This window comes from Anser brachyrhynchus, assembly GCF_964034855.1.
Source record: "Anser brachyrhynchus genome assembly, chromosome: 10".
Classification (NCBI taxonomy): Eukaryota; Metazoa; Chordata; class Aves; order Anseriformes; family Anatidae; genus Anser; species Anser brachyrhynchus.
Genome location: NC_137705.1, coordinates 6,191,843 through 6,323,709, shown reverse-complemented (window position 1 = coordinate 6,323,709; position 131,867 = coordinate 6,191,843). Strand labels below are relative to the sequence as shown.

General features: G+C 46.5%; 2 protein-coding genes and 3 long non-coding RNA genes across 10 annotated transcripts; 4 read left to right on the top strand and 1 right to left on the bottom strand.

Moving 5' to 3' along the window:
* Positions 1 to 5,912: 5,912 nt before the first annotated feature.
* Positions 5,913 to 10,967, top strand: LOC308200379. Its single transcript, XR_013955579.1, has 3 exons — positions 5,913 to 6,835; positions 9,848 to 9,999; positions 10,887 to 10,967. It is a non-coding gene; the product is annotated as an uncharacterized lncRNA (long non-coding RNA).
* Positions 10,968 to 39,925: 28,958 nt separating this feature from the next.
* LOC308200378 lies at positions 39,926 to 52,705 on the top strand. The gene is made up of 3 exons (XR_013955578.1): positions 39,926 to 45,125; positions 48,309 to 48,348; positions 48,658 to 52,705. It is a non-coding gene; the product is annotated as an uncharacterized lncRNA (long non-coding RNA).
* A 7,778-nt stretch (positions 52,706 to 60,483) lies between these two features.
* On the top strand, positions 60,484 to 71,013 carry KBTBD8 (kelch repeat and BTB domain containing 8). The gene is made up of 4 exons (XM_080605922.1): positions 60,484 to 60,691; positions 62,662 to 62,872; positions 63,491 to 64,605; positions 67,363 to 71,013. Exons 1-4 carry the CDS (start codon positions 60,676 to 60,678, stop codon positions 67,824 to 67,826), a joined length of 1,806 nt encoding a protein of 601 aa, XP_080462048.1. The 5' UTR covers positions 60,484 to 60,675; the 3' UTR covers positions 67,827 to 71,013.
* Positions 71,014 to 71,157: 144 nt separating this feature from the next.
* LOC308200336 (monocarboxylate transporter 2-like) lies at positions 71,158 to 112,393 on the top strand. Of its 6 annotated transcripts, none has more exons than XM_080605927.1 (7): positions 71,158 to 73,522; positions 78,584 to 78,734; positions 79,062 to 87,108; positions 88,525 to 88,784; positions 101,905 to 102,048; positions 106,865 to 107,725; positions 109,916 to 112,393. In XM_080605927.1, exons 4-7 carry the CDS (start codon positions 88,568 to 88,570, stop codon positions 110,200 to 110,202), a joined length of 1,509 nt encoding a protein of 502 aa, XP_080462053.1. In that variant the 5' UTR covers positions 71,158 to 73,522; positions 78,584 to 78,734; positions 79,062 to 87,108; positions 88,525 to 88,567; the 3' UTR covers positions 110,203 to 112,393. The 6 variants fall into 6 exon arrangements, with proteins under 6 accessions (XP_080462053.1, XP_080462051.1, XP_080462049.1 ...); XM_080605925.1 differs by having other exon boundaries at positions 79,062 to 87,906; XM_080605923.1 differs by having other exon boundaries at positions 79,062 to 88,212.
* A 12,159-nt stretch (positions 112,394 to 124,552) lies between these two features.
* On the bottom strand, positions 124,553 to 131,175 carry LOC308200341. The gene is made up of 3 exons (XR_013955508.1): positions 130,098 to 131,175; positions 127,602 to 130,004; positions 124,553 to 126,349 (listed from the first exon to the last, which is right to left on the bottom strand). It is a non-coding gene; the product is annotated as an uncharacterized lncRNA (long non-coding RNA).
* Between the last annotated feature and the right edge of the window lie 692 nt (positions 131,176 to 131,867).

The following is a 131,867-nucleotide window of genomic DNA, read 5'->3' as shown; positions in this document are numbered from 1 at the left end:
ACATGGTGCCGGGCCGCGGGCTGCCCGCCGGCTGGGTGCAGCAGGCAGGAGGCTTGGCCGAGGGCTGCCTTGTTTGTTCTCCTCTCCCTGCCTCGACTCAGAGCCTTGGCAGTCCCTGTGAAAATGCCTGGGGGTTAGAAAAGTCTGAAAATGTGTTTGTTTCAAATACTTGGCTGGGCTTTTTCTAGGCAGGGTTCCCAGCACAGGTGTGAACTTTTTTTGGGTGCTGTTTGTAATGCAAACACAGCGAAGGAAGCGCTCCCATATTCTGCCTGGATTTCATAACGCTCCGGCATTGCTATTTTTTTTTTCTTTACCTTATAGCCCTTGGCAATGTTAGTTTTACTCCTTATTTATTCATTTATTACTTATAAACCATCCTCCCTCCTGTCCCCAAGCCACCTCTGAATGCCGATGGAGCACTACATCCCCATGCAGGGACGCAGCTCTCACCCCGGAGCTATTTGCCATCCTTGTGCAAACGAAAGGAAACAACAGGTTTCATCAGCCTGGGAACCTGTGCACGCAGGAGTGTTTTTCCTGCTTTCAAGCTCAAACCACCTTCACACCTGAAATCCCAGCGGAGCCTGCCTGAGGCCAGCATCCCATACGAAGCCAGGAGGGACAGTTCTGTCAGCTCTGCTCGGAAGGTGCTAATTCACCCACGTCCCCAAGGTGGCCTTTTGCCAAGAGTGGTGCCGGGCACATGGGGCGTGTTTTTCTTTTGAAGACGGGGCAAAAGTGCACGTTGTTTGCTTTACTTATTTATTTATTTATTTATTCCCCCTGTTTGATTGAGCAATTGATGGTCTTGTGGAAAAAAGGTCTTTAAAAGTCAGACAAGCATTTTCTTGAAATGCGAGGGGTCTGCGGCGTTCCTGTCAAAGCACAGCTCAAGCAAAGGGACGTGGTGCTTGGAGTTAACTTCGTGTTTCTTTAGAAAATAATAGTGTAAAAAAAAAAAATCCTGTACGAGTTTTGGCACCAGAACAAATGAACGCAAACAGGCAGAAAATGAGAAGATTTGTAATCCTGAAAGGAACAACTCCGCCGGGGATGAGAAGAGGGTGGGGGGGCTGCAGGGGAGCCTGTGACGGGTTTGAGAATGTGTCTGTGTGGCACGAGGATGGGGATAGAAGGACATCTAAGGTAGCAGTTCATTTATTGATGATAATATTTCATAATCAAACAAATAGCCTGTTGAGAGCAGCAGCAAGTCCAGGTTTTCCCAACCTTCATTAGTTCTGCAGCCTCATTTGTTCTTTTTTCCCTGTGATTTGTGGTGGCAAAAGCACTTGAGCACACTGTGGGCAAAACTCTCCCTTTAAAAGTGTTGTATGAAGAAGGTCTTTTTTTTTTTTTTTTTCCCCACTCATTATTGATCCTAATTTTGTCCTGATTCCTTTAGCCCAATTTAAATACCTGAAAAAAAAACCCAAGCTCTCAGTGTTTGCAAACCATCCACGCTGAGCCCCACATCTCTGACATCTCTGCTTCACCTCCGTTTCAGAAGAGGCCTGGTTTTCCAAGGTGGTTGCCCCAAGACATTGGTAGATATTTTAATCTGAGAAGAAAAAAAATGACAAATTTTAATCAAATAAGTGATAGTGGGAGTACTGGGATGCCACAGCCCTCATTGTATCGAGGGAGATGAAATTAGCACCAGCCCTTGTCCTGCAGCCTCCCACTCCAAAACTCCTCCTCGCTGGGGTAGGGTGGGACAGGGACCTGCTAATCAGCTGGAAAGGAGCTTTCCCAGAAAATCTCTAATGCAATCAAGGCGCCAATACAATGCAAGGCAGGGGTGGCCGGGAACAACACCGCCCTTCCCGAAGATAATTGGGGTGGGGGCAGCTGTGCTGTCCTGCCTCGGCCCCACCAGGCCCAGCTGGTCTGAAAGGAGAAGGTGTGGGGCCAGGGCTAGGTTCAGGGTGCTGCAGGACTGCTTTAGTCCTCAAAAGATAATATTTTACTTTCTGCTGAGTCCTTGCTTTGATCAGCGCTGCTGGGAGTGCTAGCCCATTTCATAGGTTTTAGGAACTGAGGCAGCACCAGAAAAAAAATGTCTTGTTGGGGAAGGACAGACCTCAGTGTCCACATTCTGAGCTCTGTGCCTTCTGTTACTCTTTGGGGGTAAGCTCTAGGGTTATTTCCTTCTAAAAATATTTTGGGCTCTTATTAAAGAATCCTTTGAAAGAGAACCAATTATAGCTCTGAGCATCATTTCCTTGCTCAAGCGTGACCTAGAAGTTGTAAATACTCACATTTGTTATCTGTACTTCGTTTCAACTCGAATAGTAATTCCTGCTTTTAATTTGATGCTGATTGATCGTGAAACTGCATGTAAGCCATATGGCACCCTGTTTGCTGTTTTACACCATCCCCATTTTCCAGCAGTTGTATCAAACCATTTACATAGCTCCAGACGTGCTTAGGGGACAACCAAAGGGTGGCATTTGTTTTGATTATCTCATTAATGCTTTATTCAATCAAGAGAAATCACAGCAAACGCGTAGCAGGCCAATGTGTACAAACAAGACCTCCCAAACTCACACGAGGTCCACCAGGCGCGCTGGAAGCAGACACATTTGCTAAGGTTTTACACACCTGCCTTCTAAAAAAATAAATGTTATTTTTGTAATGGAGGCCTGAGAAACCCTTACCGCAGGCTAAAGCCAGCTTGCTGTGACTTGCCCTGTTCTGCTTTTTTATTGAAAGCAGCGGGCACAGCAGGTGAGAAGGAAGGGTTGTGCGAGCTGTGCCCCACCGGGGTGCAGTGGGAGCCCCCCATTTTCTGCACTGCTGCCCATTGCCCGAGCTGTACTTGCAACCTGTGATTTTGCAATGCTTTATCCAAGCCAGGCTGTAATCTGGAAATGGGAAGGATGTGCTTTGGCTGTGCTCAAAATCAGGAATTCCAAATTTCCTCAAAATCTGACAAAGGAGCGAGTCATTTCCCACTGAGCAGATGGAAACAAATGCTCCCATAGCCGTGGGATGTGTGCACGTGTGCAACAGGGCACTTCTGAACTAACGTGTGCTCTTTTTTCTCCTGGTGTGCCCGTGTGTGTGAGCCACAGGTGCTTATTATGCATGGCCCAGATTATTCAAGTTTAAAGCATAAAATAAAATGGCAAGAGGCAGACAAATCATGACAAATATCAATATTAATTGTAATCTCATTCCTGGCAGTGTCTGGAGCCTTTTACGATAGCCAGGCATCTAAGAAAACCAATTCCTATATAAAAGATTAATTTCTTGAAGCTAGACTGCACATTCAAAATGAAAACCAGGTTAAAGGGAGAAATCTGTGCTGGATGCTTCGCTCAGGCTGGGGTCAAGGCATCTGAATATGGTTTTAGTCTGAGGTTTTTCAAAGATGTTTTAGGGATGTGGTACGCAGTTCCATTCATTTTAGGGGCTGTTGACCACTCACATACCACACGTGGCATTTTCCTTTGGGAATAAATGCTGCCTGAGGTTGCCAACTGTGCAAAGGTCATTTTCTTTCATAAAGAGCTGCAGATAGATAAAGAGGAGAATTTATTGCATCCTAATAACTGGAATGTCAGTAGTTTACTTCACTTAATATTCATTTTAAAAAGCTAAACTTTAAAGAAAAAAAACTATCAGTTTCATACTTTTCCCATACTGCTTTGCCAAGGATAATGATGAACTCAACAGTGAATTTGCTTTTGCTCACAAAAAGCAAGGGCAAACAAATACATAAGATTATCACAAGTGAAAGTGCACCAATCTGCTGCAAATACTGGGTTAAGCTGTCTTGTGCCACACTGGGAAATGAATACTTATCGATCGTTTCATGCAGAAGAATGATTTCCTTTCGAACATGGAAATCTGATAGCAAACATAAAATGGAATACACATAAATTAAACATTTTGCATTATTTGCGTGCACTGTATACTTCTAAAGCCTACAATTAAAAGATAGAAAGTGAAAACACAAGGTTTCCAGAAGCGCCTCTGCAGTTGCTCTTTGCCCACTTTCCAGTTGTGCAGCAGCAAAAGCCTTTACCCGCAGGGTGCAATGTTTTAGAGTCATTCTCGGAGGTTTTAAACTCCAGAGCAGTCCCAAGGCAGTAACGCCTTAGATGGACGGCGATGCCCAGAGGAGCCGCAGGGAGACCTGCAGGTGCTGCTCAGCACGCAGACCCCTGCCAACAGCTCTGCGTTATCTGCCACAAGCAACACACTTGTAGCCAAGCGCCCGTACGTGCTGCCTGCCTGTGGCCACTCTGAAGCTCGTCATCTCTCACCACGAGCAGTTACAGATTTTGCTGAAGGCTGATCCTTGCTCCGTGCACGGGTAGATATTTGCACGGCCAGGAGAACGTCCTCCGGGGCGCAGCAGCATGGACAGGCTCACTCCCTCCCTCCCCCCTGCTATTTTCCTCTAGGATGAAGCAAAAGGGAATTCAGAGAATGTTTTTCCTTCCAGCTAAGGAAATCTCAGGGGCTTCTTCTGTAGCGCTTCGCACCGCCAGATGTACCGTGCCGTGCCGTGCTGGCAGCAGCTGGGGAGCAGCTGGGTGCCGTGCGGGGTCAGCGCCCGCCGCCCTCTGCCCCGGGCTGAGCTGCAGAGCCAAGGGAAAAGGGCTTTGGGCAGCAACCTGGCCATGCCATCAGCCTCGCACCAAGGCAAGGCGTCAGTGAGTTTGGTTTTCATGTCTGGTTAGCGGTTTGCTGGCTGCCACCACACCTGGATTTCTCTCCGGGTGGCCCCGCAGGACAGCGGGTCCCATCCTGGTGCTGCAGGTGCAGCATGAATGGCACTGGGGAAAGGCAGGGGATACCAGCTAAGCCAGCCCAGGGTGGTTCAGAATGTCTGACAGTGCTCTTTTAAGTTCTTTATGGAAAAAAAAATAAAAATCCTCCTCTTTCTGGAACAAAATTCAGTATTTCTGTATGAAATATGGATTGACTTTAGGAGTATCAAAGTTTGAAGTTCCCATATACAAAGGCAACACATTCTTTGTGCAATGTAAATCTTCAGTAATTAGTTTGAACAACCCACATGAAAATCAGCAAAATTTAGCTCCTGTACCTTTTCCTGTACCTTTTTTTTTTTTTTTGTCATACCAGAGAAGTACGGTAATATATTTTAATTATTTTTAAAGGAGAAATGGTTAAAATCAGAATTGATTGAACTATTTGCTTTCTGGTAGGAGCGAGGAGCCTTTTGAGGTCTCTTAGGCGAGCTTCAAAAACACCTAAAAGTTGCATGATCGAAGCTTTGTTTTCAATTATTCATTTGTTTTCAATATCTGAAGGTCATACAACAGGCTGGGATGGGGAATGCAGCTGTCATTAAAAATTTACTTACTTTTTGTACTCCAATTAAACTTACAGATAATAGCAGATAAAAACAACCATGCAATTGCTTTCCTGATGAAGGCACTGATTTATCGATACTGAACTTGGCTTCAGTGTAGTTACACCAGGGATGAATTTGCAAAGGTTTGCTTCCATTTTAGGAAGAAAAAAATTGACAGCTGTACAAACAGCAGGATGTGATACCGTCCTTGATGAGGATTTTTCTTGGCAGCACGGTGTACACATCTTGCAAGACCATGGCATGCCACACTCCCTCCGAAGACACGGTCAGCTAGGGCTAGCATGTTAAATTAGGGATTTCATCCCCTCCACTCCCTTTGCAGTCAGTGAAAAAGGGAGGAGGGCTGGATCAGCAGAGGGGATGGCAGGAGCTGCCTTCAGAGTCCAAGCACAGGCCTTCTCCTGCATTCTCCAGGATCTGAGTTTTGGGACAATAAAAACAAGGTCTTTCTTCAGAAATCACCCCTCTCCAGTCTGCTAGACCTGCAGGTTGGTGTTCCAAGAGATCAGCAGCATATCAGTAGGAGCAAAGTTACCCACATGGTGAAGTGGTTTTGGAAACCCAGCCGTGTAACTTCGGCATTTAAGCAATATTTCCTTCTGCAAAAGGAAGGAGGTGCTGCAGTGAATCGATACATCCTGTGGATACCTTGGGCACATTGACTTATGGCCCAATAGTGCCTCCAACAACAGCAGAAGTAATCGGAATACAGAGCAATAATGCAACCTTTCGTTATATGTGAGCTAAGAAAGAAATGGCGTCCGGCCTAATACACCAGCTTCTCCTGCTTCATACTTTAACTTTTATTCTTAAGGCTTTCTTCTTCTCCATCTCTTGTTGTGGTATTTTTTGCTTTGTACTTCTCAAAATTACATTTAAGCTTATCAGTGATATTAGGGATTCATCTTGAACATTGGATCAAAGAGATAATTTTACCGTAAGATTTAATACTGGTGTACTTATGCATTGCCATAGTAGTTACTCCCCCACCCCACAGCCCCTGCTCTGAAAGAGAACTCATCACCTGAGAAGGAGGCAAAATTCAGAAACACCTGATAATTTGGTAAGTGATTCACTACAAACCCTGTGTCTATTTTGGTTAAGAATGTAAGGATTCATGCAAAATCTGCTTAGATATTGTCACAGCTTAGATATTGTCAAAACATATACCTATGTTTTTCCTTTTTTTTTTTTTTCCTTTTCTTTTTTTCTTTTTTCTCTCTGAACAGAACTGTCTTGAATATCCCGCAGGCTTTGGTGAGAATTTTAGAAATTCTGTCAACATTCGTATTTCTACATACATGTACGTAGCATTTCTACATGAGGCAAAGACAGAGTATGCCATTACATATTTGCTTTTTAACAGCAGGTTCGCTGTCACTCTACAGGCAAAATACTCTATGCAGCGTCTTACTACTGGAGGCCTGGAGACGAGGAGATTACGGCAGGTGCTAAGCAGATAATAAGGTCACAAGTTTGGTGAGTTGTGTCACTCTTACCGACCTAAACTTTCATCCCCTTTTTTAGTGCTACTCAAATGTGCTCTTTAAAAGTTTTGAATTTCATCAGACATCACAGAAGTTATCCTCATGGTGCTTTCAGAAAGACTGGTGGTAGAGGCTTGCTGTCATCACATCGTCGTCTCGTCCAAGTGGCTGAATTGCTATATGTTAAAGCTCTGGTTAGACCGAGGAAATGCTCATATGTATGCTTCTAAGGACAACTTGCTATAAGCCTGTAAAATGAATAAGATGGATGAAGAGGGCTTAGGTTTGAACCAGTCTTTGGGTCCTCCTCACGCCTTGAAGTCTGTCTGGCCGATATGGCTACGTGCAACGGGTAAGAACGTTGGGTCTAAGTTATGAAAACAGCTGCAGCACAGGATGGGTCTTAAATCTCCCCTGGATGTCCATATGCGTGTATGCATGTATCAGCCAGCCGTGTCTTCCTGCTTGACATCCAGCTGTTCGCCCTGCTAGGCAAAGCTTAGTAAACTATTTCCAGCAAATTTGAGTGGAATTTGATAAATAGTTTCAGGTGATGTATTGTTTGAGGTGAATTTTCTAAGGATTTAAACCTTCTGCTAATAAGTCTTTAATCATGAATTTTTGCTTTGATATTAGTTATTTTCCAGCACTGTCTGAAGCAGTGAGTGGAGTAATGGGCCATTTTGACTCTACATTTTAATATACTTCATATTTGGCGATGCCCAAGAAAAATTTCTTCATCCTAAATTGCCATTTAAAAAATACCAGGGTGAGTGTTATTGTGGCCACAGTGAAAACCGTAAACCAGCAAAAATAAGGGTTAAGAAACAGGAATGCTAATCAAAGAGGGGATCCATTTAATTTTTCCTTAAATTTTTCCTTAAACTTAGTGCAAGTATTTTCCCAGGATGGAGAAGTGCTCAACTGGGTTATTAATTTATACATGAGCAAAAGACGTTTAAGCATTCTCCTTGTGCAGTTAGAGTTTTTCTATGAGTTTTCTGAAATTGTAATAGCTTCTAGACTGCATTATTTCTTTTCTTTCTACTGATAAGCATTATAATACAGGGAATATTTAGGTATCCATAGAACATTTAACTTTCCATAGAGATAGGATGCTAAGAACAACATTCTTTGTGGATACTCACAGAAGCAGCTTGAGATCTAGGCTTTTTTTTTTTTTTTTTTAGATAAAGAGAAAAACAACTTTGATTTTCTTCCACTGGATTTTAACAAGGTAAAAAGTTAAAAAAAATGCCTTTAAGGAGAGGACAATTATAAAGTAGGGCAGCCTAGAAGTACAAGTGTTAGAAGTTAATTGAATGGATACAGTTACATTTACAAAACCTCCTTATCTTATTGCAATATTAACATTAGTGTAATTTTTCTCCCTTTCTGGGAGGCAATGTCACACTAAAGCTGATATCAGTGTGATTAGATAAATGCTACTTTTACATGTATGCCGCCTTAGTGGGTTGCATGTGTACATTTTTAACGATTTTCTCTGTCCCCTTTAGAAAACATCCTTTTGCATTTTAGCTATCATGCAGTAAAAAAATATCCCATTCTGGGGAAACAGAGTTAGAAGTATTTGTAAAGTTGGAGTTTATCATAATAAGCAAATCAAACTGGTGAGTGTGGCTGGTGAGAGGGAAAAACTCTTGTAGAAAAATGGAAAAAGGTTTCAATTGGAAAAAAAATCAGATGCACATCTTGATTTCAATGAGTGGTCTGTAAATTCCCTACAATTCATGAGCAGTATCAGATTAAAATTTTTTAATTAAATCTTATTAAAATCAGATTTAAATTTTTTGGCCATATTCCTTCCAACATGAACGGCTTTGCTCACAGAATAAGGCTCCCTGAGCTCAGCGGCAGCAGATCTCCGGCGCAGGAGACCCTCTCCCCAAGGCTGTGCCTGGGAGGATTGTCCAGACCCAAAGGACTCGAGGCCACTCATACTGACACGCGGGGCAACGCTAAAAAGTGGTCGTTAATAAATCAAGTGGCAAAATTTCATCTCACAGTCCTGCCTCATGTGTTCCCTGCCCATGCCAACTCTGTTCTCACATGAAAGGGAGCAGGAATCTGGGAAGCTGATACCAAGTTTTTGTTCTGCTGTTGTGGTTGTCTGGCTAACTGTTTCAACAGGAAGGTGTTTAATCAATGCGAGGCAAAAGGCAGAGAAACAAACTGGTGATTTCCAGAAGGAGAAAATGTCAGCCCTGATTAGAGGGTTTCTTTCTCAAGACAGAGTAGACAATACAAAGCGTGTGATAACACGCTCAAGATATGCCTAAGATCCCCAGCAGCAGCCCCTTGAATGAATGGCACATTTCCTATCGCGGCTCCCGCAGTCCGAGGCTGATAAGAAATGTCCAGTGCAGCAAGAGCGCGTTGCTGTGAGATCCTTGAACCTTCATCTTCTCTCATGGAAGAGTGAAAAAAAGAAAGAAAAAAAAAAAACAAAAAAAAAAAAACAAGAAAAGCAGTAGAGGAAGCAGTTCCCATTTATTTTCAGATTGTAAATTTGCTGTTAGATTTTTCATATTAGGTAATTGTACTCTCCAGCTCATGTGAAGGTAGGAGGACAGGAAGAAAGAGGATATTTCCTTTAAGTTTTGATCCAGAGAAGTGAAATGTTTTCTCTCCCAGTGGGTACAATGTCTTTTTGTGCTTTACAATTTGATTGACGCTGGCAAAAGGGGCATATTATGCACATACCACATGTAGCCCTTCATATCCTGCTCGATGTGTGAGCTGAAGTCGTTAATCTCACCCATTTCCTATGCTCAGCACTCTGTGCCAAGATGTTCAGAAATAACGAGGGATTTGGGATGCCTTAGCTATTGGGTGTCCAGCTGAAGAAACTTCTAAAGGTCTTGGTTTTCAGGAAGGTTTGAATAGCCATACTTTGAAAACTGGGCTTGTAAAATGGCTGTTGACAAGTGATAGGACTCAGTCCTTGGAGGTCTCCATGAAGTGGGCATTTTCTCACTTGCAGGTTGGACTCAGTGGAGCATCACTGACATCTTCGGATGGACTTTGATCAAGCCATGCTGCCACGTGGGCAGCAGGATTGGGCTGCAGCTGCTACCTGCTGTGTTGGGCTGCTGTAGTCTTCCTAGGACTTGGACTTGGCTGGCACAAGCAAAGGTCAGTTCTTCCCCTTGGGGTAAAATATGTCGTCGTTAAATGTCAAGTAAGGCAAAAAAAGTACTGTGTGGAAGTGTCCCAACACCATGCTCAGTAGTATTGAAAACTGAGGTATGCCAAAGCCATGACTGTTCTCCACATTGAAAGTTTTTGTGAGAGGAGCGATCCCTCTGCTGTGTACTAAATTTGAAAACATCAATTCAAGTCTAAAAGAAAAGTCAAATTTGTTTTGCCCTAACTGTTATTCAGAACCTCCCGTTTTGAATATCCCATCCCATCTCTTCCCATCCTGTCTACGCTATCCCATCTCATCCCTTCCTATCCCATCTTATCCCATCCTATCCCATCCTATCCCACCCTACCTTACCCTGTCTCTCTACTTCATCCCTACAGCACCACAGCAGCTTCTAGAAGTGCTGGCTGAATACATTTCCCAGATGAACTCTAAGGTCAAAATAGCAGAGAATAAACAATACGCAGAGCAGAACCAGCGTGTACCAGCTTGTCTTAGTGGTACAAAGCTGAATAATACCTGGGTAAACACTGCAGAAGCAGCTATTGACAAATTGGCCACTCAAGAACCCAGTGACCTCTGAAGTGCTGGAGCTCTGCCAAAGTCCAGCAGCAGCAAGGAATATGATGAGCTGCTGTGTTTGGGAGCGAAGACATGGGGAGAGATATAAATTACATCCCGGATGTTGCAATGTCCTGTAGCTAACACTTCTATTATCTACATTGTGCATATATAGCATATAGTTACACCGACTTAATCTGAGAAATAAATATGTCAGGGGGAATCTAGTTTTCATCCTTTTGCTTCCAAAGCTCCTTTCGTTCTTTTAAAACCAGTATAATACTAAATTACAATAATAAAATCTGCTTTTCAGGATGTTTGCAGCCAGTTTGGCAGGTTCAGAAGATAATCCTTCACACCTTTTGGCTTTAAATAAATCACTTTTTGTACAGAGACAAAAAAAAGCAGCCTAGACTGTTTTTATTCCTTTGAGGAACCCTGTGCAACACCTCCCAGCTATGTAAATGCTGTGGTCATCATGCAAACACATTTCTCAGTTGGGTAGGTGTCTAGCATATTTTCTTCAGTCTCGGGAACCGCAGGAATAGGGTTTGCCCATGCTGCATGATTTGAAGTAGCCAGCCTAGTAATCCTTTGCAAACCCTTTGTAAAGGCAGAGAAAGGTTGCTTGTTCATGCAAATAAGCACCGCTGGTTTGGCTTGCAGAGCTATGCAGCTTGCCTTAATGATCTCATGTAACATGGAGGCCTTGAACTTTCCCTTTCCATATTCTGTTTCCAGACTTTCCACTGCCCTGCTCCCCTGGAAGCTGTCTCGCAGGTAGGGTTACCCGTGAAAGTCGGAGGTGCCCGTTACCTCCCGTCCTCGCAGGGTTCACAGGATGGTGCTGAGCTGTCGGCAGCAGTCGCTCCTGTGCACATCGACTGCCTGCAATGCAGGCCAGGCCCTGGGCCCCCTAGGAAGCCCAGAGCCCTCTTCTGGTAGTGCTGGAGGTGGGGAACACTCTGAAAAGTTAGGGGACACGGGGGTCTTACTTGCATTTCTCAGGGAATAATGCCTGGTGGTTCTTTTTGTTCACGTTTGGTTTTAAATCTTTATTCCTGCCTTTGGTGGGAAAAAGTAAGGTGCTTCTATATCCAGGACAGCAAATTGTTGGTCCTGGGAAGAGACACAGTGTGCCGATGGCAGTATTGGTTATGGACGAGGTCCTTGGTAGGGAGAAGTGTGCAAATGGGAGGAGGCTGTGCCTTGGTCCAGCTGAGGTTTCTGAAAAATGATTTCATGACCTCCCCTGTGCCAAGACCAGCCTAAAGAACAAGTCATGCTTATGCTTTATGCAGACCATATGCCACCGATTTTTTCTGCTGAAACACGGCCAAAATCTTTCACTGGTTGGATGGAGGCGTGTGGATAATGCACATTAGCAATACCAATACCTCATGTTTAGAGTAAAAAATAGATATCTTTTAAAGCGACTGCTCTAAAGATTTATTAAACACCTGCTGTTACTTCCCGCTTGATCTTCGGCTAGGGCCTGCTCTGAAGAGCAATCAATTCTGCTTTTAAACGCAATATCTGGTATTTTAAAATACCTTAGCCCACCACCAAATGAAAAAATCTCTTCCCTTTAAAAGCTGGGATATTTTTTCTCCTGCTCCTGTCCGAGCACGTGGCTCTTTCTTTCCGTTCTCTCGATTCTGGCCAGCTGCAGCTCACTTTTGCTGCTCAGTTGGCATGAGTAGTGCCGGGGTGCAGTGCCACATCTCCTCCTCAGCCTGACCCCGCACACGGCTCTGCTCTGCAGGTTCACCCCGATGCCACAAGCTCGTCTCCCTCCTGCCACCCTCCATGTCCTGTGGAGCCCTGTGGCCTCTTCTGCGGCTTAGCTGTGGCCGTGTGGCTGCTAATCCCATTTCCTCGCCCCTCTGGGGGGCTAAACCGTCTGACCTGCGACCCTCAGCTGGTCTGAGACCTCCATCAATCCTTCTGAAAAGTTTTACTGGAATCAGGGCTTCCAAATGACCCTTTGCATAGTTTCTAAAAAAAAAAAAAGAAAAAAAAAGAAAAAGAAAAAACACCCAAGAAAAATCCAGCCCTGTGCTGTTTTCTGTTGTTTTAGCAGAAACCAAACATAACTCATAAAAAACACAGGCAAGAAAAATAGAGCGCGCCGGCTGCCAGAAAAACAAATCGTAGCAGAACACGGAGGGGCCTCTCGCGGGGAGGAGGCAGGGAAGAAACACCTGCGATTTCCATCGAGGCTCCCCTGACACCCACGTTCCCCCTGCCCTGCTCCAGCCTGCTCTGGCTCCGGCCCCGGCGCCGGGTCTCGGTGCGAGGGGTCCCTCCTCGTGGGCTGCTTGGACGCGGCCCGAGCGCCGGCCCCGTGAATCACAGCAGCTGATGAGCACAGAGCGTGCCTGCCAATTGTCCTCATGTCATTGCTATGGTTATCTTAAAAGTGCTCTGCAGATGTTTGCCTGCTTGGAGAAAAAAAAAAAAAAAAAAGGGAAGATGAAAACAAAGCTTTAAATTTTTTCTCCGCAACTGTTATACCGCAAGTATTAAAAAGCTTGGATGGAGGCGGGGCTGTTGTTGCTGGTTGGGTTTGGGGCCGTGGTGGTCCCTAGAGGCTCTGGTGGGGATAAGATGCCAGGTGGCCCCGTTGTGCCACAGGACATGCTGGGTGCACCCTGCGATGGGCGAGCAGGCAGTGGGGATGGCTGCAGGCACCCAGGACGAGTGTATGGTGCTTGGATGGGCTCGCTGTTGCTCCAAGCCTTCCCTGAGCAGAGGGATATCCACGGGGGCTGTGCTCAGCCCTGAGGCATCCCCTTCGTGCTAGCAGAGACGTGTTTCTGCGTGTGATTTCCCAAAGCTCCTTTTTCACTGTGAGGACTTCTCCCAGTGCTGCTAGAGCACAACACGCAGGGACAGTGGGGCTTGGAGAGGGGACCTGAGACTCCAGGTGGAGCCGAGCGTCGAGCTTAAACATTTGTCTCGATTGTTTTATGACTTTGTCAGGCTTGGTGTTTATAGGAGGCAGGAAGATAAATGATGCGAGAGGTGAGTGCTGAGGATGTAATTCAGCGGCCGTATCAAGCAGGCCCTCAAGGAACCGCTTCTCCTTTCAGCCGCTGCACCACTTCTCACGGCAGGATAAATGCACTCGCAGGGCTCATCCAAACGCCCTGCAGGGATGTTACGGGAGTGTCCAGCACGAGCCTGCTGGAATCAACAGCAGATTTTTTTCCATCCATTTATGCAAACCCTGACCGCGTTAGAAATGAGCGTGCACGTCCTCAGCGGCAGCACAAGCCCGCCGGGCTCGGGGATCCCACAACAGGAGGCGATCCACTGGGCTGTGGTGGAGAAGCCATCCCTACACCACACAGAGGGAGAAACAGCCCGGGGAGAAAGCTCCCTCTGCTATTTCATGGGTGGGAGGTTCAAGTGCACAGCATGCTCAGGAACATTTTGTGAGGCTGGGGTGGCTAAATGGAGTTTCGAAACGCACATTTTTCTTTGCAAAATGGGGTGGAAAATCCTCTTTAGGGAAGCAGAGCCCAACTCGGTTGAATAGAAAATAGTCCAGCTATAAAAAGCATCACTGCCTTTCTCTGGAACACATAAAGGGCGCAATTCAGCAGCACACGCGATGCTTCACTGACCTGGGGTCCCCACATTATTTGCATTGTTGCGGGACAGGGGCACGGCTCAAAACCACTTGACAAGCTCTGTCGTGGAGCTGCCTGATTTACCTTCCGCAGGGCAAAAGAGGGAGCTCATGCTACAACAAGAGGACAAAGGATTCAACAGATAAGGCTCTTCCGAGGAGCGAGGAGGATCCCAATATCTCCGGCACCTGAAGCTTCCCTGGTAGGGTCAGGGCTCCCTGAGCATCTCCACAGCTGAGGGGGCTTCCTCTGAAACAAATTTCTTTCAACAGGCGAAGGCTGTTTGCTAAATTGCTGATTATATTAAAAGTTTTTGATTTGGGGTTAATGTTTGAAGCTTATCAACTCACTGAAGGTGATCACTAATAGATTCATTTCTCCCAGTCCATGAAAGATGTCAACATCAGCCCAGCTGACAGAAAAGTATGGGCTTCAGGCAAGAGAAGAAATCAGGAAAAGGTTTGGAAAGTATTTCAGTAAACACTGGCTAAAACACCAGTGGATTTCTTTGCATCTTGAAGTAGAAAATGCTCTCATACACTCCAGTGAGCGATTTCCCATTTTGTGCATGTATCTTATATTTCCCTCATTTTAGTGGAACTTTGCTTTGCAAACGGGTTCCAGATACGTGTTGAGGAGCTCTTTTGCCCTGCCGTTTGAAGGCCCCATGCGTGGTGCCCAGCCACACTCCCTCCCAAGCATCCCTCAGCCCCTGCTGGGGCACCCCGAGTGCTGGGAGACCTCTCCTGCATGGCACCACAGCCAGGGCACGTCCCCTATCCACTCTTCCTATCTCAACCTGAGGTTTTGCTCCGTGCTGCAGTGTGTGGCTTCTTCAGGCTTGTCTCAGACACATGCAGAGCTTTAAGTAGCCCTCTCTTCTTTTACCTGGGGCTTGGTTGGAGCCGAACCTACAGGCAGATAAAAGCAGCGTGAATGCTTCTCACCCTCCTCCAAAGCTGGCTGAGGGATGAGCAGATTAAAAATGACCCCATACAGATTTTTAAAAAAAGGGAAAAATTCTTGAATCAACAGCAAAACATTCACATCCCTGTAATATTCTGGGTAAATGCCGTTTCTGAAAGGGAAGGGAGGGCTGTGTGGCCAGTGCAGTCCTGCTGCTGCCGGCACGGCCTCTCTCTGGAGCCTGCAGAGATTTGGCGCAGCCAGAGCGCCCCAGCTCGTGCTCCTGCATCTGAGCTAATGTTACCACCGGCTAGTTGTTTCGGGGCGGTTCTCCATCTGAGGAGATCACTGTCCAGAGACGGATAAAGGGTTCCTTTCTTCTGGGTAACATCTGAAATCGCAGCCTGGGCTTTGGTAACTGGATACTGGTGGCTTCAGTTCTTCCGATAAGGGGGAATGCTTCTTTCCCTTGTTGTTGCTAATCCTGGGAGCAGAGATCAGTTGCAGTGCAGGTGTCTGATTTTCATTAAAATTGCAAATTGGGCTGGATGCTCGATCAGATAACAAAGACATCATTGAAACCATGTGTCTTCCTTCAGCAGCAGAACCGGGGACAAGACAAAGAATTTCCCAGTGTGTGTCCACTTGTGCATATTTACTGCAGAGAGCCAGTCTTAATACTTCGGTCATGGGTGAATAAATAGCTTCTAAGAAATGCCAACCCTATCAAACTTGCTGCAGCTTTGGAACAGCTTTTGAGTTGAATAGAAGAACTACAGTGTTAGCCCTTTGGGGAAAGTACAGGATGTTCTCAAAGGAAATCGATTAACTGTAGCATCTCTTTGGTCCCAATTTGGTGGATCTTCCCTTTTTAGACAAGCACTTAAGTGTTTTCTCAGCTCTAAGCATGAGCTTAAGTGCTTTGACGGAAAGGATGGACTTTCACACATGCTGCTGTCTGCTCCAGAATCGAGACAATATGCTTTTCACTATGGGAAAGAGAACGAGTTGGACAGAGAGGTCCAACCCGTCCTTCTGTTCGGAAATTATATGCAAAAAGATCGCCTGGAGCAGGAAAGAGCGGGGGCTGATGGCACATGGCGTTTGGAAAGGAAGTTCCTCGTCCGAGGTCCTCTTGACAGCCAAACAAAGCGATTCTGAAGGAAACACACAGATGTTGTCTTTCCCAAGACAGCATCTTCTGGCAGATGCCAGGGTTTACACAGCTTAATGTCTTCTTTCAGCCGTGGTCCTCTGCTCCTCTTCTTCGTGGCAAAGCTCCTGTGAGCTTCCCTTAGTGGACGAAGGGAGCAGCTAAGCAAAATCCCATCCGACCCAAAATATTAGGTGGGAAGTACGTAGGATAGGCTCATCTTAATCCTTTAAACACTCCAGAAGCCATGATCAGTGGGAAAGGTGCTGAGCCATGCCCACACATCCGTGTGCCCTTCTGTTTGGCCTCTGGCAGATGGAGCTCTCAGCTGTGACCTGTTTGCCAGTCTGCAAAGCTTTTGAAGAGGATGTATTTGCAACGGAGGGTGTCAGACGGGTACCTGGTGTTAGAGCAAGCTGGAATGATCTTGGCCATAGGTAGGGTCGGATGCAGCCAGGGCATAATGCTCACCAATTTAGGGGTGAAAGAAACGCTGTTCCTGCGAGGCAGCTGGGTTTGCTCTGGAGGAAGGACATGGTACAGACGCTGCTTGCCCCGTGGCTCTGGCCACGTGAGCACATTTGGGCAGGGGCAGGGTAGCCGCGATGCAGGAGCCAGCCCCGCGCCGGCACGCTGCCCGCTGGTAAGGCAGGGCCAAGCTCAGCTCTGCTCCGCCGCTCTGAGAAAGAGCTGAACTTCTTACCCCCGAAACGCTGTGAAAAGCCTAGGAAAGACTGTGAAACATTTTATTTTCCGAGGAATGGACATTATTTGAATATTACAGAAATATGCAAGGAATTTCTCTGGGACTCCGACAGGCAGTATAGCCATCCAGGCTGATTGCTCTGACAGCTTCCCATGCAACGAGTGCCCGCACTTACTGTTCACTTTCATCCCTTGGTAAATGGGAGGTAATCTGAAGATATTTTCATTCCTCTCCGAGCATCACTTGGGATATCCGTAGAATCACTCAGCGTCACAGTTCCAAGAAATCTGCCAGGGTTGTGCTGTGAAGTTTGCTTTGGATAAGAAAGGACTCGAAAGGTCATAGATTATCCCGGGACATATCAAAACATGCATTAAAAATTTCCATGTTCTTGAACTCGTGGTGAAAGTCAGCCACATTCACTCATTTTTGTGCAAGTCTTAAACTCAAGGGACATTCTCTCTGCTTGCCAGCGTGTCAGTGTGTCGAGAGGGGAGGTGGAAACCGCGTGCTGCTCCCTGTGTGTGTCCTGCGGAGGGGAAACGTGCGTCAGGATGGGCAGGGGATGCTGCGGGCTGCGGCATGTGGGAAACCTCATGCCCCAGATAGGACCAAGTAGAGTTACAGCATTAATTAGCACGGAGGAGCAGGGTGTGCGGCTGTTCGGGCGTCATGTGTAACCTTCTCTTATGGCAGTGGAAATCTGGCAGGAAGCTGCTTGGGGAGAGGAGAAGTCGGCCGGGCCAGGAGCCCCGTTCCAAAGGAGCAGGTGGTGTTCAAGGGCAGCAGCGGTCCGGGAGCTGAGCTTTGGGAAGCGATCGCTGTCATCAGGGTGGGGAAAATGCTCTGTGCTCCGGCTCCGCTCCGTGTATCGCCTGGAGGGATGAACGCTGCAGTGGAGCCAACATCCCCATCCTCACCCTTTGCTTTAACTTAATGGGATTTCTGGCCTCTTCAACGTGCAGCAGCAGGACAATGCTGGTTTCCTCGCTGCCATTCCTCTTACTACCTCTTACACTAACCTTTTTTTCGTGAGTACGGTGAAGGTGGTGCACGGTGGCACGCCGTGGCATGAAGATGCTCCTGCTGTACCTACAGAGTCGGTGTCAGAGGATGCTGGTGAGGAAATAAATGTTGCAGCACATACTGTGTGCCAACCACTCATTTAATTGCCTTTGTAAACCTTGCCCGCCCCCCCAGTTCAGACATGTTGTCAGAAGATCACTTCTAACCGCAGAAGAATGGCAGAGAGAGGCAGATGAAATCATCACTGGGCAGGAGGTTGCAAGCAACAGCCACCAGATCAGTCGAAGCCCCCTGGCCAAAACTATCTAATAAAGAGAAGTGGGCCGGAACACCAACACCAGCGACCCTGAGATTGTTGTGTGTTTTGTTTTGTTTTTTTAATCAGTTTAAATAATCTTATCTGGCTACTTCGCTCTAAACAAAAGCAGGGATTTCATGGCCATCCTCAATGCTTTTGCCTGCGCTACAGTGGCAAACCGTGTTTCAGAGGGTCAGTAACAGAAAGCAGATGTCTAAATGTGTACAGCTAGAGCAAAAAAAGCAAATACTGCAAGCACATCTGACATGAAAAGGGGGGTATCTTTGAATTATAGTAATAAAAAACGCACATTCATGAAACACAGGACCAGATAAACTGCTGTTCTTTAATTGTTGTGCACAGCTGCTTCCATGGCTATAAAATCACAGTCCTTGTAATAGGTCTGAATCAGAACCTTATTTAGCATTTCCCTGCTCCTGGTTCATGCAGGGATAAACTACTGCACCAGTAGTGCTGCAGGAGAGTGCTCTGCTGCCAGAAAGACAATACAAGATTAATTATTTGCCCAGCACACTGCTGCCAGGCTATGAAAAATGTTTCTATGTATTCTTTTGATTAAGAAGAGATACTTCCACTGAGTAACAGAGACCTACTTTGAAATCCGAGCGATTCCAATATTTCAAAATTAGTTTTCATTCCAAATTGGATTTCTAAAATGTGCCTATTCAGAAAATTTTTGGTAGTGTCAAAACATCATGCAAGCCAAAACACGTACCTGCTGCGAGATTTAAACAATAGGTGAACATTTAGTAATGATTATCATGAAAAAGAATCCAAGAGAATAATATTGCTTTTCTTGTAAGCATCCATACGCCCTCCTGAATTGCACTATTTTGGGCATGCTTAATTTTTGTACAGAAAACTGTTTCTCTCTATCTTTCCCTCTCTCTCTTTTAAAAATGTAATACCAACAGTCGCAATATCCTCATGAGTTTCAGTTTTCTTCTCATCAAGGAATGTGATGTGAAAAATGAAAGTAAGCGATCTCCTAAAGTTGTTTGTATGGCATGCATATAAACATACAGCTAGAGTGAGACAGTTAACAGCAATATTGGGATTCTTCTATTTGAAATGATAAAGATCATCTTGTTCTTTTTCAGCCTGTTTCCCTGCTATTCTTGGATGAGGAATAAACAGTCTCCGAGTAAATGTTGCATTGAAATCCATTGAGAAAAAATTAAACTTTTATATTATTTACTGGGAAAAATGATGATTCTATGAGCTGACGTTAAGGGACAGATTTTCAACATTATTCACCCATTGAAAATAGCTCCTATTGTTCCTAAGTTCAAAAGCCTCTCTGGTTATTGCAACTTTGCCCTAAATATGTAGCTGAACAGTTGGGCTCGGATTCTCAAAACGCGGTTGCAAAACCATGCGACTTGCCCATGCGGTTACCGCCTTGCACATGCAGGGATGGTGCTTGCCACCGGGTTAGGAGGGAGCTGCTGTGGGCCTGCAGCCTTTATGCTGTATGTTAGAAGGGACACAAACATAGGCAGCAAACCAGCAAGGGTCTGGGGGGCCGGGAAAGCCCCACGGCTTCAGCCCCTGACCTGCGGTGAAGGATGCGCAGAGGACCCGCGCGATCGCTGGACCCCTGTTAAACCACACACGTGATTTCTCCCTGAAACCGAAACAAGACAAACAGGATTTGGTATGAAGTTAAACATAACACTGGCCATATTATTTGGGAACAAAACAGTTGCATAACCCCGTGAAAAGCAGCACAGCTGCTTGCGGTGAGCAGGCGTGCCAAGAGCCGCCTTCTCTTCCCGCTCCCGCACAGTGGCACTCGCTGCCGACCTGGGGGTCCCGGGCAAATTAATCAGCCCTCTCCTCTTCGGCCACAGAATTAATCTCCAAGTCAGTGCTTAAAGGATACAGGATGTGTCCCCTCTGCTGCACAGCCCCTGCTTGCTGATCCGAGCCGGCACAGCCCAGGTCTGCGCTGCCTCTCGCCGCCATCCTCGCTCTCGGCCCGCGATAAATGCGCACAGCGTGAAAATCCGATTTGCTGTGAGATTAGGGGAGCATAATCTCATTAGTGATGACAAGCTGCACCAGCCCATTCTGCCACACACTTCATATCCAAACCGTCCTGGGGATGTGCAACAAGCCGGGGCTTTCATTAACGATTTATTGCAAAGATAATGAACCTGCCAGCTCTGCTGGCGTTGCGTGGAGATGCGCCCTGGCCACAGCCCTAAGAGCTGGGCATCAGCACATACCCATGGGGAGCAGTGGGAGTGGGTCCTGCCAGACCCAAGCCTATAATTTGGGAGCTTGTTGTGATCTCCCTGCGTGGTGAGGGGATAAGGAGGGTCGCCCACAACTTTTGTGCAACCTGTAATGCCATGCTGCTCTCCCTGTTAGTTGTGAGCCATGCCTTCACACTGTGGCATCAAAAATAACATGATTTAGGGCTGTCCTGAAGCACACTGACTGTGTTAGGGCTACCGAGCTGGTAATTCAGCACAGCAGGAGAGGCTCAGTAGGCTGGACCATCGGTGCTGAGGCTGCCATGTTTACCTGTGTGCAGAGTCACGGTTGGTTTAGGACTAGATTTGGTCCCAAGGTCCCCATATGTGGTGGAGGTCTCTGAAGCACAAGCCACTGGTTAACTCCCACGTTATGGTCAGCTTTCCTCTGAATAGACCCATCTCCATTCCCCAAAGCTGCCCTGCAATGTGACAGCCCGTGTGGGGTGGGTGACTGGGGACTGTCCCCATCCTCACCTGACATGACCGAACCTCTCCAGCTCACTTACCTCAAAGGGCTCTTCCTACCATGAACGCTGGTATGCCTGCAGCTCTGTGCAGAACAGTTTCCAAAATACCCCATAGCGTTTTCCTATTTTCCTTTCCTGTTAGAAGGCAAACAGCTCTGATTTGCATGTGCAAAATGAAGATTAACGTGCTAATGATTATGTACTAATGGTGCAGGTGCTGATTCTTACAGGAAATGCTTGGGAAGGAAAGACAGGACCCAAATCATGCAACAGGTGTTACAGGCAAACCGTTCTGCTGGTGACAACAGAAGGGAAGCTAATTCTGTAGGTTTTCTGGGATTTCAGTTTTATTCACATTCCTTCCTTGGGCATGAAAGGGAAATCCTTCTTTAATTAAAAGCTGTTCCCTGGCCCCCAGTGCAGCAGGTTCTGAGCTGAGCCATGCTGGGCTGTGTGCTTGTGCTGAGCTGGGCATCATGTTGTGTGCTGGTGCTGGGCTGGGCATCATGCTATGTGCTGGTGCTGGGCTCTGCATTGTGCACGTTACTTGTGCTGCACTGTGCACCGTGCTCGTGATGCATTGTGCTCTGTGCTGTGCACTGTGCAATGCAGCGTGCATCCTCCTATTTCCATGAGCAGCCATTTCAGGCCAGGTTGTGGATCCTCCTACAAAGATAAGAAAGAAAAGGAAACAGGCCAGTTTCCAGTGGGAACGCACCCTGAGCTGCCAAGGGTGCCTGCATGCAGCTGCGGCGCCGCGTCTGCGCCCCAGCGCTCTGCGTTATTTCTTCTCGGCAAAGTGGCTCAAATACTTCCCTGAAATGCAAAATATTTTGGAAGCTAAAGATAGTTCAGGCTGAAAGGCAGACATCTAACTGGCGCTGAGCAAATAAATACAAGTTATGAAGAATTCTTAGTGAAAATAAAACCCTGGAGGAATGGAGCTCGTTACCGAAAGCAGGCTGGGAGGCTGGGATGGTTGCAGGCTGCAGTGATAAACATCAGCTCCATCCACAGGAACCCTTTTGGGGCTGGGGAGTGCCCACGGTTCCTGCTAATGCTGACAAAACATGCTGCAGGGGAAGGAAATCACAGCACCACCACACATTGCAGTGTACCTGCTGCTGATGTAACTTGTGAGCGATGCTGGTCACATCCTGAGCAGTGTGCAGGGTCCCCAGGCTGGGGCTGTGCCCTGAGATAGGCCAGCGGGGGTTTTGTCTCCCAATTTCCTCCCAGCCAAGCATTTCTGGGTGCAGAAGGAGCTCCTCTTGTAAAAATACAAGCTTTTGTGTGTGTGCGCCCTTACCTTCTTTACCTGCTTCTAGTGAAGACTGTGCTGGATTGGGCCGCTGTCCCCTGTTGACGGTGGTAGGAGATTGATGCTGGGCAGAAGCTACTGCTAGAAATATTTTTATTGGGTTTTATGTATCTATGAAAACTGTTGTTACATGGATGGATTTGGATTTTCAAGGCATACAAAGCAGAAGTTGCAGAAGAGGCTCTGAAGTGTTAGCTAAACTGCCCTAGGAGTCTTCACTTTCCAGGAAAACACCAGTTCTTGCTGGTATTTGACACGAAAAGTGTAGCTGGATGTATAAATACAATGTCAAATAAATAGACCCGCAGAGGACTGAGAAAAGATGCTGGAGGCCCAGGAATGCTTTTTGTCAGAGTGTGAATCCTTTTGTCTGAGCTTTCAGTGGCAAGGCGGTTGGATCTCTGGGTTTAAGGCTCCCACGAGACCCCTTCTTGTTTCCCCATTGTGATGAATTCCCTTGGCTTGAGGGGTCAAGAGCACTGGCAGGGGCTTGCAGGGATATACCCATGTCAAGGCCATCCCAGGCACACACAGCCTTGGTCCTTGGGAATGGGGAAGGGCTGCCTTTTACAGAGAACTGACAAAATGATGGAAAATATTGGCACAACCAGATGAGGAAAATTCTCTCCTATTTAACAGCTCTGATAGCTGCCGATGGTTTTATTTCCTGGGGCTGAACTAAGGCTATTTCGCACAGAGTGGGAGTAAATCCCATTTTGAAATACCACAATGAATATTAGCTATTAGAAATGCCTTGATAGAAACACTAGATACAGCCACAGCAATCAAGAGGAATACGCCAGAGATGATTTCACTGCCCCAGAAGCTCATGAGCCTGCTAGGGGAAGGCACTATTATTAGCTCCTGCAGATCCTCGCAGCTTGCCTTGCTCAATAAACCCCTGCTCACGGCGGCTGTTTTGCAGAGTGGCTTGGTACAGAGCACGAGGTCCGTGTGGTTTCCAACCCGTGACACCACCCTGCAACGCCCAGGCCGGTGTCCCAGGGGACACTGTGACGTGAGCCGTGCCACGGGCTCCAAAACAGCTTCGTGCCCCTACATCGGCTTCTTTGGCCACATTTTTCTACATGGGAGGCAGGAATTTGAGCGTGCTGCTGTAAGGCCTGGGGATTACGGCCTGCTGGCCTGGTGGGAAGATGTAGAGAAGAACTTACTGCCGTGGTTAAACTCCTCAGGCAACCATGCTGCTTAACGGGGCTGCGGCCCCAGCTGTTAATTCGGCCTTTGCAGGCTGATAGCTTCCTCGTTTTACATTGTGGTGAGTAATAAAAGAGCCCTTCGGCCACCCTGGAGTCACGTCCGTGACTTGCACGGGGGCGGCCGTAGGGGTGAGCAGCCCGTTTGGGGACGAGCCCAGCTGGCAGGCGCCGCGGGCGACGTCCTTGGCAAGCTCTGACCGTGTTTGATGTTGGGGGAGATGGACTTAATGGCTCAGCACGACTTGAAAGCCGGTGGACGTGAGGTCATTAGCCTTCTCCTTCGGCCAAGGCAGCTTCGTTTTTCTTAATGTGGCCAACACTGCTGGGCAGGGCAGCGAGGGAAACGAGATCAAAGTGTGCCCGATGCCTTTAAGCCAAGCGACTATCTTCTGATTGGGCTCTTAACTAAAAGCGTACAGCCACCCTTTGAAAATGCAGGGACCTGAGTGTAAACGTTGCATTATGCATGGAAAACACCGACAGCAAATGCTTTTATCAGCCAGAGCGATCAGGGCTGGCCATTAGCTTAACACAGCACTAAGAGGACAAAAAGTGGTCCTGTTGATGTGGTGGAGAGGGGCTATGGGGTGTGATGAGTTTTCCTCTTCCAGGGGCAGGACCGGAGCAGGAACACGGGCAGCTACCGAGCTGCAGAGGCTTAATTCAGCCAATACGGCAAAGCCTGAGCACCGCCACATACAACAGAGGATGTTTTCAGCCTTTCACAGGCCAAATAGTTCATGGGAAGCAGTTTGGCAGCCAAGGCAGCTCCAGCAGCTCTTGGGGCTGTGGGGATTGAGAGAGAGGGGTGAGATATTGGGGTGAAATCCTGCACCTCTGGAGGCTCTTCTTGGCCCTGCTTTCTGTGTGACGCTAGCTGCTATTTTTGCTGAAGCAATGATTTTGATCCACTGAAGTCCTGGCCCCGAACATCTTTTGGTCTTGGTTCTCTCTTGGTAGACAGAAAATGCTTCCTTGTCTCTCCAAGGGGCTCAGGGGAAGCATGTCGTTTCTCACCATTCAGGTGCTCGGAAACCAAGGTGATGAGAAACCTATAAAAACAAATCCAGCTCGCTCGAAACTGAAGAAAATGAAATGGGAAACAAATGTTCGTCCCAGATCAGAATAAGCGCAGAGGAATTGCTCGCTCAGTTGAAAAAAAAAAAAAAAAAGAGCAATTCTGCACATTTTGGTCTCCATTTGGTGTCAAACTGCACAGCTGTGAGTACTCCAGGGTGAAATGACAACCAATCCCTGAGGTTGCTGTTACGAATGCTGCGCCTTCAGAAAGACGACAGTTTTAAACAATTTGTTCCTAATTGAAAGAGGTCACATGAGACTGACTTTACAAAGTTTACATAACAAAGAGTAATTCTGTTAAGTAAAATGATTAATTCCTGTCATTGCACATCAAACGGCGCAGTTACAAAACAGTATTGTCTATGTTCGCATTGCATTGAAAGCCATTTTTTCTCCAGTTTCCCTTCCCATAACGCAACCTTTTGACAGAGCCTTAACTCTTTGGTGTTATTCAGCGGAGGAATTTGTGAATGGGAAGCGAGTAGGCTGCCATGGACGTGTGAGATATGTTACGCTGGTGTGGTGGCAGCCAAAAGACAACAGCTCTTTAGAGGGGACCCAGCTTACCCGGGGTCCCGGCGCGATGAGAAATGCTCGCCCGTACAATGCGTTGGTTGTCGCCCTTCCCCGGCACAATGAGGCATTGAGGCGGGATCGCAGCCCCAAAATGGCAGATTGTTCCTTTGAAATGCTTCCACGGTGTGCTGTGCAGATGTGTCAAGGGCTCAGAAATGCGAACGGCTGAGTAATTTGGTGCTTGGATAGCCTGGGAGAACAAGAGAGTCCTCATGTCCATCACACGGCTAGCTTACGAGCCCAAGGGGTTGGATGTTGTCTGTACAGAGACTGGAAAACTTGGATAGTCCGTATGTGTTATGTGCAGATCTGACACCAGGAAACCCCTTGGATTTGGAGCAGCTCTCCATATATTATAGTCACTGCTATAGGGCCAGACCCAGCTGTGGAGGGGAGGCTGTATACCCACGTGGCTGCAAGGAGACTGCTACCCTGCTCTTTGGGATAGAGGTGCTTGGATGTCCGCAGGGTGAAGCTGTGTCCGTAGGTGCTGGAGGACACCTTTCCAACTTGCTGCGCTACGGGATGGTCTCTGCAGCTTGTACGTGCTGCTAATGAAGAGCGAAGGCAGACTGGGAAAGGTGGGGATGCACTGCGGTGCACAAGGAACCTTGTTCACTGCTTGGGCTGGTGTTAAAGCCTACAGATGGATTTTAATACGATGTCTCCAGCACACCATGAAGTTTTGGGATGCCCCTTTTCCTGCCTGCTTGTCCCTCTGCTCACCATTTTATCCCCAAGATGGTCCCTTTCATGCTTGGCAAGCAACCATAAGATCCACAGAGAAAGGAGGTGTTGAGACTGGTGAGGGTTAGGGGACAGAGGACACACATTTGTGCTTAATCAGGCCTTAGGTCTGCAGCTCCTGGTATTCCCTGTTTGTTCAAACAGTTCGGGATATGCTTGTGTCTAAACCTACCTTTGCCCGGTCTGTGGAGTAAAACTGACTCATCCATAAGAACTTAATCTCCCTCGCTTATTTGATGTAAAGCACTGAATTGCTCATTTTGCATTTATTTCTTGTCACAGTCCCTTTCCTTCCCTTTCTTCAGCCTCCCCTTGTGTCTCTCCTTCCTTGCCTGCATTTCAATTCAAAGCCCTGTTGGAGTTTTCCATTCTCTTCCAGGGCTGAGTCACTGACTTTTGTCAGCCTCCCACCATGGATGGCAGAGGGGAGGGGGAAGAGAAAGAAGAAACAGACAGAAATTGCTTCAACACCAGCCAAAAGTTGCATAAAAAGGCCCAAATGTTATGGCATCTGAAATAAAATCAAGCACATGCGACGCCTGCCAAATCTCCCTTGAAATGCTGGAAATCTGGAAGTGCTCAGCGCAGCTAAAGGGCAGCTTTCCAGCCTGGATGCCAGCAGAGGGTTCGGGGCGAGCATCCTGCCTTGCAGGTGGGGTGTCTGTGTTTCTGACCCCTTCCAGGCACAGCCAGGCTCTGTGTCTCCCAAATTTGCTTTGCAGAGAGATGATGCCACGACTCTTGCTGCACTTTGGTGGCCTGGTCACAAGCACGAGGCAGAGCTTGAGTCAATCTCCTGATGGGCACACGGTGGAGAGGTGCAGAGGGCCTCTGCCCAGCTGGCTCCCAGCACCAGTCCTGCCCCTGCACCCCACTGGAGCCATCTTCAGCCTGGTCATGCAAAGACCAAGCCTTGGACTCTATAAGGTCTCCCCAACCTGTGTGCTCAGGCTGCCAGCCATGCAGTATAAATATATCCCCTACACAAATCACCCGGTACCTCATTTTTTTTTTTTCTTCCCACATTTTCATGGTAACTGATTTTGTTTCCAATTACTGAGAAATCTGCCAAGTCTAATTAACATGTCTTGGATGATGGCAAAGTTTCACCACGCTGAAATCTGACTCTTTTCTAGTAGGAAGCCCTGGGCTCCGCACGGCGCCCAGAGTCCCAGAGCCTCTCTGTCGGCTGTGGGCAGCTCTGCACCCCTCAGGGCATCTCAGTCCCTGGGTGCAAGGAGCGCCCAGCCTTTGAGGTCCACCTGCAGCCCTGCAGAACATCCAAAACTCCTGCAGTCAAGCCTTTGCTTTCCCTGGTTATGTGGAAATGAGGGAGGAAAATATTCTTGCTGGCCTAATCATCTCCAGCTAGAAGACCCAGCTCCCCCAGGTCTTTGCTCAGAGAGAGAAGGGCCGAGAGCAGCTCCACAAGGACATTCCTGCTAGATTTTGCCCCCTACCTTTGCTTATCTCCCAGAATAGCCATTTTTCTCCACTAAGAGAGTCCCAATCTTCTCGCTGCCACACGTCCTACGTTAAACACCAGCCCGCTCTGCACCCACCCCCGTGCGATGTCTTTCAAGGCCCCGCGACAGACCTTGCAAGGTTGCACCCATAGAGCTCAGCTCTGAAAGCCTACAGAGAGTAGGTGAAGGTTCGTTTGGATACACGTCCACTGAAATCCACACCTGCCGTAAAAGGCTATCACAGGTAAGTCCCGGGCCTTTTCTACACCTTTTGCTACAAATCTAAGCTGTTTTAACTGTATTTACTTATTTATTTGTGTCACCAGCTAATCTGTTCAGTCGGGAGAGCAGATTTTGTATTGTTTGTCATTTCAGAGATATTTTTCCATCTCTTTCATGTGCTAAATCACAAGATCTCTAATGTTGCAATCCATTTTTCTCCATAAAAGTGTTTAATAATGATAGATTAGATTGGCCCTTCTGACAGATTAGATTGGTTTTTAGTTTTGGCCTTTGATGAAATTACAACGGAGAGCACGAGGCAAGTAGTAAAATGTCCTCACAGTGAAAGGTTTGACTTCTTATCTTCATAGATTAGCACCCTGCCTCTGCAAACAGCTTCAAGAAAGCTTAATGAGTCTGTGGGGACTGGCTGTTATCAAGAATAGTTGCTCTCCGGGGACTGAAGGGCAAGGAGCAGCCACTTTGATTTAATGAGTAAAAATATACTGTGCTGCCCACTGCAAGGGCCATCTGACAGCGGAGGCCATGGGTTTTCTTACTGCTGCACATATACTGCCTTCTCTCTCTGTGTCTCTTGTCCATTTATTTTAAAACAAAATCCCAGTTCAGCCAGCGTGATCAGGACAGCAAAAAGGGATGACCAGCCAGGAAAGGGAAAGGGACAAGACATGGCATCTTGAACAGGACACGAATTGGCAAAAGTGAGATTTTCACCTAATAAAAACAGGTCTGAAGACATCATCTGTCCATCTATACGTCTCCCATGATATATATTCATGGCAGACCGACACAGACTGCCTCTGCACGTCCATGGCTGTCACCAGCATTCAAAGGAGACTAGGCGCCAGAAGGGGACTGAGAGATGGGCAAGCTGGAAACCAAAACTCTTAATGTCCTTTTCAGTTGAAAATGTATCGGAAGGGCCTTAAGAGGAAAAAGTCCTCACAGAAAGTCTCTGATGCATGAAATGTGCTCTGAAGACAACACAGGTCAGCTCTTTCCAGGAGAAGCAGGATGTGTAGAGCTTGTAGAGGCCACGGACAAGGCACCACCTAGGCAGTGCGTATGATTTTGGTCACCCACGTTCAAAGGCCTGTAGCTGGAACTGATGCATAGGAAGGCTGCACGACGGCGAGGCAGCGGGGAGCCTGCCGGAGAAGAAGCTCGACCAGCTTGTTTAGTCTGGCAAGGGTGAAGGGCGAGAGGGTGGTCTCTATAAATATACATTTGTGAAGCAAGGCCCCGTATTTATTTATTTTTTCATTAGATTTGGTTTAAAAATGGGAAACCCAATTTTATTTTGTGTTAATAAAAGCAGTAGAGATCACAGTCATTTCCAGGCCTCAGAATCCTGAAACGGCTCTGTTTTATGGAAAAGCTCCAGTGTTCCCTTCTCACTTTTATCTGCTTTTCCAGAGGGCCATGTTCTGGGGTAGCAGGAGGTGGTGGAGGGACTGGCGCGGTGGGTGCTGCCGTGGGGGCCGTGTGCCTGTGGGAGCTGTGTGGGAAGGCCCGTGGTCTTCTGGTGGGCCTGTAATGCTCCAGGCCTCCTCTCGTGAGCAGCAGGCAGTGCTTCCTGGTTGTGTTTGCCCCTTGACAGCCACATGGCCAAGCGGGCCCATCTCAACCCAGGCCAAAATCCCCAGTGCAGCCTCAGCCGAGCCACCAGGGAGATGGTCGCTTGTGGGACTCCGGCCATTTCCAGGCCAAAAGAGGACGTTATCCTCCTGTGTGACATTTCCGATCCCTGAGTATGCCCACTGCTTCCTCCCACAGCGAGAGCATCGCATGGAATATCTCATGGCAGCTCCACCCCAGACTATTGCTTTTATTTTTAATGAACTCAGAATGTTCTCATTTCAACGAATCAAAGCCAAAAGGACATTCCGGGCCTTTGCATTGTGGCTCAGAGCCTCAAGGAACGTCCTGGTCTCAGAGGGGCTGCAGGACTCGCATCCCTATAGGGCAGGGTCCTGGTTTTCATCTGGCTGTGTGGTGCGGTGCCCTATAGCAGCGCCGCAGCTCCGGGGAGTTTCTATAGGGCCGAGCTGGGCGCCGAGCTGCAGACCCGGCACCGAGCTGCCTGGATGCTGAAAGGGCTCTCACAAAGCACAGCAGGTGACTTCGCCGAACGAGGACGCAGCCTCCCCGGCTCAGGAATGCCAGCGTTGCTTTTTTTTTTCCTTTTTCTTTTGATTTTTGACCGAAAGAAAGAAAAGATCAGCATGAAGCATCTGCAGATTTCTGAAGCCGTTCTTGCCCTGCAGCTCCCACCCATGGAAAAGCCCATGGGGTGTCGAGGCAGCAGCATCTCCCTGCAGCACAGCCCTCTCCAGAAAAGGGAGATTTGGCTGTTTCTGCAGAGAAAAATAAATTTATTTTATTTTTATTTTTTCCCGAGATGGTGTCCCTGATCTGGATTTCAGCAAAACAACACATGCATTAGCCAGCTGCTGGAACAGCATTTACACCGACACCAAGCCCTTCCCCTCTGAACCAGGTCAGCCCCTGAGCGCGGGCTGCGAGGCCAGATCCACACCCTCCCCTCGCGCCCCCAGATTAATTACAACAGGTTTTGTACTTTCCAAACACAATGATTCCCCTGCAAGTTTTCAAATAAGCAATTTATTTTTGAAATAGCACCTCAGCCTCAGGGAACTGTTATCTGTGCAACTGCTTTTTATTAACTGTGGAGCGGGAATCCTAGGGGGCGAAAACAAGAGCTTTGTGAAGATCGTAACACAGCACTAATTTGTACTTATTTATTTATTTCACAAAAGGCATGGAAATTGCACGGTGTCCCAAGGATTATTTCAATCTCCTTGCCGTACTCTGGGTATTGCCTGTATTCTGGGGAAATCACTTGAAATTGCGGAGCCGTCCTCTCATACAAAGGCTCTGTCATTAACATGCATATTCCTTGGCAGGGGCTCCACGTGCTTCTCGAACCAGGAAGGCATTTTTTATCTTGCTTGCATTTGAAAGGTGGAAAAGCTGTTTTTCCATTAGGGCAGATCATCAAGGGAAATACTTCAGGCTGGAAGAAATCAGTCACAGGAGCGTCGGTTCAGCTGCTGAGGGCCCCACAGGAGAGCTCGGAGGAGTTTGGCTCCGTCTGGACTTCATCTAACACGGCCGACCGGCTGGCCTGATGGGTTTTTGATGGAGGAGGATACCCAGGGAGGGCCCGTGAGGATTTCTGGGCACCCGGTGCAAGGTGATGCTGATCCAGCTGGGCTTGGCTTGGAGAAAGAGAGACTGCAGCCCTGGCTGTGCCGCTGAGGACTTCCAGCTCGTGCCACGTGCTGGCAGTGCGAGCACTGCAGGATGCTTTTAGCCAAGGAAGGGTTTAGCTTGCCCGTGGCCTGCAACCTGGGCTGGTACCAGCTCCCCGTAACCCTGGCCAGCCCTGTGGAGGTCTGGAGGCTTTATCTTTGGGGTAACCTGAATTAATTCTGCTTTTGCCAGACAGGAGCACACGGGATGAGTGAGCGTGGAGGAGCCATTTTCACCAGCATGGCTGGATCCAGGAGGGAAGTCCTGTGCACAGGGCAGGTTTAGCAGCAGGGCTGTAGCAGCAGGGCTGTAGCAGCAGGGTCCCCCCGGTGTGGTGGGACACAGCTCCTCCAGGCACCCCGGTGGAGAGCTCTGGCTGGGCTCTGCCTGCCCTGTGCCGCTGGACAGCATGGTTTCATCTTTTGGCCTAAAACTCAGTGCAGTTGTTTTACTGTTTGCTCTGTGCCTGCAGCAAACACTCCTGATAATTGCCTCGCTGCTGCTTTACCAAGCCCATTTGTTAGGAGCCATCTCGTACACCAGGGATGCTCAGTCGCCCGCTGCCATGGGAGCAGGAGAGCACAAGAGCTGCTGTTCTGGGGGACAGCGGTGTTGCAGACTTGCGGTGGGCCTTTGAAACTGTGTAATGAAGCTGGTGACAGAGGCGGGGAAAGGATCCAGGTGCCCTGCCACCCAGCCCTCCCTCCCGGGGCTGCACCATGGGAAGGGGGCAAGGCAGAGGAGTGAAACCAGCCCCCAGAAGGACCAAACATGAGACCCCAGTGCTGTTCCCAGACGGGGAACGAGACCCCAGGGGCATGGATGAGGCAGGCACTGGCTGCGTTGCCCACCTCATTTGCAGCCAACACTGACTGACTGAATTTACAGCCCCAGCTGACTGCATTTCTTTCCCTACGGAAAGGACACAGGTGAGAAGGCAAGGTGACAGAGCACGGCCACAACTGGGTGTCCTCTGCCTGGCAGACGGCCGGAGATGCGTCCCCCTTTTCTCACGACGTGCAGGCACTGCCCTCTAGTGCTTCTGCCTTTGGACATCGCTGGAAATATTACAGAGAAATATTGCTGCTATCACTATGGGGCAGCAAAGCCCCCATCCGAGCTGCTTTGGGCAGCAGCGGGGTGGACACAAATCCTTGAGCTGCTGCACCAGCACCCTGGGCATGGGGTGGCCGTGGTTGCTCTTCTCCCTGGAAGAGCTGCATCAGTGGTGGCCACTGTGTCCAAGGAGAATTTGTGGGGCCACCGTGCAGAGGAGAGACGTGGAGAAAGACGCATCTGATGCTGGGATTCTCCCCAGAGTCACTGGAAGAACTGGGGTATGCAGATGATTGGTGGTGGCTCTGCAGGGATGTCCTCTCTTGGTGGTGCCTCTTGTCCCCACCATGGTGGCCAGGATCCCTGTGAGCTTGGAGCATTTCTGTGTTGGGGTACGCCCATACAACCCGCCACACTTTGCTGCCACCGAAACGGCACATTTCAACCCACAGGTGATGTCCGACACACACAGTCAAATTCCTGATGAAACAATCGCAATTGGCACAAATGAGGAGAAAAGCTGAATTCATTCTGAATTAAGAAAACAGCAACATTAATTTAGACTGGGGACTTCTTTTGTATCTGCCTTACTTTTCTTCTTTCCTCTAAGAAATGCTCTTCATTGTCTCACAAGTGCTAAACATTTTATTGCTTCATTTTCATTTCTTGATCGCACTTTGTTGGTTGTCGGCTCCCTGCTTGAATCAGCTCTGCTTTCCAAAAGGGAAAAATGCTTTCATCTGGATGTATGTGTGTTTAATAATAATAATAATAATAATAATAAAAGGCCAAAAAAAAAACCAACCCACCTCTGGTTTAAAAGAAATTTTCACCGGTACTCTTGGGAGCAGCCGAAAAGCTTTTCTATTAAAACACAATGAGAGAGGAAATTTGATCCAAATGATTCACTGCACAGCCTCTTCCTTCTCATTTCTGGCAGCATCCTCAGAGGATGTCTTTTATCTTCATATCATCTTGGCTGACACTAGCCACGATCCACGTACTGCTCTCAACATACCTGGGCACAGCCTTGTTGCTGACAATGCCTCCCTTTTCTCAGCAAGGAAGATGTCATTTATTACTTCTGTCCCATTAGTCCCTGGGGACTGAGCAGAGAGCAGGTTTCTATTGTGTTAGTCACTGTAAATACACGCAATTAAAAAATTGCCCATTACTTCTTACAGATGGAGACAAATGGGAACGGGTCTATGCCAGGTAGCGAGCCCTTGGTGCGCCTCCCTTAGGGGAGGCGCAAGCAGCAGAGCCGTGCCACGGAGAAGCTGCCTCTTCTCCTCCCACCCGTGCTATGGACCACTGGGAGGCCACAGCTCCAGCAAGCGGCTCCTGCACCCAGTAGTGCCCCTGGTGAGATGTCACCTGGGGGGCTGGTGGGCCCAAGGGGCGTCTCTTGGAAAAGTCACGGTCTGAGAAGAGCCTTAGTTCTCTGGAATTAATGCACACGCTCATGCTGGCCAACCAGCTGAGTCTCGTCTTCTCTAAGTCCAGCTGACTAAATTGCCCCCACTGAGACATCCTTTCTGAAACCAAGTCGACTCTTTGCTTGACACATAAATATCCCAGCCTGCTACCAGAAGAGCAAGACTCAGGGAATCTCTGCCTGGGACCCAATGAAAGTCTGGGGCAAATGCTTTGTTGTTTCCTGCTGCAATCGGTACTTTGCTACTTCATCCCCAGTGCACAGGGTTCCTCGTTAACAGGAGAGCTTTAAGAGAGCCGTATCGCCATGCCAGCATCTTCCTTACCTGGCCAGAATGTAACTCTCCTTCTTTTTATTGAGTTGAAGTTCTTAGTTAAGACTCATTTCTCCTTAAATGATATTTCGCTGCTACAGTAAATGATCAATTTCTGCTCCTTGTAGCCAAGGTCAGGTGTGAGAGAATAATAGTCTCCTACCTTAGCCTTGCACACTGTGTAGAAATGATTTATTGCATTTCTAAAAGAGGATGCTTGACATTTTGAAAATGCGATGTAGTGCTACAGTAATTAAGCAAAAAGTAGACGGCTGAACAATTGATTGCCACTGTCAGCAAAGCCTGATTAACTCAGATGCTTGAAGAACTGTTTCTGCCACCTATGAATTAAAGGTTAGTAATTAAATTTATGGGCCATGGCCACTGTCTCTGGATGGTACTTCGCTGATAAGGGTCCCAATGAAGAATAATCAGATGGAAAAAAATGCAGGTTGCCAACTCAAAGGCTTTCCGCTGAGAGATGGAGGGAAAAGCTCCCAAGGACTGTGCCAGCCTACATGCAGCATGATGCAGACTTGCCCATGGTGGCCAGCCAAGGCACGCCTGGCAGGACTGATGTGCTCCAGTGGTCTGCACCGTGCCGGCAGTGCCACTGAGCCACGCCGGTCTGTGGATGGTGTTCTCCATCCACCCAGCACAACGCAGAGCACCTCAGGGACATCTCGTGCGCAGGAACATCCAGGGATGGGGGACACGGGCAGCACTGAAGGCTCTTTCCAAATTTGAGTGTAGGCACCCAAATTCTGCGCTTTCAGGCCCTCCAGTGAGCCTTGCTGGGCACGGAAAAACTATAGCAAAGCACCCAAAGGGCACTGCTTGAACCTGGCTTGTGCCTTACCCAGGTGTCCTCCTGCTACCCTCCATCTGCGGTGCGTTGCCAAAGCTGATTATTTGAGGAGGTTTTGGAAGAGGCCTGAAGTTTTGCAGCTGAGCAGAAATTAACGGGTGTTATTTGATTCCTTTAACAGTCTCAAGTATAGTTTTTGCTGATATTTTCCCCACTGTTGGGTTGTCATTCTTCATGAAAGCAACTTGAACTTAATTGCAAGCCTATGCCAGATTCCTGCAGAAGTGCTTTTTTAGTCTCATTCTGACATTAGGATAAAATAAGAAAAAAATAAAATAAAATCAATGCATAATAATTTCTGCAATCTGCCATCCTCTTTGGCTAACATCTTCCATGTCAAACTAAATAACAGTATCAAAACCCCTGTTTCTATGAAGACTCAGAATTCATTTTTACCTGAGAAGCAGGAACTTGGCTTGAACCCTGAAGTCTAAGGGGTAACGATGATTGTTTCATGAGCAGTCAAGATTATAAATATTCCATAAAGTTTCTTCTCTTTTTAATATATTTGGGCATTGAAACTCAGGAAAGTAAGTGACTTGTCCTGGACTGGGGTTTCTCAGCTGTGGTCTGTAGGCGCGTCGTAGTCCATCTTATGGGACCTCTTTCCCCAGTGGTGCAGCTTGATGACGAGCACACACCGTGCTCTGTAAGGAGGACCATGGTGATTTCTGACCTGAAGCGTTTGGGAACTTCCATCCTGAATTTCAGAGTGGTCCAGGGGCTGAGATGGAGTTGGTTTTCTGGGAAACATCCACCTCAACAGCCACCTGTCTTGGTGTCGTGTACCTGTGAAAGCCTCCATCAGCAGTGGTGGATCCATGACGGATCAATGCCAGCACCATGGAGAACTGGTTGTATTATTTGTAGTAGCTGGAAAACGGTGTCCCAGGGAAGCTGCAGAGAAGAGCTCTGCAGTTCAACAGGTGGGAGTTGTATCCTTTGTACTGAGAGTAACAACCCCACCACTGGTTCATGGCCCATTTCTCCATGTAATGTGACCTCACACATGTCCTGGACCACACAGTTGCCCCCCCAGATTTTCCACTTCAAGGCTTCCCGCTGCAAAAGGAGCTCCATCCCCAAGGGTCACGTATGAGCACAGCCCTTATCCGTGGTCAACGGACCCACTGCGCCAGTCCAAAGTGTGTGTCGGGGATGGCATCTCACACCACGAGGACATCAAAGCATCCCCACGGGGCAGACCGGGGTGGCCGGGGACATGTGGCCGGGGCAGCATCCCTCCCTCACGCAGCCTGAATGGGATAAATGGGCAGCGATTCATATTTCCATGAGTTTGCACACATTCACACAGCTCCACTGAAAGGAGAAGAAAGAGTTATTTATGATGCGTTCTGAACTATAAACTATATCAAAGTCAAAGCTCAGGGTAATTGCTGCTGAAGTAGATCCAAAGGTTGGCATTATGATTAAATAGCGCTGCTGCCTTTTAGGGGAAATCTAGTTACAGACAAACAACATGGAGGTCAGCAGCAAAATATAATTCAATTCTCAGCTATGAATTAATGAATGTGTTTTAGATTAATTTAAATCCACAAAGAGACTTTGTGTTGCAGAAATATTCATTATGAAGTTTACCAGATTATTCTTCTGGCAAGGATTCAGCTTTCTGTGTTTCTGCAGGTGAACGCGCTCCTCGCAAAACAAAGCACAGGGAACGTGCCAGCTTTCCCTGCAAAATGTGTCAGTTTGGGTTCTTCAAGGCTTCATCTCCTTCTCAGCTGACCTGCATGATGTTTGTGGCTGCTCTGGCTTGGTAGGAGATAAAGGTGAAAGGGAACAAAAAAAAAAAAAACGTCCATGACATCCATGGACCAGGTACATCTTTCCATCTGCTCTGGGGCCATAGCCTCTCTGCAGGAGAACACAGGCTTTGCTGGGGCTTAAATGTGTCCTTAAATGTTTTCTGGAATAATGAAGCCTTTCCCAACTGGTGCTTATGGGTGTGCGTGCTGGCAGTCTTTTATATTTGAGGTTACTTGGAACATCTCCTGCGTGATGATAGTCTCTGGCCGCCTTCCTAATCGTGCAAGGAAAAGAGCTCCCGCAGCCAGAGACCATCCGGGGGATGAAGTAAAATGCTCGCTGTGGTCACAGGAGGGCTCACAGCCCTGCCAAGGGGCGCTGAGCCCCAGTGCTTCCTCCAAGGGTGGTGCCAGAGTGGGAAGGGAGCCGGGACCACGGGTGACTGTGCTGGCAGGACATGAAAGTGGCTCTGACACTGCTTGGCTGTGCTGTCCCCGTCACGGTGGCCGAGGAGGGGGGGACGGTTGGGCCACAAGGCCACCCGCTTCCCTCCACCTCCCATGAACTCAGCTTGCTTCTTCCCAGCACCGGAGGCGTCCACGATGTGCCTCACCAGGGCAGAAGGCAGCACTTGAAATAAGATGGGCACATTTCTGTCCTCATCCAGAGCATCGATGGCTTCAGGCTGCAAATCTGGGCACGGGAGCGCAGCAGAAGGCACCTCCCCAGAGGGAAATATCTGGATGTTGAGGGCTAGGTTGGCTCATCCTCCAAAAAGAAACTGCCCTGAGCCCGCTCACACCAGCCGCAGGGCTGCTGCTGATGGAGAAGGGTTGTCTGTGCTCGGCCCCCAGAAACTGCCCTGGGTTTGCAGGAGCCCCTACCACCGCATTTGCAGCAGTGGTGGCCGTTTCTCCTTAGCTGCAATCTGGTGTCTGAGCAACTTTGCTTTTAAAATCGAGCAGAAGTTGTCTGAGCCATTCGCGCTCTGATTTCAGTTCAGCTGCTCTTGATGGAAGAGCTTTGCTTTTGCTGCACTCCTCGGTTTGCAGAGTGTTAGTGGCTGAGGCTCTGAGTATGCGCATTATTTGAACATCTGGATTTTTACGACTTGGCATCTTGCTCCCTAATTAACAGCGATGTAACATAGCCTGGGCAGGAACCTCCAGCGAGGGCGACTGCTGCCCACAACAGCCAGCACCCGCTCTCGCTTGGGACATTGCTCATGGCCCCAAAGCACCGCAGGCAAAGCCTGCTTCCAGCTCCACCTGCCTACGAGGGTGAAACACTCTGCTGCATGTCCTAAACATGGATGCCTTGGTCAACTTTTTTTTTTTTCTTTCTTCTAAGCAGAACAATTTCTTATTTTCTTTTCCTGTGGTTTTATATGGCTCCTTTCAGAAAGCTGCGCTAGCCCTGGGTAGCCTTACCCTACCCAGCCTTCTGCTCCAGATGGTTTTGCTTTCCTGCAACAGCAAGGTCTTTGGTCAGCGAGGCCAGCAAGTAATAACTCATGAGCTGTTTTTGGCTGCTTTTAGCTCACGGTCAGGAGCCAGGGTGGAAATGCATTTATTATGGACAAGTTTTAGCCATTAAACTTGGACTTTGCCTTCCAAGCACTGCGGTAATTTCTCACCCCTATGTTTCTCTCTTGCTTATGGTAGGGAATCAACTGCAGTGGATCAGGACGCTCAGGATGTGGCTTCCCCTGCCCTTGAGCATGCCCAAGCCTGCAGGAGCAGGTGGAGACTCCTCTGCTGTAATAAAGGTGATTTCCAGCAATCACTAACAGCCCTGGCGTTTCTGGAAAGCTCTCACTGGGCTGAATACCGGCTGTTTCCAGGACTGTTTACACCCTCCCTGGGGTTCCTGCACACAGGATGGAAAGCCCTGTCCCAGGGTCAAGAAGCAGGTGGAGCGGGGCACGGGCTGCCTTCTCGTGTGGCGGCTCTGACAGCTGGGGCTTGAGAACGGGATTCCTCCCTGGCATGGAGCAGTATAGCTCAGAGGAACTCGGGTATCTGCTCGAAACACGCTGCCCCTAGTTCCCAAGCAGCAGCAAGAGCAGTTGGAGCTGCTCAGCTGAAGTCTTGCTTTCTAAGGGAGCAGCAGAAAGAGGATGGTGAAGGCAAGTCTGCTCGTGCTGCTCTCGGGGAGCGCAGCTCGGATCCTTCCCTCTGAGATTTAATTAATCGCTAATTTAGTCACGAGTCCCAGCCTCGCTCTTTCCGTGTGCTGGAAATGATTTTTCTGTAAGCTTTTTACCAGATTTCCTTTCCTAACCTAAATGCCACGAGAGCATTTGGGCTGTGCACCTGTTCCCAGCAGAAGCACTTCGCTCCACTTCCTAAACAGTAATTTAATATTGTGACAGCCCCCACGACGAGCGTGCATGTGTTCCTGTTACCAGCATGCATCTACTATCCATTACCCAAATTCTTTGAAAGGGTTATGCGGTATTTGTGTCCCAGTCCTGCACTGGAAGGAAGGGCCCTGTGCCGACAGTGCTGTGCTGGTGACCGACCAAGATGCTTGGTTCAGACTGAATCTTAGTAAAAAACTTCTATAATTTTGAAGGATTTGGGACTGGAGCCATACTAAGCAACAGAAAATAAAGAAAAAACAACTATAACTAAAACCCAAACCACAGTGAGAGGGAACGACAAGAATGTGAATGTCTGGGAAACCTCAGAAATATTAAAGAAATAAGATTAAGGAAGACATGAGACAATCCAAGAGATTATCCCATGTGTTGGGTGGGTCATCTTCTACCTAAGGAACGTGGTAATTCTCTTAGCTACACAGTGCAGGATCTTTTGTAAAAACCTGTCTAAAAAAGGGCTGGTATTGTGCAATTTGCGGTGTTCAAATAAGCAGTGGGAATTTTTCTGACAAGAAAAAAGGAAAACAAAATCTCACTGTTCTTTTGGATTTCCATGACTTCCTTTGGTTATTTATATAAACACCTCATAACGCTTTGTTTGACTGATATTCCTTGGCTGAGAGTCTCAGCACCTGCCACCTTGCAGGCAGGGCTCCTCTGCTGCGAGCTCACATTGCTGTTGAGGGCAGACCCTTACAACCCAGTGCTCCAGGGCCACGCACACCCAGCCTTCCCCTCTCAGCCTTCTTTCCTTTTTTTTTTTTTTTTTCAGGAAAACAGGGAGGATCAGCCAAGCCTGCAGCTCCAATATTCAAAGTAGCTGGCGCTTTTTGATTTCTTTTACATGCCTTCTGCTGCTGTGCTAAAAGTGGGTTTGCTTTGTGCGCAAATGCCTTTGTTTGCTTGAAACGGGCTTGCCCAGCCCTGAATAAATACTGCTTTGAAAACTCTCCTCGCAAAACCTGCGGCGGTGGGCATTAGAGAGAGAGCCTGAGCGGCTCGAAACTTCCCATAGCTATGCAGCGAGGAGAGCGCGGCTTTCATCTGACAGGCCGGTTAAGGATGGTTTGACCTCTCCTTTCCTTTACATGCTGGGAGCTAACTTCTCATGTAAGTGTCCAGCATAAATTCCTTTAATGCAAATTTCCTTGTCAAAACTACAAACAGACATTTGATCAAAGGTCAGCTCTCCTTTGTGTTCCTGTTTGATATAGAAATTTCTATTTCATCTTCGACTGTCATGGTCAGTTAAGGGAACTGTAGCCTGATGGGAAATTACTGATGCATTTCAGGTCCTCTCTCCAATGAGGCTTCCCACCTCCCCCCCCTTCATATCTTATGGGTGTTTTAATTTGAATATGTTTTCATTTTTTTAATGGAATAGTTAAATTAGCTTTGAAAATGTAGCAGTATGACACTGAAAATTGTCTGGTTATTAACTGAAGCTCAATTTACTGCTATTTGATACCCTGGGAGCTGATCAAATAATGATTATTCCCTTCCTGCAGGCTTTATTTCATGCTTAACTTGCGGATCTTTTTTTATGGGGCAGCGCCTAAAGAACAGGAATTGCAGCAAATGGAAGCTCTGGGAAAACTTTGTGGTTGTTTCTGGGGGCTCCTTGGCTCAGATGGACCAAGGAGAGCGTGGGGGTGCTCAGCAGAGGGGTGAGCGCTGCTGCCCCATCCTGCCCCTCCAGTGGGGGCTCAGCCCCCTGCGTGGGGATGCTGCAGAGAACTGGCCACACAGAGATTTGGGATGACACAGAAGACAGCTAGGGAATGGAAGCAAAGCCCTATTTCTATCTGCGTGACTTTCCCAGGAAATATTTTCTTCTTTTCACGAAGAAGCTCCTTGGTTTAACCATCTGCACCAGGCTGTTTGCTGCTCCAGTCCCTCCACCTGCCTGCGTCCTGAGTTAGGGTGCCAGTGCCCCATTAGCATTGCACCTGAGTCCCACAACAAGATGAACATCAGGGGCCTTCTGCAGGGGGATTTCATTTCCCAGCCATGGCCCCGGGGCCGAGGCTGCGGGGAGGTGACACAGTGACAGCCAGGGGCTTCCGGGCACTGTCCCTGCGTCACTTGCTCCAAATAGCAAAGGAGGCTCTTGCCAAAGCAGGGAACTGAACACAGCTCTTCCCACACCCCTGGCCAACATCCTAATCCCCATTCTTTGTCCTCCCACAATTTTTTGGAGCTCTTCACAGTGTGCAAAGTCAAGCCCATGTCTGTAGGGTGTGACACGGGCGTGCATCGCTGCTGGGCAGGCTGGGAGGCCTGGGAGCGGGCATCCAGGAGAAGAGCACTTAAGAAAAAACACTTCAGGAATATCCTTAAACTTAGCTTTAGTGCTGTCCCTCAGGAGAGATCCTTGAGCACCTCTCCTGCTGCAAATCTGTGCCCTGGATCTGTAATTGCTGGTGAATTGATTTAGCTGCTTTTAGTGCTAGGCAGTTCAGCTAGAAGCTGCGGCTTTCCAAACTGCTGACAGCAAAAGGGACTGTGATGAGTGAGTCCTTCTATTGGCATCACTTTAAATTTATACCTGGGCTTGTTGGCCTGATTATCTGCTGGATATAATTGTCTCCTGAGGGAATGGGAGGCCACGGACCCTCCCCTCTCGTGTTGTGGCCTGGGTCTCTCAGCATCCAGGAGTGGTGTCTGCCCGGTAACTTGCCCATGCCAAGGGAGATTGTCCTTTGCAGTGACAAGAGGCACGACATCTCCTTTGTCACTGATCTCTTTGAAATAAATCATTCTTTCATGTGTCGGAAACACTCCTCATAAATCAGGAGCGCATCAGCCCCGCTAGCCTGGCTCGCCCACAGACAGCAGGATGGGGTGAGTTCTCTGGGGCACCCAGGGCTTATTGATGCCCACAGCCAGCAGGTCCATGGGCCCCAGAGTAGGTCCCTGGTGCTCCCAGGACCTGACCCTTCCCCAGGATCCATGTTGGTGCACAAGGGGTAACTCCCGTGGAGAAATGCACATGTGGCTCTGGGCGACAGCCCTGCAAGCTCTCATGCTGGCAGCAAACGCACAGGAGCCTCTTCGCAGATCGCTGCCATCTATTTTGTTTTCCTGGGAGTTAAGTGGATGAAAATATGCACAGTGATGCATCACCGACAGGCGAAATCGCACGAGACATCTGCAGATGGTCACCTAATTAACGTCACTGATGTCCCCTGGCAGGGTCCAAAACGCCCAGCACTGTGGGGCAGCTGTGTATGGGGGGGTCTTGTAGGGAGGGAGGCAGAACTCGGTGCTGGTGCCGGGATCCCACAGCCTGGGGGGGTCTCGGGGAGCCCAGCACCCTGCTCAGCCCCCAGGTGCTGCCTCAAATCCAGGCTTTTGCAGTCCTGTGTCACACGTGCTGCTCTGGCAGCCTGGAGGCAGCAGCGCAGCGGCAAAGGGAGGAAAGCGGGTCTGAAAAGTCTCTTGGTCTGAAAAGGTCTTGGAGCTGGATGCTTGATGCTGGCCATTCTTTGCCAGGGAAGACTTTGTCCTTCCTCGGCATCTGGGCCCGAGCCTCCTCTCGTTCCCCCGGCCTGCTGCACTCACTTCTGCTGCCTGCACTCCTGCCGGGAGGGTGACAGTGACACCAGATGGCAGCAGTGGCCTTCGGATCCTAGCAGCTCCCAAGGAAGACGCAGACGAGGGTTTCTCAGCATCCCGGCTACTCCGAGGACAGCTTCCCTCTGTGCTTCCTCAGCAACCTGCCCATACGGGCTGTCAGAATGGAATCGTGCCCGGGGTCTGTATGCTGGAGTCCTTTGGTGTGTCAAAACGACACCCAGACTCCAACTTTAAAAGGCAAGAGAGAACGTTCATGTCTTGGGCTGTGCTTTAATTAATCATTTTTGTCACGGCTTTGGTGCTGCGCTGACAGGTGAAAGCAACAACTGGGATTTCTGAAGGTCGTGGGGATTTTGGGGTGCCTGGTTAAAGCAACTTCTAACTCCGATCACCCGCTTTCTGAGGCGCTCCCAGTTGATCGCTCAGGACTAGTGGCATCCCACATCTTTGACCCCCTGGTCTCAAGACGTTTTGGAAGACCTTGGACCGTGCTGGCTGCATCATTTATGTGCCATGGCATGAGTCCCATCACTGCCCCTGCTGCCTGGCCCTGCCCGCAATGTCCCCGGTGGAGCTGACATTAAGGCCCAGGCAGACAGAGACCAAAGGCTGGGCCAGGAGGCCTCAGGCTGTGGGGTTTGGTGGGCATTCACCTGGCAAACCTTTGCAGACAGAGACCATGGGGGATTTAAGGACAGGTTATGAACCATTATAACACACATCAGGGGAAATACTGTTTACTCCAACATTTATATATGTATTTTTAAATAAATCAGTTGGCGACAGTTATGTTAATTCTCTGGTCAGCAGTTTATTTTCTCACTTCAAATGACTGTGTTGTAGTGCTTCAATCTCCTAAATGTTTTTATTTTATTTTATTTTATTTTATTTTATTTTATTTTATTTTATTTTATTTTATTTTATTTTATTTTATTTTTAATCGTAATGCCTAAATATTTATTGATTTTTATATCAATTTGGGAGCTACCAATTTACCTGTTCACCACTGGGTCACTCCACAAATTATTAGTGTACTAACTGCAAACAGAAAACCAAATTCAAAACGCTTGAGTAATGTGTGTGTTTGGGCAGAGAGTGCCAGCAAGGAGCCAGAGCCCAGCTAAATCCCATTACAGGGGAGAGGCCGCATTTCTGATGGATAAAACTGGAGAAAGCAAAGTGATTACTGCCTGCAGTACCTTCTGTATTACTTTCTGCCCAGCCATGCTCACTTCTGAATGGTACAAATGCCCAAATAAAATGGCAGTATGTAATTTGTGGCACTCTTTAAAACAGTGAGCATTTTAAACAGCCTGGCAGTGAGAGTAATTTTGTTCAGCAGCGGAGATGGCCTATTTAGGTTAAATAAAGGAAATACTAAAAACAGGCCAGGATTCCAGCTAATGACCTTTTTCTCTCTTATATACAAATAACTGCATTTTAACCTCTCTGCTACTCGAGCTGCCCTGGCTTGCAATCAGAAATAAACCATTTCAGCTTAATTTACACAGGGCAGTGACATGGCAAGTCGCAGGACAGGAGGTCTGGGTTCAGCTCTTTCTCTCTACCTGTGCCTAGCAGCTTAGGCAAGCTCAAAATCTAAGCAAAACCTCGAGTCAGGAAAATTTCAGAAACTCCAGTAGCTGTGGATAATGGACTTAGTTTCTTTATCACCCTCCGCTGCCCCTGTGCAAACCACTGTTCTGAAATTTGGAGAAGCCAGAATGGCTGCCTTTAGAAGTGTTACGCTAAAGCTGGGAGCACAAAGCTCCTTCAGAAAGGACTGGTAGCATCTCGTACATACTAACATCTTGAAAACCTGATGAAGCTCCTTAGATACCCCTGCCACAGAAATAATTTCCCATCTAGAGCAGAGACCCCATCGTGCAGACAGTCAGAGTGGGCTAGGCCCTGCTCTCAAGTTACCAGCACCTATGACCAGCTGCATAACCTGAAAACAACTGGCAGCACATGAACAAAATTGTGGGTGTTCGCATCTCCAACAGGAGCATGTGCTAGCTTTGGATAGCAATAGCATTCAGGCTTTGCAGCTTGGGATGCTAAGAAGGTGCTGCAGCATATTGCCTTGTAATAACATGAAGCGAAAGCTCAGCAGAAAGGCTGTGAACCAGATAAGATTGATTAAACAATTTCTAACCAACGGGGTTGCACATAAAAATTTTATTAAAACCTCAAGTGCTAAATTTATTTCCTGGGTCTGTCACCGCTATTTTTTTTTATTCAGTAGTGATAATTACTACATTAGAAATTAAATGAACCTCATATACTACATCTTTCAGACCTCCTAGGAGAGTTGTGAAAGTGATTTAGGGAAGTGAATTTGCTATTGTGCCTAATCAAGTTACAGTAATTGTCACCTATAATTTTAACTTGACTGCTATGTGTTTAATTGGGAACTTTACCTTTGGATTTTTGTAACTGAGCTTCTCTGTGAGTGTTTTTCTACTTTCCAGCCCCTCCCCAAAGCCACTGACGGAAAACAAATCATTGCATACAGCTGCGCGGTTAATGGTATTGCCATTTGCTACCACACTGGCTCCTTCATTAACCTGATGAGTTGCAGCATCAGGTGATTTTCCTTGTGAGACTATCAATGAGTTGTCTCCCCTGAGATTATATTCACAGCTGTGTAGATGTATTAAAGGTATTAAAGGGGGGCTTCCTGCCTCTAGAAGTTCCTGATGCTAGTGTTGCAGCACTCTGTGAATCATAAAATAAGGTAAGTCCTAGAAGTACTCTTTGCAGGTTGGGGTAAAGGCTAGTTCCTTGCAGAGCTACTACTGTGTACCAAAATCTCTGTGACTGTTTCTAGGGGTGCTGACTTCAGCAGCATGGAGCTGGGCTGGTATGTCTCTGTGTGGCCCTGGTTCTGCAGGTGCTTGGCTGGAGATACCTTCAGGGACTCACTGTCCTCCTCTCTACCTTGTGCTTCTAAGATGCTGAGTCAGGTGCAGCCACTTCTTTTTTTTTTTTTAAAGAAGTTTACTAATGAATTCCTGATCCTGATTCCTCAAATAAGGCCGTGTGTGTTTCCATAATGAACTCTGTAGAGCACCAAACAGCCCAGCAGGCCAGAGGCTTTACAAAATGGCTGCAGAGGATCTGTAGGCGAGTGGCAAAGACATAGGGGAACCAAAGGTATCCCAGTGCCCCTCAGCAAGCCCCCAGCTTGGAAGCTAGCTCAATGGTAGACACATGGAGGCTACTGAGGCCTTCCCTCCTCCCAACTGCACACAGCAACTTTAACCCACAGGTTCCCTTCTGGGGTCTCAGTTCTGGGCAATCGCTCTTGGACAGGCTCTCAGGGTGGCCGCAGGCCTGTGTGCTCCCCGTTCCCTTGTCTTGCTAAAGAGGTGTGTCGTATACACACTATATTTCCCTTTCAAGCTTTCCCAGGGCCCTGGTGACCTTGGGTGCCCATAACAAGCACACTGCAAACTGCAGTGAGGTGGTGCTGATGAGGCACTGCATCCTGGCCTACTCTGCCTGCCTTGGAGTTCCCCGAACTGTTGCATATCTACATCGTTGGGTTTAGCAGGGCCAAAGTTTGGCCTGTCCCACTGATATTCTGCTCTTTAAACGCTTCTATAGCATGGCCAGGCATTGGGTATGTTTATTCCAACCTGGCTGTCTACAGCAGTAACCCAGAAAGTAATTGGGGTAGACTTTGGCCTACAAGGAGTCAAAGTTTCTTCTGCATTTAGGGAAGGTGGTGATGGTTATGACTGTGGAAACTCTAAATGGGTTCTTCTGATGTTTTAATCTTCAATACTCCTGGGTGTTTAGCCAGTATTAGATTGAAGAATGGGACTGTTTTTGACCATATCTATACAAAATAAAGTAATACTTCTCCTACTGGAGTAGCATAGTGTATATAAAACCTGTTTAATTTAGATTGGGATTGAGCCCTTCATTTTTGGAGAGTTAAGTTACATCTCCTTACAGATCAGGAAGGATATATTATGTTAATGCAATTAAAGGAGATTATTTGAATTTATCACTGTAGCATTCACAGAATTGATTTTGCTTGTGTGGCTTTGAGCTCATGTTCTGAAGCAATGTATGTAGAATAGCGGTAACCCAGTCCCTGAATAATTCATGGTGTTTGTTAGCCACTTTTTAAGTCTTTCTGCTTAACAGCAAAGATTAGCATTTTTGTTGCCTTTTTTATCAAAGGCTTGGTGTTGGGGGAAGGGAGAGTGTCTTTTTTTTAAGCTTACTTTAAACAGTTCCCCAGACTTTCGGTATACAACTTCGCTACTTAAATTGGGATATTTTGGCCTAAGAAGTATTTTAGCTACTTCTTAGGCCTGCTTTATTATACCGTTTCCTAGTAAATCATGAATAAGTTGAAAGGCTATAGAGCTTTTTTCTAAATTCTCAAAGGTCTTTTTACTACCAAATTTGTTTTCATCCTATATTATTTACTATCTCTAATCAACTCTTCTGGTTCCTGTCTGCAAGTGTGGGAAGGTTTGGCAGGTAATGTGCAGCAGCACAGGGAGTTTGAAAGATCCTGGCCTTGAAATGAATATTGTCGGTTAGAAATTGGACTGCATTCATTACCTGCTGGAGTCCTCCTGAGCTTTGCCTTCAGGATGGGATGTTTCACTGGTGTAAAACAGCAAAACTCTGTTATGGCTCTGAAATGATGCTGAAGTGCACAGCTGCAGATCAGAAATACTTAGCCTCAAAATCAACAGAATAGTGGTAAAAGCTGAAGGTCTGGCTCAGAGCAGAGTGAGATGGGAATGCTAACCTTGGAAGATGCAGGGCTGGGGCTTTTTTTTATGCTATGATCTCTGGGCAATGCAAAGCAGCAACAGTTTTTGGAGAGGGGAGAAAAAAAAAACCACAGAGTTGCATTAGAGATACGAAACAATGCATAAAAGTTGTTCAAGTTATCAAACTGCAGTGCTGGTATGGTGAATAGAGATCAGACACATTAGCCAGGCAAAGTTTCTAAAGGGAAACAATTTTTTATTAGAGCAGCTAATTTACTGGACAACCATCCTTGCAGCAGCTTTGTGAAGATGGGCAAGCTATAGGTTGGAACTCACTGGTGTATGTGTGTGAGCTTCATTAAAAGTATTATAAAAAGACAGGATATAGCCTTGGATATAACATGGTATCTCTCTGAATGCAGTCTGCAAAAAGCAACCTGTTTTCTGCTGGAATTCTAACACAACCCAGAAGTTCACCTTGAAGTTTACATGTCATTATGACCAACTACCTGCCTGCCCACCCTGCTGTGAAGTAGGCTGGTAGAAAAGTGTAGATAAGACTGAATGTGAACAACAGCAGCTATTGAGCACTGAAAAAACTGTAGGTAAAACTGATGAGAGCCTCTGAAGGGTATATGTAGGCACAGTCACGATCCCTAAAAGCACGGTGTGACATTAATACAGGAACTGCTGAGTAGATCCATCTAGTGTCACTAAAAAGTAAGCCCAGTGAAGGGAAAGATCCTTCTGACTCTCTTCTGAGACATGGAAATGTATAGATATCTTCAGGATCATTCCCTCCATGTCACCTCGCTGACAGGATGACAGCAGGAGGTAGCCCACTGACACCAGCCTGGCACCCTGCCTGGTAGCTCCTCTCCAAGAGGACATGGAATTGGTGACATGGCTCTTTGACTGCCTGGGGATCCATACCAGCCCCTTGTGTCTGAGTGAACTAAAATCACTGGCATGCAGCAGCAGCCAAGTCCTGTTGGCAAGAGCTTCACTGAAGGGGAGGATGTTTGGGCTGTTGTGCTGACAGATTTAACAGAAATGTTGATGTATGCAGAGAGCTCTATGGACTTATTTGGTGAAGGAGAGGCTGGAATGAGATCACTGCTGTAGGAAACACATTCTGTCTCTGCAAGGCATTGCTGCTCTGTTATTTTGTCTTTCAGAGTGAAAGAAAATGCACTGAATCCTCCTCTGACATACCAGGTGAGGTCTGGCAGGGGACGGGGTGACAAAGTTGATGTATGGCCACAGCTGTTTGAATGTGGAGCACTGCAGCGTAACCTTCACAGCTTCCCGTTGCCCTTAGAGTTGGCTTATCTCCTCTTTGTCATTGTTACTTTTTCCCCTTCTTTATTCCTTAACATTTAAGAAACAAAACAAGGGATCTTCTGGGGGAACACAAACCACTTTTGAAAGACTTAAATCCCAGACTTTGTAATGTGAACTTTTCCAGTCAAGCTAATTTTCCAAAATGATGGCACTGATTTTTTTCTTTGTTTACTGATATTCCAGCCTCTTCTCCTGGAACTGCAGCTCATTCAGTTGGGCACACTTGCCAAGAGCCAGTCCACATCTTGCATATTGACGTGCTGTTGAAATGACAGCTCCAGCTTTCACACGCCGGTGCACTGTAGTCGCTGGGGAGTTTTCCTGTTCCTGTTCCACTATTAGGTTTCAAACCTCCCTGCTGAGTAGCTGTCCTTAAGTCACATCAGGTAAGCTTAGCTATGCATTGAATTCAGAGAGTGGAACTAATCCCACACTCCAGCTTTAGACAGAGGAGAACAATGAGGCAGGGAGCTGAGTCTGGCCTCTGTCTGCAAGGTAAGGTTTTTGTATATTAAAGGAAACAGATGCACAATAATTACAAACATGTCTGTTGTATCTACTTCCAGGTCTACCCCTGTTTAGCCAAATGCCTGTATAGTAGAGGCAAATTATAAGCATGTACAATAGATAGTGTAGTAAATATATTTACATTATGTCTATATATGTGTGCATGTCTTGGTTCATTACTCTTGACTGGAAGCCTGTAATGCCAGGATCATTAATCTGCATATAAACTCTGTAGAAACTACATAAGACAATATTACCATTAGCAGACAGAACCAAACCTCTGCAAATGCATGCTTTCACTTTCCCAAGCGTTGGTATTTTTGTCACTGAAAGAATTAAGTTGTGCCCCAGAGTTTGCTCTCCACTGTTCAGTGGAGAAGTGACTGTATTTTAACGAATTTTATCCCAGCACTCCCTTTGCCTCAAAAGGACATTTCTTGACTATGGTAGAATTGGATTTAGAACTTTTCATGATAAAAAGATGAATCTTTATTTGGATCTGAACTCTTACAATCCTTATTTATAAAGATCTGAATCTTTTATCTGTAGTGAACAGATATGCTAGCTGCTAAAAAATTGTACTTAATTGTCTTATCAGATCCCTGAAGAACACTTGCTATTTTGTTTGGCAAATAAAGGAAAACTAATTTTCCATAGCTTGAAGTATAAAGAGAATGGTGAATAAGAGATTGTCCTGAGATCTTGCCTTAGCAGTGCATGCTAGAAATGAGAATGGTCTCTGAGAAGAGGCATTACAATTACTTTTCTTTTTTGTGTTTATACTGCTAATATCAGTATAAGAACTGAGCTCTGAGTGTCCTCCCTGCCTCTGACAAGCAAGCACGATGCATCTGAAAAAAGTAATGAACACCGTAACTGATGCTCCTTGCCCTTCAATTCCATGCTGCTTGCATGGCCGACAAGCTTTGCCTTTTGGTGTGCATGGGGCAGTAGGAGCGGTGCTCCACCAGCAGGTGGAGGAATGTTATTAAAGCCAGACCTTGGAAGGGACTAGTGAGGCTGTTGATGGCCTGAAGACCCTGCAAGGAACTGACCATACCTTTACACCTTTTTTAGTGAGGGATCCTCTGGGGTGAATAGTTTGACCTTTGAGATAAGGCCTCAAAAGAAGAGCTTCCCATTCCCTCATATACCAGGTCAACATCTTTGCTTGTGGGTTATGCACTCTCTTGGAAGACCTTACTAGCTACTTTCTTTACTGAAATGATGGATTTTGCAAGTGTCTTTCACAATGTGCTGTAAGTTAAATTGGCCATACTATCTCCAAGAAGTAGCTAATTCTAAATTGCTGACCTCTCATTTTTTTCTTACGTTCCTCTAAGGAGGACAGTGAGAAAACTCATCTGGCTGCAACATGAAAATAATGGGCTGAAGCCTGGATGAGTGCTGCAAATGGAACAAGGGGCTGGCAATTCATGTGTTGCAGCCCAGCATGGTCCCATCTGAGTCTGATTAATAAGAATCCTGGCTTTCAACTCCAATGTGGCCTTGGGTAACTTCTTAGGTTAATATAAAAAAAGATGAAATGTGAATGGATGTTATGGCAGGATAAGCCTAGGAAAGCTCCATAGTCAAGATACGGTGATAGTGTTATTCTTAAATAGTCACCTTGGAAACCCTGGAAGCCCACCCCCAGTAGCGGAAAAAGTGAACGCCCTGCTAGCTGCAAGTATCATGCAAACCATTTTATCTTTCCTATTTTTGCTAGGAAAGCCCTTTATTCTGCTAGGTAAAAGAGTAGGCATGTTGTCACAGCACAGCTAAATCCCACAGCTTATTACCATGCAATATATGAGCTTAGAGGATATGAAAGTGTTCCATCCAAGAGGATATGAAAGTGGTCTGTCCGGAGAGAGTTCAAGGCCTTTTGTATAAAGAACACAGTTCCAGGCTTTAAAGCTGTAGTGTGTGTCAGGATTTCAAAAAAGGCAGTTCTCAAAAAAGGCATTTTAAACTGATAATTATTTCCCATAGACCATCAAGACAAGCTGTAGAGGTGAAATAAAGACCCTAAAAAACTCTGTTTAGAAGGCCGCCTCTGCTCCTTCAGAGATGCAGTGGCAGGGTGTGTGGGGACAGTCTAACTAGGGTTAAAGTTTCCCTAACCCAGGGACCCAGGCTTGACCACTGAAGCTTTTGGAGCCAGGTTAAAGCTGTGGAAGACTTGAGCTCCTCAGGTTCACACTATGACTGCAGGTAGACATTCTTACCTAACAAAAAAAAAGAGCTACAGTAAGCAAAACCTACATGACTGTGTTTTGGGAGGGTGGTGGCGAAACAGTGGGGGAAACCCCATTGTTCACCTGACTATTATAGATAAAAGAATGATTCATCCTCATTTCATATGTTCTAACAGTACTTGAGTAATTTTTAGGAATTGACCTGCTCTCTAATTTATTCTGTTGCACAGATTTAAGAGGCAATAACATTGTTATTAATACGTAACTGTTAAATACACTTTACAGTCAATACCGGAATAGGCATGCTCCCTGGACCTCATCCTAGTGTCCCTCTAGTCAATAAAGTATTGACTACAATGAGAAAAGGATCTAAATCCACAAATGGAAAAATTGCTAGTGCCAAGAAATAGGTAAACTGAAGTTTTCAGTCATATATTGCGTGGATTCAATTTTAAATATAAGTTATGCAGCTGAACTTGGATAGGCCAAGTAAGATGATAGTAGATAATGAGACATCTGCATTACAGCATGTTATTCAGAAAACCTAATACCATGCATTAAACTGATTTCTTTATGAAAACTGATACAATGAGCTTATTTATCTATTAAAAATATATATCATACAGGGGGATTTTTAAATAAATACTCTCCGTTACCCTTTCAAGGATGTTAGGGTTATTCACTGTTGTTACATTCCCCTATTGACTGGCTGAGTCTTTAACACCAAACAACCCCAGTAGCAGGTTTTTTTACAGCAACAGGCCTTGAAGTTATGATAGTAACTCCAGTATATTAAACTACGAATATTATTTAGGTTGAAAGTATGATGAGATGCATTCCTTCCAGTTGTGGCTCCAGGGGTTGTTTTTTCCATATTCAAATTCTTTTAAAAACAAAAATTACTGGAGAGAGAGGAAAGAACTGGAAGAAAAAAAAAGGAAGCTTTGAGTGATTATTGCTGAATAGCCCAGGGATATAGGATGGCTTTGAGTGATGCCATTTTACTGTACTTTGCCTTAAAACAAACAAGTGTGGTTGCAGCTCTGCCACCTCCCCCAGGTAGGAAGGAAAACTAACTTGTTCAACCTTCTCTGTTTGTTCCAGACAGAAGAGGCAGTTTAATTTCTGCTCTCTGCTTTCCCTAGCCATTTGCAGTCTTAGGGGAGTGCCCATATGTTTCCTACTGCTGAATTGTTTATATTGTCACATTAAAGACCCATCTCTTAATTGATGGAGCTGGCCAGGCTCTCAGTGACCAAATTTGTTGGATACCCATACGGGTTTTTCCATGCAAGCTGCAGAGCTTTTGTAACAGGCATACACATAGGAGTGAAAATGGAGGGAGGAGAGAGAGGGCCCCAAGAAGTCATTCCATCTCTCTGTCACCACTTCTACCACTGTGGGGCCCTGTTCGGCCCGGGGCCCTGTTCGGCCCGGGGCCCTGTTCGGCCCGGGGCCCTGTTCGGCCCGGGGCCCTGTTCGGCCCGGGGCCCTGTTCGGCCCGGGGCCCTGTTCGGCCCGGGGCCCTGTTCGGCCCGGGGCCCTGTTCGGCCCGGGGCCCTGTTCGGCCCGGGGCCCTGTTCGGCCCGGGGCCCTGTTCGGCCCGGGGCCCTGTTCGGCCCGGGGCCCTGTTCGGCCCGGGGCCCTGTTCGGCCCGGGGCCCTGTTCGGCCCGGGGCCCTGTTCGGCCCGGGGCCCTGTTCGGCCCGGGGCCCTGTTCGGCCCGGGGCCCTGTTCGGCCCGGGGCCCTGTTCGGCCCGGGGCCCTGTTCGGCCCGGGGCCCTGTTCGGCCCGGGGCCCTGTTCGGCCCGGGGCCCTGTTCGGCCCGGGGCCCTGTTCGGCCCGGGGCCCTGTTCGGCCCGGGGCCCTGTTCGGCCCGGGGCCCTGTTCGGCCCGGGGCCCTGTTCGGCCCGGGGCCCTGTTCGGCCCGGGGCCCTGTTCGGCCCGGGGCCCTGTTCGGCCCGGGGCCCTGTTCGGCCCGGGGCCCTGTTCGGCCCGGGGCCCTGTTCGGCCCGGGGCCCTGTTCGGCCCGGGGCCCTGTTCGGCCCGGGGCCCTGTTCGGCCCGGGGCCCTGTTCGGCCCGGGGCCCTGTTCGGCCCGGGGCCCTGTTCGGCCCGGGGCCCTGTTCGGCCCGGGGCCCTGTTCGGCCCGGGGCCCTGTTCGGCCCGGGGCCCTGTTCGGCCCGGGGCCCTGTTCGGCCCGGGGCCCTGTTCGGCCCGGGGCCCTGTTCGGCCCGGGGCCCTGTTCGGCCCGGGGCCCTGTTCGGCCCGGGGCCCTGTTCGGCCCGGGGCCCTGTTCGGCCCGGGGCCCTGTTCGGCCCGGGGCCCTGTTCGGCCCGGGGCCCTGTTCGGCCCGGGGCCCTGTTCGGCCCGGGGCCCTGTTCGGCCCGGGGCCCTGTTCGGCCCGGGGCCCTGTTCGGCCCGGGGCCCTGTTCGGCCCGGGGCCCTGTTCGGCCCGGGGCCCTGTTCGGCCCGGGGCCCTGTTCGGCCCGGGGCCCTGTTCGGCCCGGGGCCCTGTTCGGCCCGGGGCCCTGTTCGGCCCGGGGCCCTGTTCGGCCCGGGGCCCTGTTCGGCCCGGGGCCCTGTTCGGCCCGGGGCCCTGTTCGGCCCGGGGCCCTGTTCGGCCCGGGGCCCTGTTCGGCCCGGGGCCCTGTTCGGCCCGGGGCCCTGTTCGGCCCGGGGCCCTGTTCGGCCCGGGGCCCTGTTCGGCCCGGGGCCCTGTTCGGCCCGGGGCCCTGTTCGGCCCGGGGCCCTGTTCGGCCCGGGGCCCTGTTCGGCCCGGGGCCCTGTTCGGCCCGGGGCCCTGTTCGGCCCGGGGCCCTGTTCGGCCCGGGGCCCTGTTCGGCCCGGGGCCCTGTTCGGCCCGGGGCCCTGTTCGGCCCGGGGCCCTGTTCGGCCCGGGGCCCTGTTCGGCCCGGGGCCCTGTTCGGCCCGGGGCCCTGTTCGGCCCGGGGCCCTGTTCGGCCCGGGGCCCTGTTCGGCCCGGGGCCCTGTTCGGCCCGGGGCCCTGTTCGGCCCGGGGCCCTGTTCGGCCCGGGGCCCTGTTCGGCCCGGGGCCCTGTTCGGCCCGGGGCCCTGTTCGGCCCGGGGCCCTGTTCGGCCCGGGGCCCTGTTCGGCCCGGGGCCCTGTTCGGCCCGGGGCCCTGTTCGGCCCGGGGCCCTGTTCGGCCCGGGGCCCTGTTCGGCCCGGGGCCCTGTTCGGCCCGGGGCCCTGTTCGGCCCGGGGCCCTGTTCGGCCCGGGGCCCTGTTCGGCCCGGGGCCCTGTTCGGCCCGGGGCCCTGTTCGGCCCGGGGCCCTGTTCGGCCCGGGGCCCTGTTCGGCCCGGGGCCCTGTTCGGCCCGGGGCCCTGTTCGGCCCGGGGCCCTGTTCGGCCCGGGGCCCTGTTCGGCCCGGGGCCCTGTTCGGCCCGGGGCCCTGTTCGGCCCGGGGCCCTGTTCGGCCCGGGGCCCTGTTCGGCCCGGGGCCCTGTTCGGCCCGGGGCCCTGTTCGGCCCGGGGCCCTGTTCGGCCCGGGGCCCTGTTCGGCCCGGGGCCCTGTTCGGCCCGGGGCCCTGTTCGGCCCGGGGCCCTGTTCGGCCCGGGGCCCTGTTCGGCCCGGGGCCCTGTTCGGCCCGGGGCCCTGTTCGGCCCGGGGCCCTGTTCGGCCCGGGGCCCTGTTCGGCCCGGGGCCCTGTTCGGCCCGGGGCCCTGTTCGGCCCGGGGCCCTGTTCGGCCCGGGGCCCTGTTCGGCCCGGGGCCCTGTTCGGCCCGGGGCCCTGTTCGGCCCGGGGCCCTGTTCGGCCCGGGGCCCTGTTCGGCCCGGGGCCCTGTTCGGCCCGGGGCCCTGTTCGGCCCGGGGCCCTGTTCGGCCCGGGGCCCTGTTCGGCCCGGGGCCCTGTTCGGCCCGGGGCCCTGTTCGGCCCGGGGCCCTGTTCGGCCCGGGGCCCTGTTCGGCCCGGGGCCCTGTTCGGCCCGGGGCCCTGTTCGGCCCGGGGCCCTGTTCGGCCCGGGGCCCTGTTCGGCCCGGGGCCCTGTTCGGCCCGGGGCCCTGTTCGGCCCGGGGCCCTGTTCGGCCCGGGGCCCTGTTCGGCCCGGGGCCCTGTTCGGCCCGGGGCCCTGTTCGGCCCGGGGCCCTGTTCGGCCCGGGGCCCTGTTCGGCCCGGGGCCCTGTTCGGCCCGGGGCCCTGTTCGGCCCGGGGCCCTGTTCGGCCCGGGGCCCTGTTCGGCCCGGGGCCCTGTTCGGCCCGGGGCCCTGTTCGGCCCGGGGCCCTGTTCGGCCCGACACGGCCAGAAGGGGTTGGTGATGAGATAAAACTGCTTGCTGAAATGTGGTCCCGGAGATGAGCCCAGAAAGGTGCCTGTCCTGCTTCAGAAAGGGCACGCTGCCCTTTACGTGCCATTTGGTTTGGGCAGTGGCCACAAAGCCCTGGGGATGATCGTGTTCACTGGCAAAAGGTGTTATCAGACAGCCCAGGTATGGTATGCAACGTTTGTTCCAAATGGTTGGGAGGCCAGTTCTTTTTTAATTAGTGCTTTTAAATGCGTCTCTTAGGAATAAGAGATTACATGTGCACAGATGTGACTTCCTGTCTAACGTGACAGGACTACTTTACCTGCAAAGAGGCTAGAGCCAACTTGCTCTTGGTGAATGCCCTGGTAGTGCCACGCTTTCTGCTGGCAGCCAGGGCTCTTCTTCAAGCCCGTGTAGCGCAGCCACAAGCAGCTCAACGGTTCTGGCACTTTATAGAGGGAGCATCACGAAAATGTCATTAGAGAGTTGACAAATTGGAACTGGACTCATATTCTGAATCTGCTGTAATCCAACCAGGACGGGTCCCATTGAGATCATTGTTGGGTTGTCTGATGAAAAATGAGTTTTCATTGGGACCAAACTCACTGAATCTACTTCTTTTTTTTCTGTCCCCTGTGCAGAGCAGATCTAGTAGAGTATGGGTTTCTCATCTCTGCACAGGTAGCGAAGCCTTGCAAAACTTTGTGGTGGCAGTGGACGTATGGCTATTTCGTTCTGAAATGATCGCTCCTGATTAAATCGCTGCCACATCACCTAATCACCACCAGTCACACAGATTTTTTGGTAGCTGTTGGGAGTTGCTGAAAACAGTAGGGCCTGGCATTCTGAGATTGAGGAGGGATTAGCTGTGTGATTTCAGTCATCCTGAAGAGAAAGGTTAAACGCTTTGGGAGGAGGAAGTGCATGTGTGCGCGCATGTATCTTCCAAAACAACAGATGGTTTCAATAAAGTTGCTCCTGCTGCTAGGAAGTGGCACTTCTTGACATTAGCAGAGCCATATCTCATCAGGGTTCTTGTTTCTACCAGCCTGTCTCAGCGAGGCCAAATCCACTGTACGGTATGGGGTAATCAGAAAAGACACTCCAGTATCTGCCCCATTAATTGCCCCCTGCCAGTCTTCGCTCTGTTCTGATGTAAAGCCCACTGTGCTCAGTGTGGTATGATCAATCGGCTTTGAAGGGCAACTTCCTCTAATGATCTGCAATTCCCCCTACTTAAACTGCAGCAAGAAGTGTCTTTTTAAAGATTCTGCAAGAAATGTGTTATTTCTTGGAACCGCTAAATAAAAAACTCTCTGCTTCAATCAATGTATCGATGTATTAAATTATTGTGCAACTAAATTAATGTGCCCCTTGGTGAAAGAACTGCAGAAAATGAGCAGTGTTTTATGCATTAAAGACAAATTGGTAAAAGATTGTTTTCCAAGGTTAGATTGTTCCTCAGTGAATATCAAGATTTTTCCAATTAAAATATGAGGGTTTTTCAGAGTGCGGTTGTATCGGCTGCATTACTTCTCACAGATTCACGGTACAAATTAACATGTACAAATAGCTGAGCAATTGTCAACATTAGTAACTGACATATTTTGAAGATGGCATGTGATATTATTCATTTTTACTAGGATTGTATTTAAATTCTATAGTTGAACAATTTTGCTGACAGTTGGCTTTTTTTTTAATTGAAGACACTTACGAAAAAGCGACTGTTCAAAATGTTGCTGTGAAAACTAAAAAGTCTTGTCAAGCTTTTGCAAACCCTGTTTTTCTTTGCTTGGACTGTGTTGTGTGTGTGAGGGGAGGCTGGCCCTTCCTCTCGTGATATCCTCCGCCTTTCATTGAAAAGCACCATATGGGGAGGGCCAAGAAAAAAGTCGAGGAGGATGCAGTGACATCTTTCTAAAATTTTGAACTAACAATGACATAAAATAAATGTACGAATAAAAATCTATTCATATGGATTGAAAGTTGTATTCTTTTAAAGCTGCTCGAATCCATGTTTTTCTTTAAATTTTGGTCCAGTTATATGTATTGTCTTCACTTTGCCTGCAGGAGAAAAAAATGACAAATCTTGCCCAATATTGTCTAACAATAACTGGATCCACAAAACTGCTCTCTGCATCACCTCTTGTGCAGCGGGAACACTGGTTTGGGCAGGTCACCGTCAGATGACCCAACCTAATAATTTGCTGAAGATGTGATGTTTTCTTGGTACTTATATTGATGGTAGATGAACCAAAACTTTCTAATTAATTTATTCTGTAGATGTAATGAAGAAGGGACAAGTTTTCAATAACTTCCTTGTTCAGTTAAACTTTTTTTTTTTTTCTTGGTACCTTCTAAGTTCTCAAATATCTGAAAAAGTGTATATTTTGTTCATTTTCTCCTGAAACTTTTTTCTTTCCCTCTTTTCTTGCTTGGGCTCATGACAAAGACATTCTTTATTCTGAAGGCAAGAATCCCAGAACAAGCAGTGCCAGCTCTGGGTTCACAGAGAGGGCAATGTTTCTAATCACTTATAAAAACCAGACTTGGACTCTGTGCTCCTTCTTAGTCAATACGATTTAATCTTTTTTTTTTTTTTTGAATCTTTGGAATATCAAATGGGAAGCAACACTTTCTCCACCACGAGCTTTCAGCTGTATGTTTTCAAGAGGTACCTGCAAGAATGATAAATTAGGTGTGAAATTGAAGTAGAAATGAAAGTCTAGCCCCTCAATGTCCAGGACACTTTGTATTCTTGCAAAATCTTAAATGCTATCATCAGTCTTAATTGATTGCTGGACAGAAGAACTAAAACCAATGAAGCAAAAACACCTTGCAAAAAATACTACAATAGCAATAAAGGAATTTATATCAATATATCTTAAAGAGCTTCCCAACTCCCCATTGTCTCCTGGGGAGCCAAAATCTATTCAATCAAATGATCTGATCAACAGCATGCAGTAAATTTGTGTGAGCACTAAGGGAAAACTCCAAATTTCAGACTTAGAGTTCTACTTTTGAATCCCAGGCCTGTCTTGCTTCCCAGGCAAAACACAGAAGAAAGAAAGAAAGAAAGAGATGCAGCAGAAATAAAGGGAGCTGGAACTCACTTAGCATCCTGTAACTTCTGAAAGAACTGGTTCTAATATTTGTGTGCAATGTAAACGCTGTTTATAAAATCTAGATTTCTGAGCAATTTGCATGGCAACATGCTTCTCTTTTTGCACTTCAGAAAGCCAGCAAATAATATTCAGACCTGGGTGAAAAAGCCTGGCCCCTGAATTCCCATGGGTGTGCCAGGGAGTGCTAATGAAAGTTTCCAGAGAGGGGAGCGGATGATGGTGTAAACACACTTGAGAAAGACTTCAGACTAAGAGGTAATGCTGATATCAATGCCTCTTAAAGATTATTTAAGCGTATTTTTATGGCAATTTATTTCCTTCAGCAGAAACCTTACAAAGATAAGCCATTTCAAGAAATACTTTTACTCCAAAGTACCAGTTCAATGCAGTACCTATATTAAAAAACATTCTCCCTTTCGCTTCTGCATTTTGAACACTAATCCAGGCCAGCCTAAGTGTCCACACCACAGGAAATGAACTGCATCAGGCAATATCATTTGCTGAAAGGTAAGAGTGGCGGTATTCTCCCTTCCCTTCGTTTTATATTTCTGGGGACAATTTCACAGGCCATGCCATTGCAGAATGGGGAAATTGGAAAACTGCAGAATCGATTTGCAGACGTGTGGTTCTATTTTCTTTTACACCTCCTTCATCAGAGCCTCTATCATTCCTGTGTTGTGTACCATTATTATCGACAGCACCTGGACACCACTGATAATTGCTAAACTAGGGAAAAGCTATTCCTTGCAAGTGAAAGCAAAACCATGTATGAAGCAGTCGGATGACACTGAGCAGTACTGTTCTTGCCTTTAAATTCATCTGCTTCAGAGCACTGGTAACATACCCATTGTATGTTGTTGCTGAGAGTAAAGGGAAATGTATTTTAAACACTCTTATCTAAATTGTTTTTGGTGCGTTTGCATTTTTTTTCTTAAGTAAACAAGCTTCGCAGCTGAACAGCAAAGTTGTATTGAATCTGTTTTGATTTAAAATATAAAAAATACGCTCTCCTTCTGAATGCTTCCAGTACATAGCAATTCTTCTCTTGTTAAGTGCATTTCATAAAGGAAAAAAGTATTTCTTCCACAGCAAACTTCTGATAACGCTTCAGTTATCAAAACTGAAACTAGTGGCTAGTCACGGCAGAAAGCCGAAACCAGCTGGTGACTAGCGGCCACTTTGCTGCTGGGAAGGAGAGAGAAACGTGCTTTGTGGTATTAAAAGGTCATTGCCAACAAAATGGTTGCTTGTCTGCTGGAGTCATCCAGCTGCTCTCTCCGCAGGATTAGTACAGTTGATCTGCCTGGCTCTGACGTGCTGGGGGCGCAAACACAGGGAAAATAAATGATAATAAAAAAAGACTGCTGTCATAACAAGCTTGCAGACCATGTTCTTGATTAAAGCCCTAAAAAGTTCTGGGCCTTGTGCTCTTGATACTGCCCTGCCCTTGTGGCAGCAGTAAGGTGGTAGATCAGGTTTCTCCATTCCTTGCTTTTCCAGCGGTGGCCATGGTGGCCAATGTCCCCAGCCTGCTGGGGGACAGCTTTTCTCTCCCTTGGGGACTCAGGGAGTTGTTCCAAGAGCGGCAGGACGGCGCAGACGGGACAAAGGCAGCACAAAGCAGCGATTCTGAGGGAATTATTTACACGGAGGGGCCATTTCTGCGGGGTTCCCGTCGCAGAGCCCCGAAGCCCACTCTCAGCGCGGGGCCTGAGGGCCCCAAAATGGCGGCTCCGCCCCGCGCTTCCCGCCTCCCCGTTGCTAAGCGACGAGCCGAGCCCAGACCCCCCCCCCCCCTCCCCTCCCCATCCCGAAAACTACAACTCCCGTGCAAGCGCGCCGGGACGGAACTACATCTCCCAGCGCGCCCCGCGCTCCGGGAAGCGGAGAGACTCCCTTCGAGTCCCCTTGCACTACATTTCCCAGCGTGCCGCGGGGGCGCCGGCCAATCGGCGCGCCCCAGGTTGGGGGGTGCGGCGGCGCGGGGTTGGCTTCCGCGGCGGGCAGGGCGGCGGGGAGGAAGCGGCGCGGAGGAAGCGGCGCAGGTGACATTTCCTCGCGGGCCGCCCCCCTCCCGCTGCCGGAGCTGGGGCCCCGAGGATGGCAGCGCTAGGAGGTGGGGGCTGCGCGGAGAGAGGGGCCGGGGGGGAGCCGCGGTCGGGCTGAGGGGCGGGGAGGGGCCTAGGGGGGGTTGAGGGGGGGGGATGTGGGGGTAAAGGGGGGGGAAAATGGGGTAAAGGGGGGGAAATGGGGGGATCCTGGGGGTGTGGGGGGGAATGGTGTGAGGGGAAGGCCGAGGGAGGGTGGGGGGGAAGATGGGGGGGGAGGGGAGGAGGTTGGGGGGGAGGGGGAGGTTCTGTAGGACCCCTCCAGGGGGGCTGGGGGGGTATTTGGGGTTTGGGGGTGTCATGGAAATAAATGGACGTGGAGAGTTAGGGGGGTGGTGGGGAGGGCGGAGGTAAGGCATTGAGGGGTGATAAGGCGTTGGGAGGGATGACCCTTCACTGGGAAGGGAGGTGGTGAAAGGGAGCAGCAGGGTTCCCCAGCCGGACGTCTGGGTGTCGAGGGGTGAGCGGAAAGGCTGGGGCTTGGGGGTGAGCATCGGGGCCTGGTGGGCGCTGGCAGCGCTGGAAGGTGGCTTGGTTGCGTGTGCACATACCTGAGTGCCCGGCAGGGCCGGAGGAAAACTATTTTGAACCCTTTCAGTGTTAGAAAGTAAACGAAACCCTTCAGCAACGATAGCTACATCACACTTTTACTGTACATCAAGGCTCGGCTAGGTAGGAAACCTTGGCATCCATATAGAAAAGTATTTTATTTCCTTGGAACCTCCTCACTAGCGACTAACATTTGTTTCTGGAAAAAAAAATACGAGTACAAATTCTCCCCTTCCCCCGTGATCGGTGAGTTTTGAATGCTGGAGCTGAGTTACCGTGATCAACCCCCCTGTTGTAAATTTTACCCTGCGTTACTATCTTATTTGAAAAAAAGGCGTTTTTTATTTTGAAGGCTTTTCCTAACAGTTATTTGAAGAGACTCTGACAATATTTGGCCCCAAGCCCGCCATGAAAAAAAAATGTGCCCCACAGCAGATCCCTACTGACCTAATTGTGGCTGTGCTGAAAGCTGTGTCTGAGTTCCGAGTAAGAGAAGCTCTAACTGCTCTACATCACCGTGTGTTAGAACTTAAATCTCCCGTTCGTAGTCGTTGTTGCTCATTACTTGTTTTTTGCCCGTTCTGTCTCCCTAAATTAAGGTATTCAGTGTTGCGGTCAGCAACATTACCTGACTTGCAGCTCTTACCACCTAATGTTTTTCTTTTGAGTTCTCCTTTGTTGTTGTTGCGTAAAAATCTTGTTGCTATTACGAAACAGGTTTTTGTGCTTGAGATATTGCTCAATTTTCACTTTGGGATTTACTTCATTAAGCATATCACGTGTTACTTAGAAGCTTATGCTCCACTTTGTATGTTTTCACAATTATATGCGAGTACCTTCACACCTGAGTAATTCTAAATGATAATTGTATTTTAGTCGTAAAGAAGAACATGTAGCCATACGTTTATTTATGTGAATTTATCTAATAGCTTTGTTGCTCGACATATTTACTGTGTCTTCATGAGTCTACTCCATTAGTCATCATTTGTGGAAGTTAGGAGCCAGTTCCTTTTTCGGTGTAAAGTTAAACACATGCGTACAGACTTGTGAAATGGTGACTTAGGTTGTGGGCTTGGTTTTCTCTTCTGCATTCTTTGTTCTTCTCATTCTACAAGTCAGTAAGCATCGTGATACCTTCCCCCCGAGTGATATCTAATAAAACATTCACACAAATATTTAGTATTTTTCCTAAAACTGGTGGATAAAATTTTATAGGTTAACCTACACGGTAGACTGGGGAAGGGGGGGTGAGAGGGAAACAACCTTAGATGCCCTTATATTTTTACTTGCTCATGGGAATGTTAGATTTGCCGGTGATGGATGACAGCACTGAGGAGGTACAGAATATTAATTTGTGCTAACTCTCATTTGTTCAGGCGTGCTTTCTCTCTTTTTTTTTTCTTTAATTGGTTTCAATTTTGTTTTGTAGAACCAAGTAAGTTTTCACAAACACTGAATGGAATTCCTTCTTCAAACACAGTCAGCAGTGGAATGGACCCCTTCCATGCCTGCAGTATTCTTCAACAGCTTAAAACCATGTATGACGAAGGACAACTGACAGATATTGTGGTGGAAGTGGATCATGGGAAAACATTCTCCTGTCATAGGAATGTTCTTGCTGCAATCAGTCCTTATTTCAGGTACAATAGTCCATTGTTCTTGGGGTGACTAAAAGTGGAATTATAAATTATTTTCATTAAATGACAATTAAAAAAACCCACACCTATACCAATATTCCATGTAACTATTGATGATATAGCGCAACTAGTAAACAAATATTTGTATTCCCTTAATGTCAAGGAATTATCAAAGGAGAGTTTCATTGGACAAAATCATACAATTTTAAAAGTAAAACCCTCCCGTGTTAAAAGTATCTTCATACAGTAACAGTATAGTTAAACTACTTGTTTCCCTTTAAAAATTGTATATTCTGTCATGCTAGAATATGCATATGAAATAACACGTTGATAGTTGAATGCAAAGTCTTGGATATGTCAAGAGCTTTGCTTGTAAAATGAATTTTAAAACGGGATTAGTGAGATAATTAAGCAAGAAATTCCAGCTTGCCATATTTGTTTCAGTAAGTCTGAAACTGATTTAAAATTTAGGTTCCCAAGCAGAGCAGCGTAACATCAGTGATAAATGCGTTTGTGCGGATACAAGGGCAGGCGCGTTGGGATTAGCTGTGCAATATGATTTCTTACACCTGTAGCTAGAAGGTAATTACAAATAAACTGCTAAATATTTTTCTTTTGTAGATCTATGTTCACTAGCGGCCTTACAGAGAGTACCCAGAAAGAAGTTCGTATAGTTGGTGTTGAAGCAGAGTCAATGCATTTAGTATTGAACTATGCATATACCTCCAGAGTAATGCTGACAGAGGCCAACGTTCAAGCTTTGTTCACTGCAGCTAGTATCTTCCAGATCCCTTCCATACAAGACCAGTGTGCTAAATATATGATCAGTCATTTGGACCCACAGAACTCCATTGGGGTGTTTATCTTTGCTGATCACTATGGTCATCAGGAACTCAAAGACAGATCACAAGACTACATTCGTAAAAAGTTTCTGAGTGTCACCAAAGAGCAAGAGTTTCTTCAGTTGAGAAAAGACCAACTCATAAGTATACTCGACAGTGATGATTTAAATGTAGACAAAGAAGAACATGTTTATGACAGCATTATAAGGTGGTTTGAGCATGAACAAAATAAGAGAGAAGTGCACCTTCCAGAAATATTTGCCAAATGCATCCGTATGCCTCTGTTGGAAGAGACATTTTTAGAGAAAATCCCTCCCATGTTTGCACAGGCTATGGCCAAAAGCTGTGTACAAAAGGGACAACATAGTGCCAATGGCTATACACAACGGCTTGGAATGACTGCTTCTGAAATGATCATATGCTTTGATGCTGCCCACAAACACTCAGGAAAGAAGCAAACAGTGCCTTGTTTAGATTCGGTCACAGGGAGAGTGTTTAAACTATGCAAGCCACCAAATGACTTGAGGGAGGTTGGAATTCTTGTATCTCCTGATAACGATATTTATATTGCGGGTGGTTACAGACCAAGCAGCAGCGAGGTCTCCATTGACCACAGAGCAGAGAGTGATTTCTGGATGTATGATCACTCTGGCAATAGGTGGATCCCGAAAGCTCCTTTGTTGCGAGCCAGAATAGGCTGCAAATTGGTTCATTGCTGTGGTAAACTGTATGCAATAGGTGGTCGTGTTTATGAAGGAGATGGGCGAAACTCTCTCAAGTCTGTGGAGTGTTATGACAGCCGGGAGAACTGTTGGACAGCTGTCTGTCCAATGCCGGTAGCAATGGAGTTTCATAGTGCTGTGGAATATAAGGATAACATCTATGTTTTACAGGGTAAGGTGCCTTGACTGACTGTGTGGTGTTTGATTGGAAGTGGGGGTTGTTTGAGCCAACTGTCTCTTCTTAGAAGCACCGTAGAAAACCCAAATTTTCTGAACATCTGAAGAGTGCCCTGGGACAACGGAGTGGGAGAAAAGCTAGGGAGGGCAGTGAGGTTGTTGCTGCAGTTCTCACGCCTTGGGAATGCGTCATCAAGTTGTTGTACTGAGTTCTTGCACAAATGGCAGTTTTGGTGGTGTTCTAAGTCAACAATTTAGCATTAAATCTCACAATGAAAATGCTGTATTCTTTATCTGAGTGGAACGCACTAATGTTGAAGAACAGCTGTTGTCATGAAAAAGCACTTAGCATTTTACTTAGCTGAACCTGTGAAAACTGGTGTCTCGTCTTTTTTTGGTGACTTGTAAAAACTGATTAGCCACGGTAGGCCTTCCCTCTCTGCCCATCTCTGCTTTTTGAAGTCAGCTAGGTAACTAAGGAAGATGATTTATCTTTTTCTAATTAGCTCGCACTGTCTTTCCATCCTATCTTCCAATAAATAATCAGACTTACTGGTTTATTGCATCTTGATTCTTAAATTAACGACTTAGGCACAGTTCTAGCACCAGCAGTGATAGTTCCATATTTGAGATTTATATCAGAATAACCCGTAAAGATTAAAATAAGTATGTTGACAATGATTTAGTACCAAGATGTACATGCAATTGAAAGCGGTGTGATGAAAAAGATGCTTGTGGTTATTTTAGACTGGGAATTACATATTCTAGGACTCTAAAAAGGATCGTTATGGGAATGGATAAAATAAAAAAGGGAAGAATAATATATTTGATTTGTGGAGATTTTATAAAATATATATTTCTGCGTGCCCAAGCTTCATAGCAGTCCATGCTTAAGAGCACTGAGACTGGTATATGAGGCTGTGGTAAGAGTCCCAAGAAGCAGAAAGAAAGATTGGGACAGGGAGTATCTTAGTTTTGTTTTTGTTAGGCCCTTTTCTGTGTAAACATTTGCAGAATTTGGGGTCTTGGATCTCTACCAACCCCCCTCTTTTTGGGTCCATCTCCATGCAAAGCTGGACCACAGGAAAGAAACGTGTTGGGGAATACTGTAAGCTGCTTGTTATTGATCAGAAGTCAGCCTGATTTCTTGATGTTGTGTCCCTGCCACTCAGTAAGGTCGGAGGGTTTCCACAAGACCTGCAGGTGTTTTTCTTCTTTCATTTTCTTCTTTCCATATTACATCTGACTGGTTGTGGCTCTAAATTAAATTGTGTTAAAATAAGTTTTCTCAATCTTTCTCTCCTGTTGGATTAACTGTGTGCTTTAGATCGTTTAAAAAGGAGCACTGAGGAGTCTTTAACTTAACAGAATATTTGTTCATTTTTCAAGTGTTTCTTAGAACTGCTAAAAAGTGGATAACATTTACAGAGGTATTATAACCTACAGAGTAAGAATGCATTTTTTTTTTTTTTTTTACAAATCATGGCTGCACTACTCTGTGTTTCAGTGGTTTTAATGGCATCCCAATGAAGTAGCTTATTTAAGTAAACATTGAGTTAACCAGCAAATTAAATAATTTGCCACAGAAAATAATCGAATTCTCTATTTGAGTGTGGAAGATAAAAACCTTGATTGGGCTGCACTCTACTAGTGTATAAAAAAGTTAATTTTCAGTAATTTTCACAGACAAAGCTCACAAGTTTGAAGTAGTCCATAAGGATTGATGGGAGCTGTAGAACGCAAACTGGAATGCAAGCATCAGTCATAGGAGATTATACTGTGGAACAAAAATGAATAATCAAAAAATGCATTATCTGTAAGACTTAATGTCTTAAGTTATATTCCACGCTTTTAACTCTATTATTTCTGTATTCTTTGTTAAACTTGAGGTGCTTTCTTACACTGCAGAATAGTTTAAATTCTTAAAAATATCAATGTGAAATTTATATATAAAGTTGAATTATGTTAATATTTGGCAAACGTTAGCCCTTTCTTTCCCCCGAGCTTCATAAAAGGCAAGGTGGGCTCTATCTGTGTTCTTTTTATCAAGTTTGCATCTGAACTTTGCTGTCTACAGTCTGCATGCGCTACTCTGTGCGCCCAACAGAAGAGGTGCCTTATCTGATCACGAAAGTAGTGATGAGTCAGTAGCTTCAAACGAGTCTTCACCTGGCATCCTTTTAAGCAAATCAACCTTTTAATTTCCAATCAACCTGTTGTTTAAAATCCTTTTAAACAAATCAACCGAAGTGTGTAACCAGGGACGTGATACAAACGGCTTCAAAGTCTGGGTAGTAGAAGATGCACTATTTGCTCAGATTTGACAACTTTCAAGCACAGAATTCCAAGATTTTCCACAGTCTGTAGATGCTGCTTATTTTGTGAAGATACTAAAGAACAAAACAAATACTTCGGATGTTTGAAGACTGGAATCTTGAAAGGTTTTGAGTCAAACTCTTAAGCGTGCTTTAGAGGTAGTAAAGGAGAGCTGGGAAACATGTAAAACACTGTATTTGTGGTGTGCTTCAAATTCCCATCAGCTGGGTTAGAAACTCAAAGTAGCTTGTACTTATTTTTTGTACGTTGAAGGAAGCAGATGATGATAGATTTTTGTCATGAGATCAGGGCTTTTAAAAATTGGTAGACTCTTTCTGTGTGTGGAAGACCATAGCTGAAAGCTTAGTAGCGGTGGAATTGCTGTTACGGAAATGAAGCATCAGTTTTATGTTTTATTTTTCCTCTCTCTTTGCAGGAGAATTTTTTCTCTGCTATGATCCTCAGAAGGATTACTGGGGGTTTTTGACCCCAATGACTGTGCCTAGAATCCAAGGCTTGGCAACTGTGTACAATGACTCCATCTACTACATAGCTGGAACCTGTGGAAACCATCAACGTATGTTTACCGTAGAGGCCTATGACATTGAACAAAATAAGTGGACTCGAAAAAAAGACTTCCCGTGCGATCAGTCCATTAATCCATACATAAAACTCGTACTCCTCAAAAATAAACTCCACCTGTTTGTCAGAGCTACTCAAGTCACTGTTGAAGAACACGTTTTCAGAACCAGCAGGAAGAATTCGCTCTATCAGTATGATGAGGTTACCGACCAATGGCAGAAAGTATATGAGACTCCAGATAGGCTCTGGGATTTAGGCCGGCATTTTGAATGTGTTGTTGCTAAGTTGTATCCGCAGTGTCTTCAGAAAGTTATTTAAATTTTTTTTTTTTCAGTAACAGGCCTTAGTGCTTTCAGTGGTAATCTGATGCTAGAGAAAACATGTCTTAAAAGAAAACAAAGAAATTCAGTATTTATTGTAAGCTGAAACAGATAGGTTGTTTTTTTTTTTGTATGTGGGGATGGGTGCTCTTTAAAGGTTGCAGTCTGGGGAGGGAATTACTGGTTCAGTTTCATATTTACTGATATTTTCCTGGGAAATGAGAAGGAGGTTACAAAGTGCAATTATTAGCATTTTTTTCTGGTAAACACTTAATCATGTCATACTTGAGGGGTGTTTTTGTGGTAAGAGCAAATTAAGTGGAAGAGCCAGGATAACTATGCACTACAGTGAAAGAAAATCTAGCATTAGTAGCTAAGGATGTCCAAGCTGTTTTGAAGTGACTTTTCTTTTTTCTCTTTTTTTAAATACGGGTAAAATTTGAGGCAATATCACTAACTTGTGTTTTTTTTTTTTTAATTTTAGATTGAAATTACATAGAGGAATGGTAGATCCTGATTCATAATGATCTTTTTTCTTTTTTTGTACTGCTTTTGAAGTCTTCTAAAATGTTTGTAATGTTTGTGCACTACAGTTTGGGAGAAAAACTCAAGCCAGAGTTGGAACATGGAGTACCTTTGCCCTGGAAGGAGGCCTGTTCAGTTTGCTTTACCACTTCCGTCTATGGATTTTTGTTGAAGTTGAGCTTAAAGATATCGAAAACAAATCCCAACACCTCTTTTTCTGCCACTTAGGTGTAGTGCTGCAAGAAAAAAAAAAAAAGAAAACATTTTTAACACTGCTTAAAATCTTTTTTCATCCCATAAAGGGCTTTAACCCAAAAGTTGATGGTGCTAGTACATTTTTAATACTTGTTTGTCTGAAATGGGCTAACCTTATGCTACTGTTTAAGACAGCCTGTTATTTTTCATGGAGTGTGTGTCTGTTTTCAGGCCCTGTTCTGTCATCATATTGTCTTTTTTAACATAACATTTTTACTGTAGTGGTATTCTTGCACAGATTGGTGACAGGATATGGCCTTAATAATATCGAAGTTTTTTTGTGGAGTGTTCATTTTGTCTCCACTAAAGTGCAGTGCTATGTGCAGTGTTAGCATGTGCTCCAGTAACTTTAAAATGTGTGGCTTAACTTTACACATCATCTTTTTCTTCCTGTGATCAAGCCCTCAGATACCTTCTAATTCATTCTGATCTATAATGTGAAAACTTGCACTACTGAGCTGTCTTCGTTACCCAGTGTATTAAAGAAAAATTGACAGTAAGTGTCCATGGCTTAATCTTAGATGCTAATTTAGAATAGGGATTCAATATATTGCAACACTTTTCTCTATGTATTAAACATTTAGCTTACTTTTGCAGAAGTAAAAATTTTCCAAGTTCGGCCTCTACTTCAGTAGTTGAAAACTGGATGTAAAAGGGAAAAGAGGAATCCTAAAACTTATCGGCTATAATTTGCCAGGTTTGATTTGCTACTGGTTGAATTTTTTCCAGAGCTAGAGGTGTGCGTTATCTTACTCTTTCCTATTTTCTCAAATTGACCGCAGTAAACCAGTTAACTTGAAATGGCAGTGGCCACTGCTGGCTGTAAGTTCTTACCATTATCTGGCTTAGCAGCTGATATTTGAGTAAGCCAAATATTTAGCTCCTTAATGCTTATCCCCCTGGCATGGCTGAGGATTTGGATAATGTTCATTTGCCATGTGGTTTGTCTGTTCCCAAATGGAACCTTTGATTTACAGAAATACTCGCCTGGTTCTGTTTCTTAATTCTTGCACAAAATGTTAGAAAGGCAAAAACAAAACAACAACAAAACTGTGAAATGAAAAGGAAAAAAAAAAATGCCTCTTTGCATTACATACCTCATCTTCCAGAGATTTACCAAACCGCTTCTTTCAAATGCGAGCGCCTGATTTTTTTTTCTGAAATAAAGTTGAAGTCGACAATACTTGCTAAGGCTGCATTATACACCAGTGTTGAGGTGTGTTGTTTCTTTGTTTAGTTTTCTTCTGGATACCGTTTTATATATATCCATAGCCAAGAATAAGAGCTTGTTTTAAGTTCAACTAATTTCATTTTTCAAGTTATCCTTAGTCCTTGGCTAGCTCTTTGCGCTGTTGTAGGCCTCTAGCTGCAAGCTTTCTGAAGCACCCTCCCTAACAGTGTTGCATTTGTGTGTAAAACCATTCTTTTGCAAAGTGTTATGTAACTTTTTCTTTTTTTTTTAAAGCTTGGTTGAATATTTACAAGACTTCTTGCTGCTTTTTGACAATCTTCTATATTTATTTAGTAGAACAAATTTCAATATATTACTTGAAACTATGAAATAGAATTGAGTTAGCAATTGACTGGTCATGTGATGTGTAGAAGTACAATATGCTGTGGTTAATTCTGCAGTAGGTTTGTTAATTTTGTTTATCTGCACTAAAGTACGAAGATCTCCATTCTGTTTAACCATTCAAACTGAGGGTGTGATCCAAGTCAGTAATGTGTTTTTTTTTAAGAAGCTAAATCCTGGAACTTGCTGTGGGAGTAGAATATACTGAATCTTTTGCATGAGGAGTTCGTTGAGACAGTAACGTAGCTGTGAGATTTTGCCAATTCTTAAATGCTTCTACATTTTGCTGAAAGTCAGATTCCTGGTAAAGTTTTTGCTTTAGAGTCAAGCTTAAGTAAACTTGCACAGCACAGAAAAAAAAATAATTGCACCAAAGGTACTGATAATAATATTTAAACAGTAACCTATAAGTTTTCCCCACTTAGTATTTTTCTGCGTTCATTTACTGCCCTTTTATTAAATTAATTTCTAGCATTGTAAGGATTTACATAAGCGTGAATCTCTTTCAGAATTATTAATTACTTTAGAAGGAAGCATTTTGTAATTTCCACTTGATTCTATCAGTAAAACTTAGGCTAACTAAAAGCAATTTTGGTGCACCAAACATGCAGTGTTTGTATGTTCTACAAGAAACTGAAGAGCTCCCTGTTCGTAAGGCTGTTTAGAAATGGCATCCAACATTCAGTGCTCAGGTATGTTAGTAAGAAGTACTGTAGTCCTATGAGGGCAAATGTGTGGATTTTTAAACATTTTGCCATAATTGCACAATTTTGCATTTTTACTTAATGTCATGTTATGTTTCTTAAAATAAACCTATTGTTGAAATACAGAACCGGTTGCACTCAATTGTGATAAATCCATTGCATAATTTTTAGTAAGTTTCTGAAAATTAACCCTGTGATATCACTTTGTTATTTTCTAGGATGCTTTTACCATTCAAGTATTGGGTAACTACAACTATGAACTCTAACCTGGGGACAATTTGGACTCTTGGTTACTATTTTATTAGCAAACTCCAGAGACAGCATGAAAGCACAGCCAATCATTAAGATTGGAAGAGACATTATCTTTTAGATGATAAAAGCATCCTAAACTCAGTTCTCTGTCTCCTGTTTCCTTGGGTTGGAGCACCTTTGTTCTGTCCAAAACTCAAAGGACTTGTAAGGAAAGATTCCCCAGTGCTGTATTAGAGCTTAGCAACACACCAGTATGTAATCAACTGTTGGGACTTAAAGAAGTTAAGAAAGAGCTGAAGCTGGCAAGAGGGGGTAAAAAAAGACCTCCATCTGTTATCCCCAAGAGAAAAAATTGTGTCAAAGTAAAATAACGAGACTGCAAGAAAAAACCAAATTGCATCGACTGCCTGAGGATAAACTGAATTAACTCAGGGTCCACAGTTTGGACAAAGCTAAAGCTGCAGAAACTAATTAGAATTACCTCCTTATAACTTTGTTTGGTTTCAAACAGAGGGGGGAAAAAAACTGAACTGAGCGCTTGTAGCAGAAGCCTCAGAGAATGCCTTGCTCTTCAGATGTATCTGAATGGTTCTGCTGCTTAGCTGCACTGCTCATGGCGCCTTTGAAAAGTCATCAGGGTATTTGCGAGTTAAGTAGTAGCCGTTATCTGGCTTATAAAACATGTTCATGAAGATGTCTGCAAATTTTCAGCCAAGTCATAAAAGTCATATCTGGAAGATATTCTTGGTTTATAATGTCCAGGGAGAGGGACCAGAGCCAAAACTGGGATAGGAGTAATTCAGCCATAGTCTTTGATTCCCAAACTTTTCTTCTGCTATCGTGCTTAAGGATAAATGAATTTGCCTCAAGTGCCCCAGCTGTCCTAGTGTGCAAAATCCTCTTATCACTTGGCATGTGTTATAATGCAAATGTACATGTTATAGTGGGTGGGAGGGGGCAGATCGTTTTTAGCTGTGCTGGTTTTCCTTTCAGGCATTCTTTGGGAACCAAAGCATGTTATTTTGTAAGTATCTGCTGGAGGAATGAAATGTGTTCACGCCCCAAAACAAAATGACATTACGTAAATAATCCATGAGGTTTGCTCCATGGTAATCCACTTCTGTGAATCCACACTGGTTCTTCGTTGTCCCAAAGCCTTCTGATCAGCCCCTAGAAGCACATTCATGCATGTTTCTCGGGGGCGTATCTTGCAGTACGGCACCCGTGCAGGCAGTAGATGAAGGAATAAACACCCAGGCGTTGCCTTCTCCTTATCTTCTGGCAGCATGCAGACTGCTCGCTGCCTCTACAAGGGGGCAGAGTGAGGCCAGCAGAGCTTGAACCCCTCCCCTTTTAACATCTGGGTAAGGTCCTGCGTGCCTTGCTGCTGATCTGCATGTTTCTGTACAAATGATAATGCAAATATCCACTGTAAGAGGCAGGTATCTATTAACTTTAGCTAACTTGGGGTGATCAAGCTACAGTTTAACAAGTTACTTCAGGAGAAGGAAAGCTAACAAACCGTTTACAACATCTCTCTTCATAGTGGACTTTCTGAAACATAGGGTTGTGTTGCTGAAAGCTTTCCCTTTCCAATGGTAGCAGTAGGATCTCATTCCTCTTTAAGAACCTAATTTCATGCACAACCTGTGCAGACCCCTTACATCTTTAGAAGGTTTGGCCCTCCGAATACAACCTAAAACAGGTTCTACCTCAGAAGATGAGATGTGTGTAGTAGTAGACCCTGGGCCTGATCAAGCACAGGTCTAAAACCCCATATACATTCCCTCATGAAATAATGCTAAAAATTTACATTTGGAGAACACTTGGCCAGACTGGTTTTGATGATTTTTATTTTTTTTATTATTATTATTATTTATTTTGTTTTGAAGGACTGCACAGCTTCCCACATGCCATGAGCTTTGAGCAGAGAAGGTCTCGATCTCCCCGAAGAGGAGCGAAGGAAGTGGATTAGATGACGCATGATCTCCTGCTCTTTATATCACCTGAGCAAAACTGAGGTATTCCCAGAGAAGAAGGAGCAATGCTGCAAGCAAGTCTATACGGATGGGCTGCAGGCCGCCCCTTCCTACACACCGTGGCCCCACAACAGGTCATGAAGAGGAGGCTGCGTGCCCTGACAGCGTCACTTACTGGCCCTAAAGCGTGGAGTCTGACCTGTTAAAAGACAGTATGTGCTTATTTAGATCTTGAAGTGTCACTGAGTACCAGCAATGAAAACATATCTGTAAAACATCAACCAAAATAGTACCAAATATACCCATTTAAAGGAACGCTTTGTGTCCCCGCGTCTCCTTAGACCTGCACATGATCTGTCTGCGGATCGGTTACTGTCGCGGAAAGGTGGCAACGGGCGGTTTTAATGTAAGAAAGTACAAATTGTATGCTTGGTTTGTGCCAACGTTTGATTTTTTGCTCATGTGTGTATGTTACATATATTGTATATGATTATCAGTGTTCTGTTCTATTTCTTTGAAATCAAGATGGTGGGTAATATATCGGCTGTAGAAAAATATTTGCAAGTAAATTTTGTATTATTTCATATTCTTCTGGTTTGATTCTGGTCATATTTCTTCAGTAACAGATTTCTTCAAACACTCTGAGAAATAAGTTCATAGGCAGGAGCATTTGGTGAACATCAAATTAACTTCCTCTAACAACCCAATAAATGAAGTGAAATGCTTAAATTGTGTTTGCTCTGCAAATTTGCTTTTTGTTTTTTTACTTAAACAACACAAAGATGTGCCATGTTTTACATCAAAAACTAATGTGTGGAGAGCAATGCTAAGATAAAGGAACCACCTGATTAGTTACTGAAATTTCAGTTTTTTATAGGCTAATGAACCAGTAGAGTTTCTGTTTCTCTTGTCCATCTCAACTGCTGATGGAACTGACCAAGGCTTTCCAAATTCATTTTGAAAAGTAGTTTGAATAGTTTGCTATTGTGTCTGAAATGCATGCAGTCACAGCTCAATAACTATCAGCAGAAAATCTTCACAATTGGGGCAATTCCTATTTTTTAAAAAAGAATGTCCAGGTTGAGAGCCTGTTTACTTAAGTATCCTGTGAGCAAGAGCAGGTGGTGTTTGTTGAACGAGTTGTTAGAAATTATTTAGTTTGTTCTGATTACAATGGACACTTAGGATAATAAATTCCCCAAAGTAGTTCACCATTCTGGAATGGGGAAGAACCAAGGGAGCTATCGAGCTGGTATCTGCAAGAAAAAGCCTAGCAGCACAGAAGCTACTTAGTTCTAAAAGTCCAAATGAGTCCCACCCTTTCCAATGCTGTAGTGTTGAAAGAAATGACTCCTGTGAACTCTAGGTCTGGTGTGATTGCCATCTCTTCAGCCGGCAGCTTCTGATGACCTCCTGCAGGGCAGAGGGCCGCGTACACCTGGAACAATCTGTAAGGAACTCTCATAGCACCTGTAGCAGTGTTTAGGGATTTATTCCATTTAGAAGACAGAAAAACACCAAATCTACTTGTCATGTTTCTGGTGTAGAAAGTTGTAAAAGTCTTAGAAACGCAGCAGAAATTAACATCTGGTGTAAGCCGTGACCAGTGAGGCAGGAGGAGCTAGATCATACCAACTTCTGTCCAACTGGAGTTCTGTCCCTGGCAGGGGGTTACTGGTGGCTACCCAGGGAAACGAGAACAGAGCAAGCTGTTGATGTTCCCAGTCTCGAGTAATTTGCAACCAGCAATGCCAGAGGTGTTATCGTTGTTTAATAGCCCTCAGTGAACTTCTCCCAGGAATGTCTTGCTGCCTTTTGACCCTCGGTGACTCTTCAGCGTGCTCTTACTGTTAGGTGGTAGAAAATCCTTCTAAATGGGAGGCGTGCATCCCGTGTTTGTGAGAGGAGCAGCTGAGCTGGCTGTGACTGCGCTGGAGAAGCCTTTCTTATTAATGTAAACCAGGAGCTACTGCATGGTTTTAGGCCTTTGTTGTGCCCTTGTAGGGAAGATACTTTTGTTGGGCCAATGCAAAATAATATGCATGACTGCATGTGGCTACGAGGCAGGAAATACAGGCTCCAGCAGATGCTGACTTGCAAAGTCAGCTTGGATGAATCATTTTTCTCGTTGTCTTTGTTTACCTTTCTGCTGGGTTTTCTCCTCAGTTTGGATGAGAACATTGCACAGGCCTGCCTATGGTCAGCTTTTTCCTGTTTTTTCTTGTACCTAAGTAGTGTGCTGTGGTGTTTGGATTATAAACGTGGCAGGGGAATGTTTTAAATCCCCCAAATGGGGATTTGCAATGTAAGTCTTACGGAAACATTCCTACTGAAACTGGGTTACATAAACCTCCACAAAGTGCGTGGCCACGTTGTGAACATTGCTCTTTCAGTAGCCCAGTTCCACTGCTTGATTTACTGGTAACAAATTCAGGAATTTTCCATATCCCCTCCTCTCACTCCAGGGTGAAATTTACCCTTTGTTAAGTGTCAGTGTGGCCTATCAATCCCTTCCTTTGTTCCTTAGTGACCAAAATAAGTCTGACGCAGGATTTTAGGTGACCCGGGGGTCATGCAAGAGGACTTCAGCCAGAAGGTTAAAATTGCCATGGCCAGACTGGCAGTGATCTGTTGCACTGTATGCGAAGTGCTCTGGAGGAGAGCAGGAGCAGAGCCTGCAGAAACAATTCCTAAAGAAAGAATGAGTTAATAATAACAGCTAGATTTAATTTCAGTTCCTCCCTTTGGTTTTCTGTAAGAGCTAGCCTTGATGTAGAAAAGCTGGACAATGAATTTGATACCATAATCTGTTTTTATGCAAATGTCCTCTCAATAAATCTCCTGTTAAACAGAAAATGAAATTAAATGAACAAATATATTCATAATGTTAGACTTCTAAAGGTGGTGTACAATTAGTCAGAGTTTTACAAGCAGAATGAATTGGTTGTAATAAAAAATAACCTTTCTTGTTAATCCCTGAGAATATATTTAAAGCCCAGGCTCAACCTTTTTAAATGACTGCCAAAAAAGATTTGAATTTGAGGAGCCTGAGAATTTTTGCATATCCTGAACTTTGGTAGACTGTGAATAACAGATATGATATTAAATTAGGAACATGTCCTTGCTGTGCTCGCCCGTTAATCAATTCTATTTTGCCTAATTTCAGAGCCTCTAGGATATGTCAATATTTTTGGGATCTTGGTATTCTCAACAATGTTTGAATGGCTTAAATTGGGTAGAATAGCCATAAGTGAAAGAAATGGCATGATGAAATGCATATCTCTTAAGTAATAAAATCTCTTAAATGTCTTGTCAATGGACAGTCATTCCAACCGCACCACTATTACTCTTTAACATGAGTTTCCTTCTAAAATCCTACCCAAGAGTAATGTTAAAATAATTTGAAAAGACAATGCACAATATTTTTCATATAGAAAAAAAATAGATGACGGGAAATAATAGGTTCTGCATCAGAACAATTTGTCGCATATTTTCAAGATCTGTGGAGCTGGGGCACAGCACAGCTCTCCTGTGGCTGCACAGCTCCCGCCCCAGACTCGCAGGTGTGTGGCCAACACAAAGCACAAGCAGGACTAGTGTTGGTCTGGGCACCTGTGATAATCCCAGGCATGCAAGGAAATAAACTGGCTTTAATATGAAGGGGAATTAGGCAAGATGATTTCTACCACACCTGCCTTTCATCTTCCAGTGAGGATTCTGGGCTGTAAATGATAGTCCTCCCGTGGGTCTCAGTGAAGCGCAGTGCAATCCCTCCGTGCTGTTAGACTGGATCTGACCACACGTCCTTCTCGCCCACAGCACCTGGTGGTGAGGGTGAGGACAGGACTGACGTGTGATCATCCCTCTCCAGCGTAACCTCTCAGCAGTGATGCTTTTGCAATACTGAGTGTGGGCTTAAATAAATAATAATCATAGAATCATTCAGATTGGAAAAGACCTCCAAGATCGTCTAGTCTGACCTTAATAAATGCTCTTAGATCAAATGTAAGTGGTGCTGAACAGTCTCAGCCTGATCAAAAAAACAGTAAAGAAAGGTTATGATGGAAAAAAAATCAACGGTTATCTTTGAGGTGAATGAAAATTTTCAGTGGATATCCCATGAAGAATGTTTTGCAAAGGGTTTCCTAAACACGTCCCTGTATTTCCTGTAATATCTGGAAATCTCATCCAAAAGCAATGAGGTATTCTCTTTGTCCAGGGCAGCTTTTCTTTCCACAACCTTTAGTTGCAACAGGAATGACCAGCAGTGTAGGGTGGATAAACCTGGGTTAGTGAGTTAGTAACAGTGACAAGAAGGAGGCTCTGGGACAATATTTTTTATGAGAGGAGTAGAAAATAAAAATTTTGGGCAAGCTGAGAGTTTACAAACCAGATTTCATTGTATTTATACGTCATGGTTGAACTGGCTTTCAGCTGCTTCTGTTAATGCTGTATGTTCAAGTCACGATCTGGGGGTTCCCCAGCATACAACTGAGGCAGGCGAGGGGAAACGTGTCTGCCTATTGTGTGTGCACCGGTTGTCCAGGCATAGGGGGAGCACGAAGCCTGCAGCATGAAGCCCCCATATTAGTGTTATGGCCTGACAGCTGTAAAAGTAAAGGAAAGAAGGCATGAATTCAGGAGTTTGTCTGTAGACATATCATCAGCTTAAAATAATAGTTTTTTTCCTTACTGTTCCAATTGGGTACTCCTACTTACAGTTTGAATCCAAACTTCTCAAGAAGCGAAGGACTCTCAGATAAATGAAAATTACATGGGACCTTCCCTGAGTATTTTTTTTTCCAAGATAAACGAATGTGCCTGTCTTCCCAGTGAGCTGACTGCTATCTCTGAGGTTCAGCAGAATGTGTCCAGCTGATACCTGTGTCCACTCTTCCCATTAGCTCTGATGATGCCCTTTCCTACCAGCTTCTCCTACTTCTGAGTTTGCAGTAGATAAAGGCCTTTCCTCTGAGGACAAAAATCCACCTTTTTGTCCACAAAGATGCAGCTGCGCCCCCCAGCACCCTTTGCTATGGGAGCTGCTCCTCTCCCCTCTGGTTTGATGTCTTGGGCCTTGAGAAGAGATTTGTGGGTTAACTCCTGAGATGCATATAGTTTTTTAAAAAACAAAAACAAAAACAAAAACAACACTCTTTTTTAAAAAATATTATTTTTAGTGGCTAGGGAATATGGGAAGAATGCAAATGAGTGAAAGCCGTCTTTGATCCGTGTTGTTCCTGAGCGTAATCTGCTAACCTGGCAGGAGCCAGGCACGAGTGGAATTGCTGCCCCTACGTAGGAAGGAACTTCAACCGCTTTGCAAGCAGTCGCTCGCAGTTTGCTTGTTGGCTTGGGGGAAGCAAGCGGCCGAGAGAGCCCCATCCCGGTACAGGACAGGGGAGCTGGCTGCACTGTGGGGCCAATCGCCTGCTGCTCACATTATGGGACTTATTCTTTTAAGCAGGGGTAACCTGAAATCGAAGTTTTCCACCCACATCTGAAAAACGAGCAATGGAGTGTTTACCCTGAAAACGGCATGAGTGTGGCATCTCCCTCTCTCCAAGGGACGGGCTGAGCGACAGAGTGAGGACCAACCTCCAGGAGCCAGCCCTGAGGTGAGACACCGAGCTGCTGGCCAGGCGGGGGGCAGGCGTTCGCTTCGCTTCGAAATGGGCCTGTCCCTCAGCACAGAAGCTGTAGGAGTCTTTTGAGGACATGTATTTAAAATACAGGTGGAAGGGCTGGGCAGGGTTATTGAAGAGGGAAGGGTGATTTTTCTTGTGTTTGATTTGCACAGTAAAACTTGCAATAGCCAGCAAGATATAAAGGCTTCGAGAGTGAGTGTTTCTCTCTACTTCTAAATAATTGTACTATTAAATAAAATGATGCCTGGATGTACGATATGCACGTTCTGTAAAACACACACATATTTTGCTCTGCAGGACACTGGGAAGTGGTTTGTGTTCTGAGGTCAGAATTGACGATGTCTCCTCCAGTCCCTTCGGACCTGGGCTACATTCCCCCCGACGGCGGATGGGGCTGGGCAGTGGTGTTCGGGGCCTCCATCTCGGTTGGGTTTGCATACACCTTTCCTAAAGCTTTCACAATCTACTTTAAAGAGCTTCAGGCTGTTTACAGCATCTCCTACAGCCAGATTGCCTGGATAACTTCTATCATGTGTGCTACTACCTACGGAGGAGGTAAGTGAAGCAAGACCTCATCTTTCTTTGTATCAGAGGAGGTCAGAGCTCTACACCAAAAGGGGGGGGAGGAACATGTTTCTTTGAGAAAGTTCTTGGAAAGATCTAACCCCAAAATTGGCTTTCTGTTTTCTGATGTTGTGCATTGGCAAAACACAGAAAACCAGCACTGCTGGATATTTTATTGATAACATATACGATGTCATCAGTTCTTGTTATTTCATCAGGAATCTTGCTGTGTTTGGCTTGGAGCTTGGCCACAGGGGAATTATTTTAAACCTGGACAGTTATTTCAGCATATTCAGTATTACAGCTTTTGTCCTGCTCCTCTCCTTGGCTTTCTTTTTGAAATAAAAAATATGTTTCTGGCACTCATGATTGTAGGGGTGATAATGGAAGCTTGAAACCTAAAACTCAGCTGGTGAACAGGCACAGCATACGTGCATGTAGATGTTGAGTTAGTATGTAAACGTGTCTTTAAATATTACCTAATTCTGTTGCCAAATTTTTGCTGTAAATTTTTAAGGGATGAAGTTTTAGATTTCTGTCTGGAGAATCTCTCTGAAAGGACAAATGTGTCCCCTGGTTGCTTCAGGTTAAAATGTTCACTGAGTGCTTGTCCCTTGGCTGCAAACATCGCTGTTGTGCAGAGCTCCCAGGAAGGTATTGCTTGTCCTTGTAATGAAATCACTGAGTGGATGTGCTCAGAGGGATGCTTGCCTCAGATACTGATGCCAGGTATCATCCTGCCACTTTGATCTAAGCAGCTGGTGTGTATCTTGCAACTAATGATTAGTAGATTACCGTCTTGGTTTTAGGTTGCTGGCGCTTTGTGAGGTGCAGCTGTCAGGAGTTACTGCTTGGCCATTAGCAGAGCCTTGGTTCTTAGCTTGTATTGCAAGGGTGAAATGTAAAAGGATTAACACCAAGAGCCACACCAGCTCACACCCAGCACCTCAGTACCTCAGGAAAGAGCTCTTCATGGTGATAAAAAAGCTGCTGTGTGAAATGGCCTCAGAGGCAGTGAGAAGACTTCACTGGGGCCTTGGGCCTACAGTCTCAGAAGGATGGAAGTTCACTTCCAGGGCTATTAAATCAGCAGGTCTACTGAGCACGTATTTCCCTTTGAAACAATGAGTGTATATTCTGTAACCACTGTGGCTGTTGTGGTTTCATGTCAGGAGAGTAAAATGAAAGGTCGAGCAAAAGGCTGGAAAGGTTCATGTTGGGGATTCAGGCTGTGCGTGGCTGCTACAGCCTGATTTCCTTGGGATGGCTGCTCAGTGCCCTCTGAGATCTGGATGTCTGAAACTGAGCACCTTTAGGGATGTCTCAGACCAACTGACATTTCTGGCTTACCCCCCCTCCCCACACCTCCCCACATTCTCTGAGCTATCTTCAACAACCTGATGAAGATGGAGGGGAGAATTGAGCATGGAGACTGGTCTGAGTGATCTTGATGGGGGAAGCAGCCACTACAGCGTAAAACTTGAGGTTTTCATCATTGGTCTTCAAATACTGACACTTTTGACACCCTGTTGCTGCAGAGCTATCACTATAAGCTGCATCCACATGTACAAGTGCCTGATGTTTCCAGGTGTCAGATGTAACAATGGGGGATGTCAGCATTAGTGAGGAAATACAAGATGCTGCCCTGGCTGGCAGAATCAAGATGACTTCTCCTTTTCAGCATTACCTTTACCATCACACAGCGTTTAGGTTAAGAACTCACTGCTGGTAGGGCTGGTTTCCTACACTACCTCTCCTGGCCTTTTCGCAGGCACTGTACCCATGCTAACTGCCATAGGGCACCTTTTCTTGCTGGGGCTCTGTCCCGTGGTGCAGTAGCTGTTGCTCTGAGCCTCTCTCAGTTTTAAAATCGCTGTAGCATCTGGGTTTTAAAAATGAACTACCAAAATAATGTATCTTTGGGGAAAAAAAAGAAAGTCTCATGAAGAATGTCTGTATAAAGATTATAGACTTTTCTAGAATTAAGGAAGATCAATTATCTACTCTGTTCTTGCAAATGATTAATAATTCTAAGCATTTTCTCATCATGTTCTCATCTTTCAGAAGTTGTTTCCTGTAAGTGGTGTTGACATCTCCATAGATCTGACAGCAGCATCATGCTTAATTGTCATAGAGGAGGGAATGGTAATAATAACAGATTTAGTAGTTTCATCTCAGAAAATAAATATCTTTGAATGAATAAGTAATTGAATACTCAATTTGATCTTCCTTTCACACACCAGCATAAATCTAGAGTGATCCTGCAGCATCCAGCGAAGCTGCGTGCCTTGTTTGAGGGAGGAGGAAAGCACCAGCAAGACTTGCCAGGGAGGTTGAGGGTACCCAGGGGATGCCTTCAGGGGGAATTATGCCTTCAAATCCCAACTTTAGTTTTACAATGTTCAGAAATGCTACAGCTAACTATATACAAAGTAGTACTGTAGGGGAGTGTAAGTTTCTTAGCACTAGAGAAATTAAAAAAAAAAAAAAGCTTCAAAAATGTTGGATATTGCTTCTGGGTGAAATTTTGGCTGCACTGAAGTCCACAGGCACTTTGCCATCACCTTTAGTGGAGCCAGGATTTCACCTTTCAGCTGCAAATTTTGATCTGCTAATCCATAATGCTAGAAGCCTGGAAAATTTCAGCCCCAAGCATGATATTTAGGAAAGGAGGCTGAGAAGTGAATGAAATTTTAGAAATGAATTGTGTGTCTGTAAACACTTGGTTTCCCAAAGGTCTCTGGGACTGTTAAGTGATGGAGTGTCCTATAAACATGACCCGAGTAATGAGTGCATCTCTGACGCCTGCCTCACGAGGGGTCGTGCCTGTGGCAACTGGGGGGCTCTTGGGAAGGTCGGTCTGCAAAGCCGGGATTACAGCAAGCTTGAGCAAACACTGTGCTTGGACCAAAAATCTCCTCTCTTTGATCTCATAGGGCAGAATGGACGTACAGTGTCAAAAGTTCAACAAGCTCCTAGAGAACAATCTGTGTAAGACCTTGAAAGTTAATACTAAAGCATCGTGCTTGATCTGCTGGACAACGGTCGGCCAGAAGGGCAAAGAAACAGGGGAAATGCAGGCTCAGGAGTGCGGCTGAGTTTACCTACAGAAATACTGCGTGTTGCATCACCCTGTGCTAAGGGCACAGAGGACTGATCCGCGTTACAGAGACATTGTACACAGCTGCTGACACTACCTGGTGCATGAATAATCCTTTCCCTTGATTCTGTTTCATGTTTCCATACCGAAGTATTCGACTGAATTGTAACAGGAGCAGGCTGGGTGTTCTCCGTCCCGTGCAGAGGAGCCGGTTATGTGCAGCGTGGCCACAGGAGTTACCCTGCAGTCCTGCTTCCCCCTGCTCCCTCGCGGAGTTTGTCAGCCTCAGGGGTGATGAGAGCTGTGTGGTCACAGCGAGCCTGGCTTCTGCTGGCTGCGTCCTTGTCCTTGAAGCAAGTTAAAAGTGCCCTACTTCTGTGTAGCCAAGGGGCTGCTGCTCTCAGGGCACTGAAGTCCCAGAGGGAGGCTTCTGGGGAGATCAGTGGAAGAGCAGGAACCCTCAAGCAGTTGCAGTCACTCATCACGACAATTTTCTTTGCTGGAACAAAACAAAACAAAACAAAAAGTTCCAGCTGCCTCTTTGGGACAGTTTTTCTGCAGGTTTAACTGACTCTAAGGCCTTGAATACTTGGGTGAGGGAGGGTTAACTCTGGGGGGAAAATACCTTTGTTATGTAACGGCTCAGAGTACTATGACCTTCAAACAATGGTGTCCCAGAGACTACCTGCAGACCGGTGTGATGTCCCCCTGTGCTCTGGCTGAGGAGGTCCTGGCCCTCAATTCAGATTCAGACAGCACCACACAGTGCCAGCTTTCTGCTGTTTCCAAGAGGGTGCTGTTTCTCCTCGGTGCCCCTGTAAAATCTCTCGTCTCCCAAACATCAGGAGAGTTTAATGGGATCTAAAGCTCCCCACCTTGTTGAAGTGTTACTTGCCCTTCTGTCCTATTGCTAAAGACCCGAGTGTTTATTTGTGGCAAGACAGCCTTGGAGGTGGGCTGGAAGCAGCGGTGGTCTCCTGGCCCCTGCTGTGCCACAGATACTTAGGGCCATGCCTTGGAGAAGCTGCTTGTGGAGGGGCTGGAAATCTTTGAACCCTGCAGCCACAACGCACTGGGGTTTTGACAGTCTGAACTGCTGCAGGTCTTCTCCACCTGGTTCTTTTTCATTGAAATGAATAAGGAAACTCTCACAAGAATATGTCCATCAGAAGCTCCAGGATGCTTTGTGTGCTTTCACTTCAAAATAAGACCAAGTAGGCAAAGTGGGTAAGGCAAACTGGAGTAAGACGGGATATAGTACTAATTTTACTTTGCCAACACCAAAAGGCCTTTTTTCACTACATGTTTACCTTGAGCAAAGAGGTATGAACTCGTTAGCCTGTGATGAAACCTTTCAGAGAGGAAGACAAAGCTTGAGCCGTGACTGGAGAGCTGCGGGTGGGAGCGCAGAGGATCCCGCTGCACACCGTGTCCTTCGGTGAATCCCCTGCTTTCGGTACAAATGAGAGTGACGTGCTGCTCCGGGTAAAGTGTAATTGCACCTCCAACACGACCTTCCACCCCAGCTGTTTGTTTGCCTGTGTCTGTGTGCACAATTTGAAATGCCACTCGCTTGGCTTTTAGTGATGTTTGAGAAAAACACGGTATCTGTGCTGATTTTTGGCCAGTCAGGGCCTGGCGTAGCCAGACATCTGCCATTCAAGTTAATAGCTGAGCTCTCTGTGTGTCTTTGGCTCCTTCAGCTCTGTTGTTTTTCCCTTCCTATGCAGTCATTTTCCAAATATAACAAAGCAAGGCCCTACTGGGATTAAGATGTAAATGAGATGAAGATGCACTAGCAAAGGAATAATTTGCTTTAATTCCCAAGTGAAAACATTCCAATTATTAGATTTAAATTAATTGTAGCCATCTTCTTACCAACACAACTGTTCCTGTTTGGGCTACTGATTAAACCCCTGCAACAGGGGAAAAGCAGAAGAAGTGGCGCCGCTGCTGGCTTTGTGTTTTGGTCTCAGGGAAACCAGCGCTTTCAGCAGCGGTGCTTCACGTACCTGGCCGGCTGGATGGCGCGATGCAGAGCTGGAGCCATTCAAGGGTTTCACTGGTGTTTGAATTCCTCTGCCTGCCTGGCCTCTGCAGTGCTATTAATACCACAGCTTAGCAAAAAAACAAGTTTGATGTTTCATAACTTTCCGTTTTGACCACCTTTGGCCCCCTTGTAAAACACCACTGGGTGCAAATGAGAGGCGCGAGGCTAAGCCAGCCACCTCGACAGCTTCCAGCAGCACAGAAATCCCTCATCCCCACATGGTGTCACCCCACTGCTGGGTGCAGGGACGTGTGGGGCTGGGGACCGTGCCCACAGCCAGCCAAACGTCTTACACCAGCGCAGAGAGGCTGCCTGGGAATCAAAAGTGTCCTCAAAACAGCCATTGTCAAGGGATGGGGACTGGCCGCGGTGCTGCTGCATCCTTACCTGGGAACCGCTGGGCAGAGCGAGGTTCCCTTTAATTAATACCTCGAGCATGACAATATTAGCAGTAAATCCCTGAATGCTGGAGGTCTGGTGGCTGAGCTCTGAGGAATGTGTTGTGTCAGCCCAGCTGCGCTCAGCGGTGAGCAGAGGCCAGTCAGTCTGTGCTTACCTGGGAGGGAAGCATTCGTCAGTCCCCAGGCTTGAATTTTGTCACTGCATTTGGCTGGGGCCCAGAGCAGAGAATTTTGCTGAATTCAAACCTTTTCCCAAATAGTAATCTATATTAGTATGGACTGATCCCTCAGAAAAAGAAGATTATTATGAAAATAAATGCACGTGCCTATTTTCAGAGGGCTGGGCTATCTCTTTCCTAAGACAGATTGCAAAAGTACCGGTATTGCATCCTGGGTCACTGAGCGTGGCCCTTAGGTTTTGTGGACAAAACTGCATATAATCTCATTCATAAATTGAGAAGTAATTTCAGCCTCAGCCGTGGATTGGACTTTGCTGCTGATACATTTTATGAGAAAGTAGAAAATGAGAAAATGTTTTGAGAAGCACAGCCACGCTGTGGCAATGAGTACTGCAGACATTTGAAAGAAGTGCCATTACATCTTTAGCTGCTCACTTTACCCAATGCTGTTGTGATGCAGCAGAGCTAGGGCCAGATTTTATTTTTATTTTTTATTTTTCTTAATGTGGAAGCAATTTGTAAAGCCTTTAATTGACTTTCAAAGGCTCAGTGAAGGAAAAACGCTGTTGGGGTTACAGAGCTGTAGCTCCTACCTTCAGCTGCAATAAAACTGCTGTGTTTAGAAGGCTTCAGATAAATTCTTTCCTAATACCAAAGTGGCCCACTGAGGATAAAAATAAATGCTTTCCATTCTCAGGGGAGGCCGGGTTTTGTTTTTTTTTTTGCCTTTTTTATTATTATTTTTTTTTGGTAAAAGGAAATCACTCAGACTGTCAAGACTAGTCACTTCTATTTTTGTCCTTTTATTTTTGTGTCCTTACGTTTTAAAGAATCTTATTTATCAAGCCTTAGGCTTCAATAAATGAAGGATGTTTGCTTATAAAAATCCAGATGTAAAGTATCTATGGGGACTGCCATGGAAAGCTTTGTAAAGAGTGGAAGACGGACACTTTTGAGGGGAAAAAAGAGCAGGTTCAGCCTCTGACCCGTCCCCAGCCCCTTTCCCCCTTTGCCCCTCTTCTTGATGAAGCTCCGGAGCTAAGTGCTGGGGATACAATCACAGTCGCTTATTTACAGGGAGGGTTGTGATAGGGAAATGAGTTTCTTGAGAAGGTATTTTGCAATTTTAATGAATTTTCTTGCTGCTTGCCAACAAATTAAAAATCCTGCCCTCCAGGAAGCATCTGATTGCCGTGGATGGGTGAGTGGAGCCTGGCCCCGGGGGCTGTGCTCCTACCCGCAGGGGGGGCATGCACATAGGCAGCTGCCACACATCTCCACACATTGCTAGCAAGTCCTTTTTGACCTAGCGAGCCCAGGATTTCTGCTGTCAGGCTTTTTCTTGGAAGAAACCCTCCCTCTGCCCTCAGATGGTCGTGTTCTGCTTGTGAGCATCTCGTCAGAGCGGCAACACCTGTGCAGATGGTTTTCAGGTGTCTTTAGAAATCATTTGTCCCCCCAATAGCTCCTGCTGCAACTGCTTTTCTCCTCCCATTTTGTTTGCAACCAGTTTGTGTTAATGTTTACCCAGAGGGTGCCATGCCACTGTTTGCTGCAGAGGAAATTCTTTAAATTACTCCAAATTTAACAGTTCTGCAGAAGGAAACTCTCCCATTTGCAGCATTGTACCTGCTCCTGCATCCCTCTGCTCCAGGGGGTTCCCACCAGCACTGCACCCCCTGCACTGTGCTAAGGATGTGCCTTTCTTCGGTCTTGGGTGTGGTTGTTTATATGTGCTCACATTTTTTCATTTTTGGCAGAAGACAGAAACCAACCACTAAAACTTGATTAGAAAAACTCCAGGAATCCCAAACCCTCTGTAGGAAAATGGGAGAAAACCATCCCAGCCCCTTCGCCTTGTTCAGCTGCAGGCAGGGATTTTCATACCGGGGAGACTTCCATTGTGCCCTGCAATGGCAGAATTTTTGTCTGCAGGGCTGCATTGTAAAAGCTTGCTGTAAGGGTGCCTGCAGCTCGTAAAGTGGCTCCGGGCTGCACAGGACAAAATTCGCCAGCTCATCGTGCTGTGGCCCTGCACCCGTGAGTCAAGGTCTCCTGCTCTTTTTAAGTTTACTCAGTTTTATAGGAAGAAAGAAATAGTAGTAATAAAACATCTTACGGACGTGTTGTAAGGAGATCTTTAAAGCTGTAGATTAACTGCACCGGGCAAATTACTGAGCAAGGCACCGATTCCTTCCCCCTCTCTGTTATTGCCTAATTGCCTGTGGAGAAAAATGGGATTTCTGGTACCAGGGGCTGTTTGGGGAGCGTTGGAGGGAGGATGGAAATAGGGAGGAGGGGAGACCCTTCTTGTTTCATTACAGATTGGCATGTTTGCACCTGAACCGAAAGGGATAACTATTAAAATCTTGTTATTTCGGATTTAGCAATTTGCCGTGCTGAAGTGAGAAGGAGCACCACACGGGATCAGCGAGCTCCATCTCCCCGTGTCCTTGAGGAAGCCCAGGCGGGCACACGAAATCTGCCCAAATCGTACCCCAGCCCTCGTGGTTACACACCGGGGGACGGAGGTCTCCCTCTCCGAGGCTGAAGGCAGAGCGGGAGGTGGCAGGGTGTGGTGCTCGCCTGCCATAACCATCCGAATTTGCACAGAATTGGGGCCGAGGAGGCTCGTGGGTGGATTCCTCCAAGACCTGCAGTTACTTGAGGCAGGAGGAGACAAGGTGGAGCAAGACACAGGTCTGCCAGCAAGGCTGCAACTTTCTAGCAAGAGGAAACGGTACTAGTGTTTCCCCAAAAAGACTTCAGTGGAAAAAGTGGAAAATACAGTGAATAAGGGAGAGTAGACAGTGACTGTACATCTGCCCAAATCTGCTGCGACATAGCGGTATGGGTACGGGACAGCAGGGCACAGCTGTGTAGTGGGGAGGGAAGAGGGCTGGTAGAAACAGGAAAAAATCATAATTTCCGTTTAAATGACTGCGGATATTTTAATTAGCCCCAGTGGGCTGGTTGGGTGCCGGTGCTCGGCATTGCTGGGTGGTGAGAAAAAAAAAAAGAAAAAGAGAAAAGCAGGTAAACCCAGAGGGGGCTCGGTCTGCTGGCTGTGCGGGGCGGGTCCCTTGTGGGGCTGTCCCGCGTGGGGCGGCGCAGAATCGCCCTCCCCGAGGGGCTCAGTGCCGCGATCCCACAGGTGGGTGCTGCTGCGTGGGGGTGCGGGGACCCACACGTGGCTGGGGCTGTCCTGGGGGGGTGTCCAGGGGTGGTGGGTGGGGGCTGCACCAGGTTGGAGCCGGCGTTTTTAATCATAGCCACGTCCACGGGGTGTTTCCAGCGCTGTCCGCCCCGGTGGCACTACCGACGTTCTTCGCGATAACGGCGACGCTGCAGAGGGGACACTAAAAATTAATCAACAGCCCGAAGCTGCGTGGGGGCAATGCTGTGGTCGCAGCCTGGGGCAGCGCTGCCGGCACTGACGCTGCCCGTTTGCACTTTTATTTTGCAGGGCTTCCCGAGGAGCGCTGGGTGCCCGCTCGCATCCCCCAGCCATGCCGTCCCCTGCTAACGCAGGGCCAGCCCCCGGCCCCCCGGACGGTGGCTGGGGCTGGGTCGTGGTCTTTGGTGCTTTCATTTCTATCGGCTTTGCCTACGCCTTCCCCAAAGGCATAGCCATCTTCTTCAAAGAGATCCAGGGTTTCTTTGACACGTCCTATAGCGAGATCGCGTGGGTCTCCTCCATCATGCTGGCCACCACGTACGGCGCAGGTGAGTAAGCCTGCCCCGGCTGCCGGGGTGGGTTTGCTGCACAGCAGAAATTAGTCAGAAATCTCCTCTCCGGGGCAGCGTACAGGGAAGGCGACGGTGTCCTTCTGAGCTGCTTTATCAGCAGGTTTATCTTCTGATCCTGTTTCCAACTTCGTTCAGGGAAACGTGTCCATATGCAGAGCGCAGATGAACTAAGGGGTGTTTTTTGGAATTAAACTGGTGCCAGCTGGGATTTTCAAACCAGCCTGGTTCTTATCAAAAGTTTCATTTTCTGTGCCTTTTGGGCATGTGGGGGACTCCAAATACCTTCAGAAATGTTGTCTGCGACCAGCTCGGTGCTGACATCCCCGACATTTCCAGCTGGGCTTGCAGCACCTTTGTCGCTTTTCAAAATGGGATCCACTTCAACGCTACGGGCACGGAGCCACGTGCAAGCCTTTATAAAGGCGTGCAGCATCCTCAGCAGCAGAGGCTGAAATTCATGGCATGCCCCAGTGCTGTGCCCCGTCCCCAGCCCTGGGCTGCCTCGGGGGCTTCTGCCTCCTGGGCACCATCTCAGCAGCCTCCTGGACGCTCTCCTGCCTCCAGCACCATGAGCAAAGCCTGGCTGGGGGGGGTGTCTGCTGTCCAGAAGTCAGATAACCTCCGAAGCTTTCTGTGGGCATCACTAAAACAGCCCGGAGAGCAGGCTGGTGTCAAACAGCTGGGTCTGGGGCACGGCTGAGGGTGAGCACAGAGTAGAACAGCAGCTGAAGCAGCTGCTGGTTTGTTGTGGCAGGTTGTAATTACAGCGATGAAATCACCAGGGTCAATCATTCTTATCACTTGTAAAGCGGTGCATATAACTTTGTTCTTTTTTAAAATCATTTTGATAGCGCACTAATGACTCAATGAAAAGCTCGGTCTGCCTTTGATTAAATCTGCAAGCGCAGGTAGACAGGAACCGTGCTCTGTAATTGCAGGAAACTTCATCAATATTTGTCCTGGCTCTTAAATAAATTCTGAAAATATTCTTTGTTTCCAAAAAGGGAATTTTGATTTCCTCAGTAATGCACTGTAGGTTTTTTCTAGAGAGAGTCGGTAATGAAAGTAACGATGCTTTGTACTGTAAAGGTTTGCGAAGTGGAAGCGATTCTTGAATCAGACCCTACTGTGATGGTGGATCACAGTGTGAAGGCTCGGTCCCTGTGACAGTATCTGGTCTGAGTTCCCATCCAAGAACCTACAAATGCAGCAGCAGTTCAGAAAGGCAAATCCTCTGCTTGGGTCGGTGCCGCTGTCCCAGGCCACCTCGACAGGATGCTGAGCCCAAGCCCCGGGTTGTGCTGAGCCAGAGAAAAACATCTTTGCTTCAGCCCTGACAATATAAATAAGCAGCCAGCAGTAAAAAGCTCTGTATGGGCTGAGCAGGAGCTGATGGCAAGTGAATTACTGGGGAACGGGGGCCAGAGAGAAACACTGCTGTGGGAGGCAGGCAAAAAGAGTGCTTCTCATTTATGTATTACATCTCAAATTACTTCTCATTTATGTATTACTTAAGCTCTGCTTTACAGGGCTGGGGTACATTTCAGCCTGATTAGCTGGTTTCAGTTTGGGTTTCCTGTGATGTGGAACGCTTCTGAGGCAGTCAGGGAGGGGAGAAAGGAGCAGCAGCCAGCCCATGCCTGTGGTGTGTCCGGCTGCCTACAGGGGAGGGTCTAGGAAGCTGCATGGTTTAGAAGTCAAAGAGAGATGAGTAATTTCTGGTACAAAAAGTACGTGAATGCGGGGAGGCTGCTGTAAATGTTGTGGCTGGTACTGAAATTGCAGAAAGTCTCGGGTAGGTGTTACCTGGGGCTGAAGGCATCTTGGTGATGACCTCGGGATTTCGACCAGCTTGCAGCAGCCGCCCCTCGGTGTGGACACCATCACCCGGAGTGATGCTGTGGGAAGCCCTGCTCTGCTGCGGGGCGGGGGGAGACCCTGACGGAGCATCCCCCAAATACTATCCTCTCTGCAGACCACCGTGTGCCAGAGCAGTCTGCCAGCCCTGCTGGCACCGCCAGCTCGCTCGGCTCCTCTGCCCCATGCCACCGGCGCCTTGGCAGCGTGCCTTTGGAGGGTCCGATGCCCTGCCTGATAACAGCTTTTGTTTGCAAACATCCTCAGGAAGCAGTCCCTCACTTCCTTGGCATGCTTTTTGGTGTGGGGACTTGTTTTTAGGCGGTGCTGCTTACTGTAAACGGAGCGTGTGCTCGCATTTCATAAACAGTGCAAATGGAGCTCGTTTTCGGAAAACGCTCGTGTGAACTCACCCAGATCCGCAGTGGAGCAGCTCGGCTGCCTGGGACAGCATGGACACAGATTCCCAGTGACCGCTTGAGGCTGTGGCTTGTAGCACCAGAACACCACAAATTTTTCAGACTGAGACCGAAAATCAGGAGCCGAGACCATTTCTGCCCTTCACTTTTGGTTCCGTTCCCCTAGGAAGCTGTTTTACACCAGCCGCAGCTCTGGCAATATATATTGCAGAAGTTTTAATGTGTCTTATCCCCCAGCTTCTTAATCCGAACGAGGTTGCAGAAAGCAATCCTGGCCCTCTAACACGGGCAGTAAAACAGATTAGTGTGCAGTAAAGCGACAGCCTGGACTTTATGGCAGGACACTTGTGCCTCTCCCCAGTGCTCGCGTTGAGCTGCAGCACGTTTCTGTCTGCGGAGAGCAAACCTCTGGGCGAGGAGCACGAGGGAACATTGCTGTTCTCTGCCCAAATCCCCCAGGGTGAAACTCGGTCGGTCTGATAAAGAAGGATTTCCGTTTTGCAATGTCTCCGCTCTTTTCTCGCACGGGGTGAAGGCTCGCCCCATGTGGAGGGGTGGCAGGGCAGAGCGAGTGCCTGGCGCAGAGGGAAGGCTCACTGGGCCACGCAGAGCTGCCCCTTCCCACCTTTGGGGTGACGCATTTCAGCCCAGGCCACCAATGGGTCCCCGGAGATAACCACCGCCCTGGGAAAACAGCGGGCAGAGGAGCCCCCAGGAAAGGAAAGATAAGCAACACTAATTTGGTGGAGATTTAGTCACCCTATCCAGCACTGGGGGAAGCAGCCAGACTTGTTAAAAATAAGAAGCACCGACACTACTAATGTAACAGCAGCGATGTTCTCATAGCTGGTACGGGCTCCTCTAAGGCGGTGAGGAGAGCAGGCAGGAGAAATGCCTTTTGTTATGGCCAGCTCTGGTAGAGCACCGAGGCTGCTTTCCGGCACACGGGCCAGAACAGAGGGAATAATTTAATACCTGGGACAATATTTGCATTTTCAATTTTATTTTTTATTTTTTAATGATAACTCTTTGTGGCCAAAATGATCTTTTTTGTCCTTGTAATGGAAGAGCAGAAGTCAGATGAGTGAAACTTGGAGACCAGATCCTGACACAGTCATTTCAGCTGGGAAGCCTGGGTGGCTGGGGCTAGCATGGGAGACATCTGACATTTTATTCTCATTTTGAAGAATCTTATTTATTTATGCTATTGCTGTGCAACTGAGTCTTGTGTCTGTGTTCGTATAGATTTTGTAGATGTAAATCTGTGCTACTTGTTTTGTCCCATAATATACAAAAACAAAAACAAAAACAAAAACATGCATGAGGACTGCACCCTGTTCTTGTTCTGCATGGAGTGCCGTGGAGTCTTTGTCTTGGTCTCGCCATATGCTGCTGTGATGCCCTCCAGATCTCCACGTTGCTGTTCTTACGTACCCAAATTTCTATTTAAATTAGGGAATTGCCTTCTGCCTATTTTACAAAGAGACAGAGAGCCACCTTTAGCAAATACAACAAAAACTATAGCATTTCTGAAGTAAAAACCTTATCCCAAAGCCAGCCAGTGTTTATTACTCTTGTTATTTATTATTTATTGTTTTGAAACTGGATGAAATGTCTGAAGTTTTAATTCTGGAGATGCCCAGTAACTGAGTCTTTTCTCCAAAGAAACTTTCTCCCAGAGCTTGTAACTGCTTAATAGAGCATCAGCTAAAGCAGCAAGGAAAAGATTGGGAAGTTGAAAGTCGACCGCTGACCTTGAACATTTAATCCAAAATTTTATAGCCGTATTTTATTACGTTGCTGGCATGATAAATTGCAGTGACAGGTTTAGAAAGGACCTTACAACATGCAGTGGCATAAAGCTATATTAATAATGAGTTTGATTCTGCAGTTCTTAACTTAATCAAAACTGTGTACGCTCTCTTATGGTCTGGCCCGAACCCCACTGAAACCTGCTCTGCCTCCAGAAGACCTCACCCAGCTCTCTCCACCCATCCCAAGCGCTTGCAAATAGCTCTGAAGCTAACCACAGCACTAACAGGGGAAACTGAGGCAAGGAAAGGAGGTGTTTTTCCAAGGACAAGCAGCAAATGGTGACAGCTGAGGCCAGCCTGCGGGATGTGCAAGCTCTCTGCGAGCTGGTTTTGGTGCAGACAGGGTCCTGGTGGGCAGGAGGTGCCCTGACTGGTGGAGCCAGGTGGTTTTCTGTGTGTCCTGCCCAAAGCTCAGTGCCATTGACAGCATTGACAGTAAAGTATCATGCATCGGCGCTCCCTAGTTATGTGCTTACGGCATTGGTTCCACAAAAAAATTCAAATAGGGCTTTCACTAGGATTTGCCTGGACACGCATGTCAGCCTGGGTTTCTGTGTAGGCTGGAAGAAGGACTCCACGATGGCTATCTGGCGTCCTGCTGCAGCATTACCTGCGGTGGACAGGCTTGGGGACCAAGCCCAGGTGCTTCTGGCAGAAGCACAGCTCAGCAGCGTGGTGCTGGATGCCTCCTTTGCTTACTGTGGCCACCTCTTGGAGTCCCACCAAGTCAGTGAGCCTCCCCATGTCATTGAAACAAGGCGTCTTCCCACACCAAGGCACTCCCTGGTGTAGCAGCACCATTATCGGCATGGGTTTTGTTAAGGAAACCGGGTGAAGAATGGTTTGATTTCTGTAATAGATGGCACTGCAGATTCATATACTTCTCCTGGCTCTCAGAGAGCACTCAAGCCCTGCAAGGTCACCACGTATGTGCTTATATTTTTTATTTTTTTAAATAGCCCTGTTCTAGTTAAGAACGATAATAGCTATAGGTTCGGGTGAAATATTTCTGTATTCGTGGACTTGGTCACAAAGCTTTATCATTTTGCCCTTCACTGGAGCTAGCAAGGTCACCAGGCAGGAGTAATAGAGATGTGATAGACTTAATAAAAACAGAGATTAATAAGAACGAGGAAGAAGAAAGCAAAGGATTTTGGATGGGGAGTTGTTAATGCTTCACATGCAGGTATTAAGCCCAGGAGCAAGTTACAGTCCCCTCCAAAAAGTAAAATACACACACGCGAAGGATTCTTGCCCCAGCGAGGAGAGTATGTGTGTGTGTGCTGCCGCAGGAAAGGGTGTGAGGACGTTCATGCCAACCTGTCCTGTAGCACTGCAGTTATTCTGCCCCTGGGTGGCTCTCCAGTATAAATGCTCTCTTGGTCAAATTGCGTAGGGTTTCTAGGAGGCGGACAAAGCCCCTGGAGGACATGCCCAGTAGGGGCTGTTTGCCTGTAGAGCAGGGTGTAAAGGATGCTAACCAAGGGCTGCTGATCTCAAGGAATAGGTGTTTCAGCTTTGGAGGGAACAGATCTGTAGCTGGGCTTCAAGATGGAAGGGATAAAAGACTGTGGTCCTGCCAAAGCAAAAGCTAAAAAAGTTATGAGGAAAAAAATTCGAAAAACGTGAAGTCGGGACCTGCTGCAGGTGAGCAGCTATGGGCCGCTGAGATCCAAGCCAGCAGCCTGGGGAAGGCGCTGAGCGCAAGCAGCTGTGTGCTCGGCACCTGCCACGCTGTCCCCTCGCAGGAGCAGTTATTTAATTGCCTAAATACGAAGTGACATGAGGGACCTTGGCTCCTGCCCCGGTTTTGGAGCTTTTGGCCTGTGGCTCCTCCGTACGCTTCAGTTGTGCAGTCTGGAAAATGAAATGCCGAGGCACTGATCAGATAAGATTGCTGGATAAGGACGAGGACGCTTTGTCTCTCTGAAACTTGGGTCTTGCCTGCTTTGTTTTCCTATTGTTTTTTCTTAACATCAGGGTGCTTCTGTAGCAAATGCACGTATGTGTGATGGGAGGTCAGGTTCCCTGACTTTCCAAGGGCATGTCTAACAGGGGAGGCTGCTGCAGCTCGGTTTGTGCCCCAGGTTATTATCCCCACAGGTTTTTCAGCTGGCTGTGGTGCCCATGCCTGGGAGACCCAGCACCGCGGAGCAGGGACGGACCAGCCTGATGACCGAGGAGCACACGTCCAGCCAGGCTCGCCCATGCCTGGCTCTTTCATCTCACAGTGGTCATGGTACAACGGCCCTGCTCTGCAGCATTTGGCCCAGCTCTACTAGCAATGCCATCACCCCCTTTAATGTACGGAGCATTTTCCTCACCCACAAGGAGGCAAGAGGCAGCCTCTAGTGACTTGTTAGCTATGGGAGCTGCTATGGCATATGTTGGACTTAAACTTCACTCAAAACTGCTGACTTGCAATGCAAAGCAATAGCAACAGAAGGCATCGGGGCATTTTAGGGGCAGGCAGGTGTTTGGAAGCTGCCTTTTGGGGAATGGCTGAGGGCTATGGGACACCAGGACTGTCACCTGGGGCGCTTGTTTCCTGTCGTTTGTCCTCCAGCCCCAGTGCGTGCGGTTGTCCTGTCTGCAGCTGCACCGCCTGGGGAAGCGAGGGGGTGCTCCTCCACCACTGCCAGTCCAAAACAAAGCATCTGAACCCAAAAGCCAAGACTAGTTATGGGCTGTGTTATTACCAGGTGCCAGCAAGTCTTCTCGAGAAGTCTGGAGCAGGCCCTGGTGATAAACATGTAAGAGCACAAGCCCTCCAGGTGTCCTGGACCTCGGACTTCTCTAGCAAGGCACAAGGCCTGAAAAGCTGCAAGTTTTCCCCTTCCCTATCCCTTTCCCCCTGCTTTGCGACAGTGCCCTGTGCTTTCTTGGGCTGTGCATAATTAGTGGGTGCTGATTGCTAATGCTGACCCCCAGGCCTGGATGCTGGTGTGTGCTGGCAGCACGTTAATAACGCGGGGGCACTTATTTCATTGCCTGCGTAACGAGGAGGCTGCTCTGCCACAAGGGGTGGTGCCCTGCTGGGTGAATTACGAGGCCAATGGCAGTGTTGTTATTCCACCGAGGGAATGAGATTATTACTGAGGAAATCACAGGCCTGCTCCTCTTGTTGTTTTACTACTAGCGTAATAACAGACCTTGTTTTATTAGGATAAATGATTTTCCCCTTTTCCTCCCAGCTCCTCCTCACGTCCCCAGCGACTCCACGTAGTCAGCTCCAGTCCTGTCCGGCCGAGCTCCGGAGCTTTATCTGTGTTTTCACAGCAGTTTGGAGACTAAGAACTATCTGGGCAGTTCTTCTGGCGTCTCTGCACAACGACAGCTCCTGTCACCACAGGAATCTGGGAGAAGCTGAGCAGTGCCTGCAGCCCAGCACTGGGGACAGCGGTGATCCCAAACCTGCCACCACTGGGGCTCGGCACCGTGGGCTGCTTTAAAGAGTTGCTGTTTTATCATCTGCACGGCCATCGACCGCTCTTAGCAGCAGAAACACGGTGTTTGCGGTGGCTCCGTGCCACTTTGCACGGTCAGAAGGTCAGCCTTGTGAAATCTGGAATAAGCCGCATGTTGCACAGAGGCCTCTGGGGTGCGGGGCTGCCTGAGCCCTGCGCTGAAATATTTCAACAGAAATTCAGCCAGGCCAGGTTCTGCAGACTAGGGGGAAATTCATTTCTGTTAGTATTAGGTTAAGTTAAAAAAAAAAATCACAAACCAGACAAATAAGGGATATAGATGTGGTCAGAGGTATGGGAGAGAAAAATGCTTTAAACAGAGCCCTTGTTAAAAACACACTGGTGTTTTGCACCAACACTGGAAGTTTTGCACCTCATAAAAAATTCATAAGCCTTACTGAGAAAAACAGAAAAGCAATTCAGGTGTCTATTTTTTGAGCACTGTCATACTTGCAGGAGTTTAAGCCAGTCTGGATTGATATTTCTTGTTAAATGCCGCGTCTGTGTTACCATCCTGCCCGGATCATAGTTCAGTGGCTCAAAAAGAATAAATGACAAGATGGTCTGGCTTCAGGGGGGAGTGGACGGGACAGCCCCGGGTGTTTTGCATTTTCTTTATGGCCTTACAATCTCCTCTTCAGGGTCCTTTTCACTTCTGCAGACACAAAACTCAAGGTGAAAAGTAATTGGACAAGCTAACAAATGAGCCAGGGCTTGCTTGCTTTCCCACCGGCAAGTTGCTGTGTTCTGCTTGCCACCAGGATCAGCTGCTTTGACATGGCCTTCCGTGTATCAGCTAACAACTAATGGAAAGCTGCCACAGGTGTGAGAAAAGAGAGGCTTTATACAGGACAGGCACTAAACCAGTATGATTTATGTGGGCTGAGGATAGTGCTTTCAATTACATCAGTCTTCCAGGAGTGCCGTGAGCACAGCAGCATCTTTAGGGGATATTTGGTGCGAACTGTTGCTCTGCAGGCTGCAGAGTTTTATGACAGGCAGCACACCCGTTTTCTGCTCCACAAGTGTCCGGGGTGCAAAATAAGGTGTTTCTGACCTGGCTTTCCTTCTTCTTCCCCAGTGGATGGTGGTATCTCCCCTGAAGAGCGTGCGTGTCCCCCAGCAGTGCAAGGAGCAGAGCTGCAGGCACAGCTCTGAGCGAAGCCAGCAGCAGGAGCAGGCTCAGCTCCCTCCTGTGCCTGTCTCTGTCTGGTGCCATCCCCCTTGCAATGAATGATAAGTGATCTCCGAGGCTGGAAGTTCGTCAGGAAGCCACTTGCTGGGGTGTGGAAGGGGCTGCCTTGTTTCCTAAGGCTGGATGGGTGGGAAGTGCCGTCCCTTCCCATAGAGAAGCACCAGCTGCTGGCAGCCCCACATCAGCAGCCTTGTCCTTGTAATGCAGCAAGGTGCAAGGGAACGGCTGAATTTTAGTTCTAGCTTCCCCGTTAGAAGTTCCATGTGATCTCTGCCACGGTGAGGAGGTTGTAGGGATGATGCTGGCTCGGTGACACTGCGCTGGTCCCCAAGAGGACACAAACTGGGGACACGCTCCGCAGCTGAGGTGGCTTTTGCTCCTCACTGTGACTTTTGAGGAACTCTGAAAGCGTTCATCAAAACCTCTGCAAGGTCAGGCCAGGTAAACAGCAGCTTCCTGAGCACTTGGCCAGCTACATCTCCTGCCCCGTCCTTGCCTGGCTCTGTTAATTAAGAGACAAAAATCACCTTGCCTCCTGCTCCTGCTGCCGTCAGCTCGCAGGCAGGCGGGGTGGTTTCGTTTGAATTCAAGGCCAGGGAGCCTGTGGTTCCTGCATGTTTGACCAGGCAGGTGCGAGCAAGTCAAGGTGCCTTGGGATCTAAGCTGCACGCGCTGTTGCTGTAATTGTTTTCGGTGTGGTAATGCACTGCATCTTTATTCTTCTCATGCATGCTGCATAACCAGTAAATGACAGGTCCTGCTTTTTCAATTCCTCTGTGTTTCCAGGGGCTGTCACACTTTTAATTTTTGCAATAGCTGCAAGCAAAGCAGTAATCATGTTTCCAATTTCCCACGACTGTGGTGCTGGCTTTGTTGTTCTTAATTCCTCTCCTTGACTCGAGCTATTTCATGTTCTCTAAAGCTTCCCAGAACGCTGCTGTTTAATCTGGCGTTTGATGGCTGATGGGCTCCCCGCGGGACGAGTGCTGTGGGTGGCATGTGGCAAGGCAGGGCAGGAGAGGTGCCTGGGATCTGTCGGGGGTGACACTGATCACTGAAGACATCAGGGCAGGGTGAAGGGGTACGTGTCTGCGATTCGTGCCCAAATTGGCAGGGTTTGCGTGCCGCGGAGCGCACAGCTATGTGACATGTCGCGTGCTCCACTTTCTCCTGAGAGATGGGACAGCTTCTGAAAGGCTGCTCTTAAAGCCCATGGACAATCGCCTCTACGTTTCTGTAGGTCCAAATGACTTAAGTGGAAGTAATTTGGGGGACGTGATTTGCTTCGGTGCCTTTCAGGGGTCTGCTCAGGACTGTTACAAAAGCTTTGCCCTGTGAGCAGCAGCTCAGGGAGGTTTGGTTTCCCATCCGGTGCTTTCCCTGCAGGTTGTCGTGGCCTTTGCTGTGGGTGCTCCACTGTATGGAAAGGTCAGTGAAGATGCTCTGCTCCTGGCCTTCTCTTCTAACTGGCTGCACTCGGTATCTTCGAGGTCTCCAACCCTCAGTCCTGTGTGGGTGAGGCTGCTCAGGGAGCCCAAATGCTGTCACACACGTGTGCTGTGATCCCAGATGCTGTGCTGCTTTAGCAAAGAAAGCTCACGGTGCCTTCAAGTTAGAAGGTTTCAGGTGTGAAAGAGAAAGGTTTAGATTGCTTCTGAAGTTATTCTCTGTTCCCCGTGAGCACGGCCCAGCACAGGCTGCTGGCTCCTCTGAGACCACAGCTCCTCACCCAGGCAGGCAAACAGACGGGACTGATTATCCCCCTGTAAAGCTGATAGCACATCCGACAGCAGGTGAAGGCTGCTTGTGGAAGGTCACACAGACCTGCTGCAAAGCGTTGCTGAGAGATCCCGTTGGCTGTTGCTGTGGCCAGGAAAGACAAGACCAGGGAGCAATTGCAGACTCATGGCTTAGTGAGTGATGGCTAGAAAGCTGAGATGTCGCTGAGGACACTGTGTGTTCACTGAGGCTGCCGCAGGGGCACAGCCTCCTGCTCTCATTAGCAAAGACATTGGTTGAGATATGGGTGTTTGCTTTCATCTCCAGCCTCTCCCCTGGGATGGCCCCATAGCCAGGAAGCAGAGCAGCGTGTGTCCCAACTTCAGCACCTTCCAGCTCATCATCTGCTGTCATGCTCCAAACCCATCATTACCGATGGGTGAAGCCAACGTGACAGCTCAAGGAGTGAGAGGGACATGGATCTGTATTTCTTTTCTCGAGGTGGATGCTGCATGAGTAGGATGTGTGGGAGCATTCTGCTTTGGTTGTCACAGCTGGCACTTCTCTCCCCAGGAGCTGCCCCCAGTCTGAGCAGGAGACAAGCTTTATCAGGAGTCTTACGGGCTTTGAGTGCTCTGCTCCATGGTACGGCATCCCATAGTTTTAGGGCTATCATGAAAGCCCCCTTCCAGCAGGAGAAGGTAATTGAAACCACTTTTTCATAACTGAGTAATTAGATTGATTCTGGAGCAATGCGGGCATGTGGAAAATTGAAAAACAAGTCGTGTGCCCTTAGGCTGCAGATGAATGTGGTGGTGCCTTTCCTGAGGAACGCCGGCTGCATCTCTTGGATTACAGGGCACACCGAGACCATCTCCAGCATGCTGCAAGTCCAGGTCCTGTCTGGGGGAAGCTCAGCGAGAAGGAGGTCCCTGTCCTGCTGTGCTGATCTGACATCTATCTCTCCTCAGAACTTCTCATTGAATTCTGTGGCACTCCATGCAGTGGAAGGATGCGTGCATGTGAATCCAGTTACAGGATTAGGAGAAAAAGCTGTCCGCATAGTTGCATGCTCACAGAAATTTTAATCGAATGGTGCGTTCACTGGGACCAGCTCACATATCCCAGTTTCAGGGGTGTTGTTAAGACTGTGCTTGTGGGCTTTCCATTTCTGAGTGTTTTGACCTCAGACATCTAGTGGAAAGTATTTTGTGTGTTACAGAAGTAGCGTTGGGCTTCGTTCCCCAGATTAAAACAGTCACACCTACTGTATTGCGTTCTTGCACAACCTAACAGCTGAAATCTTGTTTGGATGCTGTCGGCCACACTGAGGGGATATTGGCATTTTGGGTCCTGTGCTCCAGTGTGCCATCATTTGCAGGGTCTGGAAAGAGCTCTGACATTATTTCAGGCCAAGTTTCTTTAATCAAAGGTAAATATCCTACCGACTGGCTCTGTGGTGAGGCAGATCCCACAGCCAAACTACTCAGAGGAGCCATTAAGCTTCAACTGTGTCCAGGAACCTGTGTGTGGACAGCGTGGGCTATTCATAATGGCAGGGATGAAGGCAAACAGGCACACTAGGCTCCGAATTTCCACTGCTGAGTAGGGAGTAGCAGCAGAAATAGTCTGGTAGAGAAAGACACTAAATGCTGCTTGTATCCCCGTCTCATTTTTGGGTCAGGGGTCTTGGGGTAATACAGAACCTTTTCTTACATCCCATGGCTTGACTTCCAGACCAGTCTTTCCTGCTCAGTTTGCTTCCTCTGCTAACTTCTAACTTCTCAACCTGATCTAACTGCAAAATTGGCTCTGCTCTGAGCAGGAGGTGGGACCTGGAACCACCAAAGTGCTTCCAACATCCGTTACTCCATGACTCTGATTTTTACTGGTCCTCCAGCTAACTGGGACTGCCATACACTAAAACTTCTTTCTTTCCTCTTCTGCCCAAAGCTGCTGTCTTGTTTCACTTCCTTAGATTTAAATGCTTCCTTTCTGTACCTACAGTCTTTGTTAAGCCATTTCCCTCTTTCATAATTTTGCGCTTTCCTGAACCACCTCTTTACATAAATGCAAGACCAGACCGGTTCTTTTGAACCAGTTCATCCATCATCCCAAACTGTTTCTACCCACATAGGCTGCTATTAAGAATTAATTAACAGTTGTTCTGCTCAAGTTTCAGTCTTGGTCAGCACTATCGGAATTGCATTAAGTAGAGGCATTAAAAATGCAACAGTATTCACGATATCAGCCTCAGAATATGAGCCAGTGCTTTGTGTGTATATGGTTTAGCATCCTAATAAACCACGAAGCTCCTGTGTTGGGATCACAGGTTCACCTGATCTGCTGTTGCTGTTTGCCATCTCTGATGAAACACTGAAGTCCTGGGGGCAGGGACTGTCACCAGTTACACAGCCGCCGTGTGGCACAGGACGTGCTGCCATCCCCACACAGTGCAGATCATCTTTCTCTCTTTTTTTTCCATTTTCTTCCTGAAGTCTCTCTAGAAGCTGTCAGCAGCACCTCAAGGATACTAATATTGCTGAGTTTTCCCTACCTTCTGTCACTCATGCCCTTCTGTGGGATGATACCCACCTCAAGGACCCTTTCTAACTCTTTTCCCAGGCCCTATCAGCAGTATTTTAGTAAACCGCTACGGCAGCCGACCCGTGGTGATATTTGGAGGCCTGCTGTGTGGCATTGGGATGGTCTCAGCTGCCTTCTGCACCAGCATCCTGCAGCTCTACATCTGCGTGGGCTTCATTACAGGTAAGAAGAAAGTTATCTCCCTTAGACTCACACCTGAAGTTCCCTTCTGATGGGTTGGGCATCCGCAGCCAAAGGCAGTTGGAACCTGGTGGGATAAAACGCTGTCGGGACAGGGGCTGTAACTGGTTAACTGCTCCAGCTGAGTGTTAGCAAAGAGCCTGTTCCCTGCTAGGCTCCGTGTCCCTGGCTGAACATCGCGTGCAGGGGCTCAGCAGCGGGCGTGCTGCTCGCAGATGAGCGCTGTCAGCCAGAGGCGATGGTGAGGATGGCCAGCCCTGCCCTCGGCTCCTGCTGAAGCAAACGCAGGCTGACTGCGCTCTGCCGTGGGCAGGGCAAGCCCTCCGAGGTGCCAGTGCGACTGTGAAGAAAACACCTGTGTTCCTATGTAACGTGTTACCTTCCCTCTGTGAGACACATGAAACGAAATTTCAGAGGGTTGCTTTGGTTTACTTGCCATTTGCCTGCTTGTGAGATAAGGAGGTCCTTTAATTGAAAACAATAACCACTTAGAGTCGGTTGAAAATATGCAATATTCTCCCTATAGAGAAAATATATATATATATATATATTTCCTTATTGAAGTTATCATTTGAATTATCTGTAGTGAAAAATGAAACTCCATGTTGGAAACTCTATCAGGAGAAGGCATGGGCTCAGTCCAGCATCTTTAAAGTCTGCAGGTGCTGGGTTATTGCTTTTAAAGGTAGATTGGAGTTCTCCATCTGTGTGAGAATAAATGCTTAATTGCAAGCATTTTTCTTTGATTATTTTGGCTAAGGTACAGCCAATGTTTCTTCCAGTGCAGCTCGGACATCTGCCTGAAAGCATGACACAATGAGTTCAAAATTGGCTTCTGAGGTTGCAAGGTGTATGTTTTAATGAATGTTCCCTGTCTCAGTGCGGCTACATTAGGTATTGCTACTTTCTGAGCAAGAAAAGTGTGAACCTAACATTTAAAATCAATAATACCAGCCACTATCAAGGTAAATTGGGACAGAAAGTTTGTCTCCCTGCTCTCCTACACCAATATTGCTTTATCAAATCTGCACAGTAGTGAATAAATCCCCAAGTAGGATTCCCTCTCTTAAACCTTACTCTTTCAAAGGAGAGTCACTGTAGCTAGATAAAACTGTGTTGCATCTGGATGCATAAATTTTTCAGATTCCTTGAAAGAGATTCCAGACGTGAAGTGATGAGAAATAAAAATAACCAATGGTAACCAATTCAAATTTATCGATGCACGGGCTTGCATCATTCCCTGCTAAGCAAACATCTAGCAGGTTGGCTAATGCTGGATTAGTACACAGAAACCATAAATCCTTTGCTATAAACATACATTTTTTTTTTGTGAGCAGAAGGGCTCAGGCAAGGAACAATGCTGAGGGAAGGCACTGGCTTCTATTTTCTAAAATACTTTGTTGTCCAAAAACGTTCCTGGAGGGAATTTTGCACCGAAACCCAATAGGATTTGTGAAGGTCCTGCTCTTTTTGGTCCCTGACTGTCTTTGCAAACCTGCCCAGCTGTCCACTCCAGTGAGTCGCTAGTATGCATTGTGTATGGAGCACATGTAACCCTCATGGCAGCGATGGTACAGGGACAAAATTTTCCTCGTGTCCCCTCGTCTTTAATGCTGCAACGTTTCCTCAGAGCAAAGCACATTTCTTGTTGGAGAAGCCTTCCCCTCCTGCATGCTGCACGAGAGTGGCTGTATGGATGAGGTCTTGGCTAATAACCCATCATTTCCAGGCATGGTGTGTGTGCTGGGGAAGAAACATTAATTTGACAGAGAGAGGGAGATGCTTGTAATCCTGCTAACATGCTTGATGCCTTTAATTATGCTTGAAGTGCTGCTGCTGGTCAGGCCTAACACGGAAGCATTCAAGGGCAATTATGAAGCTGTCTGCTTGTCATGTGGCTGAGACAGCAGTGCCGCGAGAGGAGAGAGCCTTCTGCAGAGGCTTCTTGCTGCTAAAAAGCAGCCTGTAAACATCACAAGTTTTCCAGCCTCCTTCCTAGACTGATGTCAAAGACCGTGTTCATGTAACGCCTAGGGATGGGGGTAAAAACAAGGCAGTTGGTACGAGGAGGTACCCACCATAGTCCTGTGCCTGTGGCATATTAATAGAAACCTCTTCAGAGGAGCAGAGCAAGAAGTATCTGTTTACAGCGGAGGGATTAGACACGGCAACCTCGTTTGCTTTCTTGATTATGTCTCTTCCCATTTGTATGCAGAGCAGGGGCTGAGCTCCGCTGTCAGAGGCAGCTCTGAAGCAGCTCTGTCCTTGATGTCACCGAGCTGTGGGCTGCATGAGGCACTTCCCTGCATGTGCTGTAAAACCCAGGTTCTCTTCCTTGCTCATCATTTGTTTCCCTGTAGCTCTTAGAAAAAGAAATGGGGTGTGCAAGCTGTCTACCTGGATGGGTGCCAGCCTGGATACTTTAAAGGGTAGATGTTCAGGCACACAACATCTTCTCCACGTCTGAGGAAGAAAGCAGCAGATTTCAAAGCTAGATGCGAGCCAATAACGACCGGTCAGAGTTCGGTTCGATCTCCACCAATTAGGCCACAATTAAATAAAATGGGATCTAGGGTGAAGCACATTGACTAATGAGACTGGAGTCTTTGCCTCAGCTCTTAGAGTTGAGCATTGAAATACCTGGTAGGGTCTTCCCTCGCTAACAAAGGGAAAACAAGATCAAGAGCTACTCTTCTGACTCCTGTAACACCACTTATTTCCTTCTAATATGGGGGAGATGAATTTAATCTAGGGAAGGATGCCCTGTCCAGCACAGGCTTGCTTCTGCTCATGCAACACCACCGATAGGCCTCTCTGTCATATCCTTGGTAAGAAATGTGGTTATTTGTGTAACAATTTCAGTCACAGAAAAGCTACTAATAGGTTCAGAAAACGGGGATAAAATTGATATAAATATTTCCAACTAAAGCCATCCAAAAGCTTGAAGTAAATTGAAATTCCAGTCAGTCAATTTGAAACTCTCCAAATTTAATTAATGGGAAGAGCATGAGGTAATATTAAATTAAATTTGTCTGACTGGCAAATTAATGTTCACATAATAAAGATTTGAGTTGATTATTGGTTAAGTAGGTAGCTGGCATCCAGTCTGATTTTCCTTCTCACGACATGGGATAGATCCAAAAAAGGATTCTGTGAAAATGATGGTTCAATTCCTGCACATAGCTACCACCCTGAGAGATGCGGAGTTAAAGCAGACTCCGCATTTAAACTAATTCACTGTGCTGCATCTTCTTGGGTGAAAATAGTTCCCATTTCTAAGTGCAGTCAGGGGTGTTCTCTAACAACACTGTGTTTTCCCTACGTAGTTCTCAGGCTGGCCCTCCTTACAGGCATGAATCTGTCCCCCTGTGAATTATGAGCAGGCTGTACTTCCCCAAGACAGGCCCTACCAAATGTACGGACTCTCCAGAACCAACAATTCATGCTGAGAATGTGTTTCCAATGAAGACTAGTTTTAATGTTGCCATTTTGATTTCTTTTTAATGTTTTAAACTTCCAGCTAATTAAAAAAGAAGAAGAAGGAGAATCTGAGACTTGGCAAAAATCATAACTTTGTAAAACCATTCAAACTTAAGCTATCCAACATCAGATGAATTCTGCTGTATCAGTTCAATTCTATTCTATCAGCAACTAATGATAGTGTTCCTTAATTAATTTTGAGGACCCTGACCTTTCTAAATTCTCTTCTGTAAAGCAATATGCCTAATTATGTACTGCACAGTTAAACAAACTAATTATATAGACTAATGAACAAGAAAAAATCTGCGTGACCCTATTTTCAGGATTCGTGTTCTCTGGTATAATCACTTCAAGGATTACATTTCTGCTTTGTTCTAATGTGGCTCATTCTTTCCTAGATGATAGGGTGAAAAATATGTGGCATGATTTTTAAACGTAATTTTGATGGGGTTCTGCAAATTTAACATTTTAAGGAAATACTAGAAATCATAGAAATGTTTGAAAAGATTATTATTTGCTAGTGCTCTTAAACAGAACCATAGAAAGCTGATGCCATCACTGCATTTGGTGTCTCTTCTTTCAGATTTTACCTGTGCAAAAGAAGCTGGTTAGCTGAATTAGCAGTGCAGATTTATAATACCATTTATATATCTAAATGTAATAAAAATAAATTTTAATTAAAAGAAACACTCTAGGGTCCTGTTTAATTAGCATCCTAGTAGCTGTTTTGCTGCGTACTTGCAGACCTCTTAGTCTTTTGCATCAGACCTGAACTGCTCACAGCACCAAACTGGGAAGGTTGATGTCGCCTTTTGGTACAGGTCTGTCTGTGTTGGGTGCAGTGCTGGGTGCCCACCACCCATGGGAGGATGTGCCAGCTGCAGTTGGGCATGGGAAGGACTTAAGGCAGAACAACCTTCCTCAAACTAGGAGCTGTCATTTTTTTAAACCCATCCTCTCCTCTGATGAGGCTTCTCTGTCTGACCAAAACCAGCCAGCATTTGTTGAGGGTATAGTTTCAATTTATTCCAAAGCAAACTCTTTGCAGTAATGTTTGCCCCTCAAGAGGTTTACAGCACAAAGCAGAGGTTTACAGCGCAGAAGGTTCTGTGACCAAAGGTATCCTTCTGGGGCCTGGTTCCCCAGATTCGTCAGATGGAAATTTAGTGGTACCTTGAGCAAAGTTTGCACCCAGACTATCGTATTGAAGAGCCATCGGTGAATCAATTCTCCATTACTTTGCATAAAACAATGAGCTGGGGATAAAATTGGTCTCAAATCTTTCTTTGTGTATCTCAACTATTTTTCTCTGTTCCAGGATTTGGCCTTGCTCTCAACCTCCAGCCATCAGTGATAATCATAGGGAAATACTTTTTAAAGAGAAGACCCATCGCAAACGGCCTTGCTATGGCAGGGAGCCCCGTGATGCTTTGCACCCTGGCTCCTCTCAACCAGTTCCTTTTTGACAATTTTGGCTGGAGGGGCAGCTTTTTAATTCTTGGGGCAATTTTATTAAACTGCTGTGTGGCTGGAGCTCTCTTCAGGCCCATTGGGGCACCCAAAACCCAGTCAAATGAGGAAGCGAAGGAGGTCCTGAGAGAAGAGGTCACTAAGGATGCCATGGAAATGAACAGTTCCACAAACATCCCTGTGGAGACAAAAACAGAAGAAGAAGCAAAGGACTGTTGTGAAAAAATCAATAAGTACCTTGATTTTTCCCTCTTTAAGCACAGAGGTTTCTTGATTTACCTGATTGGAAATGTGCTCATGTTTCTAGGCTTTTTTGCCCCCATTGTTTTTCTGGCACCCTATGCAAAGCACATCGGCATTGATGAATATTCAGCTGCTTTCCTCCTTTCAATCCTTGCTATCGTGGATATGATTGCCAGACCGGCCACTGGCATCATTGCAAACAGCAAGTGGGTGAGGCCACGGATCCAATATTTTTTCAGCTTCTCCATTGCTTTCAACGGTGCCTGCCACCTTCTGTGCCCCCTGGCTTCTGGCTACAAGGGGCTCGTCGTTTACGCTGTCTTTTTTGGCTTGGCTTTTGGCATGGTTTGTGCCATGCTTTTTGAAACTCTCATGGACCTTGTGGGAGCTACCCGGTTCACCAGCGCCGTTGGCTTGGTCACCATTGCAGAGTGTTGCACAATATTGCTGGGACCACCTATAGGCGGTGAGTGTCTTTCCTTCCTCTACTTCCTACGTGCTCAATTCTTTTTCTACAAGGGGCACACCACATCTGGAAAATGCCATATTTGTCTTTTTAAAATCTGACTTGGCTGTGAATTAAAGAACTTTATAGGTGATATTCTCTCAGTCATAGATACTGTAAAGTTCCTTCTCCTGAAATGTGTGTTTCACCTGTATGCAAGCTAGAATAACCGGCTTGGAAACTGGTCACCCTTAAGAGTGCAGTACAACTAAAATATTTAATTAGGTTCTGTGTTCTGTATGCATTTGGATATATTTGGATATATAAAGTTAAGTTCTGCTAATTCTTTTGAGTATGACAATATCATAATAAATTAGAAGAAGGTACAGAAAGAAAGTAGTTTAATCCTATTATTTCCTGGATTTGAAAGTGAGAGCTGGCTAGTACTCTGTATGACACATCTTGCAGAGCCATCCAATTCTTCATATTACCATGTAGCTCATGCAGTGTGACAGAAGCAGCTGTATCCTCTTGCTTCTTAGAGATTCATTATTTAATTAATGATAAACAAAAGAGAATACAATTTAAAAATGACCGCTTTCTGAGTTATATAATTTTCTACGTGGAAGATTAACTTAATGACCAGAGACTGCTAATGAGGCCAAAAGAGTTCCATGTAATAATCAGTAATATTAATTTTGTAGGGTTTTCCCCACTATTTTAATAAGCAGCAAATTTATTGGTTCTTCGGCATTTTAATAACCTACTGCAGGGTTTTGCTTTAATGAACTAAGTAAATTGTTCCCAGTGTGTTTTATGACTTTATCTTATTCTCAAAGGAAAAGAGGCGAGACTATCCTACTGTTGAATTTTCCAATACTCTACTCATTAAAACTCTCATTGAAACCTATTTAGGAGACCTCTAGGTCATCCTGATTAGCAGAAAGGGAAAAAAACATTGCAATTAGCATTTGGCTGATGTTTCACCAGTAACATGAAAAACAGTACATCGAAAATGATGTACGAAGATATGTAGGAATGATTCAGGAAGAAACAGTGACCAAAACCAGTTAAAAGTTATTTTTTCTGTGATCAGGAAATCTATTTGGTGGCCATAAAATCCCTTGTTAGTGTAATACAGTAGGATAATTAATCATCAGCTTTTCAACAGTAAGGGTCAGTCAGGAAGTAATTAAAGGTCCCTCATTTTAAGGAGGAAAACATATTCCAAAAAGTCAGAGAGGTAATGGATGATGGGCCAGTTTCAAGGAGGACTGTCTGTACAATGGAGGCCAGGTTAGGAGTGGGTCTTACTTTAATTAGGATCTGGGATGTTAAGAATGGTCCGTGATGCTCCAGTAAATGGGAATTAATGCTCAGGATCATAATCCCAACAAGATTTGCATTACATTTTGACATAATGGAGAACAGTGACATTTCAATTAAGCCGCCTCTCTTCAATTACTCTGTTACTCCGTAGCAGAGGCATTAACCTTTGAGAGGAACCTGTCACATTTGTCTTGGCATTGAAATTATCTGACACTGACAGCATCATCTTTGCTTTCCCGGGTACTAATATTTTCCAGTTCCACACAGCGCCCTTTCATATTCCGACCACAGGTATAAATGCAGAAAGGGCAGCCATGGCCAAAAGCTGGGTCCCTTCTGATGCTGGTGAATGACCCGTGGTGGAATAAATTGGTGGGCCTCTGTCAGGAGTCTGGCCACGTGCCATCTCACAAACCTCTTCCTGAAAGCTGCCCCTTTTGTTGGCAGCCTCTGGACTACTGAGTTGAAAGGATGTCCTTTTGTACTGGATCACTGAAGACAACTGAAGGACTGTCTGTGGACTCCATGATCAGAGGACTTAGTTTCTGCATGAAAAAAAAAAAAAAGATGTGCCTGAAAAGCCTGCACTTTACAATATAGATTCTCTGTCCCTTTCCATTTTACTGTACAAATTTTAGGTAGTGTTACCTACATCGATGTTAACTACCCACAGGGTGTAAAGTGGAGCATGTGTGAAGTATTTGCAGGATCAGAGCATTTGTGGAAGAGATCAGAAGAACAGAGAATGTTTTATTTTATCCTACAGCCACGAGGGTGTCCCTTTATAGTTAGGAACTCAAAACACTGTATCCTTGTCTTCATCGTCTCTCTTTCTTTTTTCTTTCTTTTTTTTTTTTTTTTTTTTTAATGTATCTTTTACAGGAACACTTATCGATACCTTTGGGGACTATAAATATATGTTCATTAAATGTGGAGCTGTGATGGTCCTGGCAGGAACATTCCTGTTCATCATGAATTACTATAATTACCGCATGCTTGCCAAGGAGAAGAGAAAAGCAAAAGAAGAGGACCCTAAATCTGTAAGGACAGAAAGTGAAGGCAGAAATAACTTGAACAAAGATACTGTACAGGATGGACCTGAGCTGGAACCTCTGAGAGAGGAGCAAGAAAGACTAAAGAAGGAAGTGAATGGCACAAATGAAGTTTAAATCTGTTCTCGTGGGCTGAACAGGAAATTACTTCTGCGTTGCTTAAGTTGGCACTAGCTGTGAAATCACACTAGGTTTTTAATTTTTGCCCTATGCTCTGTCATGTGCATCCTCTTCTTTGTCTTAGGAGAAGACTAGAAATGAAACTGGGACACAGTGCAGTATCCATTCACGTACCAAAGGATCCGAACCATTTTTCTTCAGATGTTTCCCATTTCCCAGAGGGGTTGTATAAAAATGTAACCATCACCCCACTCTTACTCCAAGTACTACAGCTCTATGCAGTGAAAAGACCAATGGCCATCAGGGTTAGTGCAGAGCCCTTCCACCAGCTTGAACGGGCTTTACACTGAGCATTGTGGTGGCTGGGTCTTTTCACCACGCAATCCAAATGCTTAGACTCTCTTTGACTGCAGTATCAGAATTATCCCAGGGATTTGGTGCTGCCTTCCATGGGCAGCTGCGTTGTGATTGCCACCTCTGTCTCGTGGAAAAGCAGAATAGGCCTTATGCTCATCTTAAAGAGGTGAGCTAGAGCCACCTGAGCAGAATGAGGACAGTACATGTCTGTGCTGGCAGCAAGGAAACCTGTCCTTGTGGCTGGAGTGTGCTAAGAAGGAGCTGACTTGGGGTGGCTCCTCGTGACTCGACCATGGACTTTCTCAGGGACCTCTGCACCTAGCAAAATGCCTTGAGAGAGGTGGCATTATGCAGGAGGGCAACACAAGGCCGTCATGCTGCAGGAGTCCTTCTTCCAGGTCATTTCAGTGTGCAGGGCAGAAACTTAAACTGCTTAAACTTCGAGCAGCATTCAAACCGTGCAAATTCTTTTTTTTTTTTTTTCCCTAGGAGGTTACACAGTCCTTATTAACCAATATCTGAGTGCCTTACAGTTTTTAGCATGCTTTTTCTTCACAACACCCTGGTGAGGCAGTAAGTGTTGTTGCTGCTAATTAATTGTACAAATGAAGAAGAATGAAGGAATGAGAAGCGCAGAGAAGCTACGGTCATCATCGCATCATCTGTGAATAAAGCTAAGACATTCTACAGCTGCAATGGGATCCACTGCCCTGAGCTGGGAGCCTCAGCCACCTATGAGAAGAAAGATATCGGCAGCTGAGGAGGGGAGCTGAAAGCCTGCCAGCTGAGCACAGGCATCCCACTGCTAGAAAATAGCACGCACCACGGAGAGGTGTGCATTAAACCACAGCCCTCACTGCAGTGCAGCCTGCCTACTTGGTGCGTTGTACTACTCAGGCTTAGTGATTTAAAACAGCCTTAGTGCCGCAACCTTGTGTGATTCTTTTTCCTGGTTTTGTTGCATCCGTCCTGGGAGGAATCCAAACACGGCTGCCTCCTCCTCGTTTGGGCCCAGCTAGTCACCGCCCAGTGCTAGCGCTGCTGTGCCTGGTGGCCTCGTGCCATCCTGCTGCATGAAAGAGAGTTTCCTCGGGTCAACGATACAGAGCTGGAGCTCAGGCCGTGTGGGATCCTCTCCTCCAGCTGTGCTAAATGTTGATCAGGGAAGATCTGGGCTCTGCCAGCAAGCGCTGATATATTTTATAATAAAATAAGCAGCCATTGCCCGAGAGCTATGGGTGCTAAGCATGGCATGTAGTTGAATAATCCGCCTTTTGTGGATTTAGCTCCAAATGATGAGGTAAAAACGAGGATTTTTGAGGCAATGACCCAAATCTGAAGTTAACAGCTGTCCATAGGCCACTTATCCCCTTTCTTTTCTTCAGTGGCACCCATATGTGATTAGATGATAAAGTCTTTTTTTCATGTCTTTGTCACCTAACTGTATTTAATTATAATTTACATACATGCTATGAAGAATGACTTGTAAAAATCCTTCCACACATACACTATACTCTTAAAGGTAAATCACTTACATTTTCATGTACAAAACTTTTTCAGTGAAGTATTTTTTTTCTCCTAAAGAATAATGGTCTTTAGCCATTGACATCAGTAGGACTGAAATTTTAGCCTTATGTTGTATCTTGCATTTTTCTAAAAAACAAAACCTTTACAATATATTTAGCATTATGTTGCTGTGTTTTTAATATTCCTTATTTCTGTCAAATATGTATATGATTGCTCAATAAGAAAGGCATTGATAAGAGGTCCTGAACATTTTCTAATGCACTTTCTGGAATCTTTACTACACTTAATAAAACTCTTCTAAAAATGAATTGACATTTGTGCATTGTGATCTGTAGGGTAATGCTGCCTTTTATTTGGTAAGGAATTTATCCTTATAGGGTTTCTAGTCTTGCCTCCATGTACGTGGTAGTATGACTCTTGATCATAGCCTCTTATTCCAGGGCTATCACCAGGAACCCACTCAAGCCGTTTGTCATAGAAACTTGTACTGCCTTTAAGGCTACGGTACTATTTCTATCACATAGAAAGCCAGACTATTTTAATACAATTTTGGAGATTAAGACTGTTTTTCAGGGTGGGTGGCCTGCCTTTTCCCTGTCACTCTGCCTCCTGTCCCCACTGTGGGGTCAAACTTCAGATCACATCTCCCTGATCGGTGCAACGATGCCAAATAACTGTGTACTTTTAAGCATATGAGTAGCTCCAGAAATGCTTTGTTAAACCAATCCCATGAATTCAATACCTTGCAGGCTCAAGCTATAATCCAGGCTTGGAAAAATCTCAAACTTTCCTAAGAACATTTTCAGTTATTAAAAATGACTGTTGCAATATAAAGTATCCATTAGAGAAAGATCTTGTGAAGGAGTAGACACTGTCTGTGCATTTAATTTAGTGATTTGAGTAGTAAATTGGACACAACGTTGTATACTTACATGCATGGTTAAGACTGGAAAGCACCTGTGTAGGCAAGTCAAGAGGTGCGAGTGTTATACCATGAACGTATGTACTGGGCACTTGGGGCACAGTGGGGATATCAGCTGTGCAAGGCTGGTTGCTAACACTTTCATTGGAGTCAAATTATTAGACATCTTTTACATTTCATTAACTTGTGACCTTATTGGAAGTGATTAGAAATTGTTCCCAGGGTTGCTTGAACTCTACAAGAGCCTGGTGTTGATGCTGAAGCACCGCTCCCAACAACCACAAAAGAAGCCAACAGACCAAGCAGAAACACAGCGCCCACCACAGCCTCATCCTGCTGGTGAAGCACGAGTGGTGTTAATGGGGGTGTGTGACAAGTGCCGTAGTTTGGGTGTAGACTTACATGACATACTCATTTCTAATTTATAGCTCCCTTCACTTTTTCCCGCCCCGTATTTGGCTTTCCAAACCTAAAGCCATGGAGGAGGAAATCAGTATGTCAACATTTACAGAGGCAGAAGATGTTCTCCTTCCTACCTCCCTTTTTAAAAGGACGATAAAGCAGTGACTGTGTGTCATGGTGGAGGGAGTGCCACGCTACTAGGAGGTGACATTTCATTACATGCTGTGCCAGGCCTTTTTGCCACACACAGCATCACTGTGTCCTTGGAAAGGAGCAATGCAGACAGCCCGAGAGTTTTATTTTATATCACCAATGAAAACCTTCTTCAGTGGGGTGATATCCAAGAGGATACTTATATATACATATATAAGTGATATCCAAGAGGATATGCATATCCAGCGCTTAAGGAACAGAGCACAAAACCAGGCTTTCTTGTAAAGTGAGCTCAAGAAGGCGCAGTTTTAAGTCTTGTAACCACGAGCAGTGTGTGTTTATGCCACTCTGGGCAGTTCTTCACGTTCATCACACAGCAGAGCTCACAGGCACGAAGGGGAAGAACGTTCGTTGTCAACTTGTGCAATGATAAAGCAAAATATAAGTGGCCTCCATTGAATGAAAAGAGTGAACCATGCCCAGAAAGTACAAAAAACATGAGGAGGCCAGAGAGATCTGGAAACACAGTGGAGTTGAGGTAGCTTGGTAGTAACGATGTTAATAACAAGCAAGCAAACAAGCAAAGAAAGATAAAAAATGAAGTGTCAGTTCAGCACCCCGCTTCCCTCCCCCAAATCTCTAGACCAGCTACCATATATATGTGTATGAAATGTGTAATCATGTTAGACAGCATGAGATTATTCAGGACAGTTCCCGTGGCAGCTGACACCAAATTTATTTGGCTCTGTTCAGAAAATGCCTGGTAGACAATACAGGTGCATTCAGATTACATTGAGGAATGAATTTAAAAGACAACTTTCATGCCCTCCACGGTGACAGTGACATTGACTATAAAACAGTATTATTTAGACTTATCAGAACCGTGCGAGAGTGTTTTGATGACTGACATTCATAACTGTCAGCCGAGCTTCCCATAGCGGCAATACAGCTCAGAAACAGAGAGTCAATCTGCTGTCTGCTTTGGCACTTGCTGAAGTATCGCTGTGCTTCTGTTTGTGTTTGGGGAGAGGATCATTTAAATTCTGACATCAAAAAATGAATGCCTATAGGAAAGCGGGATCTTCTTTGTCACCAAGGCCAAGGACCTGCTATCACAGGTAATGGCATGATGTAATTTCTTTTGAAAAAAATGTACAATCCATTGTCCTGCAGCACCAGGCACCCACCAAAGTTTGACCCTGCTATGAGATCTGTGTCCACAACCTTGGTTTGTCTACAAAGGGTGAATCTCCACATGTTTGACAGTGTATACGTCTAGATGCTTAGACAAGCACAATCCTGCATGGCTTCAGATACCCACATATCTTTAATGCTACAGCCATACACATGGATTTTAGCCTGCCCATCAAGCTGTTAGAGAGGACATTTATGCAAGGGAAAATTATGTACCCCCTCTTTCCAAAAATGAAGTCAAAACAGACACATGAAAAATCAACTTTAAAAATTTTATTTACTTATTTATATGTTACTGCTTTCTGAAATGTACTCTACATCTCTTCAGCTTCAACATTACTAATGAATTTGGACTGAAAATGCTTCCTCTAAGTACTCTCCTTTATCTGTTATAAACTACCTTGTTCAGGCACACTAACTTCATGCTGAATTTGGCTGTCACGGTGCACTGTTTCCACACTTTTTAGAAGCTTGTTTTCCCCTATTTCAACATTTTTGAAACTCTACAAAGTCAATTGAAAGTTGTAGATCATCGTTTAGTCAGAAATCAAGATAAAATTTTGCTGGATAGCCTGAGACACTTGTTACAGCACAAGCCAGCCAGGGAAGGCTTTGGAGAGGCAGCACTGTACCTCCTGCTTCAGGGAGGGGGCAACTCATGGAGACTCCAGCAGAGACACTTGTGGCTATGCCCTCTAAATATAACCGTCCCTCCCCGTGTTCAAAAGATGCATTTACATTTTGACTTGTCTTAAAACAAGTGACAGATATTTGGCCATAAGTGGCTGTAGCAGCTGGCTGTCCCAGCTGCCTCAGTTCGTCTTTTGGAAGCAAAGGGTCCTTTAAGGCTTATTAAAATCACACCAGAAGCTCGCATTTAGCTGAATTAGTGTGTCCCAGCCAATGCTGTGGGAAAGGTTAGGGGAGGTCCCAGCAGGCCGGGATATAATTTAAAGCCTTTTGGTGAATGTGGCTCTGTTTTACTTCTTACTTAATAAGGAACACATGCCAGGCAGATTTAAGGAGGGATAGAAATAAGGCTACTGCTCCAAGAGGTAACTAAGAAGCAACTCTAGAAAGGATGAGGGTGTCCCTCAATGCAGGACAGTTGTGCAAATTGCCCATAGATGCTGCAGAGGCCAAAGTCTGTATCTCTTTAAAACTAACCATCTGCTGGACCTATTGATATGAACACCTTGGCTGGTATTGCCCATCTTCACACCATGGTCACCACTGGATGGGCCATTTTTTACCAGCAACTTCTCCAGCCCATGAATTGGTCATTTTTCACACCAGACTAAATCCATGGGAAGAGAAATGCAGAGAAACACAGGCTGTCCATAGGGTCTCCAGAATGTTTTAGACTTCTGCCTGCTCACTGCAAAGGTGTCCCACCAAAATGTGTTGCATGAAGAAATTCGCACTTTCTGTGGGAACGCTGCTGTTTTGGATAGACACCAACAGAGAATGTGCTTCTATGTTTCCTGGTCAAACCCATCAGTTTCTGAGGAGGGGAAGATATTCATTCACCGAAGCTGTCAGCTTCCAGGTCTAATTCTGACTGAACTCAGACACATCGGCTTCCTTATGCATCCTGAATTCCCTTTGATGTGCAAAGCAGAGTCGATCAGTGCCTGCTGCTAGCAGCAGAGGCACTAATACAACTGCAATTAAATAAATAGGAACAAGCACTTCCCTCGTACTGCAGACCTTGACATTCCCTTCATGGACAGATGAGATCCTTAAGTAATTTTTAATCACCACGTAATCAGCCCCGGCCATTAGTTATGCCATCTGATCACAAACACAACTCCAGACAGAGATCCTGAGGATATCCAGGAGGATCCATGCATTATTAAGTGAAACAACCACAGACTGCATCACCCATTACTACTACATATAGTAAGTGCTTGTTGAGCAAACTTGCCAAGCCTAATTATCTTCCCAGCTGACTACAGTTGTTTTTGTTTTGTTCTGTTTTTATTTATTTATTTATTTTTGGCATTTTTGCAAGTCTAATGGAAACCACAGCAGGCCTGGCCTGCTCCTGCAGAGGCAGCATGAGGAAGGGAATCTCTGATGTGCTTCAGACTTCCAAGAGAGTCCCTACCTTGCATGTAGATGCGTGCACCCACGTCCCAGCCTTGCTCAAACAGTCCGGAGGAAAAATCCACGAGATGAGGCCTTGCACGTGGGGGCTACATTCCCCAGTGATGCTAGGAAAATCACTTAAATCTGGGGGCAGGAGGGATCCACAAAGCCCCTGTGGTGGTGCTGGGTGGGTCCAAGCCAGGTTTCATATTTCCCTTTGGACTTTTTTTTTTTTTTCTTAAGCTCTATTAGCATTCCTCCTAAAATTCAGTTATGAATGCAATATAGGTACTTATGTGGAAATAATTCTGAGCACAAATGTTCCTGCACGAGGTGTTGTTCTCCAGAAAGTCTGTCAGGAGTCTGTCTGACAAAAGTGCTAGTGGGTTGATGGGGGAAAGGCGAATGAATCCTCATATCTCATCCAGTAAGTTAATAAAGAAGACCGTGCTGATTAACCAAGACCAGATGCAAAACCTCCCGGCTGCTCAGAGGGTGGACTACAGCCATATGGGGCTTTTCCTACGCGGAGTGCAAACATCATCTGCGTTATGGTACCTACACAGAGGTCCATGAGGAGGAAACACCACTTCTCAGGAGAAAAGCCTCCATTTGGAGACTTCTGCCAATGGAACAGCTTAGAAAACCCCGGACATCCAGAAGGCTGGTGTCCTTCTCTCACTGACCTCAGCATTTTGGAAAACAGATCAACCGTTGGGTCTTTTTTTTTTTTTCTTTTTTAAACAGAAAAGATTATGTGTGCAATGCCTAGAAATATATTGAACAAATTTACACAGTAGATGTTTGTCCTCTGACTTACCTGTTAAAGATATACTTTAATATACAGTATTGTGTACATTACAGTATAAAACACCAAGGATAATTATATCATTTCAGCTTTCAGCTGGAGGAGATAGTAATTACACACTATATAAATAGAATTGCAGAGAAGCAGCTTTGTAATTACAGTGTAACTAAGTTGTAGTTAATTTACTTATATTCTGAAGTGTATCTGAAGTTAGTAGTTAGGGCCAGCACATGATGAAACACTAGCAATATACTTACCTTCACACAGTGTATTATTTTTCACCCGTATCTATCATGAACCTAGATATTTTCCAGGGATTAATGATAGGCTGTGAAAAGTTGATAGCCTGAAGTTCAGCAGAGAGCCATTAAACTGGTCTGGTCATTAATCCCTGGAAAATACCCTGCACCAAGGTTGTTATAAGGTGAATATGGAAAATAACTTTCCACACATACTGACTTTTGTTTTGGCTGTTATGTCTTGGGTGTGTAGGAAGAACATCCCAAACACAAGTGGCTCTTTCTCCCCTGTATTTGGATGTGCCTTACAGTAGAGAAGATGAATCCTCCCTCAGCTCTCAGCTCTCCTCTGTACATCACTGAGGGATGTCCGTAGAAGACCCTGAATAGACAGCTTGTTTTCCAGGGAGTCTGCCTTAGCCACGGTTGTCTGGCAATATTTAGAGGTTAATTTTAATCTGAACCTCTACTTTCTTTTATGTGTATTTCCAGCTTCTCTGAACAGAGAAACAACACTGGCATTCAAGTAAAAATACCCATTACCAGGGGAATATGTAAAAACACTATTTCATCAGTCATCCTGCTCTCATGATTCCCTCCCAGAACTGAGGGTGGTAATGAAAGTAATTTAACATACATCTATAATTAATTTACTACATTCTTCCTGCTGATGGCAATCATCTTACCTAGCAAAGTTCATGAAATTGATCCTAACACATAAAAGTAGGGATGGAAATATGTTAAAGACATCCAAACGCGGTGTCCATGTAAGCAGCTAAGCACTGTTTGGAGAAATGTGTTGGGGCTCATTTAGCAGGAGCCAGTCAATTAGACCACTGCTGGACTCAACAAGGGAAAAACAAGCCCACACTTTCCCCAAATTCTCATTCCCCTCAGCTTGGCTTCTTCTCACTACATCATGGCTATGTGCTGATGAGGTGTTTCTACCTTTCCTGAAGTGGTTGTGGATTTGGTGATAATATTCTTAATTGTTGTTTTGAGACACCCAGCAGGGCAATAGATCATCGGATGTTAGCTGCTGTATGGCAGAATGAAAAACACCCAGGTAGGGAAGGATGTGATACGCAAAGCTCTCCTGAATGAACTGTGCTAGATCAATCCGAAGTAGTCTTAATCATATCTTCTTTAATTGAGGAAAGGTAATATCTTATCTGGAAAAAATAAAAATAAAAATCATTGTCTGTTCCAAAGGACAGAGATGGATGAAATAATTTTCTGAAGTTTGTAGGCTTTTGTCTCTAGACACACGCAATGTTCATCAGCAGATGTTGTTAAGCAACGATTGCTAATGGAACACACGAAATACACAGCAGTACTACGTGTTTTATCAGCTAATAAAAGGAAGCCCTTAGATTAAGTATATGTGAGCATACATAATCACAAGTGATTCTCCGAAAGTGCGGTTTCTGGTTCAGTCACTTGTCAGCATTGAGCAAAACACAAATGTGTACAGTGACTGAAAAACACAGTCGTATATTCACAATTTCTCTGGCAGCTTGAGAACAAATTAGTGGCTTTAGGTGTATATCACAACCCCGAGCAAAAGGACTTCTGTAAATTCCACCATTACACATTCCTTCAAAGTACATAGTATTGGCCATTTTTAATCTATATTGGTTGTAAGATTTCCTAACATCTCCTGAATTATGCCAGCCTGGTGAGGTAACTATTTTATTCCATTGGTTTCAATGTGTCTTGAATGTCCTCTTGAAACATTTGTATAAGTTTTAAAGACTACTTAAATACAGAACTATTTTTTATTCATGTAGGCGTTTTAGTAAACATTATTTATTGCAATTTAAGAAATTGTTATAAAAATCTCAGAAGAATAGAGTCACAACTCAAGTAATAGGGATGACTGTAATTTCATAATGTGAAGGTAGTGTAGACAAAAATAGATGATGAGTGAGAAATTAGAGTGATTATTATATTTTGATATATGGAATATTTTGTATATTTTTGTATGTAAATAAATAATATTTATGTACAATTTTCTGGATGTCACTCAACCATTCATGCATCTTCGAATATACATATAAAATGCATGTCTGTATATACAACTGTCTAAACTCAAGTAAAAGGGCAAAATAGTCTACTTTTTGAAATGTGTTTTGGACTCTTTCTTTCCTAGCAGCGGTGTCTAAAAGAAGGCTGATTTTCTCTATTGCCCCTTAAAAAACCCAGCTGAGAGCCCAGAAAATGTAAGACAGGTGCTTGTAGACTGGTGCACGTCCGAGCAAGAAGGGCTTTGCTCTCTGGAGGTGGCAGGAGCTCTTGCTTTGCTTAGCAATGAGTTTAATTGTCCTACTGGGGAGAAGAACCACTCTTTATCTGCCAAAGAAATAATGGTGCGTTTACCTCTGTGTCTTAACAGCCCGGTAAACATTATTCATGAAAGGCCACCTCTTTTTCTTTCTTTTGTTAGAACTAGAAAGAGACCTACTTTGAACAAATGGAAAATGCTTCACATCTGGCTCAACCTCTCCTTTTTCCACGTGTTCTCCTTTCAACAGTTATAAGAGGAAGAAGATTTGACACCTCAGCGAAAATAAAGAGAAACCAAGTATTGAAGAGAGTAAACCAGAAACAGTTGAGTTGAACTAGTGTTTTCTTTTTTTTTTTCCGTTGCAATGAAATCTTAAAAAATCTAGAATGATCTAAAATCAGTGTTTCTATTTTTTTAGTACAATTTTTGTTAAAAAGCCCAGTGCTCAGGAAAGAGGTCTGCCGCGTGAAACCCACGTTAGTGGCAGTGTTAACTCACAAATAGCTTCTTAGGAAGATAAAATACATTTCAACGCGTTACGCGGAGGTAAAAGGAAAATAAAAAAAAAAAAAAATCAGGGCAAATTTCCCCCTTGCTGTGAGCTGCGGTGCTGGGAGTGGCACCCCTGCAGGACACCCCTCGCCTCCCAGAGCAGAAGCAGGAGCATTTAAACTCTTTTTTTTTTTTTTTTAATTTTATTTTTTCTCCCAGGGGCCGGGGATGTGCTGCTCTGAGCCGGCCGGGGGAGCAGCGCTGGCGGCAGCCGCTAGGGATCAGCCTTGCCCCGCTCTTCAGCGCAGCGCCCGGCGCCGTGCTTGGCTCCCTCGCCGCCCGACCTCCGGCTTTTCGCAGCTGGTTTTTCTGGCAAGTTATTTTTCTTCTGGACGTGCGTGCCCGTTGCAGCGCGTTTTCACATTCCCCTGCGCTGTCTCCCATCGTTTTCTGCTTCTTTGCCATTAATTAGCCGGCAGCGCGGGGGATATATTTCCTTGTAGAGAAATTCGGGGGGTTTTGCTGCAGCAGAAGTGCAAAACTCCTGCCATTTCCCCAGACTGTTTGCTTTGGTTTAGCTAATTTTTAATACTCTATTGCAATCTTTTAGACTTCATTTTTCCCCCCATACTCCTACCTGCTGTCATATCACAGCTATGACCTGGATATGCCCACTAGCGCTGTGCTCCCCTTATGTCCTTAAGTAGCAAATTTTCCTTAGCTATGTGCAAATCTGGGAGGGGGGAAGAAACAGACAAAGAAAAAGGACATTCTGCTTTTCTGCAAGGGCAATCCCATCCCAAACCCCAGCCTGCTCTCAGAGACGGGAGGCAGCAATGCCAAGCCCAGTGCCGTCCCACGCTTTTGGGGTAGGGCTGGTGGGCATCCATCCTCCATTCGTGCCCACACCACCACAGTTACTGGTGTGCTAACTGGAGGCACCGGGGGACAGTGATGCCGTGCTGCTGCATTGCCAAAGTGGCACATGGTGGCCTCCAAAAGGAGCAGCACAGCAGCTGCTTCCCCTGGAGCAGAGCAGTTTCAGCTCCTGCTTAGTTTCTTGCTGAGGTTTTAATGCTGCAGTTTAGCTCATAGTTTCCATGTTTCGGATATTTCAGAACTTCACTAATCGCCTCTCATTTTGCACCTCGGAAGTATATTGGACATGATGAGCTGACATAACCAGCCATGACAAATTATTGCGGAGATGTGGGAAGCAAGCGGAATACAAAAGGGAGCGATGCGCCAGGAACTGAGCTCCAACTTCATCTGTGTCACAGGACCTCAGATATAAATCTGTCCCAGGCAGAACCACGTTCGCCGCCAGGATTTGTCCCAGTGCTTTATTTATGACTGGGATTGTCTTCTGAAATGAAGAGCTCCAGCTTTAATTTGCATGCTTTAGTGTCCATATATTTACATAAGCAAGTGCATCTCACACGATATGCCTGTTTTGGGTGCGTGCCTCACTATTAAGTGAAACAGTTAATCTGCAATAAATATTTATAGTTCACTACCATCTCTCCTGGAAAAAAATATATAGCAGTTCTCACTTTGCCACCCTGCAAAGACCTGTCTATGTGTTGGCTTAGAGTGATGAGGCTGCTAGCCTGGTTCTCCAGCCCAAATCAACAAATAGGTGTGACTGTGGGACTCTGAGGACAGATGTGGGCTCATCATCCTCCTGCTCTGAGCTACCAGATGCGGCAGCCCCCAAAGTGGTGGTGGTCACTGTGGGATGGCACTGCTCTGGAAATGGTGCTCTGCAAGCATCCTAACAGGTGAATCTGAAAGCCTCTCTCTTCAGGTGCTAAACATTTTCCTCCTCCAGCTCATCTCTGGGAGGAAAGAAAGCTGAGAGAATAGGGAACAGTGCGAGAAGCACCGGTCCAAAATACCTTTCATCGCTGCCCAGACTGGGAGCTGTTTTCTGCCTTCACACATGGCATGTGGGCACATGGTATTATTATGCATTCACTTAGTGTCCCCCAAACCCTTGTGACTGCAGGGGACAAGGACGGCCCCAGCATTATAATATCCAATGCTGCATGCACACATCCATGGAGGATTTTGCAGGAAACATGGCAGTATCTGAGAACCTAATCTCTTTCAAAGAGAGAAAATAACCAAGAAACCCTGGAGTGAGTCCCAAAAGGGATGTCACCGCATTTAATGTGTATTTATGCAGCTATTTAGAGGCAAACGAGAAGCAGTGATTATGTATAGAATAAAATGGAACAACAAACTGAGATTGTTTTAGCTTCCGCTATATCTGATTAGCCAGGAAGAACAACAGACTGATGTGCTCTGAACAAACAAAAATATGCTAAGTCTAAATGCTCCGGTCCTTGGGGGATTCATTTTTATTTGCTGGATGAAACAAAGGGGGAGCGAACAAAAGAGATTTGTCTCCAGCCAGCCGGGATTGCTCAGGCTGAGCTGATACTCCTGTGCACCTGCATGCTGCTAAAGTTTTGGGGACTTATCAGTGCCACTTCTTGGCTATGAAACAGCCCTCGGTTAGTTCTGGCACCACAACAGCTGCTCTGCAAGTGAGCCATGGCAATCAGCAGGCATCATTACATGGCAAAGGGCTGCAGCACAAGGTAATGCAGAATACTGGGCTGAAGAGCTGAACCCGATGCCTCAGTCTGCTCGGTGCTGCGAGATGTGAGCCAGATGCTGAGCGAACAAAAACCCATCACAGACATAGCCAGGCGGGATGGGAAGCGGAGATTTACGGCGATCTTTCCCCACCCTGCGTGCAGCCATCAGGAGCAGTGAATCCCTGCGACGGCTGACACAGCCACGATGCAGGATGTAACTGGAGAGACTCCCAGGAGCCGGGTTGTAAAGGAGAAAGCAAATAGCAATTGGGCACAAGCTCCTTGCTAGACCCACAACATGACGTCTCGGAGGGGACCGAAGTCACCAGCCCACAGCTTTGCTCTCGTAGAGCCTTGGCAGGTGCGGGAAAGGGACGTGCTTGGGGTGGACAGGAGCTGCTGGATGAGCTGGATGGGATCGCAAAGCACTAACTAATGGCACTGCTCAGCACACCAGGTGCGGGTTATCTATTACCAAGGCTTAGGTACTACATTATCTATTACCAAGGCTTAGGTACTACATTGCAAGGGTAAAACATCTTGGACAAGTGACAGAGTGTCTGGAATAACTTGTTTAGTGGTAAAGGTTACAGTTTGGTAGCTTTTTTTATGCAGCAAATAAAATCCTACGCCAACAAAGCCCCTGTGACCTAAGTAATAAGTAACACCACCAGAGCAGGCAGTAAGACTGCATGAAACGAGTATTTTGTGTACATGCAGCCATCAAACAAACCTTTCATACAGCGGGGAGGTCAGACTAAATCTTATTTACCGCCTGGTCTCTTGCAGAGCTGTGCTGGTGTGAGCACCCATTGGAGCACAAGTGCAGCACAGCAGCAAGACGCTGCATTAAGCCACCGCCACGGGACACCAGAGCCCCGCTCCCTGCCTGCTCCCTGGGGAGACAGCAGAGCTGCATGAGAGATGGGCAGCCTGAGTTGTACCCCAAAAGCTGCAAAATAACTGAAATACGGCTTAACAAATGAGATGGTTTGTCTCATCAAAATATAGGATGCCAAATCCCCCAGCACCTCCCTCTATTAACCTATCCCTTTCTCTTTATTTATTTTTTAATAATATTCTTTCAGTTTCTCAATTATTTTTTAAGTGGAATGAGAAAGTGAGGTCTCCCACAAACTATGTTTTACTATAAATACCATTACAGATGTACTTAAGAAACCCTTGAATAAACACACTGACACAGAATAGGGAGAACTACTCCTACTTAGAGCCAACAGTGTGATTTTCAACTTGGAAAAAGATCCTGTTAAATACAAAGAAAGGTCAGCAGCATAATTCTTTGTTCCTTTCTCCCAAAAAAGGGAAGATTCATCAGAAAAAAAAAAAAATCTATGGTTTCTGCAAACACACTTTAGCAAATTTCTAAATGAAGAATGGCAATAGCTTTACAAAGCCTGGCGTGGAAAAGGTCATTCCCAGAAAGGAGAGCCGGTAATGCAAAAACTGAGTGAAACAGGGTCGGCTTAATAGAATATGTCAGAGAGGACTGTTCAGCTGTGATAATAACAAGGCTTCTGCGTTTTATTATTTTTAGCCCGTTTCTCAAGCAAGCGAGGTTCACACACTCATACTCCGCGTACCGCTGTGTGTCTCCGTGTTCTCCCCCAGTGATTTTTGAATCCATTCGGCTGTCTCCACTGATTTCAAAAGGGAAGAGCAGCTTTGGAGGGGACTGAGCTCCTGGGACCGTCACAAAACAGGCGCTGCCATCCCTGCGGGTGGGATGCATCCGGACCTCACCCCACCATCAGCCATGGAAAAATCCACGTGGGCAGAGATGTTACCAGCACCCCAGCCCCATGTCCCCTGGACTCTGCTCCTTCCTGGCTACCAGGAAATCAAACTGCAGGGTGCAGACCTGTAAGAAATCTGCTTCTGTTTGTCACTGATCTTAAGGCCATTGTACTGATTTGTTAGGCTGCTCATCACTGAAAGCCAGATCTTCAGAGGACGCGGTTGGGGAGGTAGTGGTGGGGAAAACTTTGCTTTAGTTCCTGAGGCACGGGAGGTGTTTTACCCGTTGGGCAGCTGCAGACCCAGTGGTACAATTAGCTTGGGAACCCAGGATGTCACCTCGTGCCTGTCCCCATGGCGCCTTCAGAAAAAGTGCAAGATTGTGGTCCTCTGTCTTAAAGGTCTCTGGAAGATTTTGAGCTGGGTTCTTGAGGAAAGTTCCCAGGCAATTCCAGCTGAATGACAGTATAAATCCCAGAGCCACGTATGGGGAAGCCTAGCCTGTCCTGGGAGACTCCTTTCAGACTGGATTTACCCTTTCTGTAGGGTGTTGCAGTGCCCCATACACAAGTTCATATTCAAGTTGGTGTGAGGTTAGGATTCATGGCATTGAATTGTGCTGTGAAATACAGACATCCCAGGCATGGTTCCCACTCTCCCAGCCACGGTGATATTTCACCATGCCTTCCCGGATTTTGGAAGGATGAAGGCAGCCACCCTATTAAAGCGTCACGGTTCTCCTGTGCTGGCTGGTGGAGAGGGCTGGGAACGATGCTGGCATGGGCAGGAGGGGCTGAGTGAAGTGAGAAGTAGCATTTTTAATCCTCACTTGAGGAAATGCCTGTGTTGATCAGGGCATTATACCCTCCTTCTATTCATCATCTCATCCCTTGTTCAGCAGGCTGGAGAGGTTTTGCATTGGCCAAATCTGGCAGGCTTCTCTCCGTGTATTTACTCTTTCCTTGTCACCCTTGCAAACAAATGCACACACCACACGCTGACTAGTTTATCTATATAACGCACACAGACTATCATCTCTTATGAATGCACCAAAAAGGTCAGAGTACTCAGCTTGCATTGCAAATCAGCACCAGTTATGTACTCTGACAGCACCAGATGTCAGCTCCAAAATGAAGCACATCTGCTCGGCAGTGCGGGGGGAGCAATGCAGGCGAGGATGAGAGCAGAGTCCCGAGTGGCCCCGCACAGCCGGAGCTGTGGGCTTGCCCTGAAAATGCAGCCATGAGTCTGTCTGCAAAATCCTTTCTCCTAGGACTTGTTGCTCTGGTGAAGCTGAGTTGAGAACGAGACCTGCAGGTAAAATACCACGGTCAGCCAAAACAGCTGAACTGGGCTGGCCTGAGCACGGCAATTCCCTTGCCTGGCTCTGAACCCTTCTGGTCTGCTCTTGTTTTTTCATCATCCAAGTTCCCTACTCCAAGTTGTGCTTCTTAACTTCTACATTTGCAATGAATTGCCAGGAAACAGGTAACGGCCATGTTCAATGAGCTTTTTAGGATAAATGCCATAGAGCATAAACTGAAACACATGATCTGCTTTAATGTTACCTGTTCACAAGTATTAAAAAAAAACATGTATCTTAACTGCCGTGACACACTTCCTTTAGACAAGATATGATGTTATAGACTCAGAGTGGTTTCCTACACCTTGTCAAGTCTTTGAGTAGCGTCGCCCCCCCGGCGTGCTGCTTCTCCTGGGCACCTGGGGCAGAGCCGGGCTGGTGGCAGCAGCACGGGCACAGCGACCTGCTCTGGCCCCAGAGCATCCAGCCTGGATGATCTCCTCCAAGTCACACCTTCTGAGCTAATCCTGCCCCTTCTGAGGCTCGGGAAATACATGCTTGCTGAACATCATGAGGGTAATTTGGCTTATTCATCTGTTTGCTTTTTTAAGGTAAGGGCAGGGAATGTTTTCCTTTCCTCCCTTGCACATTGCACCTGACATGATAAATCTTAGAACAGTAATGAGAACAAGTTAATATGGGACTATATTTTCTCTGCTCATAATGAGCTTTGTCATGGAAATGGATTGATTTTATGTCACTTTCTGTTCTCTTTATAATTTTTATGGGTGGAACGAGGTAGCAAACTTCTATCTCTCATAAATTCAATATAAATTTGCCTTCGCCTACATAACTCAGTGTGTATTTTGGCCACCTATTTCACCGCTTCCTTGTTTGCAGCCTGGAAAAGACGAGAAATGGCCAGTCCATGAAAATATGGAATATTGAAAAGGTCAGAGCCACGTGGCATGACACCACCATCCCCTGTAGCACTGCTCCAGATGTGCCTCGCTCTGTGCCTCCAGCAGCATCCTCATCACCAGAGGGGCCAGGGGAAGGCAGATGTCACCTAAGGGAAACCCGAATGCAAAGGAGGGAAGCTGGAGCTCCCTGCCCTGCTCAGGGCACAGCGGATGTCCCTCCTGGCAGGCAATGAGCAACACAACATGCTGCCACCAGCCACCCAGCTCCCGTCGTGCCACCGCTCTCCTGCCACCACCACCGCCAGCCCCGCAGAGGAAAGGTGCATTAACTGATTACCTGCTTCTGCTCTTCCCAAAGCTGAGGGATGTGGATCGATTCTGAATCATTTCCACTGAATGCTACACAGCTCTGTCCATCCCCTCCTAATTTCTCGTGTACTTCTTTTTATTAATCCTCCTCCTCTCCAATTCAGCAGCTGCCACCAGCAGGGAGAGGTAATTTTCTCCCAGGTGCACACAAAGTAATGAGGGAGGGAACTTCAGGCACTCCTCCTGGTAGGGCTAGATTAGAGGCATTTCTACACACTGGTGCTCGTCTCTCATTGAAACCTGAAAATCCTCATTGAAAATAGAAAAGCGGAAATAAAAAGGGGGTTTTCCATTTGTGCAGCTGGTTGCATGCAAAATTAGCTGTAACAACAGCAATCTTCTTGCAGGACAGTTCTCTGTTGCTCCTGCAGCAGCAGGGCAGCAGGCGTGGACCTGAGGATAGCCAGCAAGCACCACAGCAGCCTCGGTGTGTGCTGAGCAGTTGCAGAGCTTCTGCCAGGTATGGATCTGGCCTCTGGTTGTCCAAGTGGATCGATAATTTGGAACCATAGAGAACTGGCGTAGAGTCAGAGGCTAGCTCAGGTCTCTGAGAACTGTTGCCCATTGCAGTAAAACTGCAGATTCCCATAATAAGAACAACAAAAAAAGCATTGCTTAATGTTTTTTGGGGGTGATGACTCTTTTAAATGAGAAGAGGGCACAGGAGAAGAATAAAGCGAGGAAACTGCAATTTTGCATTTTATGTGCTAAAAACAATGGAGGGGTGATGGGAGCATGAGGCTGCTATTGTACAAACTGTTGAGGAAGCCAAGCTCCAGCTTTGCTCCCATTAAGCATTAACATCTGGAGATAAGAGTTTACAAGGCAATATTGCCTTGAAAATGATGCACAGACACAGCTTTGAGTCACTGTCTTGGCTATATATACACAGCTCACTGATTTTATGCTCCTTGTTTCCCCCTAAATTACTCATCCTCAGCACCCTATGTTGCATTTTCTTTACATCACACCACAGTGGAAAGAGGAGGAGCAGATCCTGCAGGTACAGGAGCTCCTCTCGTCCCTGCTTTCATCCTCCAGGTGTTGCACATTTCCTACCTGTTTTGCTTTCATGAAGCCCTATGAAGCCAGTCTTAGCAGATCTGGGGGTCCTCTACCCTCCTGACCAAAAGCATTTCAGAGCTGTCACACTGAGGTGGCAATGAGGTCTGAGCACAAATGCTTGCAGGACAGCGAATGCCCACAGTGGACTGTGCTCAGCCCAGGAAATCAGGCACGCTCATACTTCAAATCCTCTCCTACCTGCATTGCTCTTCAGATAAAAATTACTCTCCACTCCAGCAGAAAACAACATCCCACTTGAACTTTGTCAGAGACTCCTCCACTTGTCTGCAGTGCCCTCATTAACACTCCCCGCTAAGCCACCAGGCAGTTATTTCTCTGCTACCTTGTGGTTAGATTCAAGGAGTGCTTCCAAGCACCCATCAGAGGGAGAAACTCAGGAGAGTCCCCTGAGCTCCTGTGTGCCCTGTCAGGATGCACTGCCACTGCTGCAGAAAGGGAAAGAAAACAGAGGCACAGACCCAGGGGTGTGCCCATGGCCATGCTGGAGATTTGGGATGAAACCCAAGACTTCTCCCTCTCCTGTCATGCTCTTGTCTTTCAGGGTTGCACATCTTCTACCAACACCTCAAAACCAACACAATAATAAGTGAGAGAAGCCTGGGGGGACTTTATTTACCAAAATTTGTACCTACCCCTGGATGACTCCTCACGCCCACTTAGAATAACGAGGGCAGGACAGTGTAAACTCACATTTCCAGGACTGTGACCATTTCTTTGGCTGCACGATGTATGGCATTGAGCACATCCATCAGCTAATTGATGGATAACTGGCTTGTCAGCTCAAAATATTCCTTTCTGCTCTAAGTCATAGATGTGAGGGGAAAAGCCAGCTGGGAATCAGTATCAGTTTTTCTATATGCAAAGACTTAGGATAATTTTTTTTTATTTTTTTATTTTTTTTGGCAGCTGATGCAGAATTGGAGCTGTTCAGCATAGCTCTATTGCTTAATATAGGGGCTCCAACATATTCTTCACATCTGAATGGAGCTATGAAAGCAAGCTGTGATTTATAGCGCAACTTTCATTTTACATCTCTGATTTAGCAAGGCTGGGATTTGATTCTGCGGGGAGTTTTTCACTGGCATTTGCAAAGCACCAGACTATAGCAAGTTGTGAAGGACTTAGAAGCAAAAGAAAAATTGTTACTGTACATCCCTAACTGAGCCAGAGCTCTCTGAATGAGGACAATAAGAAATGTTTACCCTGCGAATGCTCTTTCAAATTCTCCTTCAAGAAGTCTGCTCTTTCTGCAGCATTGCTTTGTCACTTCCACTTTACGGCATACCTATAGGGAACAAGTCAGGGGACAAAACTTGCAGCAAATATATCTTCCATTTTCTAAATCGGGAAGATTATAGATTGTCCTGGTTAAACGCACCTGGAAGAGGTAAAGTGATTTGAATATCGTCCTTTTCCATCACCGCCTCCTTGACTTTGTTTGCCATCTGTTGCCCAGCCTCTGCAGCAGGACAGAGCATCCATCGGCGTACGGAGACCCGAGAGCCGTGAGCTGCCATTCCCAAACAGGAGGCTCAGGCGGCGCAGATGATGGCTCATGAATCAGCAGGGATTTTCCCCTCTTTGTTCTCTCCTTCTCTCACGGGTCCAATGCTGTTCACCCAGGTCTCACCTCCGTGCCCAGCCAGTAAGTGCTTAGTGCTGGTGCCTAGAGTGCAGCGGGTGCACACGTAAAGCAGATACCACACTTAATACAGCTGCAACAGAAAAAAAGAAGGAAAGGACATTGACTGGGACCACAGGGTGTTAACTTGACAAAAAAAAAGCCAATAATGTGATTGTATAATTTTACTTCTCTTTGCTGACCATACAACATGAAGATTCCTCCTAGGTTCACATCACCAGAACTGCATATTTAAATAAAAATTGCATCATTTAACACTGTATTGAATATGGGTGACATTTATTTGCATTCCTTTTGCTCCCATTAACGCTAGTTTTGCTGTTAGATTTGTTTGTTAATCCTACAGATGAAATTAAACCGAGGCTGTTATACATAAAGGGTTTGCACGGCTCAGATCTAATAATGTCATATTGTGGTATTTTGTACAAAATGATTAGCTAGTAATTGGTTTAATGGAGGAAAAAATAAACAAAAGCCTCCATGAAATGGATATTTCACATGCCATGCATGGCTGAGGTTATGCTAACCACGCAAGTTGTATCTGCAGCTTCATGCTGGACACACTCCTGTTCCCCCCTGAACCAGCAGAGATATTGCAGTGCTGGGAGCAAGCTCAGATGAAGAATGCCATCAGACAAAAGGCAGCTGATGTAATTCCCTGTGGTTTTACCTATGCTGGCACTGCTGAGTGTGCAGTAGTGTGTTCTGGTAAGGAGCACATCTCCCTCCGTAAGGTGTCCTGCAGGAATATTCTGCTTTATCGCTGTTGGTGTGTGCAGCCACATTCTCTCCGGGCTTGCTGTCCTTTGACACAACAGCAGCTGTGACAAATGGCTGAAAGGTAAGATTTCGGAACACCACCCTGCAGCAGCACCGACACCTCCCCACACCCCTGCAGTCTGCAAAGGCGCAGGTCCCTGCTGGCTGCAGTGTCCACCCGTCTGCATCACCCTGCAGCAGCTTCGAGTCCACCGCAGGTCCACGGGGCACGTGAGCTGAGGTGATGTGCAATGCCAGAATGCCGGCATGGAGACAGTTAAGGCTTTAAAACAAATCTTTTTATTTTTAGCATCGTTATTATAGGCACTGCATCAAACGGTTAAGCATCATTTTGGTTTGGTGTCTGTTTAGAAATTCTATTCCACTCCGTTAATACCAAGGCAGCTCTGATAATTTACCCCAGTGGAGGATTTGTCTCTTGTTTTGTTCAGTGGCATGACCAGGGTATTTGTGTATTTTCTGTTCTAATGTCAGAGTGACTCGATGACATGCACAGGCTATTATTCAATAATGATGCCTAAATGGAGCTATCAGAAGGGTTATTATCAAGGTTATTAAAAAGCAATTCTTTCCGCCTTCAGTTCAACCACGAATTGCAGAGCTAGCCATCATCTAGGTGAGGATGTGCGTATTAATCAAGTGGCTTCCTATGGTCCACCTAGATATCCTGAGCATGGATAATGATTGATTTACTCCACTCCTAGATTAGCACACAATCAACCAGGG

Bases quoted from the DNA above. Each gene is read 5' to 3' on its own strand.
- KBTBD8 (XM_080605922.1), top strand. The intron at 62,873-63,490 runs GTACAATAGTCC...TTTCTTTTGTAG, and splicing joins GCAATCAGTCCTTATTTCAG to ATCTATGTTCACTAGCGGCC. The intron at 64,606-67,362 runs GTAAGGTGCCTT...CTCTCTTTGCAG, and splicing joins TAACATCTATGTTTTACAGG to GAGAATTTTTTCTCTGCTAT.
- LOC308200336 (XM_080605923.1), top strand. From the start codon at position 87,995: ATGACTGCGGATATTTTAATTAGCCCCAGTGGGCTGGTTGGGTGCCGG. The intron at 88,785-101,904 runs GTGAGTAAGCCT...CTCTTTTCCCAG, and splicing joins GGCCACCACGTACGGCGCAG to GCCCTATCAGCAGTATTTTA. The intron at 102,049-106,864 runs GTAAGAAGAAAG...TCTCTGTTCCAG, and splicing joins CTGCGTGGGCTTCATTACAG to GATTTGGCCTTGCTCTCAAC.